General features: G+C 34.2%; 4 protein-coding genes, 1 long non-coding RNA gene, 1 other non-coding gene and 1 pseudogene across 9 annotated transcripts; 1 reads left to right on the top strand and 6 right to left on the bottom strand.

Moving 5' to 3' along the window:
* Positions 1-2,357: 2,357 nt before the first annotated feature.
* LOC120081935 (glutamate--glyoxylate aminotransferase 2) lies at positions 2,358-8,582 on the bottom strand. The gene is made up of 14 exons (XM_039037120.2): positions 8,259-8,582; positions 6,544-6,757; positions 5,801-5,866; positions 5,580-5,697; positions 5,181-5,262; positions 4,981-5,068; positions 4,692-4,850; positions 4,263-4,436; positions 4,054-4,185; positions 3,893-3,958; positions 3,732-3,796; positions 3,405-3,496; positions 3,142-3,298; positions 2,358-2,627 (listed from the first exon to the last, which is right to left on the bottom strand). Exons 2-14 carry the CDS (start codon positions 6,658-6,660, stop codon positions 2,498-2,500), a joined length of 1,446 nt encoding a protein of 481 aa, XP_038893048.1. The 5' UTR covers positions 6,661-6,757; positions 8,259-8,582; the 3' UTR covers positions 2,358-2,497.
* Positions 8,583-22,373: 13,791 nt separating this feature from the next.
* On the bottom strand, positions 22,374-22,480 carry LOC120082295 (small nucleolar RNA R71). Its single transcript, XR_005483126.2, has one exon. It is a non-coding gene; the product is annotated as a small nucleolar RNA R71 (small nucleolar RNA).
* Positions 22,481-35,350: 12,870 nt separating this feature from the next.
* Positions 35,351-42,398, bottom strand: LOC120081156 (uncharacterized). 2 transcript variants are annotated; one of them, XR_005482697.2, is made up of 4 exons: positions 42,104-42,398; positions 40,360-40,509; positions 35,735-40,272; positions 35,351-35,649 (listed from the first exon to the last, which is right to left on the bottom strand). It is a non-coding gene; the product is annotated as an uncharacterized LOC120081156 (long non-coding RNA). The 2 variants fall into 2 exon arrangements; XR_005482696.2 differs by having other exon boundaries at positions 35,351-35,641.
* Positions 42,399-45,758: 3,360 nt separating this feature from the next.
* LOC120081674 (glutamate--glyoxylate aminotransferase 2-like) lies at positions 45,759-52,248 on the bottom strand. 2 transcript variants are annotated; one of them, XM_039036744.2, is made up of 14 exons: positions 51,924-52,248; positions 50,037-50,239; positions 49,566-49,631; positions 49,081-49,198; positions 48,588-48,669; positions 48,336-48,423; positions 48,050-48,208; positions 47,782-47,955; positions 47,575-47,706; positions 47,416-47,481; positions 47,258-47,322; positions 46,499-46,590; positions 46,230-46,386; positions 45,759-45,997 (listed from the first exon to the last, which is right to left on the bottom strand). In XM_039036744.2, the coding sequence occupies exons 2-14, from the start codon at positions 50,151-50,153 to the stop codon at positions 45,886-45,888; spliced, it is 1,428 nt and encodes a 475-aa protein (XP_038892672.2). In that variant the 5' UTR covers positions 50,154-50,239; positions 51,924-52,248; the 3' UTR covers positions 45,759-45,885. The 2 variants fall into 2 exon arrangements, with proteins under 2 accessions (XP_038892672.2, XP_038892673.2); XM_039036745.2 differs by lacking the exon at positions 51,924-52,248 and adding an exon at positions 50,402-50,470.
* Positions 52,249-57,811: 5,563 nt separating this feature from the next.
* LOC120081794 (ribose-phosphate pyrophosphokinase 4) lies at positions 57,812-64,209 on the top strand. The gene is made up of 7 exons (XM_039036962.2): positions 57,812-58,501; positions 58,959-59,274; positions 59,424-59,519; positions 59,769-59,837; positions 62,537-62,665; positions 62,739-62,838; positions 63,792-64,209. Exons 1-7 carry the CDS (start codon positions 58,095-58,097, stop codon positions 63,923-63,925), a joined length of 1,251 nt encoding a protein of 416 aa, XP_038892890.1. The 5' UTR covers positions 57,812-58,094; the 3' UTR covers positions 63,926-64,209.
* A 1,059-nt stretch (positions 64,210-65,268) lies between these two features.
* LOC120082046 (anthranilate phosphoribosyltransferase) lies at positions 65,269-71,073 on the bottom strand. Of its 2 annotated transcripts, XM_039037262.2 has the most exons (11): positions 70,650-70,847; positions 70,358-70,541; positions 69,239-69,718; positions 68,984-69,141; positions 68,635-68,718; positions 68,465-68,517; positions 68,173-68,254; positions 67,544-67,651; positions 66,823-66,946; positions 66,602-66,687; positions 65,269-65,767 (listed from the first exon to the last, which is right to left on the bottom strand). In XM_039037262.2, the coding sequence occupies exons 1-11, from the start codon at positions 70,734-70,736 to the stop codon at positions 65,546-65,548; spliced, it is 1,668 nt and encodes a 555-aa protein (XP_038893190.1). In that variant the 5' UTR covers positions 70,737-70,847; the 3' UTR covers positions 65,269-65,545. The 2 variants fall into 2 exon arrangements, with proteins under 2 accessions (XP_038893190.1, XP_038893189.1); XM_039037261.2 differs by having other exon boundaries at positions 70,358-71,073.
* Positions 71,074-89,107: 18,034 nt separating this feature from the next.
* On the bottom strand, positions 89,108-106,294 carry LOC120081121 (peroxidase 5 pseudogene; annotated as a pseudogene).
* Positions 106,295-126,964: the final 20,670 nt, after the last annotated feature.

The following is a 126,964-nucleotide window of genomic DNA, read 5'->3' as shown; positions in this document are numbered from 1 at the left end:
AAGTGAAGTAAAATATCATATATTATACATCACAAATGTTCATACAAACTGTTTACAAACTAGAGGACACGAGACTTTAGGGCATTAACTCCAACATGAGTAACAACGTTTTGAGGCAAGTCCTTGATCAAGAGACAACCTATAAGATTTGGACTAAGCTAGAAGATCTATTTGCAACCAAAGATCTTTCAAATAAGATGTACCTTATGGAGAGGTTCTTTACATTTATAATAGACTCATCAAGATCTTTCTGACAACCTTGATGAATTTAAGACAATTGTAGCTGAATTTAATAATCTTGGGGAGAAAATAAGAGATGAAAATGAGGCCTATGTGCTTCTGAACTCCCTACCAAACTCCTATAGAGAAGTTAAGACTGCTTTGAAATATGGAAGGGATACTATAACCATTGATGCAATCATCACAGCAAAGAGAACTTGAGATGCAACAATGTAGAATGAATAACCTAGTGGTGAAGGGCTGTTTGTGAAAGGGAATTTTAAGCCCAATCTCTCCAAGGAGGAAAACAACAGCAAACTACTGAGAACAAGCCTAAAAAGAAGATTAAGTGAAAATATTGCAAGAAGAAAGGCCACCTAATCAAGAACTATTTTATTCTTAAAAGAAAGAATAATAAAAAAAAAGATAAAAGAAGCTAAAGGCAAATAACCTGAAGCTTTAGTTGTAGAAGGATCCTACATTTACTCTGATGCACTAACTTTAACATAAGACAAGGAAAATCTATTAGCTTTAACACAAGACAAGGAACTCACATTTATTTGATTCGGTTCGATTTGATCCAATAAATCGATTCGATTCGGTTTCACATATTAGAAAATTCGGTTCGGTTCGGTTTGACCATCGAACCGAACTGTTTCCACCTCTACCATGCGATGACTGGTGGCAATATACATAGTTTTCTCGAGAGAACGAACTGAAATCGCGTTTACCTACTAGTGTAAAATTTAGGGTGCAATCGTAATTTTTTTTTTGGAAACAAACAGTGAAATCGTAATTAGTTTAAGGAAATGAGTCGGAATGGTAATTAGATAACATTTGATGATGTTTGTTTGTTTATTAACTTGTGCAGTTGGAATGAGCTGAATGATTACCAGAATACCTTTTATATTTCTAATTAATTTTATAGCACAAGAAGTATGCTTCCCTCTTTATTTGTTTACACTTATTCATTTTTTTAATCTTTTTACTATTTAAAATTTTATTTTAAAAAAAATTAGTACCTATAATAGTGAGATTTTTTTTTAAAGGAAATAGAAATTATTTTTAATTCGTTAATCTAATTCAAATTTTAATTTCATTGTAGAATTTTTTTTCAAAAATAATAATATCCGTAACAGAGATTTGTTACATATATATATATTAAACAAATTTTTAATTATATAAAATCCATATAATTAATAATATAAAATAACAAAAATCTCGCTATGCAGTCTTGAACTAGAGCTAGAATTCCAAAAACATATGGTTTCAAGGGGAAAAAAAGTCTAGTTAGCGGCATGTTTGTTTTTGGTAGCCAAGATAGTCAGAGTATTCCACCATAGAGCTCTTTTTCCTCTAATTTTTATAAGTTTTTTTTTTCTAATTTTATTGTGGAATTCCGAGTGTAATTTGGTGGGAAGGTTTTGGTATCTCTACTACTTTTGGTCAATGGCATATGTGTTGAGCTATGTGTATTTCTTCTTAAAAAGTTAAAAAATTGTAGACACAAAAGGGAGAGTAAGTGGGAAAAGTCAAAACGAGAGCTTGAGTGAGGGAAAAGGGGGAGAAAAAGGGAAAAACAAAAGAAAAAGCCAAAAAGAGTGAAAGCGAGTGAGAAAATAGGGAGAGGGGAAATTATTACGAAATCCAAAATCAGAGGAAAAAACCAAGAGCAAAAGGATGGAAAGCCAAGAACTAGTGGAAAAATAATAACTAGGAAAGCGAAATGATTATAAAGAAAAAGAAAATAACAGAAAATTTTAACTAAACAGCTCTAATTTTTCAGGTGAATTATAACGTTTAAAAATGATTTCGAAAGATTTAATACTACTTTTCAATTTTAAAATCACTTCAAAATTACTTTCAATAATGCAAAATCAATTTTAATAGGACAAAATTTTCCTAAGTAAATTATGACATGTTTGAATTGATTTTAAATGATTAAATATGTGTTTCAAAATAATTCTTAACAAGAAAAAAGTGATGGTAATTATTTCAAAATTACTCTCACAACATGGACCTAGCAGAAGGGATCAAGCAATTAGTAGGTTTCTTCCCCGTGCTTTGGCAAAGGAGTTCACCAAACGCTGCTATTCCTTCCTCATCCCTGATTATCACTTACAAAGTGCAATCCAATATAAGGAGAAAGTAAAAGATGACATCCAATCCAATATAATAAGAAAGTTCTTAAATAAGGTTAGATATGTATGCTTGCCAAAGCTTTACAGTAATAGAACAGTATATCGTGAATTCGAATCGACACATGGAAGCCACCTCATCACATTCTTGAATAACCCCTATGGTCTTCATATTCCTCCATGAATGAATCGTTGAACTTCTTGAAGCTTGCCATGATTTCAGGCATGTCTTCTTCAGCAGGTAAGATGGTTGTCCTCAAATGGAACACCCTGTAAGAAAAAATCAGCCAATGCCAATTGAAAGTTAAAAGTTTTGCAACATCATGTCCAAATCAAAATGCATTAATAGAGATAAGTACATTGTCGAGAAACAAGAGGATCATGTTCAAGTTCTAAAAGTAACCATAGTTGGGAAGACGATGAAGTCGATTAAGAGTGTCTCATGTTCAACTTCGTCGACCATTATTTTAAATTATTAATTCATAATATTTTATAAACGTCCTTTCTATTAATTTGACATTAACAAATATAATTTTACTATAGAACAAACCTTACACGTGCAATAGAATAAAACAAACAAATTTGTATATAAAAATACCTTTGAGAAAGAGTTGCCAAAAACGTAAGTATTTTTATTTTAAACAATTTTTATTAAAAGTGTTCAAATAAAAACGAGTTTTTGAAAAACATTTTTTTTCTAAGTTAATCCAAACAGTACCCAGGAGAAAGAATTGCTTGTAAATTGGAAAATTAGTAGAGATTGTAAAAGCGCTTATAATATTACCCTTCTTTCTGCCCAAAACCTGAACCTGGAACAGTGGAGATTCCAGTGGCTTCCAAGAGCTTGAGACAGTAGAAAACATCGGGCACTTTTCCTAGCTTTTTAGCAGCCTCAATTGCTCTGGGCGGGAGGCGAATTTGTGGGAAAGAATACATGGCACCTGATAACAAAATCCTCTTGTTTTTTTAATCTAATATCATAGACATCAAATTCGATAGAGGAGAAAAAAGAGAAAAGATGAAATGTCATAACAAAAGACAATTAACCTTCTGTGAAATTGCAGATCACATTTCTACAGCTATTGAATCCATCAGTCATTATTCTTGCTCTTCTCCTCAGTGATTCAAGGATCCCCTTGCTACAATCCCACAAATGATAAAATACTGTTTACTTACTCGAAAAGGTAGTGATTCCAAACATCCTAATTTGTTGCCGTATATGACTAGTAATACCATGTTCAGAAAATTCAGAGACGAAGGGATTCGAAACAATTAGCAAGTATTAATGGAACTGTACTACTGTAAAATGTGATCTTGCTCAACGTATATGCCATTAAAGAGGTGGGGGAAAGTATTCTGCTAAGCTAGCCATACCTTTCCCTAATAAACTGATCATATGAAATATCACCAGGCTTAGGTGGGTTGACCATCAACCCCATCTGCAAATAAATAATGCAACTTTCTACATGAGAAATTCAGGCATGACAGATCTTAAAGGTTAAGAACCAAACAAATAGCACATTGAGTTGACTCACAAATATCTGAGCAGGAACGTTTGGGCTGAGTGATATAGAAGCAACCTTGTATATTTCATCAACCGTCTGCAGCATCGGACGATCAAATTTAACATGAGTATTATAAAAATGCTGAAAGGAAACTTATAAAATTGAATAGTAATCTTATGATGTAATCAAACCCTTGGAGGAATGTTGGTCATCTCAAAGTATCCACCTCGCTGTCCACATTCTCCCCAATATCCTTTCGACACGGTATGAAAAGAAATAAGCTGCAGTTCCTTGCTAATGGGTAGGCCCATGTCCAGTAATACCTGAGAGATGCTGCAAAAGATCAGAGTATGGACTTGAAAACCAAAAAGAAAGCCGAGACTCGGATATAACTATTTACCTTTCTAGAACTAATGAAGGGGCGTTCATCCTGGTATACATTTTGCTGATAAACCTCGTCTCCGAGCAAAACCAAGTTTTCTTGGAAACAGAAGTTTAGTATCTCTCTCAGATTTGCTTCACTAAGGCATTGACCAGTGGGGTTTCCAGGATTTATGATCACCATAGCTCTTACCTAACCAGAAACCAACATATAATACATGATTTATCGGTACGACTTTGACCTAAGGACTTGAACACATTCAAAAAAGTGAATTTGGGAAACATGAATACTTGTCATATAAATGTTTAATGAGCTACGGATGGAAGTTAAGATGCATTCGTTTTAAAATTTGAAAACTGATCGCTTGTGTTCTTAATTTCACGTTCCATATGAAAACACTGCATACAAGATTTCACTTTCACCAATAAATAAGAAAAATGCACCAACATTAACTCCTTTGGAGCGAGCCTGAGCAACGGATTGGCGAAGGTCGTTAACATCTAGACCCCAATTTGCAGTCTCTTCTAGGTAGTACGGAACAAGGGAACCCCCAAACAGTGCAATTGCGGCAGAGTAAAGAGGATATTGTGGAACCGGGACCAGAATCTGATAAGACAACAATTTCAAACTTAACATTCAAACAGAGGGAGGAAAGAATGAAGAAAGGTATTCATTCAAGTATAATTTTCTGCAGTAAAAAGCAATCACATGCTCATGGTCAATAAAGAAATAATACCCCATCCCCGGCACCACGGATAATCGTATTTAATATCTGCATTACACCTTTACTAGCACCATCAGTGAGGTATATGAGTTCTGGATCGCTGCCATGTGAGTAGTGAACCATAAGCATTTCAATGTCATCAACTTAACTCATACACATATTTGTGATGCAAATAAGTTAATTGATATTCATGGAGATAACATCATTATCACCTTGGATAGCCATCTCTCCTTCCTATAAAGTCTGCTACTTCCTTCCTAATTGCAGGAATTCCTCGGGAGTCGCTGTAAGCACCTAAAAGTATTTTGGAAGGAGTAAAACTAATCAATAGAATGTATCTCATTGAAGATCTGAACTTCCATGAAACCACTTTCAGAGCTTTCTAAAAGAAATAGACAAATATGGTCCTGAAACCTAATGTTTATATACAAGATAAATGTGGTTATAAGGAATTGAAAGTACCAGAGATGAAAATAGTATAGAAAAGAAAATTTGAAACTAAAGTTGCGTCCTGGCTGTTATGATTTCATGATACCCCTTCTCAACAGTAGGATCCTTCAACAATTAAATCCTGAATCATTCTAACTTGTGAAAGAAAATTAAGAAATTACCTAGGCCTCCTGGAATCAATGAGAGATAATGTTTGGCTCTTGCAATTGCATCAGCAGGAAATATTAATCCCACATTAGGATCTTCTAACAGAAAGGGAGCTTGGCAAAGAGCAACAACCTAGTAGTTTTTATGCAGACAAAGGGACAGGAGTTGACTTCAGTCCCAAAAGAAACAAAGAGATCGGACAGCAACAAAATTGAAAGTGGCTGTAATAACAAACCTGACGTGGAAAAGTCAATGGCTTCTGTCCAAGAGCATGAGGATTCCCAACATTTGTGAAAATAATCTGCAGAAATATTTGAGATACAAGTGTATAAGCTAGAGTATCAAATCGAACAAGCAGAAAAGTTATATTAAACAAAACTGAAACAGGAGACAAACTTCCATGTGCAATGATGACAAGAAGATTAACTTAAATATAAATCAAAGATCAAAATTCCAAACTTCGAGAAGGGATAGAGAAAGAGGAAAAAAACGAAGATTTCACATGAAATTCTGTTTGCTCACTTTAAATTGGATCGTAGCGACGATGAATCAAATTATCACTAGTTCACTAAGGAGGTGTTTGGGCCCCAACTTCAAGCGGGTGGAGTGGGATATTACAATCCACTCTATGTTGGGGAACAATAGTCTGTGTTTGAAGTGCAAACTTATCCCTTGGTCTAAATAGTTTGTGTTTGGAGTGCAAACTATATTAACCTACAAACTATAATAACCAAACACCCTCTAATAGACTAAGGAAGAGTCGTGAAAATGTCAAGTTTATTTCAAGAACTAAGCAATAAATTACAGTAGGTCAAAGTATTTTCTATCAGAAAACAGGTGGACAAAGTATTGATCAAAGGTAAAACATAACAAATTTACCAGACTCCTCAAACTATCAAAGGAAATTTTCTTAAGAGCAGAGAAGGAATTATATGATTGACAGAAAATCAGAAATATAATTAGATGAAAACTTTATACCTTTTTCCCTTCCTTCTGAAGCTCAGAAGCTCGCAGATATAGTTCTCCTCTGACAGCATACTGAGCTTTTTTCACGTTTTCATTAATCGACTCATAGTCTAGTGCCTTGCGTGACATGATGATGTACTCGACTTATTTAAGCTATTACTCCAATAGGACCAATACAGGCAAAAAAAGCTAGAATTTACCAACCAAAGAAAAATCTGCCCTGAACCTGAAATTTACAAGAGAGAGACATGCACGATAAATAAGAAACCATATGTACAGATCTTTCAAAACTCTTAGGAGGGTAAGAAAACATTCACCTGAAATTACAGCTTTTCATGCCTTTATCACACAAAGTATAGAGAATATACAAAAAAAACAAATGCACCCCAACCTATTAACTTAAATTTCAACTTAAAGCATTTGAATTTAGTTATAGCTTAACATAGGATTAGACTAAGGGTGTGTTTGGAATGCATTTTTGTTTGGAATGCATTTTCAAGTATTTAATTTAGAAAATAAGTTATTTTAAAAAAATTGGAGTGTTTATATAACTGAAAATAGTTTTTGAAGTGTATTTTCAACAATTTTTGTCATAAGTGTTTAAATAAAAATGAGTTTTTTGAAAAATACTTTTTTCACAAGTCAATCCAAATGAGCTCTAAGTGCATGTCTGGGAGTGATTTTGAGTGTTAAAATCACTTTTGTCATATTCAAAATCACTTTGAAATATGTCTTTGATCACTCAAAATTAATTTAAAATTTAATTTTATTCTTTTAAATACAATTTTCATATCATCAAAAATGATTTTGAAGGATTAAAATTATATTTAGAAGTGACTTTAAAATAACCAAAAGTGATTAGAAGGATTAAAAGCATGTTTAGAATTGATTTTAATCATTTTATAATCACTCTAAGTATGTCGCAAGAGGTCAACTTCTACAATGGCATTTCTTTCTCAACATAATATATTCATTCAGAGGTTGAGTTTCGTGACTCAAATTAATAACTAATCCAATGCATCGAGGAGATTATTAATAGTTTTATGATTTACGTAAATGAATCCGCAGAAAACAGCAGTAAACTTCCGTTGATGGACCCCATAAATTTCAAGCTGTTGGTCTTTTACCAAGAACGACGATTTAAAAAAAAAATGCACTGTCGAAGGCTCAATAAACATCCATTCTTCCAATATGGGAAGATAAACAAAGAGTACAAATGTGAGTCATTGATGACAACAATAGAAATAGACTCAATCGGCTCATATCAGTCTAATTAATGTAAAGAACAAACCAAAAACCTTATAGCTCCTTTGATTTCTGAAGTCTTGCAGACAAGAGCTGGGCATCGATACAAACGAGGAAGAAATCCACGAACAGACAACACAGAATAGCATGATTTTCATTAATGATCAAAACCCACCAGAGTTAACACAAGTATATTACTCCAGCAAGCCACAGATTAAGAAAAATTAAAATAAAACAAACAAATGGCAGCCCACCAGACTTAACTACAATATCACGGATTCATTCAACGGTTAATCAAAAAATGAAAACAAGATCATATATAGAAGAGAGACACTACCAAATCGCAGTGAAGACCAATGCTGATTTAAAGAACTCGATGACTAATCAGATTAAGCGAAGAACAACTATAGTGAAATTTATTAATGATTAGAAAAAATCGGAGGTGGGTTCAAAACGAAATGGCGAAGGGAAGTCAAACTGACCTGTGTTCGAGCGAATCGCTGCAGAAGAGAGGGAAACTCGTGAGAGTATGCAGCGATTTTCCACTGACACAGAATTGGGACCCGGGTCTGAGTGAAAGTTGGATATTAGGAAGAGGGCATTATGTGGCAATAAAATTGAACGTAACGATGCATCAGAACCACTGAAATTTGGAGAATGGATTTTTTTTTCCATATTGAAAAAATTTAAGAGATAAAGTTCATTCAACAAAAGTGTGGCGTAGCTTCATACAGAAATTATAGTTTTGATAGACTGCAAGAAATTTGGTGGCTCTGTTTCTTCGGCTCAATGGTCAGACTTTGGACAATGAAATCAATAAGAAGTGGTGGGTGTTTTTTCCTTTGACAAAGATTAAATGTGATTAAACCCCACAGAAACCTGACAAAATGAGATGCACCCTTATGGTAAGGTCAAGAGGTACACACACCATATAAATATCCTTATTAAGAGTCCTTAGTTATGTTGTGGACTACATCATTATAGACACATGAGATGTGATGTCCTTTAAAAGGAAAAAGGAAAAAACGGGTTGAAATTTCTTGCAAATATGATATTTTAGAAATGAGAAATCATTCCCTTGTTCGCTCAAAAGGTGTTGATGATTGGTCAATCATAGTTTGGTCTTATCAATGTATGATTGAACTAAAAAAATGTTGATAATTGATGTAAAAATTTGCATGAGGATCGTTCAAGACAAAACCCAAAATTCTCCATAAGTGGTAGAGGAGAAATAAGGATCATGCATCTTAAAAATAAAATGTCAATGTCTCGAGATTTGGGTCAACCAATCGAGCTGATGAATATATATCCGTGGTAAAATAATTTTAATAGATTCGGATTAACACCTTACAACTTCGAGCACTAGAAATGTCGATTACACCAATGCCTTTATACATAACTAGCTAGAACATGTGTCGGAGAACATGTTAATAAATAGCTTCATTCAACCACCCCAAGGGAGAGAGTAAATAATCTCCAATCTCCAATTTCCAAATGAGAGATCTAATCTTACTTCTTTTGTGTTTAGTTGAATTAATCAAATGGGAGAGTAAGTAATCTTCAAAAGAAAGATATAACTTTACTTTTTTGTATTTAGTTGAATTAATCACTCATTGTACTAACTTAAGCATCAAAATGTAATAGGCTCGGCACCATACCGGCATAAGGATCTCTTATGCAGGTCAGCTCAGAATATCCAGACTAAACCGGAGAGAAGTAGGCCGGAGATCAAAGCCACTAGGAACGCATAGTGAAATCCAACACAGAAGAGATTTTAGCACCCAAACATCTAAATATCTGTTTTCTTAACTATTAAATCTACATTATTTATACTCATGGATGGTTAATTTTTTTCATGCTTTCGCAAATGGTAGAGAGTGGACTCTTTTTAGTTCAACGGTGAGGGTGGAGAGATTTGAAATTCCAACCTCTTAGATAGGGACATATTTTCACCAAATTTCACATATTTTTACTTTAATTAAGTGTATTTAATTGAAAAATATTGCCTTACATTGATTAGGTCAATATTGGTTTTTGACCATAATGCTGGATCTAGCATTTTCTACTCATTTATAACTGATGTATAGGGAAAAATATATGGCTAATTATCTAGTCTCAAGAAGATAATTCAATGGATCATTTTCTAAAATGGGAATTATTTGATCAAGTATGGATTTGACCCATAGAGTCAAGTAAAAGGGATAAAAGATCAACAATGGATCAAAAAAATAAGTACAATGAAAGTTGATCCATAAGGTCGCCCACAAAAGTACTAAAAAAAAAAAACATAGAATGGCAAACCTTAGGTCGGCCATATGTCTTGTGAAGGCCGACAATAAGGGTGGCAGCTATGATGGACAAGTTATGCTTAATTGTTTTAAACAGGACTGGTATGCTTGCGCTCGTTGATTCATAATGGTGATGTTAAATCAATAATGTTCAAATTAATTATTCAAGAGATTAATTAAGTAAGTGATGGTTGTGAAACTATTTTTTTATATATTCAAAAGGAGTCAAGACATTTGAGGTATGTTGAAAACATTTCGAGTTCTCCGTTCTATTAGCTCTCTAAATTATCATAGACTTGATCGTCGGAGTGTTGGAAGCTAAGCACTACAGTAGTGTTAGATTTTTCTAGCCTTGCCAAACAATTGTTTGATTCCTCCTATTATTATAAATTCACAATTGATATCAAATTTTGGCATCAATAATTGAGTTTCAAAATTCATGTTTTTATGTCAGCTTTTGGTTGATTCTAAAGTCCGCTAGATGACTAATTTGACTTTAGTTTTATGTTTTTGAATTTAGGTTTGTTTTCTCCTAATTTATAATATACTTTTTAAGGTAGAATTCTATTAGAATGTTGAAGGATATTGAGAGTTAGGGCGACATGTCAATGATCTGAAAAGAAAATTCAGACTTGAGTATCGCCACCTCGATTTCATGTAACTTTATATTTTCTCACTTTTCACTCCATTGATAGTTTTGATTTGAAATATTTATGAAAAATTAAATGGTAATATTACAAATTTTAAGAAAACAAAGTCATTTTTTTTAACAAATAAGATTTTTTCTTTTTTCTTTTTTTATTTTTTTAATGGGCTGGTAAATGTAACGATAGGGGAAAATATCTGGTTCAACTGTTTTCTACAAATACATATTACAAACCAAGGTTAAAACCAAAACGTCACCATTTAGGGGCCGTTTGTTTTTTGGTAGTATTGATGACTAAAATTTTTAGATGCCCATAATTATTAATATACATGTCTGAAATCTTTAGATTATCATGCTTGTTTTGTAGGAATATTTTTGTAGATTTCTAGGAATATTTTGATAATTATGTTTATTTCGTATGATTTCTACTCGAGAATATTTTAAATTTACATTTTGTTCCAAGAATAAATTTACGACTTTTTGTTAATTTATAATTTATTTAATGTAATTTAAACTTATATAACATACTTGTTTTTATTAATTTGATTTTTTTTAAAATCAATATAATTTATATTATTTTTATATGTTTTTTCCAACAAAAATATATCATAATTTAATATCTTTTAATATAATAAATATTAATTTAAATTTAAATTTAAATATCTTGCTTAAAGATTATAAAAACTACGATACTATCTAAAAAAGTGATATATATATAGTGTGTGTATATGTATGTATAATTGATAGTATTTATTTTAATTATATAATGCAAATGAAGAGTTATATACATGCATATGAATATAAGAGAAAAAAAGAGGGCACAAAAGAAATCTGGAAAAATTCACGTTTTACGTGGACATTTAAAACTTTCCAAATATTTTTTTTTAGATACTGAAAAACCTAGCATCTTATAATATCGCACAACAAATATCTTAATCCAGATGTTCATTCTATAAATCTAAGATAACCTCTTAGGAAGCGGGTGCATTTATACATTTTTAGAGGGTCACCCAAGATTCCAAGTGCAGCAAAAAACGCCTGCCGGTCCTAGTCATGAGAGTCGCATCCTTCGCTTTCCGTTTAGAAACCCTAACACACTCGTCAAATCCTCCCGAAGTGAATCGGATGTTCGAAGATAAATAATCGAATTGCGTGCAAGATCAAGAATTTCGATAATTCTCATCACAGTTGACTAATCCTTTCTAGCCAATTCAAGATTGTTTCTATTTTGATCTCGATATTAATTACTGCTGCCCTCAACTGCCGCTCTGAAATTGACTTCAAAACGTGACGCCAAGAAGATTGCAATAGTTGTCAAATTTTGTCATTGTAAGCTCGTCTTCTATTTATTCTTGTTTCTTTTCCTACATCTTCATATATAGCATATGTCAATATAATTGTGAATGTTTCCATAAACGAAGTTGATCTTTAGTTACTCTGTCATGCTAAAGTTATATTGAATATATATCTTAAAACTGCATTGTTAGATAGGGTTGGTCTAGACTTTTTGAAGTGGAATTATTGAGTAAATTTTAGTTTGCAATATCTCTCTCATTGAATTTGTTGATTTCTAGATAGCAATTGCCTTTCGGCCTGACGATGGAGCATGGAAAAGATTTCATAAACAATTGCAGCATTTTCTACGGTACATATATTATATTGACTCTAATATCATCCTTGTCATGAAGAGAGAATCATTCACTGTATGAGGTTCATTAAGTGAACTGTTAGCCTTTAAGTGCACATTAGGCATCGTAGACATAGTCATAAATATAAGGGACGAACTCGAAAGCATGCTTTCATAAGTAGTGACCCAGATGAACTCAATCATAGGCATAAGATGGGAACTGGAGGGCTCACAACATACGATATGCATAGCCCGATAAAAATACTAAGAGTCACTATCAGTCTAACGTAGTCATAAACTTACAATCGTAGTTTTAAATCATGCTTAAAAGGGTTCAAACAAGTCTCAAAATACATCCATCAAACATACACCCATCATCACACAATATCATAGCTTCCATGGCATAAACATAGGCCTCCATAATTTTCTCAAAACAATTCAACAAAGCATGCCATAACTTTTCAATCCAACATACATAATGCAATCACATATTTAACATCAACTTGAGTTCGATAGCGAATTGGCAGTAGGTAGCTTACCTTGATATTAAGTCCAGATAATTAGCAAACCAAATCCCTCCTTCTCTTGAGTGAAACTCTTGAGTTGCCGTAAAAAAACACATATAATATCAATCCATAATTATAATCCAATCTTATGTGTGACATTTATTCCAAGGGTTAAAAACCCAAACTTCAGCAACTCGAAAATTAAAATTTTACCCACAAAGTGTGTCGAAAATGCCCAATTTCACTGTCGAAGCTGTTGGACAGTATTGATAAATGCCTCGAAACTTCGATCCGACTTCAAAATATTAAGGGTATAACTTAAATTAGTCTAGAAATTCAATGGGCATTGAAGAATCAAACAAGGGTAGGACCAAAACGTCCAACATCTACCCAAAACAAGAATCTAGAGGGCGGATAATTGGGTTAAGTCGGCGGCATGCGTGCACTGGCAACAGCGACGCGTTCCATGGATTCAACACTGGCAGTGGTGAGGAGGGTTGGCGCAAGAAGAAAATGGTATGGTTGGATCCGAGCATGTGCAAACAGAGGAGGGGAGAAGTCGACGGCAACGCGTGGAGCTGAAAGTGAAGGCGTCATTTGGACCTGGGCAGCAAGCGCTGGAGGCGACGAACATGCAAAAACATGCAATAGGAAGCAATTAGGATCTAAAGTGCTATAATTACATTAATTAGATTAAGCATGCTAGTTCAAAACTGAAAAAACAGAGTTTGATGAATAAACCTTGATGTAGCTCAAAATTAAAGCAATCCTTTGGATTTTTTTAATCACGAACACTTCGTGGACCACCGCTAGAGTCTTCCCCGCTAATTGGAGTTGGAGTTAACTTGAAGCTATAGTTTTTAGAGACAAAATTCAGCTTCAAAAGCCAATCTTTTCAACCCTTTACTCACCAATTCATTCTTCTATTTAAAGAAGAAATCAGGTAAAATAGAATCATCTCAAATTGACACCAAATTAAACACTAATTGGGGTGGGATTTGAGGTGTTTGCAAGAGAAAAGTGGAAAAAATCCACAACTCTTTAAATATAAAAATTCAATTTTAAATGAAAATTTCTTAGTTTGAAATAAAAATTAATTCACATAATTATTTCTAAATAAAATTAATTTTAAATAAAAATAATTCTAATAATTAATTTAAAATAATTTATTAACCATTTTTAATTAATTATATTAATTTAATAGCAAATATTAAATTAAAAAATAACACCAATCCGGATAATGAATACCTATTCATGTATAAAATATTTAAATCATAAATATTTCCAATTTTCTTTGTAATATAGTATAATTCACAATTAAATTATATATGATTATGTCCATTATATCGTATATAATTAACGCTTACTTCCTAAGCCATTTGAACAATTTAAATTCTTTCATCACACTATTCTAAGGTTTAGTCTGATATGAGCTAGTAGAGGACTTAATGGACCTACAAATCATGAGCTCCAACGATCCGAAATTAATCAGGTAAACTCTTTAACCTAGTTAACGTCGTTAATTACTGAGACACTCCACTATAGTTCAGTAGTTGCACTCTCCTCACTGTAGATATATTTTTGTTCACTTGATATAACCATAATTAGTAAGTCAAATTTTCATAGGTTGTTCGTAATTACAACTGGGTCAAAATTATTGTTTTACCCCTGTAATTACATTTTCTTAAGTCTCACTCATCCTTTAATGAACAATTGGTTTGTGGTCCAACCACCAAACCAAATCTCTCTCGGGTCATTGTGAGGGTGGGACCCGTTATTCAAGACCTAGAGTCAGCACTTAAGAGAACGACCTATCTAGTATCCTTAAAATTAGGTATGAGTGAATTTTATCTTGCAGGACTATGTCTCCAACTATCTACCCGGTCTTACCTCTAAAATGGTAGGCTTATTGAGTCAGCGAACTCGGACCACCCTCACCCATGTAGATTAAAGGATAATCCCGAATAAGTAGGAGTTCATTGTTAGTTCAAGATTAAGACCGAGTTACCTAGATCATCGTATTGAAATAGTCAGTCTTAACTATAAACGTTGTTATAAAGTAGAAGTGACTATTTCGTGGTCCGATCTTATGAAAACTCATTGCATAGGACGCCTCCGTTCGAGTGTCTTTATATAAATGATTCAGGATCACATCATTTGTATCAAATACAAAGTATGTCACATCCATAGGGTCCCCAAGATAAGGTACCCAACCTTATCCCTATACTATAGACTGTTTTGGCTACTATTCAAACTTGAACTATTTTTATGTTTCCATATATAGTTCAAGTATTAATGCTATAGCCAGGGGTTCTTAGTTTATTGTTTTTAGGGTTTTTAAATGTAATTCACATATTTAATAACATTTTTACTGAATAAACCTCAATAACAACTTTATTGTAAAATAGAATTCGTTTATTGTTTACAAACCACAAGTTTTAGGACATAAAACCCAACATGCACGTCCAAGGAGGTCTCCTACCTTTGTGGACCACCTTCCATGTTTTAAGGAGTCTTCTACGCCTCCGTGGTCATAAGTGCACCAAGTGCATATTGTCCACATGTGGCCGCCATGGTGAGCTTCGGTCACCAACCCCTGCGAATGCTGCCTCACATGCTCGTGCTTTCACTTGCTTGCTTGATGCACGCTCGTGCCCACGTCTGACATGTGTGCATGCCCAGTGTTGCATCCTTCGTGTGCGTGTCGTGCCCTATTCGGACGGGATGTTGTGCACGTGTGCACGCCATGCTGAGGGCTTTGTGCGCGCGCCTGATGGCGTCTTCTCATGCATGTGCACGTCGAGGTGCCCGCGCACGCTGCCCATTCATGCAATGTCTGTGCATGGTGCATGGGCCTCCTACCCACACCATGCACCTTCTTCGACTAACCTCCCTGTCAGTTTGTCCACGTACCCAGCCTTGAGTTTTCACCAGTGCGTTACCCATGTGCATGTCTTGGCATTGGTTAGCCCAAGGCCTTGGCTGACCATGCCAATGCTTAAGAGCTAAGGTCCTGACAAACGTTGTCACGATGGGGAAGCGCAGTATTGCATATTTTAAAATTTTTCTTATGTAGCACCAAGTCACACTTGGCCAACCTACTAACTGGATTCAATTTTTGTTCACCAGGTGACTATGGCAAGCCGAACACACCCTAGAATGGGTTGTGTTAGATACTAATGGCTATAAGGAAGGAAGGTAGAGACACAGTTGTGGAAATAACATTTCATTACTCAAGGTTATGAAGACCACAATTATAAAAGGACTCTAACTCGCAAGACCAACTCTAAAAGAGTTTTACAATATAGTGAATTCACTTTCGTTCACAAGATGCTCAAGTGAAAGCCTTGTGATCCTTACAATTTTCGATCCCCTCCTCCTCCATGTCTTAGCCTTTCAAGAATATTTATAGGTGGGAGTGAGCCTAGAAATGTAGAGGAAGTGGGGGAGTGGCCCAAGTGGGACTAACTACCACTACCCATGACTTTAGAGCTACTCTACATGTCTCCGTTCTTTTTTCCTTTTAGGAAGGAGACATGTCCACTTTTCCCATGTCCACTTTTCCCCTTTTCTAACTCCCACTCTCCCACTTACTATTTTTAAGACACCGCCACCTTTGGAAGTAGGAAGCCACCATTCACCAATGTAGTTGCTTGTCCTTGGAAGTCTCCTACCTTTATGGACTACCTTCCACGTTTTGAGGAGCCTCCCACGCGTTCGTAGTCTTGAGCAAACCAAGTGCATATTGTTCACATGTGGCCACCAGGGTGAGCTTTAGTCACCAACTCCCATGCGCGCTACCTCGCATGCCCGTGCTTTCGCTCGCCTTCTTGGTGCATGCCTTGAACACCCGTGCGTCCATTTGTCATATGGGCATGTCCAACGTTGTATCCTTCATGTGCATGTTATGCCCTATCTGGGCGGGACATGGTGCACATGCACGCACCTTGCTGAGGTCCTCGCGCATGTGCACCTAATGGCATCTTTGCGTGCGCGCGCACGCATCTTGGTGTCGCGTGTGCATGCCTGTTGCATTTCATGTGATGTTCGCATATGGGGCGTGAGCCTCTTGCCCACGTTGTGCACCTTCCTCAACTTCTCGTTGTCAACCTATCTGTGTTGTTGCCCCTGGTGCTTGATTAACCTCTATTGGCCAGACTCTTATGCCAGCCTGCCAACACCCTTGGGCATGGTTGTCTCGGTTAACCTCCTGTTAGCTTTGGGTGTGTTCTCCGCCCATGGGACACGATCCACCTACCATGTCATGTGTTTCAGTCTTGGGGGTCTAAAAAACCTCTCCCGCTAGAGCTAGCCAATGTTCTCGTTGGGTCTGTCCTCTTCTGATGGTCTCACGTCTATACACCATAGGGTTGCTGGTGGATTTATGCCCACTCCCCGGACGGCTCTCATTTCAACCTTCTGAGGATGTTGGAGGTTCGGTCTGAGTTGTTCATCCACTCGGATCTACTGGGGCACTCACGCTAAAAAGTGGGAAATACGTGAGCGCTTCTTCAAGCCTTACCTACGACTTGGTTGGCTCGGCAGAAGCGAAGCGAGTTCTTTCTGTGCCCAAATTAACCAGTGATGCTCTGACGAAGCATGGGGTGTCCTCATCGTGGACCATCACCTCATTCAATTGAGGCATAAGGGAGATTCTTGCCTCGATTATGAATTTCATTCCTAATACCACATCAAAATCGTCTAGTGGGATCATAGAGAACTTGCAATGGTTCCTCCATGAACTAAACTCTAATTTGACCGTGAATATACCCTCTGCTGGTTAGGCCTCTACATTGATGGTCTTGAAACGACTATCACTTTGAGTTACCGTTAAACCCAACTTGTCCATTACTCTCGTAAAAATGAAGTTGTTGATGGCCCCAATATCTAACATGGCCATCATCTCCATGTCATTTATACTGACGGCCATGTACATCAAATTGTAATGACATGGCTTCGAGGTAAATGACAAGATGTTCAACAACTAGAGGATGTTTACCCTGTAGGTGTCATCCTCAACTTTCCTCTCCTCAAGCATCACATTCAACTTCTCCCATCGTGGGTAGTCTTTTGCCTTATGCGGGCCTTTACATAAGAAGCAAATGTAGGTAGGAGTCAGGGTGGTAGTTTTTTCCTTCCCATTGTCGTTGTTGTCTCCATCATTCTTGGATCCTCCCTTCATCTGGTTGGATTTCTTCTATTCTTTCTTCTTCTTCTCAGGAGAATTAGAAGAATGGTTTGACTTGAAATCCATCAAGGCATCAGCAGCGGCAATGGAAAAAGGTAGATCTTTCACACTCTGTCTTTGAAGCTCCATTTGAGCCCATGGTTGATGCCCCAAGAAAAAGTTGAATAGCTTGTCCTCCTCAGAGATGTGCTGGATGTCAAGGATTAGGGAGCTGAACTCCTTGACGTGGGTCCGGAGGGAGCTTATATGCTTTAGTTTCTTGAGGGCCTCCCTAGTAACCCAACCAGTGTTGCTGGGGAGGAATTGGTTCCTAAGTTCCTTCTTTAGTGATTCTCAGGTTTCAATCTTTGCTCTCCCTGTATTCTCATCATCAACTTTTCGAGTACGCCACCACAGTTTGGCGTCTGAGGCGAGTACATGCTGGCAATGCCAACTTGAAAATGTGAAGGGTTGCGAAAGAAGGGGAATAACTTAATTCCTAATCCCATATTTTAGGACACTTGAGACCCAAATCGAGCAAGGAACAACTCTAAGACATTTAGAATGAGAAGGATTGTGAAATTCGAGCTTGGAGTGAGATTACTCAAGTGAAGAAATGAAAAATCAACAACTAAAAACATGAAAAACAGCATCAAAATTATGAAAATGGCAACAAAATTAATTCATAATTGGACTAGTTTCATCATTTTCCCAAGTTTTAAACAAATTACAGCCTACCCAAGCTCGATTTCTCTAATATAAAAGTGTAGAGTCAAAGTTTAACTCACCAAACGTAGTTTCCAATAGATGAAAAAGGAATGAATGAACAATGGACGAACACCTGGCTTCAATTTGGGGGTTTCTCGTCTGCGTGATAAGGTTAGAAGAAGGAAGAAAGCAGATATGAAATTGGGGGTTTTAAAATGGAATTCCCAATGGGCTATCATAACCGTCAGGAGTTCCTACACAACTCTCAACGAATTATTTAATTTGTAGGGAGCTCGACCCGTCCAGATTGGCCTTCCGTTCTATCTCCTGACGGGCATGGTGAGGCATTGGGAGTTTGGTCGAACTCCCAACACCTGCTTTTGGTGTGTCGAGAGTTCTTACCAACTGTTGACAAGTCACATATTGCGTCAGAAGTTATTGAGCACTCTCGACGGCATCCTTGCATAGTCGGGAGAGATTCTCTCTCCCGACGATGTATTTTTTGACAGTTGTTTTAGGCGTCAAAAGAGTCTCTTTTTCTTGTAATGTCAATTCGAAGTAGACCAATCTTTATTGATATTAAAGTTTTTCTATAGTTGCTAAAGTTCCTAAGACAGATAGTGATACTAGTCTATCACCATGTATGACAACTATGTACTAACAAGTATATTATTAAATAAGCAATGATACACAACAACACAATAAAAGCCCATTATTAAATAACTCAAATAAGTCAAATAAAAACCTTGAGTACATTATTAAATAAGCTTGGAGCGGTGTCTGTCATCAATTTCACATATTGTTTTCCTAGTTGTACATCACTCATTCATTGTAACAACTATGCCACCCTCCCTCTTCTAAGTTCAATCCTTAAATGATAGAACTTTATCATTCATTCAAGTCACTCATCCTTTAAAACCCATTTACTGAAATCTATCATTGTTTATCTCAGATAGACAATGATAGAACTCTATCACTTTCTATCTGAAAAAGACAATGATAGAACTTTATTAGTGTCAATCTGAGATAGACAATGATAGTGCTCTATATCTATCTCAATTCGGAATTAACAATCAATAACCAATAACCAATGACATTAACGCTATCCACCAATAACATTAACCAGTGACTTATGACATTATTGGTTTTACCTTCCTCTTTTCAAATTTTATTTTTTTTCCCTCTTGCTTTGCTTGTTAATGATTCAACTTTTATTATTTTCTTTCCTTTTCAGTTGCTTCCTTTTGTTGTTGATGATTCAGCTTTGACCACGTTTTGTTTTTTACTTACCATCTATTTAGACAAAAAAAAAATGTTTAATAAGATTTAATAAGTATGATTAAATGGAAAAGTTGATAAAATGAAAAGAAAAGAGAAGGATTATAACCTTGAAGTTGTAATGTTGAAGAATCGATTTTTAGAACAGTTGTACCAGTTGTAGCAGAATGTAGTAGTAGCGACAGTCGTATTAGGAAGAAGAAGATGAAAAAGAACCACAACAACGGGAGAAGAAGATGAAGAAGAAGAAGGACGAGAAGTAGTATGATAACTTGTAGAAATACAAGTTATTAAAGCTCAAATTATTAAAACAATGAGAAAAGGCGATAGTAAATAGGCAATATTACAATTGAATGCACCAAACTAAAAGCAAAATCGCAATCGCTAACTATCATCGCATAAAAGCAGTTAAACTGAGTTAATCTTGTATTTCTGTGCAGGAACAAGGCGATAGCGATCTCCTGAGTTGGCGATCCAATGGAACAAAGCAATAGCGCAATCTTCTGAGTTGGCGATCCAATGGTACTTCAAAGACGATCCCGTGATGACCTTACATAAAGGCGGTGGCCTAATGTAATAAAATGTGATGGGACGTGAAGCCGATAGCGGCCAAATCAAAAATTCAGTTGGTTGCCGTTGAAGACCATATCGTTGCAAATCCATTGAACCTCTAGTGACCTTCAGACGGCGCGACAGGGTATGGAAATTAATTCCACTCATCCATACAATCATTAGTGAGATGAACTGTTTTGTCTGGAAGTCTATAAATACCATTCAATGCTACCAAACCGAAGGACGATTCCCGAAGGGAGGAATTCTTAAGGGGAATTAATTTTCGGAGAGGTAGAGAGATTGCCAAAATAACACGGAAGAGAGACAGCAACCCACACCTAACCCTTGTGAGAGCAAGAGTTACAAATTAGAAAAGAATTGAAGTGCTAAAAACCGTGTAAATGCCAGAGGAAGCAAGACACTACTTACCTGGCTTAACACTTACATCATCTATTTTTTTGTACTTGAGCATTTTATTTGCAAGAATGGAAATTACATTTCAATCTATGTTCATTCTTTTCACGCCATACATGAGTAGCTAAATTTGTGAATGGGTTGAGAAGTACTTAGCTAGCATGACTTAAGTTATGCACTTCATGCGATCATCTTGTTTTATGTATGCTTCAATCATCTCTTTGAGTACTTGAGAGAGTAGTCTAAAGACGTAGAATCTAGGCTTGAAAGAGTCAAATTAAATCTCATAAGCAAGAGTAGAGGAGACTTGGAAATAAGTTCTATCTGCTACATTCCCTACACATCGCATGCATTCTGACATAGAAAATGTGGCCATATGCATTGTGAAATGTAGTGCTTAACATTTATGTATAGCATGATCGCATGACTTGTAAAATATCTTGAGAAATGTTAGCAAAACCTCTTCTCAACCCTCTATCGCATATTTGTTACAACACCTCTCTTCTATCGCTTTGCATTTAATTCCATCGCCTTAAGAAATCAAAAGTCAATCACCAACTTCTTAAACTTAAAAATAACAATAAGATCAGAGATAGAATCTGTCGCATATCTGAGTAATCCCTGCGTTCGACCTTGGACTTACCAGGACCCTAAGAAGGCTTATACTTGGGCTTTGTTAGGAACACTTGCATGATCACCGTGTCCACACACCCTTTTATCACATGATAAATCAACGCATCAAGTTTTTGGCACCGTTGTCGGGGATTACGGTATAGATTGTGCTAACATAAAACCTCTTTGATCTTTGTAGCTTTTGACCTTTGGAGTATTGCCATTCCACCTGTGAAGGAAGAAGCAAGCGTCCTATGAGCGAAAGAAATACTCCTAAGTACGACCCAAAGATTGAAAGAACTTTTCGCAAAAGGCAGAAAAACAGACGCAAACGACAAGGAAAAGTTCGTAGAATGGCTGAACAACCTGAAGAACAAGTAGCAAATGAAAACAACATGATGGAAAATCCCATCCTACTGAAAATTATCGCAATAGACCCATCCGGGACTATGCATCACTAAATTTATATGATTTCTCCCCAGGAATCATGAGACCAGCATTGGATGGATCAAGGTTCGAGATGAAACCAGTAATGTTACAAATGATTCAAACAGTGGGACAATTCAGAGGATGGCGTGGTGAAGATCCACATGCCCATCTACGAAGCTTCATTGAAATCTGAAACACTTTTGTGTTCCCTAATATTTCCCCAGAAGAGGTTCGACTCACGTTATTTCCATTTTCACTATGCGATAAAGCAAGAAAATTGGCATATTCTCTCAAACCAAGAGAGATAACGTCATGGGAACAAGTTGTGGAGAAATTTATGAAAAAGTATTTCCCTCCTACAGAAAATGCCAAAATGAGGAGATTGATCACCAATTTTGAACAAGAAGAAGATGAATCGCTCAGTGACGCATGGGCGAGATTCAAGAGGCTGGTACATGATTGCCCACACAATGGATTTTACCTGATTGCCTCCAAATGGAGATTTTCTATCATGGACTTAACTCTGCATCGTAAATAGCTGTCAATGCAGCAGTAGCAGGATGTCTTCTGGACAAAACATATGATGAAGCAAAGAATATTCCTGATCGCATCTCAAAAAATCATGAACACTGGCAAGAAAACGATCAAAGAACGAAGCCCAAAGAAGGTAATTCAAGTAATGGTGTCATCTCATCATTATAAAATCAGATGAATGCGATGATCAACTTTCTGCAAGGCATCGCAATAAACAATTTAGGAGCTCGAAATGGGTAAGTCAATAAGATAGCGCAAACAAGCACCAGCTGTGTCTTATATGAAGAATCGCATTCTTTTGAGGAATGCCCACAAAATCCTCAATCAGTTTACTTTGTCAAAAACAATCCTTATTCAAACACTTTCGTCACCCTAATTTTCTTAGAAGAACAACCAACAGCAAAGCAGTCAGCTTGTAGCTCAGAAAAAGGGGCCGCTAGGGTTCTTCCATAAATCTAATGGACAACAGCAAGCTAGCAGCTCTCAACCACCATCCTCATCATCCCTGGAGAACTTGTTGAAGGAATACATCGAAAAGAATGAAACAATCATTCAAAACCAAGCTACGTCCATCTACAATTTGGATATTCAAATAGGACAAATTATAGAAGAGCTAAAGAACAGACCTCAAGGGACATTGGCTAGCTCAACCGAGCTTCCATGCAATCTAGGGAATGCCGGGAAAGAACATTATCAAGCAGTCGCCTTAAGGAGTGGAAAGGCAGCGATAAAAGCTAGAGAGGAGCCTTGCAAGACTAAATCAAAGGAACAATCTACGATTGAATCAAAGCAGCCTTTATCGCAGACTGAATCCAAGAAGTCCAAGACAACCAGGGAACTAGAAGATGCGATCACCTCTAAGCCTCCAAACCATGAAACACTGGAAGTACAGCTACCTCCATTTCCTCAAAGATTAAAAAAGAAACATAATGATGAGGGCCAGTATCAGCCCTTCTTGGAAATATTGAAACAATTGCACATTAATATTTCATTCATAAAAGCGATAGAACAGATGCCTGTGTATGCGAAATTTTTTAAGAACATCGTCTCAAAGAAGAGAAGCATGGGAAGATTTGCCATGGTGGCATTGACACAAGAATACAACACTATAATTCCACCAAAGATATGTGACCCGGGCAGTTTCACAATACCCTGATCAATAGAAAGAATCTATATTGGCCAAGCATTATATGATCTCGGGGCAAGCATAAACTTAATGCCTTTTTCAATTTTCAAAAAATTGGATGTGGGACAACTAACACCCACAACGGTGACTCTTTAACTCACCGATAGATCCTTGGTGCACCCTGAAGGGAAATTAAAGGATGTCTTGGTAACAATAGATAGATTCATCCTACCTGCAGACTTCATTATCTTAGATTATGAGGCAGATAAAGATGTTCCAATGATATTAGGACGACCATTCTTGTCTACTGGTCGTGTTCAAATAGATATGCATCAGGGAGAAATCACAATGAGCGTCAATGGGAAGAAGCTCAAGTTCAATATTATCAAGGTAATGAAGTCCCAGGTGAGGCTTATTTGATTTCGATGATGAACAAACATGCATTGGAAATTGGAAATCCGAGGAAGAGAATGAAGAAAGAGAGGATGCTACAGCATCCATTAAGACTTGTCATGCGATAATGGAGATGTCGAAGAATGATGAAATGTTGAATTTGGATGAAGAAAGAAAAGCACAGAAGCCCTCTTTAGAACAACCACCTACACTAAAACTAAAAACTCTACCAACCCACTTGAAGTACGTATTTCTCAGCCAGAATGAAACCTTACCAATCATCATATCCTTTGTGTTACTTGAAGAAAAAGAAACCGCGTTGATCAGTGTTTTAAAAAAATATATTAAAGCGATCGGATGGACGCTCGCAGACATTAGAGGTATTAGCCCAACTTATTGCATGCATCGAATCCGGCTTGAAGAAAATCAGAAGAGCTCAATAGAACCTCAATGCAGACTGAACCCTACGATGAAAGAGGTTGTCAAAAAAGAAATCATCAAATGGTTAGATGCCGACATTATCTACCCCATCGCAGACAGCACTTGGGTCAGCCCTGTGCAATGCATTCCCAAAAAGGGTGGGATGACAATGGTTCCTAACGCAAACAACGAATTGATCCCCATGAGGACTTTCACAGGTTGCAGATTTGTATGGATTACAGGAAACTCATCACGTCGACAAAGAAAGATCATTTTCCCTACCTTTCATTGATCAAATGCTCGACAAATTAGCAGGGAATGATTATTTTTGCTTTCTTGATGGGTACGCAGGCTATAACCAAATTATGATCGCACCAGAGGATCAAGAAACACCACGTTCACATGTCCATATGGAACATTCGCCTTTCGTCGCATGCCTTTTGGATTATGCAATACACCCAGTATGTTTCAAAGGTGTATGATGGTGATCTTCTCCGAGTACCTTGAAGACTCGGTTGAAATCTTTATGGATGACTTTTCAGTCTATGGACAAACATATGAAATTTGTTTGCAAAATCTGGAGAAATACTGAAAAGATGTGAAGAAACTAATCTGGTATTGAACTGGAAAAAGTGTCATTTTATGGTCGAGGAAGAAATTGTGCTAGGGCACAAGGTTTCAAGGAATGGGTTAGAGGTGGACAAATCAAAGATTGAAGCTATAGAAAAACTTTCACCTCCAACGAATGTGAAAGCTTTGAGGAGTTTCCTAGGGCATGCAGGGTTTTACAGAAGGTTTGTCAAGGACTTTTCCAAAATCGCTCGACCTTTGAATACGTTGTTGGAAGTTGATAGACCCTTTGATTTTGATTCACACTACCTCACTGCATTCAAGACCTTAAAAGACGCTTTAACTACAACACCAATTCTGATCGCATCCGATTGAGCGAAGCCATTTGAACTGATGTGCGACGCCAGTAGGTATGCGATGGGGGCAGTCTTGGCACAAAAAGTAAACATAATTTTACACCCCATCGCATATGCTAGCAGGACACTAAACTCCACGCAGGCAAATTACACCACTACCGAGAAGGAACTTTTAGCGGTGATTTTTTCATTGAAAAATTCAGGCCTTATTTATTGGGGTCAAAAGTGATAGTCCACACAGATCAATCTGCGATAAGATATTTGATAATAGAAAAAGATGTGAAGCCTAAACTAATCCAATGGGTTCTCTTACTCCAAGAATTTGATATGGAAATAATCAACTGAAAAGGAACAGAGAACAAGATCGATGACCGTTTATTGCGATTAGAAAATCTAGGAGTGGACGCATCCAATCAGTGGAGAACACTTCATTTCCCGATGAGCAGCTGCTTAAGATTGAAGAATTCCTCCCCTGGTATGCAGATATTATCAACTTCTTGGTCTACAAACAATTCCCTGAAAACTACACATCCCATCAAAAGAAAAGACTCATACATGAATGCAAATTTTACTACTAGGATGATCCAAATCTCTACAAAAGGGGACCAGACCAGATATTGAGACTTTTTGTTCAAGAAATTGTTTCACATATTGTTTCAATGTCATGAATCACCTCATGAAGGGCATTTTCACGGACAGCGCACGGCAGTGAAAGTTTTGCAATGTGGGTATTACTAGCACTCTGTTTAAAGACGCACGAGAATACTCCATGAAATGCGACAAGTGCCAACGCACTGGAAACATTTCAGAAAAAAAAATACGATGTCAATGAACATCATTCTAAAGTTGGAGCTATTCGACGTCTGGAGAATAGATTTCATGAGACCATTTCCATCGTCAAATGGTCATAAATACATTCTATTGGTTGTCGACTATGTTTCCAAATGGATTGAAGCTGTTGCAAACTATGCAGCAACAATCTCTAAGTTCTTATAGAAAAACATTTTTACGTGTTTTGGCACTCCATGTGCCATAATAAGCGACGAAGGGACCCACTTTGTGAATCGCATTGTTAGTAAACTATTGATCAAATATAATATCAACCATAAGATCGCCACCACGTATCACCCCCAAACAAATGGACAAATAGAGGTTTCTAATAGAGAAACCAAGTCAATCTTAGAGAAGGTGGTGAACCCATCGTGGAAGGATTGGGTCATGAAACTAGATGTTGCCTTATGGGCATATCGAACTGCTTATAAGACATCCATAGGCATGTCACCATATACATTGGTGTTTGGAAAGGCTTGTCATCTACCATTGGAATTGGAACATAAGACGATGTGGGCAGTTAAGAAACTCAATTTTAATCTTAAGGTTGCAGGAGAAGAAAGAAAACTTCAACTATTAGAGCTAGACGTGTGGAGATTACAAGGTATGAGAATTCCAAAATTTACAAAGAATGCACCAAGCGATGGTATGATAAACGTCTTTGTGAGAAAAACCTCAAGGCAGGTCAAAGGGTATTGTTGTTCAACTCTAGGTTGCTTCTCTTTCCTGGAAAACTGAAGTCGTGTTGGTTCGGGCCTTTCATAATCAAGGAAGTATTCCCGCATGGAGTGATGGAATTGATCAACAAAGATGAGACCAATGCCTTTAAAGTGAATAGATAAAGAGTAAAACTGTATCATGGAGGGAATTTCCACCATGAGAAAACCTCCATTGACTTGAGTAAGCCAGAATAAAGAAGAAACACTCAGTCTCTGCGATGATAAGAGGCATATATTCATCAGGGACTAAGTATAACCTTTTGTGTATCCTTTTGGTTTCTTTCAGAATCTATTTTATTTTCTGCATATTTACTACTTTATGACTATCAACTCTTTTTCAACTTCGTACTTCATTTTATCATTTTGATTATGTCATTTTGATCACAATAGGCGGATGCGATGGGCTTAAAACACGCGATCAGTTGAACATTTGGAAAAGCCCAATTCTTCACGATTACAATATTAGCCCATCATAGGTAAGGACATCGTACGTCTCCTTTGGAGACTGAACAGTCGTCAAAACTGTCACCTCATTTAATGTGGCGTCAGATGATGATTAGGGTTTGCACAAACCCTCATCCCTTCTTCTTCTTCTTCCTCGTCCTCCCCCCCCCCCCCCCCGATTATTCAAACATTTCACCTTCACTATTCTCAAAACTTTCGAAGCCCTCTAACCTCCGACGAATTAGCATACCCTTTTCCAACCATCATTCCCTTCAGATTCCGACAATCTCCTTTCCAAATGGCAAGCAGCAAGGGTACCCCTACCTCAACCCATTCATCCAACCCATATTCCACATTTGAAGTTATCTCACCGATGACTTCGTTGCAGCACATTGCCTTCCCAACCGCCCCACCACCCACATACGCGCCACCAGCTACAGTGGCTTCCACCCATCCATTCACTCATACCCTAATCGTCTCAGCCCCTACCCTTTTGCAATCTGCCTTATCACTCGGCCAAAACCCTCAAGACCTCTCCGCTGCAAGCGAGGTCAGATGAAGAAATGAACGTGAGGTTTATGGCGATATCCTTCAAACCCTCAAACCACTCGAGCAACTTGATGAGGAAGTCGTCAACCAACCACATTCAAGCGATCGCAAAACTACGAAAAGCAGTCGTCTTGGTGCTGTAACCTCATTTTCCAAGGCATTGGCCAAGGAGTTTCAGAAAAAAACAAAGAAAGTACGTGAAGGTCTGGAAAACCTTCGGAAGGATGCGTCAGCACTCATCGCCGCAACTGAGTTTCATCATGAACTACGCGATGAGGAGTTAGAATGTTTACCGCCCCAACCTGAAAAATCCTTGGATAGTATAGAGCAGGCTGCGATAGAATTTAAGCGAGAAATGCAAGAAGAAAGTGATAGGGAAAGGCGAGCTGGCCAAAAGAAAGGAAAGCGCACTAAGCGTCAGCCTCAAAGAACGCAAGCAAAATAGGCTAAAGGAAAAGGCGTTGGAAATAGCTCGACAGGAAAAGAAACAAGCGGTGCGAAGAGAGGACAAGGGTAAGGCACCCCTAGTGGAGGAAATGGTACCAAAGAAGAGACCTTCGATCCTGGTAGAGATGGGTTTTCTGCCATCCCCATCGCCTCTCCCTAACTTCATCACATAGACGATCAAGGCATTAGGATGGCACGATTTTTAATGATTTTTACACGGGAGCGAAGACAGTCAAGTCGACCGCAGTCGCTGCATTTTATGAAGGGAAGCCCCACTCGGGGCGGTATAAGGTTGACATTGAAGATGGCTCAATCAAGTTTGGCGTCTTAAAGATCAACAGAATTTTCAACTTAAAAGACACTAGTGACGCCGAAGGAAACCAAATAATTGAAAACCCCACCGCTGAGGAGTAGAAAAAGGCCTTGAAGGCGGTAGCATTACTCAGATAGAAATGGAATATTTCTGTCAAAGGAGTTAAGATGTTATCGCCTCACGACTTGACGCCTGAAGCCAACGTGCGGTTTTACTTCATCAAGCGGAAATTGATGCCAACAACTCACGACCACACTATTTCAAGGGAAAGAGTCATGGCGATCTATTGCCTTATGCGTCGCATCCTAATCAACGTTGGAAAGTTGATCGTCGACCAAATTTGGACACTGTTCTCCAGAACAAAGGGGAAGTTGTTCTTCTCATCGCTCATTACAGAGCTATGTGTGGCGCAAGGTTGGTTTGAAGAAGAAGAGGACATGGTAGTCAAGGCCATGCTCATAGACAAGTCTCTGCGTAGACTGATGAGATTGCCACCGCAGGGAGAAGGCCCATCCATGACTCCTCACAAGCGGCAGCCTCCCAAATTCGCAGCTACTGAAGACCCTCAACAAAAGAAGCAGAGGGTTGATAAAAGCCTGACCCTCTCCCCTAAAGTTCAAAAATCCCCTCCTCTACCCACCATCGCAGAAACGCAAGTTGGCATCGATCTCAACACTCCACCCCTCCAGAAAATACGCTAGTTGATCCTCTCGCCATCCTTCATTTGGCCACTCAACACCCAACTCCCCAACTATCGCCTCAGCACCAAATGAGCCCACTGCATCTTATTGATGACCCAAGTCAGCTATCGCCTCATTTTTAAAAAGGCAATAGCTCAAGCATTGGTGAGACTAGTATGCGACAGCCTGATGATGAACAACCACAAGCTTACCTTAAAGTGACTGCAAACATTGACTCTGAAGATGAATGGTATAAGTTTTTTCATAATGACCTTCGCGAACCAATTTTAGGAGGTCTCGATGAGCTCTCGCAAGAATAGAAGTCGCTTCAAGATCAAGTAACTAGGTTACAAGAAGAAAATAAGGAGCTCAAGAAAATTATACGCAATCAGCAGAGGCAAACACGTGGATTTATCAGGCAGATGGCTTAAAGACAGCACGACCAGTTTCGATACATGGTTAATTACTTTGAAAGTGTCGTGTCACATCTTCTGGTGGTACCACCGCTTCCCCCCCATCTGGGCGCGCTCTTAGACCTACCTGGAGATTCTCACGAAGGATGCAATCAGTATGATGCGGGTGAAAATTAAATTTGGGGGTTGGGTCACTCCTTGCCTTACTATCTTATTTCAATGTTTGTACTTTTCAGTTTCAATTTAATATTACCGAATTCTACTATCGCATTCTCTCTCGTTTTACTCAATTCTAAATTTTTTTTATTACTTTAACATTTGGTTGCCGTATTTTTCCTTTGCCCATTACGACTTCAATGATGATATGTCTCTTCTCTTATCGTAAGAACTAGTGCCAGATTAATTTCAGGACATTCGATTCACAAAACATTTCTAAAATTTAGTTGGTCTACCAGTTTTACTTCAAAACTATTTTCACAAAATTTAATGAGTCCGTCGCATGAATTATTTCATTTTTAGCAATGAGGACAATGTTGCGTTTTAAATTTGGGGGTGATGTTTTCAGCCTTGATAGAGTTTCAATTTACATTTCAATAAAAAAAAAAAAGTATTAACATTGAGATCGGATCTTGCTCGTAGTTGGATGTTCGTATGACACCCGTAGGGGTAAGCCAAAATGAAGGTGGGAATCGTGATCAACCCAGAAACTAACTGATCGCAACTTCTCTGCCAAACAAAAAGATGGGCATGAGTTTTGACTAAAAATAGCACCTCATTCGTAGTTGGATGTCCGCATGACACCCATGGGGGCAAGCCAAAACGAAGGTTGGGCACTCGAATCAGTGCAAGATCACAAAAGTAAGATCTAAATCATGCAAAGGCCAAAACCACTTAAACATCCTGGCTTGACAAGATTTAAATAAATCATGCTATGTCCTGGGAAATGAGTAAAGATTTTTTTGAAGATTAAGCTCACAGTCCCTAAAGGTTATAAATATTTTAGGAAGAGATTATGATAGAAATTAATAATGACAACGGTTCAACGGTTTGAATGAGGCATTATGAGAAGTCTAAGTAGGATAAAGGCGATTGAAATTTTGAGAAATCTTTAGTTTATGCTTGAGGACAAGCATGGTTTGAAATTTAGGGGTGTGATAACTTGTATAAATACAAGTTATTAAAGCTCAAATTATTAAAACAATGAGAAAAGGCGATAGTAAATAAGCAATATTACGATTGAACGCACTAAACTAAAAGCAAAATCACAATCGTTAACTCTCATCGCATAAAAGTAGTTAAACTGAGTTAATCTTGTATTTTTGTGCAAGAACAAGGCGATAGCGCGATCTCCTGAGTTGGCGATCCAATGGCACTTCAAAGACGATTGTGTGATGACCTTACATAAAGGCAGTGGTCTAATGTAACAAAACGTAATAGGACGTGAAGCCGATAGCGGTCAAATAAAAAATTTAGTTGGCGGCCGTTGAAGACCATACTGTTGCAAATCCATTGAACATCTGGTGACCATCAAACGGAAGAAAGACACCAACCCACACCTAACCCTTGTGAGAGTAAGAGTTACAAATTAGAAAAGAATTGGAGTGCTAAAAATCGTGTAAACACTAGAGGAAGCAAGATACTACTTATCTGGCTTGACACTTACATCAACTATTGTTTTGTACTTGAGCATTTTATTTGCAAGAATGGAAATTACATTTCAATTTATGTTCATTCTTTTCACGCCATACATGAGTAGCTAAATTTGTGAATGGGCTGAGAAGTATTTAGCTAGCATGACTTAAGTTATGCACTTCATGCAATCATCTTGTCTTATATATGCTTCAATCATCACTTTGAGTACTTAAGAGAGTAGTCTAAAGATGTAGAATTTAGGCTTGAAAGAGTCGAATTAAATCTCATAAGCAAGAGTAGAGGAGACTTAAAAGTAAGTTCTATCTGCTGTATTCCCTACACATCGCATGCATCCTAGACATAGAAAATGTGGCCATATGCATTGAGAAATGTAGTGCTTAACATTTGTGTATAGCATGATCGCATGACTTGTAAAATATCTTGAGAAATGTTAGCAAAACCTCTTCTCAACCCTCTATCACATATTTGTTACAGTACCTCTCTTCTATCACTTTGCATTTAATTCCATCGCCTTAAGAAATCAAAAGTCAATCACCGACTTCTTAAACTTAAAAATAGCAATAAGATGAGATAGAGTCTGTCGCATATCTGAGTAATCCCTTTGTTCGACCTTGAACTTACCAGGACCCTAAGAAGGCTTATACTTGGACTTCGTTAGGAAAACTTGCATGATCACCACATACACACACCTTTTCATCGCATGATAAATCAACACATCATAGTAGCAGCAGCGGAAGAAGCCATTGATGATGATGAAGTAGAAAAAGTCGTTAAGTCATAGCAGCAGTGGGAGAACTGTGTTTCTATTGTGCACTATTCATCAACAATCCGATGGAAACATGGGAAGATGATTAGTCGGGTTGGATAATCCAATTTTAAAAAATCTGGAGCTTTTCAACTAATCAGGTGCTTTTGTGTGGGTTGGGGCATTTTTGGTATTTTACTAACGTATGGGTTGAGCTTTTGGGCAATTTACCTTCATTATTTAATTATTTTGGGCTAATTTTAAGTTGGGTAGATTTTTGCTATTGTTGTAAATATTTTGGCATTTTTTTTAACATTTAAAAAGAGCTCTATTCATAAATACTCTCTTTTTTTTTCCCCTATTTTCTTCTTAAGTCACCAAAAATAAATCCAATTAAACTTAAATAAAACGAAATTCCCAAATCTCCTCCAATATCAATTATATTCGCACCAACTAAAGTTAAATCTTTTTTTTTTCTTTTGAAGAACCAATCAACACTTAATTTAAATTGAATTATCATAACTTCAATTTCGATTTTAGCCTCAAAACTCAAATGTAACCCAAATAATTTAAGATAATTAAATTAGAAAATTACCTCAAAGCTCGAGTGCATTATAGATTTTCTTGGACATTCTTGAATGTCCATTAACTTTTGGCCTCAATTGGTTGGTTCCCTAGTGTATCAGTGTTAGATTTAAGTTTTTAAAGAGTTTTTAAATCGGAAACAAGTTGTCTAGCAGTGCAAATGATCACTTTTAGTAATTTTGGCATTTTTTTTGTGAGTATTGAGAATTTGACCCTTTTTTGGAATAGTTTTAATGTTGAAAATTGGTTTTAAGATCTCAATTATGAATTACATGTAGATTGGTATCTACGTGGTAAATTTGGAAACAATTTTGGGGCTAGCCACTAATCGGGTAAGATTTGGAGATGGTTAGGATAAGCTTTGTGTTTGATTTAAACCCAAAATATCTAAGTTAATTTCAATTTATATGTAGGGAGAGAATTCAAGAATTTTACTCAGGGTAAAGGAGATTGTTTTGCTTGACGTAAGTTTTCCTGGTGTCGAGCATTTTAGTTTCTTTGTTTTAGTTACAAACAAGTAAATTCAGAAGCATGTATTAGACCTCAGGAATATGATATATGTTGAATGATTCAGTTATGCGCATGTAGGAACCATGAGAATGTTCTATTCATTATGATATGGGACTCTAGATAAATTTTATATGGTTCATGTTTAGTGGTGAAAATTGCCCTTCTAACACTAACCAATTTTCGTGATTCTTTGGATTCACTACTATGTTATCGAGAGCCGACGGGTTCCCTACCACGTTACTATGGTCCTTTGAATTCATTATCATGTTCAGCTTGGGGAACTGACAGGTTCCCTACCATGTTTGTATGCTTTCAAGCCACCAGATACATGTTAGAATGAATTTATTTGTTCGCTAGATAACTGCCCATGTTTTCATGTTTTCAAGTGTTCATGATCTTATGATTCTTTGATGAATTTCAATATGCTTGTCTCACCAGTATGCATGCATTTGCAGATATGTATACATAGCCTGACCTCGATAGGGGGTTACTAACTGAGTATTTTATATTTATTCTTTATTATGTTATGTTTTTCAGGTAAGAGTAAGAACATAATGGCAAATGACAGAAGGAATCCATGACTATACCATTGAGACTAAACAGATGACTCCACTCATGTTGTGATGATTTTATGTTTTAAATCTCAGTTTTGTCGTTGAATTTAGAAACTTTTAGTTTTTGTACTGTTAGATATTTTAGATAAAAATTTTCCAGTGTTATTTTGTAGGCCACCTGTGCATGTGCATGGGTTACAGGACTAGCTTATGGGACACCCGTTAGCCAACCTTTCCTCACTGCAACATAGTTCATTCATATGGTTAGTGTGGAATTAACCACTCTCCTCAACTCTCCCAAACCTCTAATGGGTCTTGACTCTCAACAAACTCGCGTGAGGCTCACATGAATATCATTTGATAAGTAAGCAAGCATACACACACACCACAAAGCCACATCAAGCCAAGCTTTATGGGAAGCTCTTCCCCAACCTATATACAAATCACATATACAAGAATGATGTTACAATGTATGTAACTCTAACATGCCAACACCCTAAGGTATTGACCCTTAGTAACAGGCCTACGACGGCTTCACACTATGTTTGGCTAAGCCCACTCATGGCTTTACTCCAACAGCTCGTTGAAGTCGTTCATCAAGACATCCCTTGTTGAACCCACTTTTTCCCTAGGAACTTGATTATACAACATGTAGACTAAGCCATTTTTGGAGAGAACCCTCTCCCCTCATGGAATCCCTCTATTCCATGTGTTTCTAGGATTGCATGTGATCAAATATGTGATGTGGATAAGACTCAACCCTCTCTCCCTCTCTCCATGTGTTGTAGAGAAAACTCTATCCTCTCTAAGTAGAGAAGACCCCCCTTGTCTTCCTCCACTTAATCAATAACATAAGGCATACTCAACTAGCACAAGACATACACTCTTAACCATGAGGTTAGAGTTTCAAATTTCCATCTCTAAATTATTATATAAAAAAAAAGATATATTTTAGTTCATAAATAATATTGTTTTAACACAAATTAGATATATGATTGAAAACTCTTTAATAAAAATTTATGACAATGATAAGAAAATTTTAAATTGTTATAAAAAAAAATGAGATTAAACAAAGAAATAAAGAAAGAGGCCAAAATAGTTATTTCTTATACATAGAACAAAATAAATATTTGTTTAAATTAGAAGTTTAGTCTCAAAACTTTGAGTGTTCATTCGTTCTCTTAAATTATCAAAAGTGTCTAATTGATCCTTATGCTTTCAATTTTATGTCTAATAGGACTTTAACAAATTCAAAATTTTTATCACTTAATTGATCTATTGGATATAAATATGAATATTGAATGTATTCAGGAATCCGAGACATACTCTTTTTGGAGATTCCACACTCATTTAGGGAGGAGTTGTCTAATGAAATTCTAAACTATCAATTTTATTATGTCTAATAAATATGTATTTTAAAAAAGATATATATCGGAAGCTTAGAGAATAAATTTGTAATTTTGAAGTATAGTACTAAATGACATAAACTTCAAAGTTGAAGAAAGTTAATCTCAATGGTTAGTTTTTTCTTCTAAACAGTCTCTACAATTCATTTGTAACAGTCATACAAACCTATAAATATGTTGTACATTTAAACAACTAAGAGAGTTTTTTCATTTTTACATGTACAAAATATGTAAAGAAAAATAACTCAGCTCTTGTATGCCTTCAATAAAAGAAACTTCTCCCTTCCCGTGGATGTAGGTTTCATTTGCCGAACCACGTACATCACTGTGTAGAGCTCTTCTTCCTCTTTCACTTTTTCTATTTGCATGCTTGATAATCTTCTTCATTACCTGCAAATCTTGCCAAGAACAAGCAAGGGTTAGAAAGAGTTGTGAGGGAATCAGATTCGGGAGTTTGAAAGAGAGAGAAAGACTTTTGCTTACCTGAAGACATTTCCATCAGCTTACATCATTTTCCCTTTTGATCAGTGTAAGTGGTTTTTCACCATGTGTCGACTGTCTGGCTAAGAGGCGTGGCTCATTCAAAGCTTTTCATTCCACCTACCACACATCTTGGATCACTTCTTCATAGCACCTTGGGCCTGAAAAATAAGTGTAAGCCCAACAAAATTGGTATCAAAGCAAAGACACTTAAAGAGAATCAAGATTCACGGTCAAATGGAAGTAGCAAGATTCGAAGTGGAGAAATTTGATGGAAATGGTGGTTTTGGCCTTTGGAAGGCCAAAATCATAGCCATTCTTGGTCAGCAGAAGGCTCACAAGGCTCTTTTTAATCCATCCTCTCTACCAAACAATGTCACAGCTCAAAAGAAATAAAACTGGAAGCTGGCAGCCTATGGTACGTTAGTTCTAAATCTAAGTGATAATGTTTTAAGGCAAGTCCTTGATCAAGAGAAAGCCTATAGGATTTAGACAAAATTGGAAGACTTGTATACTACTAAAGATTTTCCTAATAAAATGTACCTTAGAGAGAGGTTCTTCACTATTAAAATGGATTCATTAAAATCCCTTTCAGATAATTTTGATGAATTCAAAAGAATTGTTGCTGAATTTAAGAATCTAGGGGAGGAAATTGGAGATGAAAATGAGGCATATGTGTTTCTAAACTCCTTATCAGAATCCTATAGGGAAATTAAAAATGTATTGAAGTATGGAAGGGACAATATAACTACTGATGCAATCATCTCTTCCCTAAGAACAAAAGAATTTGAGCTACAAACAATTAAAAAGGAACAACCAAGTGGTGAAGGATTGATTGTGAAGGGAAATTTCAAATCAAATCAGCAGAATGATAGAAAACAACAGCATTCAGATGAAAATAAACCAAAATAGAAAGTTAAATGCGAATATTTAAAAAAGAAAGGCTATTTGATTAAAGACTTTTCATTCTCAATAGGAAAAATCAAGAGAAAGAAAAAGAAACCAAAGGTAAGCAACCTGAAACTTTTGTTGTAGAAGATTCCTTTATCTACTCTGATGCACTAGCCTCAACACTTGACAAGGCCAATAATATAAATCCCCTAGGGAAACATGATTGGGTCTTGGATTCTAGATGCACCTATCACATGACACCAATGAGACCTTGGTTTAACACCTACAAAGAAGTTAATGGAGAAATGGTTTACATGGGAAATAACCAAGTTTGCAAAATTGAAGGAATTGGCTATGTCTCAATGAAACTCAAGGATAGGACAATGAAACTTCTCAGAAATGTTAGGCATGTACCATTCCTTAAAAAGGATTTAATCTCCTTAGGAATGCTTGATGTTTAGGGTGTGAGTACAAGGGTAAGGGTGGAACTCTTGAAGTTCTAAAAGATTCCAAGGTGGTTCTTGTTGGGGAGAAGGTTAATGACTTATTTGTGGTCAGAGGAATAGAAATGATGACAAGGGCATATGTTGCCACTACTAATGATCTAACAGAAGCTGATATATGGCACAAGAGGTTGTCTCATATTAGTGCTAAATGGCTGGAAGTGCTATATAAACAGGGCATCCTATCCAAAGAAATTTTAAACAAACTGACCTTTTGTGAACATTTGTTTTGGGAAAAGCAACCAGACATAGTTTTACCAAGGCATAACATTCAACAAAAGCTATTCATGACTACATTCACTCAGACCTATGGGGACCAGCTCCAACACCTAGCCTAAGTGGCTCAAGGTATTTACTTTCTTTTATTGATGACTTCTCAAGGAAAATTTGGTTTTCTTTCTTAAATTAAAAGACCAAGTATTTGAAAAGTTTAAGGAATGGAAACTCGTGATTGAGAAGAAAACATCTAAGGAAATTGAGTACCTAAGGATAAATAATGGGCTGGAATTTTGTAGTGAAGAATTTAACAAATTTTGTAAAGAAACAGGCATTACCAGGCACAGAGCAGTCAGATATACACCCCAACAGAATGGGGTGGCAGAGAGACTTAATAGAACTATTATGGAAAAGGTCAAATGCTTACTCTTAGATGCCATCCTTAGTGAAAAGTATTGGGCTGAAGTTGCAAGCTACACTGTGTACACCTTAAATAGGTGCCCACATATATCCTTAAACTTCTTAACCCCTAAAGAAAAATGATCCAAAAATCCTCCTAAGCTAAACAACCTAAGGATATTTGGATGTGTTGGATACATACATCAAAATTAGGGAAAACTTAGGCTGTAAAATGTATGTTTGTAGGGTTCACAAATGGTGTAAAAGGCTTCAAGATGTGGAATTATGTTGAGAAAAGATCTGTGGTCTGCAGGGATGTCACTTTTAGAGAAAATGAAATATTTATGCAAAAAAAGAAGACTACAATTGAGATACCTAAGAATCCTACCACTAGAATTAAGGTGGAGGCACCTAAAGATAGGTCTATTAGTCAAAATCCTCCAAATGATTCAAAAGAGGAAGAGAAAACCACAGGTGAGTTGCAACAACACACTGAAGCTCAACTTGATTTGAGTCAATACTCATTAACAAAGGACAGACAAAGAAGGGTGATTGTTCCTCCAGCTAGGTATACTGAAACAAGTTATATGAACCTAGTTTTAAATGTTACAATAGCTCCAAATAACCAAGAACCAGCTACTTTTGAAGAGGTAGTAAGTTGCCTCGATGTAAGGAACTGGATTGAAACTATGTGTGAACAACACTTGAACCCTTGCTCCTCTTCCTAAAGGATGCAAACCAATAGCATCTGAATTGATCTATAAACTAAAGGAGGGTACTTCTAAAGAATAAAAACCTAAATATAAGGCAAGACTAGTGGCTAAGAGATTCACTCAGAGAGAAGGCATAGATTATTATGAGATCTTTTCACCAGTAGTAAAACAGATTTCTATCAGACTCTTATTGTCTCTAGTTGCTCAGTATAACCTTGAATTAAATCAGCTAGATGTAAAGACATCTTTCATACATGGTCATCTAGATGAGATTATTTACATGGTGCAACCTAAGGGTTTTAAAGAAAAGGGAAAAGAGGATCTCTACTGTCTTCTAAATAAGTCCATCTATGGACTTAAACAGTCTCCTAGATGCTAGTACAGGAGATTTAATGACTATATTGAGAGTATTAGATTTCAAAAGAGCTCCTATGACATATGTACCTATGTAAACTAAACCACTTATAAGAATAAAGTATACTTACTTCTCTATGTGGATGATATATTGCTAGCTGGGAGTTCTAAAGAAGATCTAAGGCATGTCAAAGATCTCATAAAAGGAGAGTTTGACATGAAGGATATAGGTCAGTCTAAGAAGATCCTTGGGATTGAGATTAACAGAGATAGGGGTTCCTCTACACTGAGCATTAGTCAAACCAACTACTGTGAGGAGATCATTAGAAGATTCAATATGACCAATGCTAAACCAGTAACTACACCTATTACTCATCATTTTAAACTATCCTCAACTAATTCACATAAGGAAACTAACTTGGAACACTTAAATCAAATGCAAATGGTTCCCTATAGTCAGGCAGTAGGTAGTTTGATGTATCTTATGATCTCTACTAAGCCAGATCTTTCCTACTGTGCAAGCCTAGTTAGTAGATACATGTCTAACCCTGGAAGAAGACACTCGGAAGCTACTAAATAGATACTTAGGTATCAAATCTGGTCTAAACAATCCAAGCTAATCTATCAAAGTATACAGAAGACAAAACTTGAGCTATATGGGTTTGTTGATTCAAATTTCGTAGGGGATCAAGACAGAAGAAGATCTCTTACAGGTTATCTCTTCTTATATGGACCAAATCTACTAAGCTGGAAGGAAAATCTACAGTTTATCACAACTTTATCAACTACTGAGGTAGAATATATGGCACTATCAGGAAGCATTGTGGTTAAAGTGCTTGATGGAAGACTTTGGCATCAAACAAACAATAGTTAAAATCTACTGTGATAACTAAAGTGCTATCCATCTTTCCAAAAATCCACAATACCACTCAAAAACAAAATACATAGATATCAAGTTTCATTTCATAAGAGACATAATAGAACAAGGAGAAATTGAGGTTCTGAAAGTCCATACCTCGGGAATGCGATTGACATGCTTACCAAACCTGACACAAAGCTCAAGTTAGCCCAATGTTTCAAACAGGTCAGCTTCCAGTTACTTGAAAAAGGTTAAACATCATCAGATTTGGAAGGAAGAAGACTAAAAGGTGGAGATTTGAAGAAAGTTAATCTCAACGGCTAGTTTTTTTCTTCTAAACAGACTTTACAACTCATTTGTAGCAGTCATACAAACCTGTAAATATGTGTGTACATTCAAACAACTAAGAGTTTTTTCATTTTTACATGTACAAAATCTGTAAAGAAAAAGAACTTGGCTCTTATATGCCTTCAATAATAGAAACTTCTTCCTTCCTGTAGATGTAGGCTTCATTGGCCAAACCACGTACATCACTTTGTAGAGCTCGTCTTCCTCTTTCACTTTCTCCATTTGCATGCTTGAAAATCTTCCTCATTACCTGCAAATCTTGTCAAGAACAAGCAAGGGTTAGAGAGAGTTGTGTGAGGGAATCAGATTCGGGAGTTTGAGAGAGAGAGAAAGACTTTTGCTTACCTGAAGACGTTTCCATCTGCTCACATCATTTTCCCTTTTGATCAATGTAAGTGGTTTTCACCACGTTTTAACTGTCTGGCTGAGAGGCATGGCTCACTCAGAGCTTTTCATTCCACCTACCACACATCTTGTATCTCTTCTTCAGAGCACCTTGGACATGAAAAATAAGTGTAAGCCCAACAAAAGTTTATGGACTAAATTAGTAATTTAACTTAGATATTTTTTTTTTTAAAAAAAGTATAAGGACTAAATGATATAAAATTTTGAAGTAGATGCAACAAGTAAAATAAAATTTGATCACGAAAAAATGAAAAACGAAAACATTTCTCGAGTTTTCTAAAAACTGGAATTGAGACATCTTTTCATTAATAATGAATTATCTCACATAATCGTGAAATCTTTTTATTAATAATAAATTATCTCACACAACCATTAACCATTTCACGATTTACATAAGCTTCACTTGAAACCATCAAAATATTTTCAATTTGGAGCTTCTAAATTTTAGATTTTAAAGAGAAGTGCGACTTTTAGGGAAAGAAAATAACCAGTATTTCTATATAGCATAAGAAAATAACCAGTATTTCTATATAGCACAAGAAAATAACCAGTATTTCTATATAGCATTGGGAATCGAATGCTTTTAGTTCTAGTAAATTGCATTGACAAATCAACAAAACCACTTTACCAGAAAATGAGGCGCATGGTTCCATAAAGAAAATAAGTTTTACTACGAAAGAAGTGAGAAAAGTCAAAACCACAACTTCCCTCAGTCAGATTTGTCAATTTTAAAGCTTTTCTTTTCTTTTTATTTTCATAAATTTTCAAATTTATATTTCTCTTTTATATATATATATGTATATTAAAAATTATTTTCAAATATAGAAAATAAATCAAAATATTTACAAATAATAGTAAAATATCACATTTTATTTACGAATAGACATAGATAATAGTCTATCATGATCTTTCGCAGATAAACAATAAAAGTTTATTATATTTATAAATATTTTCAATGATTTTATCATTTAAAATAATTTTTTTATTTTTTTAACTCATTTTGGTTACCCAATTTCTAAGTTTGTTTCAGTATACGATTTTTTTCCCTAAAATTGCATGTTGGTTCTATTTTTGTTTTTAAACTTCAAAAAAAATCCATTTGAGTTCTAATATTTTTTTTTTCAACATACATATTTCTGTTATTGTTACTACTATATTTATTCATTTAATATTCACTTGTCCAAGGCTCATCTTTGACCTATGTAGTTTAAAATTACGAACTTGTACACACCCTTATAACAACCTCATTAATTTGTTAAATACAAAATGAAAGTTTATAGACAAACTAGCATTTTAATAATTAAAGCAAATTTAGAAGTTCAAAAACAAAAACGAATATTTTCAAATATTAAAGACTGTAAAATAACAAACTTGAAGAAGTTCATAGCAAAAAATAGAAGGTCAACCTATATAAAAATAAATAAATAAAATAAAATAAGGAAAATTAGACGTAAATTTTGGTTCCATCTCTAAAATTTTCCGAGTCCAATTAAATGGCAGAAACCTTCAGCTTTGACTAGCTACGTTTTACAATCTCTATACAATGCATCAACTAAAGAAAAAGAAAGAAAAAAACAGCAAAAAGAGCTAAAAATTGGAGAGATAATAGCTAAAGTTAGGAAGGCAAAAGGGTGATCGGAGCTATTAATCAATTAGCCCTCTCGACATGTCGACTAAAAACAACCTCTAAATCCGGAGGCTTGAAGAATTGCCTCACATCGCCGTGGTTGAATTTCAGTGAAGATTTAGGTTTCTTCGGGGCGGGGGGGCATTTCGAATCGGACCGAATCCGACAGTCGTCTCCGGTCGGCGTTGGCGGTTGGTCTTCGGCGTCGGAGTGATTAATGGGATTTGTAGTGTTAATGAGCATTAGAGGAGGTCGGAATTGAATTCCAGTGATGACCCATTTTTTGGAGTCGAATTCGAAGGCCATATCATCTTGGAAGTTCTCTGAAAATCCCATTAATTTTAAGGGTGGTGGGAAAAGGAGAGGAAGATGAAGGGAAGTAATATAGAGGGAGGGGAATAAGGGAATAAAGAGAGGTAAAAAGAAAAGGAATAAAATGAAATGAAAGAGGAGGTGGAAAGTGATGATCAAAGTTGCTGGTGCCGAGGATTTGCAAAGGAAGAATATGGAAAGCGACTTTGGCCTAATTTAATTTGCTTTGCGTTTCTTGCAGCTAAAGAGGAGTTTTTTTTTTTCTTTTTTTTCTTTCCTTTTTTTTTAATATATCTTTTTGCTCCCTAGATTTGAGTCTAATTTCTATTCGGTTGCTAAGTTTCAAAATGTTATACATTTAGACATCGTTTGATAATTATTTTGTTTTTTATTTTTATTTTTGAAAAATAAGTAGACACTATTTTCATCTCCAAACTTCTTCGCTTGTTATTTCTTTTTACCCATGGTTTAAAAAATCAAACTAAACTTTGAAGACTAAAAAAAGAAACTTTTATTATTATTTTTTTAATTTAGCTAAGAATTTAACCATTGTATTTAAGAAAGATGTTAATCATTATGAGAAATGTGAATGAAATAAATTTAATTTTCAAAAACGAAATGGTTACCGAGCCCTTAGTCTTTTATTTTTTTAGTTTGGTTTCAATTTAGTCTTTAGGTTTCAAAATGTTACAATTTTGCCATTGACATTTGAGTTTTGTTTTAATTTGATCCCTAACTTTCAAGATTTACATTTTTAACCCCAATTTTTTGCTAAATACTCATTTTTGTCTTTAACATTAGTGTACGTTAAGAAATTTAAGAGAAAAATACATTTTTTGGTCCCTAGGTTTTGGGTATAGTTTCTATTTAGTTATGTTTCAAAATGCTATACATTTAGTTTAGGTTTTGAGTTTTGTTTCAATTTAGTCTCTAAGTTTCAAAATGTTACAATTTCACCCTTGACATTTGAGTTTTGCTTCAATTTGATCCCTATGTTTCAAGATTTACACTTTTAAACTCGATTTATTAACTAAATGCTCATTTTCCGTCTTTAATATTAATCTATGTCAATAAATTAAAAATCATTAAAAGAATTGTAATCAATTAAGTTTCATTATTTTTTTATCACCTTTAATATTAAATTTAAAATTTCACTTTATAATTATTTTTAATTAATTGATTGAAATTGACATTGATTGAAAATGGAGGTATTTTTAAAAATAAAAAATATTAAAAATATTTACACTTTATAGTAAAAAGTTCCAAAAGTACAAAACATTTTTGAACTTTTGCTATAAAGTAAAAATATTTTTGGGATTTTTCTATTGATAAGAATTTCCCTTGAAAATGAGTATTTAATGAAAAATTGATATTAAAAAAGTAAAATCTTGAAACCTAAGGACTAAAGTAAAACAAAACTCAAATTTCAAAGGTAAAATTATAACATTTTGAAATTTAGGGACTAAGTTGAAACAAATCTCAAAACTTAAGGACCAATGCGTGACATTTGAAAAACTTAAAGGACCAAATAGAAACTACACTCAAAATCTAGATATTAGTATTTTATCTAAATTTAAATTAATTAAAATGATTATAATTAATTAAGTTTCATTATTTTTCATCACTTTTTTCAATTCATAATTATTTTCAATTAATTAAAAGACATTGTCGTCAATAATTAAAAATAAGCATTTAACAAAAAAAAATTAAAATTAAAAATATAAAATCTTGAAATGTATAGACTAAATTGAAACAAAATTTAAATCTCAAAAATAAAAGTGTAACATTTTGAAATTTAGATATTAAATTGAAATTAAACTCAAAATAGTTTTTTTTTTTTTTTTTTTGCCCTTTTTGCCCTTTTTGCTCTTCGTAGAAAGTCAAGAAACCGAGTTAATTTTGGGGGCAAAGGGCTAAGAATAGTGACAACGCGAAATTGAGATGCATGCTTTATTAGATTCCCTGCCCGGAGAGGGAGAGAGATTGAGAGAGGGAAACTCAATGAAAATCAAATGAAGAGAAGCTGACCCGGGCACACGAAGTTGACTTATTACTTTGGCGCTTCAATTAAGAACAGTCGCCTGACGCTGACCTGTTTTGTAACCATAACAATACATTGATGATATTTTTTAAACGAAATTTCCAATTTACAATCCAAGCTTTGATCTTCTATTCATTTAAATTATTATTTACACCCTCGGACGACTATTCTTAATTTAGACGTATAAGATATTAAAAAATTTCAATTAAACTTCTAAATTATTATGAGTGAATCAACTTTAGGATTATGTTTGAAAATCGTTAATGCACTCAATTCTTATATATGTGTAGACTTCTTCAAATTTTAAATTAACAAAATGGTGACCAGAATTCATATATGGATGGTTTTTCAAAAGAAATTTTAATTGAGAATCTAAATTGGAGTTTAGATTTTTTTTTTTTCTATTGACGTGGTGGTGACATCGAATGAAATAACAGTGACTAAGACGTTTGCCTGAATTAAGCTTGAAAGTATAATATTCAGACACGTCGATTTTTGTCTAACATTCTAATAGTTTTCTACTTCAATGATAGTTTTGAACATTTATAAGAAGGGTAATAGTGCAGCTTTTGCAAAAATATCAATTCTATGGCATTCTTTACCATCTAACTTTTTTGTTTAGCCATGGAAGTTAACTTAATTGGTCCGTTTTAATTTCATCAATTAAATTCCAAAGAATAGATGTTTGCGCTTAATACATCATCCATACTAACTTAGAACGTAGCCCATGAACCAAAAGTACACAAATTTTGATTAACAAAACACCAAAAATCATGAAAATACTTACACAACTAATTAGTTAGAAAAATAGAAATTCAAGCTTAGCAGTGAAATGTCCGAACTCAACAAATTAAATCTAACAAAAAAAATTGTAAGAACAAGATTTAAATGAAGTTTTAATTAATTAGAGTTATTAATTGAATCATCTATTCTGAACGGGGAAAGCAAGTTATTTACCAAACAATAAAACTAAATAATTTATAAAGATAATTATATAAAATATTTTTTTAAAAAAATAATTTAAACAAAAAAAAAAAAAAAAAAAAAAAAAAAAAAACGAGGGGGCGGCGGGGAAGAAAGAAAATTACAAATATTCAAACTAAAGAGCTCCAATTTTCAAGGTGATTTATTCTTATTCTAAAAAATAAGCCGAAGGAATCTTGCAATTTGTAAGTTTCTTCCCAGTGCTAGACAAAGGAGTTTACCAAAAGCTGCTTTTCCCCTCTTATCCAGTATTCCATATTCCTCACTTTTCAAATTTCAACAAAGTCCTTCAGCTAATTTCCTCATCATCACTTACAAAGTGCAATCCAATATCAAAATTCAAAAGGAAAGAGTAAAAGATGACATCCAATCCAATAGAATAATTAAGTTTTCATAATAAGGTTAGAATATGTATGCTTGCAAAAGCTTTACAGTAACTGAAGAGTATATAGCGAATCTGAATCGATCCATGATAGCTGCCCCGATCACGTTCTCGAATAAATCATTGCCTTTCATATTGCTCCATGAATGCATCATTGAACTTCTTGAAACTTGCCATGATTTCAGGCATGTCTTCCTCAGCTGGTAAGATGGTTGTCCTCAAATGGAACACCCTATAAGGGAAAAAAATCAGCCAATGCCAATTGGCTGTTGAGCTATGCAAGATCATGTCCATACCAAAATGCATTGATGGAAATTAGTACATGGCTGAGATACGAGAGGATCGTGTTATGGTTCTTAATGTAGCAAGATAGTTGGGAAGACCATGAAGTCGATTATTTTACATAACAAATGCTTGTCAATGGAGAAATTTAGTAGAGATTCTAAAAGTACTGATAATATTACCCTTCTTTCTGCCCAAATCCTGAACCTGGAACAGTGGAGATTCCAGTGGCTTCTAAGAGCTTGAGGCAGTATAAAACATCAGGCACTTTTCCTAACTGTTTGGCAGCCTCAATTGCTCTTGGCGGGAGGCGTATTTGTGGAAACGAATACATGGCACCTGTTAACAATTCACTAGTTTTTTTAATCTAATATCTCATAGCAATCAAATTTTGGAAGTGTACAGAAAAGAACAAGAGAGAGATGAAATGTTCTAACAAAAAACAATTTACCTTCTGTGAAATTGCAGACGACGTTTTTACAGCTGTTAAATCCATCAGTCATTATTCTTGCCCTTCTCCTCAGTGATTCAAGGATCCCCTTGCTACAATCCCAAAAAAGATAAGATACTGTTTATTTACTTGAAAAGTTAACAATTCCCTAATTTCAAATTTGTTGATGTATACAACATAGTAAAACTGACTTGGGAATAACTAAGTTCACAATTTTTTTTAGTTGTTTGTAAAATTTGTGCTTGTTTCTTCCCAAACTTTCTCACTATGGTTTTCATATTTCTTAAAGAAATGTTTGAATTCTTAGTTAAATTCGAAACAATGAAAACAAGTTTTTTAAAACTACCTTTTTTAGTTTCAAAACTTGACTTGGGTTTTAGATAACATTGGTAGACAGTGAATAACCAAATAAACAAACTTAAAGATTGTTTGGGGTGCTAAGTTGGTCATTATAGTCTGTGGTTAAGGTGTAAACTATTTTAGTCTGGGTTACAAATGAGGAGAGAGGCTAGTTACAAAAACACAGTAGATTATAAAGGTTTTCAAATAGTATTACTGTAGCCAACTGTGGGTTATAATTATTGGGAACTTCAACAAAATACCTCCTTATAGGTGAGAGTAATGTTTATAAACTTAATTTTTAAAAATCAAATATGAAATGGTTATCAAATGGGATCCAAATAATGAAAGAGATTCCTAAAGATACCAGACAGCCATTAAAGAGGAGGTATAAAAAAAATTATACGATGCTAGCCATACCTTTCGCTAATGTATTGATCATATGAAATATCACCAGGCTTGGGAGGATTGACCATCAAACCCATCTGCAAAAATAAAGCAACTTTCTGCATGAGAAAATTCAGGTGTTCCAGATCCCAAGGTTAATAACAAACATACAACACATTGAGTTGACTCACAAATATCTGAGCAGGAACATTTGGGCTGAGTGATATAGAAGCAACCTTATATATTTCATCGACTGTCTGCAGCATCAGACGATCGGATTTTACACGTGTTATAAAAATGCTGAAAGAAAACCTATAAAATTGAGCAGTGATCTTATGAAGTAATCAAACCCTTGGAGGAATGTTGGTCATCTCAAAGTATCCACCACGCTGTCCACATTCTCCCCAATATCCTTTCGACACGGTGTGAAAAGAAATAAGCTGCAGTTCATTGCTAATAGGTGGGCCCATATCTAGTAATACCTGAGAGATACAACGGATCATATCAACGAGTTGAAAACCAAACTGAAAAGTGAGACTCAAACATGACCATTTTACCTTTCTAGAACTAATGAAGGGGCGTTCGTCTTGGTATACATTTTGCTGATACACCTCATCTCCAAGTAAGACCAAATTTTCTTGGAAACAGAAGTTCAGAATCTCTCTCAGATTTGCTTCACTAAGACATTGGCCAGTCGGGTTGCCAGGATTTATAATCACCATTGCTCTTACCTAACCAGAAACCAACAAATAAGACACGAGTTATCGGTACGACATCGGCCTACAGAATTTTGCTTTCACAAACAAATATGGTAAATGCACTAACATTAATTCCTTTGGAGCGAGCCTGAGCAACTGACTGGCGAAGATCATTAATGTCAAGACCCCAATTTGCAGTCTCTTCTAGGTAGTATGGAACAAGAGAGCCCCCAAACAGCGCAATAGTAGCCGAGTAAAGAGGGTATTGCGGAACCGGGACCAAAATCTGATAAAGCATTAATTTAAACTTAACAAAGCAAACGGAGTGTGAAGAGAATGGAGACAACCTATTCAAGTAACATATTTTGCAAGTGAAAGCAATCAAATTCTCATGATCAATCAAGACATAGTACCCCATCCCCTTCACCACGGATAATAGTGTTCAATATCTGCATTACACCTTTACTGGCGCCATCCGTGAGGTATATGAGTTCTGGATCACTGTCATGAGAGCAATGAACAATAAGCACTTTCTAACTGCTTGAAAAAGTTTCCTAACTGTTTAATAAAATGAATGGTTTTAAGTGCTTGGAAAGTTTCCAAACAGGTCCCAACTCACGGAGTCACGCACATAATAAGATTTGAGTAGATATCATCATTATTACCTCGGATAGCCATCTCGCCTTCCTATAAAGTCTGCTACTTCCTTCCTAATTGCGGGAAGTCCTCGGGAATCGCTGTAAGCACCTAGAAGTATTTTGGAAGAGTTAAATGCCAATCAATTGTATGTAGTTTCTAGAAGATCTTAACTTCTGTGAAACCGATTTCAGAACTTTCTCAACCAGTTGTACTTCCAAGTTTCGTGGAGTAAATAAAAGGAAATTGAGAAATTCATGTAGTCAAGTTTAGAAAATTTTAACAAAATAAATAATATAGACTAAGAAAAGGATAAATGTCATCCTGAAACCCATTGCTTATATGCAAAACTTTTGTGGTTATAAGGAATTTGAATGTGCCAAAGGTGAAAATACTACAGAAAAAAGAAATTGAAACTAAAGCTGTCCTTGCTTTCGTTATTTCATGACACCTCTTGCCAGCAAGTTCGTTCACAATTAATCCAGAATCATTCTAACTTGTGAAATCAAAGTAAGAAGTCACCTAGGCCTCCTGGAATCAACGAGAGGTAATGTTTGGCTCTTGCAATAGCATCAGCAGGAAATATTAATCCTACATTAGGATCTTCCAACAGAAAGGGAGCTTGGCAAAGAGCAACCACCTGTAGAAGTAAGAGTTAGGTAGTATTTATGGTGATCATAGGGCGAGTGATGACTTCGGTCCCAAAGAAAAACCATAGAAGGTCAAACTATGAGTTTATTTCCTAAACTTTCAGGTTTGTATCTATTTAGTCTCTTAAAAAGGGTCCACTAAGTTTTGCAACTTTCAAATTTGTGTCTATTTAGTCCCTAAACATTCAGAGACCTATCGGATACAAAATTAAGAGTTCAAAAGATTATTATACATCTACTAGACACTTCAAAGTCATGCATCCATTAAATATAAATTTGAAAGTTGATGAACTAAACTTGTAAATCAAACGAAGAAAAATCAAACTGCAACAAATGAAAGTGGCTGTAGTAACAGACCTGACGTGGAAAAGTCAATGGCTTCTGTCCAAGAGCATGAGGATTCCCAACATTTGTGAAAATAATCTGCAGAAATATTTGAAACTATGAGCTACAAGTGTTCAGCTAGAAAAGTTAGTCTGAACGAGACTGAAACAGGAAATAACAGGGATGTCGGGTCTGCAACCAAAGTATCACATTCGCTAGATAACAGAATATGCGGAAAATCATAAGTATATAACAAGACAATATCTCAATTGCTATGAGGTCTTTTAGGTGGAGCTAAAAACAAAGCCACCAGGGATTATGCTCAAAGTGGAGCATATTCCAATAACTTAGCTTAGTAATAAATCACAGTAGGATAAAGTTTTGATCAAAGGTAACACAACCAATTAACCAAACTCCTTAAATAACCAAACGAAATATTCTTGACAGCAGAGAAGGAACTATATGAATGACAGAAACACGATTAGATGAAAACTTTATACATACCTTTTTCCCTTCTTTCTGAAGCTCAGAAGCTCGCAGATATAGTTCTCCTCTAACAGCGTACTGAGCCTTTTTCACATTTTCATTAATAGACTCATAATCTAGTGCCTTCTGCGACATGATGATTTATTTAACCTCTTGTAGCTATTGCTCCAATACAGGCAAAAAAGCTGGAATTTACCAACAAAACAAAATCTGCCCTGAACCTGAATTTCACAAGAGAGAGACAAACGATAAATTAGAAACCAAATGATAAAAATTCTAAATGCGCCAAAGGGTAAGAAAAATATTGATCTGAAATTACAGGTTATCAAGTTTTTTTTTATCACGGATAGAGTACATGAAAAGTATTGAGAATATATACGCACAAAAATTTAGGCACGTTTAATAATCATTTTTTTCAGTTTTCTGTTTTTTTAAAGTTAATCTTACTAACACTACTTTTGTTAAATATATATAGCAACACTAACTAGTCTAGAAGATTCTTGAAATATTGAATATATGACATAAAAATGTAAAATTAGATTATTTTCTAGAGGCATGCTGGAATATGTAAAATAAACATCTCAAAAGAAAAGATCTAGAAATATCTTAGATTTTTTCTTAGATTCAAGAAGAATTCCTTTGGATAAGGATAATTTAAATATCTAGAATGTTTGTAGGATCCAAGAATAGCCTAGAAAAATCATTTTACTTGGGCTCCAAGGATCTCATGCCTATAAATAGGAGGTGTGACCCCATATGTGAGTCAAGAAAAGTTAGAGAGCTAGTGTAGAAAAGTGAGTGAGTGTCTTGAGAGTGAAAGAGTAATTTCTAAGAATTCATCCTTGTGTATTTCAAAATAAAAGTTTCTTTCTTCAAAAGAGATTCTTTCTCCTCCTTTTGTGCCGATTTCTTCAACAACTTTCACGTATAGTTTTCTTACTTTATCGCCTATTTTTTAAAAAACTAAAACCCCGTTTAATAACCATTAAATTTTTTATTTTTTGGTTTTTGAAAATTAAGCTTATTTTCTCTTAATTTATTAAAAATGATTTTCATCTTTCTTTAAGTAAAAGAGTTGAATTCTTAGTCAAATTCTAAAAACAAAAGCAAGCTTTTAAAAACTACTTTTCTTTTACTTTTCAAAACTTAGCTAGTTTTTTAAAACATTGCTAGAAAGTAGATAAGAAAGCAAGGAATTTAGATGTTGAAGGGGTGATTATAGACATAATTTTCAAAAACTAAAAACCAACAACCAAATAATTACCACACGGAACATAAATAATTGTACTGGTTTTTAAATTTGGCTTATAATTCAAAAGTGTTTTCAAGTAAGTCGAAAAGCTTAGAAAAAATTTGTAAGAAAAAAACATAATTTTCATAAACAAAACACCAATACCTTATCAAACATGACCCCAAAAAAAACCAACCTATCTATTTAAGGTTTAGCATAAGCATTTGAATTTAGTGATCATTCAACATGGTATCAGAGTAAGAGATCAACTTCTATAATGACCCTCAACTAGTCCAACATACATGAAAAGTTTTATGTTATTCATGAAAATGAATCCGAAGAAAACAGCAATAAACTTCCCATTAACGACCCATAACTTTTCAATCAACTAGCATCCCTTCTTCCAATATGCCAAGATGAACAAAGAGAACAATCGCCTCGGAGCAATCTAATCCATGCAAAAGAACAAACCAAAAAACCTAGAGCTCTTTTGATTTATGAAGTTTTGCAAATGAAGAACTGGGCATTGACACAAACGAGGAAGAAATCTACGAACAGACAAAACAAAATAGCATGATTTTGAATTTACTTCCAGCCCAATATACATTTAACAAATTAACACTAAACACAAAAAATTATCGGTTAATCACAAACATCCAAAGAAGATAATTTACCTTATGGAAGCGAAACACTCCCAAATCGCACTTGAGAGTAAACAGAGCAAATGCCGATGGTTAATCAGATTAGGCCAAGAACTTCGGGTTTTTGTGTGGAGCAGCGATATTAGAATTGGCAGCAGGGGCTCAATTTTAGAAGGATATTGAGGAAGTGGGGGTTTTGTGGCAATAAAATTGAACGCAACGATGAAGCAGAGCCACTGAAATTTGAATTGTGGATTTTTCTCCATATCGAAAATTCGAAGAGATAACGTTGAAGTAACTAAAGTGTGGCGCAGCTTCATGCAGAAAGTTCAGTTTCGATAGACTCCAGAATTTTGCCGGTTCTGTTCCTTTGGCTCAATGTGTCATATTTGGAGTTTGGACAATGAAATCAGCAAGTAGTGGCGGGTGTTTTTTGAAAAAAAGAGAAAATGATATCTCAATGCAACGTAGCATAATTCGATGTGTTTGGAATGGATTTAATTTAAAAAATAACTGATTTTGAAAAAAAATATATATATATATATATTTTACCACCAATCAAAATTACTTTTGAAGTATATCTTCGATAAATTTTGTTAAAAATATTTAAATAAAAATGAGATTTTTGAAAAAAAGAAATTTCTCAAGTCGATCCAAACCGATACTAACATGAATGTGTGTTGTTAATCTTGAGTTTTGAGTTTCAACCCCTCCTCAAAATTGTTGGAGTTAGCATACACTTAGCAAAAGTAAATAAAATCATTAAGCACTCTAATTCATCAATTTTAGCAACTAAGAAAATATGTTCATAAGAAAAAAATAGAGTTTGAAAATATACCTTTGAAGATCTTCTTTAATTCACGAATTCAACTTCAATCTTGACTTCAAAGGCTTGTAGACCATTGAATCTTTCCTACTATTCTCTTGGACCTTAGATTGGGTGGTGGAATACAAAATGACTTAGAACTCAAGGGAATCTTTATGGAGTTTTTTTGTTTTTGTCTACAAGGGTTGAAGAATTCTTCAAAAAAAAAACTCAACCCAAAAAACCCTTTGCATGTCCTCCTCTTCAGCAAATGAATTGAATTTTATTCAGTTCCATTATGCAATCTTAAATTGACATGAAGATGAAACCAAATACTTTGATTTTGTGTGGAAATTGGCTGTCTCATGTGGGATAAACCCATTAAGTCCATTTTTTCCAAATTATTTAATCGAGGGTATAAGATCCGTTCCCTATTTGTTAATTAATTAGAAGTATATTGTATAATGATGTGTTTACAAGGGTCCTCTCGGCTAAAGTGTATGAGGGTCGGGTTATATAATCTAGGGCAAGTGAGAGAAAAACTCATAGGTATATGATACCTAGTAAAGACAAACTATGGGTATGTGATGCCCTAGTTTATTTTATTTCTCTCTAAAAACTAAACATCATGTGCACAAATGTGTGTTACTATTGAAGTATTAGTCCAATTGGGTGTTTGTTGGGTTTTATGTCTTAAAACTCATGGTTTGTAAACAATAAACTTATTCTGTTGATCAATAGAGATGTTATTGAAGTTTGATTCAATGAAGTTGTTGTTGAATGCATGAATTGCTCATTTCATTTTAGAAATAACTTAAATCCAATAAACTAAGATCCATGGCTATTACATGAGTACTTGAACTTTATGTAGAGACATAAGAGGGGGTAAAATTCGAGTAAATAGCCCAAATGGTCTATAGTATACGAATAAGGTTTGGTACCTTATTCTAGGGATACTAACGGATGCAACCCACTTTGTAGATGTTACAATTATTGTAAAATGCTACAAATGAAGTGGTCCTAATTTGTTCATGTGGAGACATGCAAGTGGAAGCGTCCTATGTAAAGAGTTTATATAAGATTGGACTAAGAAATGATGTCACTTTTACTTTATAATATTGTTTACTGTTTGAGACTGACTATTTCAAAGTGATGATCTAGGTAACTTGACCTTAATCATTAGCTAACTACGAACACTTGTTTATTTAGGACTATCCTTAGATTTTCATAGGTGAGTGTTGGATCGGGTAGATAGCTGGGGATATAAGGTCTAAGATGAAATTCACTCCTACCTAATTTTAGGGATAATAGATAGGTTATTCCTTTAAATGATGACTCTGAGTCTTGAACAAGGGCTCCACCCTCTCATTGGCCCGAGAGAGATTTGGTTTAGTGATTAGATCACAAATCAATTTTTCATTAGAAGATCAGTGAGACTTAAGCATTCGAAGATCAGTGAGATTTAAGGAACAAAATGTAATCTCGGGGGTAAAACAACTTATGACCCAGTCGTTATTATGAACAACTTGTGAAAGGCTGACTTACTGTTTATAGTTATATCGAGTGGACACAATTATATCTACAGTAAGGAGAGTATAACTACTGAGCTTTAGTAGAGTGACCCCGTAGTTAACGAATGTTGATTAATTAGGTTAAAAAATTTATCCGGTTAATATCAAATTGTTGGAACCCATGATCTGTAGGTCTATTAGGTCCCCTACTAGCTCATAGACGGATTAAACCTTAAAATAGCGTGATGAGAGAATTTGAAACGTTCAAATTCAAATTAAGGGAATTAGTAAATTATATATGATACAATTACACGTTTAATTATCGAATTAAACGAAATTGGAGAATAAGATAAATTTAAAATTGATTTAAATATTAATTACATGAACAGAGATTCATAGTTATAGAATTAGTATTTAATTAATTTAATATTTGATATTAAATTAATCTAATTAATTAATCAGTTTAATTAATTATCTAATTTTTTAAAAAATTAATTGTTGGAATTAAATTGATTTTACAATTTTTTCCAATTTTTAAAATTTGATTTCAAAATAATTTTTTAGTTTAAAATCAATTAATTGAAAATTAAATTTCAATTTTAAGAATTTGATTTTAAATTAAAGAAGTTGGAAAAATTCGACTTAATGGGTTTATCCCACATGAGACACCTAATTTCCACTCAAAATCAAAGTGTTTGATGTCATCCTCACCGTTGAAGTAAACATGCAGTACACGGAAGCAAACAAAATAATTAAGCACTCTAATTACAGTTAATTTGAGTCAAAAGCATGTTGAAAAACAAGTTTTTCACATACAAGGATTTCAGTTTATTACCTTTGAAGAATTCCACTTTCCATAAATTTGACCTTCAAAACTTTAGACCACCAAAAGAATCTTCTCTACTATTCTCAGCCTTGAATAGAGTGGTGGAACTCATAATTGAGAAGGGATGTGGGTGGATATGGAGAGGGTTTGAGAGTTAGAAGAAATTCTGCTGAAATTTCCAAAATTCCAAAGTTTTCTCTCTTTCAATTTCAGAAATTGAAGTTTTATTCAACAAATACATGCAAGCACTCATTGATTCAACCTCTTGACACTTCAAGAAGCATTAACCAAAGTGGGCTAAGTGTTGAATTAGAGATAAATCCACTCAATTTGTAATATTTAGGATTTTTCCACTAACCAATATTTTTCAATTAGATTTAATTCTAAATTAAATCAAATGAAAATTCAATTTCTGAAAATTCAATTTAAAAATTGAAAACTGATTTAATTTTAAATAAATAAATAAATAATAATTTAATATCAAATATTAAATTAATAAAATACCTAAATCTTATTCATGTAATCAATATTTAAATATATTACTTTCCAAATACGTTTCATTTCAATAAATTTGAACCTTAATTATATCGAATATATTTGAATATTTCAAATTTACTCAATATTTTAATCAAAGGTTTAATCTTTTTACGAGCCAGTAGATGGAACTTATGAACCCACCGATCATGAACTCCAATGACTTGAGATTAATTGGTTAAACTTTTTAAATCGAATTATCTTTATTCGTTAACTACCGAGACACACCACTATAGTTCAGTAGTTACACTCTTTCACTTTAAATATATTTTTGTCCACTTGATCTAACCACAATTAGTAAGTCGACCATCCACTGGTTGCTCGTAATAACGACTAGGTCTAATGCTGTTTTACCCCCAAAATTACATCTTGCTCCTTTAGTCTCATTAATTCTAAAACGAACAATAGGTTTGTGATCCAATCACTAAATCGAGTCCTTCTCGAGCCAATGAGATGGTGAAGCCCCTTATTCAAGACCTGAAATATGTAATATTGCATAATGGAATTAAATAAAAACTTGATTTATTTGCTGAAGAGGAGGACATGCAAAGGGTTTTTGGGGTTGAGTTTTGTTGAAAAAGAGTTCTTCAACCCTTGTACACAAAAACTAGAAAATTCCGTAAAGATTCCCTTGAGTTCAATTCATTTTGGGTTTCACCACCCAATCTAAGGTGTGGTGATTTACAAGCTTTTGGAGTCAAGATTGAAACTGAATTTGTGGATTGAAGAAGGTCTTCAAAGGTAAATTTCAAATCCTATTTTTTCTTTATGAATATGCTTTCTTAGTTACTAAAATGGATCAATTAAAGTGCTTAATGATCCTGTTTGTTTTTATTAAGTGCATGCTAACGCCAACCATTGGTATAAAAAAAAAAAGAAAAAATTGAAAGAAACTTTGATATAATGAAAGGCTCCTTTTATCGTGATAAATTATTTGGTGAGCAATATATATAATATACCTTTCGAATTTATATTTAAGGTTATTAGGAGCATATATATATATATATATATATATATATATATTTTATATCTTTTTACGATTATTATGAAACAGTCACTTTTCAGCTACAAACTACATACTTATTTTTCTTATTGAATGTGAATGCTGTAATATGGATATTTTTTTAATAGCCCACTTTGATACAAATTCAGATTATTTCTAGAATATTTCTCATACAAAGCTAAATCCATATTCCTTATAGCATCCTGGAATAATTTATTGTGTTTGGTCGTTTTTTCAGTTAATTATCTACCAATAATAATAATAATAATAATAATAAATAAATAAATAAATAAATAATGTAGCCAAACCAAACATAATTCAATTGGCATGTTAGAACCACGAGATTTATAGTTCGAATTTTCCTACCTTCAATTGTACCAAAATCGATAGAGTGCGATGTAATTTTTTAAAAATAAAAATATTAAAGGAGAGAGGAACAAGGGTAGAGGGAACAAAGAAATAAAAGAGAAAATTGGAAAGAGGAAGAGCTCATTTTTTAAAACTAGTTTTTCTGTTTAAAATATCATATCATGATTAAATATTAAAGAAAATTACTTTTCTTAGATCTATTATTAAAAATTCAAGGCTGAAAATTACATTTTGAAAAGTAAAAATTAAATAAATAAATCCAGATACTCACAATTCAGACACTAAAAATGAACTTTATATCTCTTTAATTTAAGATTTGAAGTTCAATGGTCCAAAATAGACTTACATTTTTGGTAATTTTGATTATACTATAAACTTGAAATTTTCAAAATTTTAAAATTTTCTTAGGAGGTTTTTTTAATTAAAAACAAATAACATAAATTTAGATGACAATTCATATGTACAGTTAAGAAACATTATGCCAAGGCTTTCTACTTATTTCAATTATATAAAACACTAAGTTTGTTCTCATTATTTATTTCAACTTGAAAATATATTATCGACATAATTCATAAAATCATATTTTATATATCAATCGCTACATCAATTGATTTTCAACATTACACCTTAAAATTATATACATTAAATGATATGTTAATGTCATAATTATGTTAACGATTATTCCACCTTTAAATAGATGTGAAAATGTGAAAGGCTTTTTTTTTCTTGCCATGAAAAAAAATATTTGAAAGTTAAAAGGATTAAAAAATGGAATAATTCAAAATTTAAGAATATAATTTACATTTATTCCAAGGTTTGGTGGTGTTGGCCGTTGTGTATAAATTAACAAATCCACCAATCTTTTCCATTTTCGTGGTGACAAAAACAAATTTCTAATTTTTGAATGGGGTGGGAAATGAGTTAGATGTCACAGAAGGGCAAAAATACAGGCGGCCATACGAAGGTGGGAAACGTCATCGTTAGTGATTTTTTTTACATTTTTACCCACCAGAAAAACGCGCGATTTTAGAGGCTCAGGGGTATTTTTGTCTACATAAGCTTCCTAGTACCGGCAACCGGAACAAACTTTATATTGTTATAAGGCATCCCAAGTGCAGCAAAAAACGGCGCCGGTCACGAGAGTCACATCCGCCATATGGCGGCAAATCGTCCCCTTCGCTTTCCGTTCAAAAACCCTAATACATGCGTCAAATCCTCCCGAAATTCATTGTCGGTGCCATTTTCTAGAACATATACCATCGGACGTTCGAAGATCAAGAACCGCATTGCGTGCGAGATCAAGAATTTCGAGAATTCTTATCAGTGGACTATCGAAAGCGTTCCTGGTACTGATCCTTTTTGCTCAATTCAAAACTCTGCTTCTACTTCGAATTCCATACCAATGGCTGCTGCTTCGACCGCCGCGGCGGCGGCGGCTTTGGAATTGACTTCTAAAACTGAAGCCAAGAGGATCTGCCTATTTTTTTGCGCGGAGACGAAAATTCTCGCGGAGAAAATCGCTGCCGAGTCTGATGGAATTGAGCTACGTAGTATCTCATGGAGGTTAGTTAGATTATTTTAGCCATTTTGGAAGAAATATATAGGAGACGCTTCATTCGATAGTGTTTTATTCGTTGCAGTATTTTTAATTTCGACTACGACTTAGCGATGTGACGTTCCAGAATGATCAAATGTGATTTTAGTTGTTGATTTCCATTTCAGACCTAGAATTTCCCCGCAGATGCAACAGTCAAGATTGTATTGCTGCACAGTGCAGCGCAGTGAAGTTAATTATGCTACTGATAAGCTCTCACGTGTTTTTGAACTTTTAGCAATTTCACTTCAAAACAACTTTGCAAATTCTGCTGATGGAAAATTATTTGCGTGCCTCTCGTCATTGAATAAAGCATGATAAACACAAGCTGCTTAAGTTTCTAATTTCCACTTGTATTCGTTCTAGTTAAAATTTCTACAAAATCAGAAGGCCTTTTCAGTAATGCTTGCAACGTTCTTATGTTAGGAAGTTCGAAGATGGATTTCCGAACATATTTATACCTAATGCTCAAGGAATTCGTGGACGGCATGTGGCTTTTCTGGCATCCTTCAGTTCACCAGCTGTAATCTTCGAGCAACTCTCCGTTATTTATGCACTGCCGAAATTGTTCATCTCCTCATTTACGCTTGTTCTTCCCTTCTTTCCAACTGGAACTTTTGAGCGTATGGAGGATGAAGGAGATGTTGCAACAGCTTTCACTCTCGCTCGCATCCTATCGAATATACCAATTTCAAGAGGAGGACCGACGAGCCTTGTGACTTTTGACATTCATGCCTTGCAGGTTCAGTAGCTACCATCTATAAATATAAAATGAGCAGATCCTTCCTTTTTAAAAGATAACTTGCCTATAAGAAACCTTCGTCACCTTTTTGAGTGTTTCCTCCTCTTAAGTGGCCGTCTTATTAAGTACTTTTTGCTCTCTTTCATCAGGAGAGGTTTTACTTTGGGGACAATATTTTACCTTGCTTTGAAAGTGGAATTCCTTTGCTAAAATATAGGCTGCAGCAGTTGCCAGATTCTGACAATGTGAGCTCTTATCTTCTATTTACTATTGTTTCTTCGTTCTTCCTACATGTTCATTTATAACTTATGTTGATATAATTGTGGACGTTTTCATATAAGAAGTTTATTCTAAATCGTCCATAATTTTTGAAAATTTGTCTCAAAACTGCATTGTGAGATAAGATTAATCTGGATTTTTGAAGTAGATTTGTTGAATAGATGTTACGTTGTAGTATCTCTTTCATTTAAGTTACAGAATTTTCTGCTTTGCAGATAGCAATTGCTTTTCCTGATGATGGAGCATGGAAAAGATTTCATAAACAGCTGCAGCATTTTCCTACGGTAAATAGATTATGTATATGTACATATTATTATGAGTTTCACAGGGATAAAAAAAATGGAGTGGTAAATAGGTTATATTATGATTGACTGTGTGAGGCCCATAATGGATATCAGTAAACAAGGAGATCAAGTGTAACAGGCTCTACACTGCTCTGAGAGTTGAATAAGTTGGTTTTAGTCTATAAGACTTATTTTCGCGGGTAAAACTTTTATTTTCAACTGGTTAGCAATCAATCTAGTTAATATCCGATTCTCCACATAAGCAAGTTATGGAGTCAAGAATGTAAGAGAGGAAACACGAGAAATACCATGTAGAAATCTTTTCTCAGGGTGAATAAAATGAAACCTTGTCTAGAAAACAGAACTGCCATTAAGTAATCACGTAATGGATTTAATGTATATAGAAGCAGCCCCTATATGCTTATGGTTTTTCACGACTGCTACAGTAAAATTACAAAATACTAAGTTCCACAAGATTCTGATATAGATTTTGCTAGCAGCAGAGTTGAAACTAACGAACTGGAGATAAGATTCTGAGTGAGAGTAGATATTTGAAGGAAAATGAGTGGGTAGATATTTCTTTTAAAAAAATTTTAAAAAAAAGAAAGAAGAAGAAGCTTGTGATAGCTTAAAATGAGTGAGAGAAGATATTTGCACGAAAATCCAAGTTGTTTTATTTCTAGTAATTTGTTTGCAAGTATGAGTTTTAGATTCAGAAGCATGAATACTAAGCAAAGTTGTTGATAAGTATCAAATAATGGGTTTTGTATGATTCCTTTGATCTATAGATACATTGTATGAAGTATAAACATTGCTAGAGTTATATTTGCAAGATCTAGAGCTGAAGTTTGGAGGACTATGTGAAATCTCCTTTTTATTTGAATAAGGACCTTTTTTAATATGTCAACCTGACTTTAGTTTAGTTGTCTATTTAACATTTGTTTTTATAAAAAGAGAGTTTTCATTCATTTGATAAAAAATACAATAGGGGAAGCAAAATATATCCTTATTATCTTTTGACCTCTCTAAAGACTATATCCTTATCTTACATGCTCTCAAAAAACTACTCCATAGTTACTAGTTACTCTTGGTGAGTTAACAAAAGGGTTTGGCTAAAGAGTACTATTTTTTTTGGCATGAACTTTGTCAACGCCCATAATTTCTCCCTTCCCATCCTTTTCCCACAAAATTTCCATTACTTGCTCCAGCTACGGCTCCCACACGATTGCACCAATTTCATTCACCCATACAATTTTTTTTGCATGCTTTCTCCATCTATGTCCACACATAATCTGTAGGATACTGGCTTGGGCAGTTTAGATATCCAAGCTCACTATGAACTCCCTGAACAGACATTCAAGCAGTAAGAACTGAATTTGCATGAAACAAGACTGGGACCTATTAGGATTTGACATCATTTTTCTGATTTTTTTAATAACCTCCCATGGATGAACTCCAACGAGTAATGTCCATGAGGACTTTGTTTTCTTTGGCATCTCGTCTTTCCATATAATCTTCAGGTCTCTGATTTGTCCACACACTTTTGAAGTATTTCACAGAGCAGTCCTCTGATTGCTCCGACTTCTACACGCATTTATCTGGGCAATTTCTTACAAGTTTACCATAATGCTCAATAGCCGCTGACTCTCTTCAAATTTCATGCAATTGGCTTCACAATAGACAATAGGACTTAATTTACAACTCAAATATAAGTCTTAAAATTGCATCTTGTATTGAAACTATGCCCGGTTCTTAAATTTTGGACTTATGTGGGATAGAGGATGGATGGAGATCAAAACTTATGATCTTTTGGTGAGTATATATGTCTTATATATGTCTTAATTAGTTGAGTTAGATTTAAGAGGACTAAGATGAGGATATATTGTGACGGCAGGTTGTTTGAAGACTAAAAAAAGGAAAAAGATGGAGAAAAGAAATGTAAATATATAATTGCAATCCGATTATTTGAGGGATTTTATTGAGAAAGCTTGCGGCAAGAATTCTAAACTGCCTTCCCAAGTAAAATCTTTTTATAGTAAGATATTTTTCAACTTATTTTCTTTGGGAACCATCTTGAATTGACCCAGTGGTAGTGGGAACACAAAAAAAAGGTCAAAGAGCTAAGGGGTCATGAGTTCAATCTATGGTGGTCATCTACCTAGGATTTAATATCTTACGGGTTTTCTTGACATCCAAATGTTGTAGGTTTAGATAGGTTGTCCGATGAGATTAGTCGAGGTACGCATAAGCTGATTCGAACACTCGTGGATATATATATATATATATATATATATATTCCTTTTGGGTTTAATATGAAGTTTTTTTTCCCTTTTAATAGACACAATTAAAAGACACAATTGCTTTCATTGGAAAAAAAGGGAACAATACTGAAACATATAAAAACCAAACCACAACCAAACAGGTATAAATTCCTGTTAAATAATAATAAAAGTGAAACCCAACGATATTATGGGATTTTTCCAAACATGTAGGTTTTATTGATCATTTATTGCATATTAAATTTTTATCCATTAGACCGGCAGGTGTGACCAATGTACCATATGATAGATGTGTATTTCTATTCACGGGGTCCGTATAAAGTCATTAATTTTTCTGGTAGATAATGGGATAACTATCCTGCTATGCTTTACCTTGTTTTAAGTTGTGTTGATTATACAATTGTCTTGTTGATATTTAAGATCGTATGTGCCAAAGTTCGGGAAGGAGACCAAAGAATTGTGCGACTAAAGGAGGGAGAACCGAAAGGACGGCATGTTGTGATTGTTGATGATTTGGTTCAGTCAGGTGGAACTCTGAGAGAGTGCCAGGTAACTAAGTTTCTTCCGTTAGAATCTTTAATTGAGGATATTATGGAAAGTGCACTTACACTCCTCATTATAGAAAGTGCTGGCTGCACACGGAGCAGCAAAAATCAGTGCCTATGTGACACATGGGATTTTTCCAAATAGATCGTGGCAACGCTTTGAACATGATAATGGAGGTATTGCATTGCTCTATTATTTGTTTTCCCAATTCCAAACATGTTATACACTGTTATTCGTGTCTTTAAAAAAAAAAAAAAAATAAATAACTTTGGTCCTATCCTTTGGATTTTGGTTTATTTCCATCCGTATATTTTGGAAGTATTCATTTTGATCAATGTACTTTTAGCTTTGATTTATTTTTGTCCTTTTACTTTGAAAGAGTAACCATCTTGATTCCTCCATTTTCATTTTCATTTTCATTTCACTTCATCTTTTAGAGATTAAAATGGTCACTTTTTGAAAGATCAAGGACAAAGGAACAGAAGTTGAAAGTATAAGGACTAAAATGAATCAAAACCAAAAGTATATGGACAAAAGTAATATTTAATCTTTATTTTCTTGATAATTTGTGGATCAGCGGATTAAACCTCTTATCTCAAGATCGATAGTACATATTTGATGTTAATTGATGTTCATTTTGGTAGCACAAGGAAGATTATTGACCAAATAATAATAATAATAATTATTATTATTATTTTTATTATTGTGCTTATCCATCCTTCCCACATATCCTTGTTGACGAGTCCTTACTCAAACATCATCTCTAGTGTACTGAGGGTATCTGTAACTTTGGTACTTGTGAGTTTTGCTTCCCGTATTGCAATTATCTGTGGTACTAATGGGTATGCAACCAATAGAATCGATTAGTCATGGTACAGAAAATGAAATAGTTAAAGGTTCATTGGTTTATTTTGGTCAATAAATTTTCAAAATATCCATTTTGTTCTTTGTACTTTTAAAAGTGGGCAAATGAAAGTGTAGGGATGAAAATGATCTTGAAAGTATAAAGATTAAAATGAACCAAAGTCGAAAGTAAAGTGACAGGAGTATTATAACCCATAATGAATTAATTAAATGGCTGCGTATATGTTAAGTTGTTATCATCCCTTAAGCTGGTGATCATTTACAGGGCATCCCGAGAACGGGCTTACCTATTTCTGGATTACTGATTCGTGCCCATTGACTGTTAAAGAAGTAGCAAATAAAGCTCCTTTTGAAGTTCTCAGTCTTGCCGGTTCTATAGCTGCTGCGCTTCGTATATAGTATGTATGTTTGAAGCCATTTTGGATAGCGAGATCAACATGTGAGCTTCTGCTTCAGTCTTGCCTTTCATTTCCTTTCAAGTTTTTTATGTTTTATGTAATGACGTATATTATCATGTTTGCTTTTTACTAGCATATAATTTTTGTTTGGATTTTGACTTTTGAGTTGCTATGCACAAATGATGATCTACCTACAAAAGTGGGTTACTGTTGTCTTTTTATAGACACGGAGCAGTGCGACGGTTTCTTCCTCATAAATGAAAGTTGAAGCATCTGCATATCAAAGCGTCAGTGTATATATATACTATATCGAAGATTGATTAACGACCCGTCTCTGAATCTTTTTTTTTTGTTTCAAGTTCTTAAGAACTATTAATTTTTTCCAGTTTTCCAGATTTGATTTGAATTTTGAAAATACTTAGCAAGAACTTCTGAAGTGGAACTAATGGTTATAAGCCTATTTTGCAAAAACAAAAAATGGACAACTAAGATCTCATTTGTTAAAACCTCATTTGATTATTATTTCATTTTTTTGTTTTTAAAAATTATGTTTGTATTTTTACCATTCTCTTATTGTCGGTTTTATTTTACGTAGGTAAATATTTGAAGGATTGTTTTCAAATATAGTAAAATAACCAAATTATTTATAAATATAATAAAATATTACTGTCATGTCAATTAGTGATAGATTGTGATTACTATCAGTGTCTTGATTATATTAAGATCTATCATGTCTATCAGTGAGTTTTATTATATTTGTAAATATTTTTAACATTTTTTACATTTAAAATAATTACTATATTTTAATTCTTAGTAATTTTTTTAAGAATAAATATTTTTGAAACTCCGCTTGATTTTTGAATTAAAAAAAATCTTAAAATGATGTTAACAAGATGAAGCAACGAAGGTCCTGTATGTGTAAAAGATAATTAAAAAAAGGATTTACATCCATATAGTGATTGAATTATGAGCCAAATTTTAGAAACAAGATTAAAGATTACTTTTTTTTTTTTCAGTTAAAAAAAAATTTCTTGGTTTTTTTAAATCATTGATAAAATGTAGCTAATAAAGGAAGAAATTTGGAAATTAAAGTAATAGTACTTATAGACTTAATTTTCAAAAAATAAAAAATCAAAAACCAAATGGGTTGAAAATATTTTTGAAACTCATAACTAAATAGGTTTACAACCCGATCCAAATTGCCAATACAAGAAAAATAGTTGTGCAGACCCTTTTTCTTTCTTTTTTTTTTCTTTTTTTTTTTTTTGGTCTAATACAGCTATGGAGAATTAAGCACCATTATCCAATTTGTTATTTTTGTTTCTAAAAAAAATGCTGGGGAAATGAAGTATAAAATCACTCTATTGATTGTTTGCTAAAGTACAACATTATATTTATGAAAGAGAGTACGTGAGGGTATGGTATAGAATTTTTGTTAACAAACGCCTATAAATCTGACCTATAAAATGAGCAAAAAAGCCGGTGGTCTAATTGTCCCTCTCAGCATTCTGGAAACCACTGGCCTATTCTCCCATTGCAAAGGATAAAAATTGAAACAAAATGAAGGAATCTGTTTTCAAGTTAAAAAGAAGAATAAAGTACTGTAGAGAAATGAGAATGTCTACTTAAACTTGTTAGAAATCTTGATATAGTTTAAGAGACGTTTAAGAGCATTGCCACTGTCGATGGCTTCTCTGGCCCTATCCAATGCTACGGATACATCTTCCGCGCCATCGCATCCTAACAAGTGATCCACCATTCCAGCATTCAATACAATTCTATCGTATGCTGCTCCTTTTTCACCATTAAGACCTGCTAACCCTAACTCTATGTTCTTTGATACCTGAACGCAACACAAATTCCAAAATCAATGAAAGAGAAAAGTGCTCATTAATCAAATTACATAGAGTTGGTGCCAGGAAATCAGGTAAATTTTTAAATGCAAATAAATTATAAATAACGAAAGCCACTGGATAATTAGGGTTATATAAGATTTGAATAATGAGAAAGAACCACAATCACTTTCGAACCTGGGGAAATACTATTTGCATAGAAAAGGGTAAGAACTAGCACGAAGAAAGTTGTAAAAAGAACATGCCGAATATATCCTTTTCGATTTTCTTTCGCTTTATGAACAAAATTCAGAAAAAGGCTACAAACGTGACATCTCTTAGTCAGCATTCTTCAGCTTTCTATCTTACTATAATGTATAAGCTGAATTACGAATTTAATTCTCAAGATCTATTTGGCCTTCGAACTTCCAAAATTACAAAACTAGTCCTAGATTCTTTTTATTTTTAATATTCATGTATCTACTCTAAACAAAATTGAAAATCTAAAGTACAATTATCGATAAAATTCAAATTTATATCCGTTAGATCATTAATTTTTACGAATTTGTCAAAGACTTATTAGACACAAAATTGAAAGTTATTCATAGACATGTTAAATAGAAAATTAAAAATGTAAGAACTTTTGAAAGTTCAAAAACTAGACCTAACCTTTAAAGTCATGACTAAACTTGTAATTCAACCTAATTTATAACTATTTTTCCTCCCCAGTTCCTCGGTAAAGATTGAATTATACCACAAATTTTGTCTGCATTGAAGCAAGGTCTGTCCCAAAGTATTGGAAAAGGGAGATGGAAATAATAAAAATAGAAGAGATAAGAAAGTACCGATCTGTCGGTTCTTGGAGTATCAGTGGGTTGAAATCCATAGTCTGCGGCATTGACCTCCAGACTGAAACTATGACGTGATACGCCTGCAATACAATTATTTCATTCTTTACGTGCATTCATTTCATGCCAAAATGGTTTAAATTGATCTTCATCTGGATATTCAGAATTAGTAAGCCAAAAAACAAAACAAAACAAAACAAAAGAGTTGATGTTAAAACCATCGATTTCAAATGCTGATTGCGTGCTCAGTGATCGAAAACCAGAACAGTAGTTCACGGGAAGTCCTTTTGAAGCATCGGCTGACCGCAACCTTGTCGTCATTGACAGGGCTCCTTCCTCACCCTATGACAAGAGTAGCACAAGTTGAGTTCTAGAAACCTCTCAATTGTAAAAAAAAAGGTAAGTTCCAGAAATCACTCAAATAAGTCAACTCCATTTGGAAATTATTAGGTCATGATCTAAGAAGCACCTACAAGGACACGGAAACGTCCATTTTGAAAGAGTAGGACATGAACGCATTGAGACAAATTTTTTTAAAAATAAAATACATGTGTATATATTGTATTAATACTTCTCTTTGGATATAACATGTAAATTCAACATAAAAACAAAATATATTTCACTAAAAACATAAATCGTAAAATCAACCAATCATATTTTAAATCTTAAAAGATATAGAAAGATTTAGTTGGCTATAACTAGAGGAAGGAGATGTCATCCCAAAACTTTAGGATTGATCAATAGAGGATTCAGTCTATAAGAAAAACTCAGTTTTCCCCCTTAATTTTAGGTTGAATATTTTTTATTTAGTTTAGACACATTTTTTAGCGTGTTGAACATGTGTTCAAAGCATGTCTAATTATATCAATGCCGTTTTACTTCATGCATACTGATGAGCTTAAACATTTCAAAAAATAATTTAATAGATTAAATTCCAACCTTCACCACTAAGCCGGAATGAACACCCCTTCTCCTCATTAGCATTAGAAGTGGTTCCTCATAACCATGATGATAGAATCCAGTCACAATGGCTTCCTTCCCTCTAGCCTGCATTAAGCATTATCCTCTATACGTTACTTATCCAGATAATACTAGTAACAAATTTCTACGCTATTTATTGGGAAGAAGATGCACTGCATGGACCCGTTGTGTAATACTATTTATTAAAGGATATGAGGAATATAATTTAAAATCTCCATTTAAATGCCTTGTAAGAAGTAATATATACAACTAGGATCCAAGCTTAGCCCTTTAACTATGAAACTGCATATATTATTGGAGACTTGTTGCAAATAAAAAGAAAATTTAAGAGCAAAGTCAATCAACTGTTGTAAACGATTCTATAATCATAAAAAAATATTCACTATTTAAGATCCTGACGCTGACAAATCATGTAGATCCTATTTGATAAGTATATGGTTTTTGGTTTTTAGCATAGATAGAATAAATGTACGTAAACATAATTTTCAAAAACAGAAAACCAAAAATAAAATAGTTATCAAATGGAGCCAAAGTGTGGTTGGGCAAAAACTTGGAGATCAATATCATGTCAAAAATGGATTTTTTACCTTCACAAATTGCTGAACCTTTTCAGTTGTTGCCAATGGTGGCCGTTTCTTTATGTGCTCCCTCAGCCCAACCAATGAATATCTACAGAAATTACAAAAAGAATACTCGTTCATAAAATAAGCAACAGGTTAATAATACCAAAACTGGGTTGAATCAATTAGGACGACAATTAGGAAGAACTACCAGTATATTATTATTACAATTACTGATAAGTCCAGACATTATAAAGGCAGGTTCTAACAACAATATATACAAAAATGACATAATTAACAAACTGACTAGAATTCATACAAAGATGGGCGAGCTTCACGCTGACTTACATAGGCAAAACCAACCTCCTCGTCCTGGAATATATAGCAACAGTAAAAAGATCAAAACAGAACATGACATTATGTGATAAATGAGAACTACACAGGATCAAAGTTAATGTATATATTAGAATCAAACAGAAAATAGTGAACCTCAAGAAGCCTTTTAGCATGCGAAGGGATTAACTTTGTGTTTGCACCCATAAATTTCAGCATCTGCTCTTCAGTAATACCACCCTATAGAAGATGACCAATGGTAGAATTGAACGAACAAATTAAAAAAAAAGGTACATTCCGTTCATAGAGCACCAGATCATGTCTAAACATTAGATAAATAAATAAAACATTCTATCAAGTAACAATTAAGATTTTGGAATGAAGGGATGGAATGAGTAGGATAAGAGGATGCTTTTGTCAGTTTAAATTGAAGCTTATCTGCAGGGAATACTCAATAAACTGTCTGCTAAAATCAAAGAAAAAGAAAAAGAAAGCCTGATTTGACCTTTGGAGGCATCCAATCCACACCGTGTAGCAAGCAAGATTCCCCATAGCAGGATCTAACCGCAGCAACAAACAATGTGCTCCTGAAATAACGTGTATTTCCATCATAAGGTTCCCCATAATGAGTCAATGATCTAACATCAGCAACTGGCGTAGGACCTATTTTCAATATTCATTATTCAATACTTAATCACGGGAGTCATGGTCTGATTTTGATGTACCACAGAAATATACTAATCAGTGTAAAGAAACTCACTTGATTCATCATCAAATGCAAGGCAATGTGCTTTAAGCTCTCGATCAGTTTCCCTGTTCATACGTTGACCAATTAAAAAGGCTGAAAGTAGCGAATGACTAACTCCCGACGACTTATGGTTTTCTGTTTTAAGTGGAAGCACATCTCTCATCACCCCTTGGACCTCCTCATACCCAAGATGCCCTCCTGCTAAGATTTCTCTAAGGGCACCAACCAACCTCATTTCACAGGAACCCTTCCCAACAAATTGAGGCCCAATTGAACTCCCTCCCATAATAGAACCCTCAGGATCAGCAATGAAGATTACATCAGGAGGTAGAACTCGAACTAGGAATGGCCAAAATGTTGCCATTGCCTTCTTTTCCCCTTCACTCCACTGAGTTGCCTCAGGAAAGACATTAGCACGTATAGTCATTGCAGAAAAGAATGCCCCAAGCTGTGATCGTGACACTTCCATTTCATTTTTAAGCTCTCCTTTAGCTGAAACATTGACAGTGAAAAGATGAAAAACTCAAGTTCAGGCCAAATAGAAGTATTACATAAATGTGACATCCAGCAGCGCCCAGTTAAACAGATTTCACAGAACTGGTTTGACTAAAATTGCAAGTTCTTTTTAAGTATCTTACCGATTTATTGTTTATTTAAAACATGACAACATTTAGCTAACAACAACACTGGACCGATGATATATAAGTATTTTTCTTGTCAAAAACAGAATCATTGAACTTAAGGAAGATCAAGTTCTCAGGAATTTTCGTCTCGTACGGGAGAAAATGTCTTGCTGAATTGGTTCGTGAAATTTTATATCGGTTTTCTTAAACTACCATACCGATTTCTTATTACTATCTAAACTGCGACAATTATGACAAAATTTAGCTATGAATGAGATTGGAGTGAGGACGCCTAACTTTCTTTTTTCTCGTCAAACACAGAAACATTGAACTGAAGAGACATCAAGTTCAGCAGAGTTTTAGCCTCGTATGAGAGAACACTTATTCAAGAGTTCTACATCTCGTTTTCTTGTGAAATATCAACAATCGAATTCCCCTCCAGCACCAAATTCTCCCGGTAATATACGAAAACGACGAATAAAAAAGTAACTAGTAGTGAATATAGTACCTGATCTTAAAATTGTATCCAAGACCTTAAACGCTTGTTCTTCACCAAGCGGCCTGGTCTGAGTAGGTCCAGTACAAACCCTAGCCTGAGCTTCCAGCACCGTCTGGTTTGGCTTCGGTAAATTCAAACTACGATACGAAGTGGAAATTGCCGGACTCTGAATATCTGATTCCGAAAGTCCTAACTGATCCATCGTAGCCCAATCTAGTTCAGATTTCGCGGTCAAACATATCCGCTTCGCTCTAATCCAACGTCCTCGATATTTAACAGGAAAAATCAAAGGAGTTCGAACCTGAAAACGGAGAAGATCTCTGTGTTTCTGGCAGCGAATATGATGCGCAGGAAAAAAAGAAGAATCAGGATGGAAAAGAGCTTTCATGTCGATCTCTGTGTTCTTCCCACTCGCTTGCAAAACTTCGTCTGGAAATGGCGGAAAAAAAAATTGGAAACACCGGTTACCGGAAATTTATATTATCAAGTCTTTTTTTGGAAGGATTGACATGTTGTCAATTTATATTGAAATAATGAACTGTACACGAGGCGAGCTCAAGTGGAACATTTCGTTAACATTGCAACGGTTGATTTTCATTGGACGCTTTTTCTTTTTCTTATTTTTTTAGTTTAATTGACACCGTTTTAGATAAGACTTCATGTCAATATTTTTTTTTTTTACAAATATAGGTAACGGCGACTTTAAGATTGATAGTATATTCTTTATTTTATTTAAGGATTTTGGCGATTTGAATATATGCTTAGCAACTATGCTTACGTTTGCCTCTAGGGATAGCGGAGGTGCACTCCCCATCTTCATCTTCGTGGTTTTTTTTCGTTTCCGTTCCTGTCTCATTTTCCATTCGGGATTGAAGGATTGCGTTCCATGGAAAATTTTTCTCCTTTTTATTTATTATTTTATTTAAAATCAATTAATTTTTTTTTAAAAAATTAAGCTAGTGTATGTTATATTATAAAATAGAAAATAGAAGATTTTAACTTTTTTAAAAAAAAAAACAGACTGAACCCTGAGCCCTAATTTCTCTACTTGAGTATGTTCCCTACTGAGACCAGTGTGGTGAGTAGGTTGATGTGAAAATTAAGGTGTAATTGTAGAGAAAAAGGGTGAAAAGTTAGAAGAAAAGTTTGAATTTGAAAACTTGACTCTTGGGTAAACCTTGAAAAATTGGCTAAGTATAACCCATGCGTTGGAGGCTAGAAAATTGGCTAAGTATTGTGTCATGCATTGGCCTTGCTCATTTGGGAGGTTATTTGGGCGTTGAAGAAAGCCAAAGTGTGGCCAAGAGAAAAGCTATGCGTAGGAAGGTATGTAGCAGCCAAAGTCTTGAGAGGTTAGTAAAGCATGTGGCAGCCTCAAGCGTGCGCGGGCATGGGCGCTGAGCGATCGTGTAGCATTGAGCGGCGCTACACGATGAGGTAGGCGATCGTGTAGCAAATGCGTGGAGCTAAGCGATGCAGTAGGCGATCATGTAGCAAATGCGCGGGGCTCAGCGATGCGGTAAGCGATCGTGCGGCAAAGTGTGGTGCTAGATGATGCGAAGGGCCGCGCTAAACGATAGCGCTATGCGTTGGACGATAACGTTAAATGATGGGGCGTTGGCATTGCACGATCGGCATCAGCGCTAAGCGATCACGCTGGGCGATGGCGCTACGCAATGGATGTGAGTGCTAGACGATAGCTGTGCTGCGTTAAACGATGAGCGTCAGTACTACATGATGGACATCAGTGTGCTATGCGTTGGGTGAGATCGTCGGATGACAAGCATCAGCGTGAGGTCACTAAACGGTGAGCTAAACGATGGGGTGATGAGCTAAAAGATTGGACTTGTATTGATCGGCATTAATCACCGATTAAAATACTAGATGTCCTTAGCACCGGATTTGACTCTATGAAAGTTGAAGGTGTCGGCCTAATATTTAATGAGAGGCGGTGGAAAGCAATATAAAAAGGGGAGGTCGAACTTCAAACAAGGCCGACACCTTTTTATATCATTTGATAAGTAAGCAAACATTTTTGGTGTCGTTGGCAAGCTCTAAGGGTTTACTTTCAGAGGTGAAACTGTCGGAAGATGTCCTCATTGGATTAAGGCCGGAGAAGGAGAAAAAGGACCAGAGGTTCTGTTCTTGGGTGAATCCGGGCCATTGTTAAAGAATTAAGTCTCTAGGACAGATCACGAGGAGTCTGAAGCTGAAATTTTGAAGTAAGATTTCTGAGACGATTCTTAACAAGTTTGTAGAAGGAAATATCTTGAGATGAGCTCTGGAATTCAAGTTATTAATTTTGTAAGATGAATCTGGAATTTCATGAACAAGCAAGCAACTGCTTGAGTTGAGTAAGCTGGCAGCTCGAGGAGAAACGCTTGGATAGACCAAGGGCTGAGCTTTTCCGTGCATTGGACCTGCTGTGTAGGCCGAGGAGAGCTTGCAATGGAATCTTGGATGTATAAGCAGCCTTGAGGACGACCATATGCAGCTGTAAGAACACTTAGAGAGAAAAGTGTTGGTTGCATAAGTGGTGTTGCGTTTGTGAAGAGCGGTTGGAAGCTTTGCATGAGCCAAATCTAAAAGAAATTTCTATGTGTCTAAACCTACAGCAAGGTGCATTGTTGTGAAAGTCTTCAAGAGGAAGGCTAAACACAAAGCTTACTTAAGGGTTAGTCTCAAAGGGAGACTTATGCTAGTAGTTAATATATGCTTTTGTGTCCACAGGATTGACACTAGTAATAGAAGCATATCGACCCTTGAAGAATAGTTCTAAAAGTTGTGAGTGACTAAATATTTACAATGTTTTAAAGAAACCATGTTTTAAAGAAAGATTATTCTCATGCTTGCTAGTTTTACAAAGTAACTTCCAAGTAAACCATGAGTTATGTTTAAACGCATGCCATGTATGAAAGTTTATTGAAAAATTATTTATGTGTGTTTAATTACACAAAGCATGCGTTAGTATCTTTAAAGACATATTTTCTATGAATTATGCTTTACATGCTTTAAAGAGAAAATCATTAAATGACTAGTTTTACTTGAAACTCGATACCGAGGGACATTTGAGAAGGTATCCGAGCAACTTGTTACTGAGGGACAAGTTTTGAGAAGGTATCTGAGCAAAAGTATCTAAGGTACGACGATACTTAGTTATGGCCACATGCACATAGGTAGTTAAAGTCAGAGATTGAGCAAAAGAGTACTCTCTTGACTAGCAGTTGACATTGGGATTAAACCGCAGCAGGGTTATTCTCAACTAAGGAACAGCTTAATGTTTTATGAATGAAAATAGCTTTATATGCTTTATACTTGGAAAATGTTTATACTACAGTACAAGGTTACTGTAAAAATTTATATTTCAGTTTAATCTCTTTATCGAGACTTTTGCATGAGAATCAGTTTTCTTTCTTAAATCACTCATTGGGCTAGCAAGCTCACCCCATTTTCAAATGTTTTCCTTTCCCTTCAGGTAGTGGTCAAATCCTCAGGAGGTAGCTTTGCAACTAAAGAACAAAGTTATTTTAACCCATTTGTTAGGTGGTTACTGTAAATATTGTACATATGTTACATTCGTTCATATAGGGACTAAGGTTTTGGGCATTGGGATTTATGAAACTAGGAATGTAATCTCTCTAAATATTTGTATGTTTAAACTTAATATTTTAGCCTAAGAGGCATCCGTTGTGTATGAGTTTGTATGTTGGTATCAGAGTTATTTCCGCAAGAGTTATTAGACAATAAGTGTCAGCAAAAGGGTTGATAATGTTGTAGTCATGTCCTTTCCTAGGCTGAGAGAGTAGTCTGGGACGGGGTGTGACAATTTATATTATGAAGCTACTGTTTTTTATAAATAAACACACACATATATATATCACTTACACTTATGATAAAATATAAAATGAAAATTGAGTTCATGGCCCAACAATTTAAAGATTGCAAGAATGACAAATTAACAAGTTCAACCCAATTGAAACTGTCGAAATGACCAAAATGTCCTCGCAGTTAAAAATGTGAAACTGCATTTGATTATCATCTTATTATTATCTGATTGTCATATGATTACCATTTAATTGTTAATGATATCAATTACTATTTGATTGTTGTCTAATTACTGTCTGATTGTTATCTTATATTAATTGCTAATAATATCGATTTGTTATCTCATTGATATTTAATATTGATTGCTATCTAATTGCAAATGACACCGATTGCTATTTAATGATCTTATGTTTTTTTTGTTAATTACATGACAATCAGATAGCAACCAGATATCAATTAGATGACAATCACAGGTTAATCAAATAGAGACCACAAAGTACTTAATATATAATGAAAATCACATGGCAATCAAATATCGATCATATGGCAATCACTTGACAATCAAATAGAAATCAGGTAGAAATCAGATATCAATCATATAGCCATATTTGATTATCCATGCTTAAACAATCCACTCGCGGTTCTAATTACCAATTTAATTCCTACATCTTGTATAACATATTGGATATATTATTGGCAACACTTATTGAGTGGCACTTGACAATCCATCACATTGATATTAGATATGTTACTTATACATTCATGTCTTACTTCAAGTATTTACTAATTGATGTCTAATCATATCTTTATTGATATATTATTGATATGTTCATGTCTTACTTCACGTAATTTCTCACTGATTGTTATGTGATACATTGATGCTATATTATTGATATTCTTAAAAGTTGTTTTGATATAAGATATACTTGAAAATTGATTGATATGCTATACATTGCTGATGTACTATTGATATTCTTGAATTTTTTTATGAATATTTTACAAATTCATGCAACAACCTAATATGAGTTTGTTATTAATAGTATGTTGGAGTTAATTTTCATTAAATTGTTTTTGAAATGTGAATTTTAGTTAATAAATATGAAATGAAAGGAAAAAAAAAAAAAGTAACAAATCATACTTCAAATAATTTTACGTTAGTCTGACATGAAAAAAATGAATAACGGTGAATTTGGAAGCAGTAGAATTTAAGAAGAATTTTGCCAAAGTCCAAGCGAGCCATCGTCAGGCACATAGCCGAAGTAAGAAAAAAAACAGAGGAAAGTTGGTTCCTTCATCAGAAATGAGGCCTACACCGATGGAGTTCTTTGTGGAGATGGAAGAACAGGGATCGACGGTCGTCATGGACGTGGACGGTGTGACCCACTTGATATATTGAGCAAGGGTGTGATCTCCACTGAGAACAAGCTCGCCGACGCTAATTTCTTTAGCTATTTTAGAATTGCCACCCATTACAAATACCTATATATATATATATATATTAAAACAAATGACAAGTTATTTGGAGTGTTCTTAAGCTATTTTAGAATTACTCCGATTGAGGACTTGTTTTGTATTTTTTTTAGATCCATCTTTGATCAAACTGGGATATCTGCGGGGATCTGGTGCTATGAGAATTTTTGTCCACTCTATTTGCTTCATTAAACGATTGGGTTGGTTTAAGTATGAATTTTTTTTTAAGAATAGTTTATGCTTATATACTTTTGGATTGTATCACTTAAGAATATCAAATTAGTTATATCGATTAAAATCAAATTTTTATAAATAAATTAATTTAGACCTTTATATTTAAAAATAGATAAATAAAAGCCTCCTAACTTTCCTATATAATTATGTTTTAAAATTGGGGATACATAACTTTGGCGCATATTTACAACTTCTTTAAGTAAAAAAAATGACATAATATTGGAAAGGAATGTTAAAATGATGATTTAGCCTTTAAAAAGTTGGGTTTAGATTAGGGAGAAGAATAATTGTATTGAAGTGGTTTTGTGTTGGTTGAAACTAGCTCTAAATTATTAGCCTTAACATAAGTTTAGGGTTTAAATGGATATACTTTTTAGTTTGGAGTTAATGCTTCCACCAATTTAACTAGGGGCATGATTAGGAGAGATTCTGTAATTGTTAATATCACTTTTGTTATTTTCAAAATTACTTATAATATGCTTTTAATTATTCAAAATTAATCGTAATGATATGAAAAATGTGTTAAAAGTATAAAGTTAAATATGAAATTGATTTTCAATGATATAAAAGGTCTTTGGAAGTGATTTTAAACATTACAAGATCGATTTAACCATTTCAAAATCATTCTCAAACATGCACTAGGTTCCCATAAGTACATCATCCATAGTATAGTCAACATATCCATGATGTACGATCCTACGAGTAAAGGGATTTTAAATAGATATCGAATATCTTAAATTATCGATTGACCCAAAAGCTTAAACTAGTTGGTAAAGATAAATTTAATTATAATGTCTAACACCCTTGACCCAAAAGGGTAAGCTAACAGGTAAAGACAAATTTAATTAAATATGAAGAAGACTTAAATAAGTGGAAATCAATATCAAATGGGGAGGAAATAACATTGCAAGGGTTCGAACATAGGCCTTTCTAGACCACTTAATCTGATACCATCTTAAATCACCGATTGATCCAAAAATTTAAGCTAGTGGGTAGAGACAAATTTAATTATAATATCTAACACTTGGAGTGTTGACATAATTAAATTTACTTTTATCCATAAATTTAAGCATTTGGGTCAATCGATATTTAAGAATATTGATTGAGTTTAAAAGGTTATGCAATGAGAGGGGGTACATTCATATGTTTGAAAATCATTAATGATAAAGAGGACTAACTATTTTTTCCCCTTTCAATGTCTAATTAGTTATAATTTTTTTTAGTTCAATATGTTATTAGTGGCGAAGATTTTTTCTAAAGAGTACAAATTCATATAAATTTAATTTTAAACGGCATTGAAATAGCATTCAAGGGATTTATTGTTGCCAAAGACGAGTATTACTAACTGATATACGAATAGTGACATATCCAAAATTTTATATTAGGGAGTACAACTTTATAATGTTAAAATTATAGCCCATTAACTTCTAAATTTTGCAAATTAATTTGAACTTTCAAGTAAATTAACCTATCTTTTTGAAAATTTTGTAAATTTGGTTGAATTTTTAATCAAATTTAAAAAAACAAAAGCAAATTTTTAAAAGAATTTTTTTTAATTCTCAAAATTTGACTTAATTTTTTGAATTATTGTTAATTTTAAGAGAGAAAAAAATACAAATAGTTGCCCAACGATACTAAAACTTTAAACATATTTACATGTGGTAAAAATAAAAATAGAATCATGTTTTTCTACCCATTACTACTGTATTAAAATTATATATATCTATAATTTTTTATTTAGTTGACTTTGAACTCAAATCCCCTACATCTAAATACATCTACCAACTACTGAGCCAAGTTATTATTTTATATATTGGGGGCACGCAATAAATATATTGAATAATAGTTTTATATTTAATAAAAAAGCGATATATATGAATATATAACAACACCCTTATATATCATTGTAGTATAAAAACTTCAAACTTTTGGCTTCTTTTTTAAAGGCAAGAACCTTAGTCGATTAAACTTATATTATAGATAACATCTATTTATAATATTTTTTTTGTTTTTTGTTTTTGTTTTGTTTTTTTTTTTTTTTTTTTTTGTGTGTAAACCTAAGGTGATGTGACTTAATTGAAGAATAAAGTTTAGTACGGAAAATTGATGTATATTTATTGGTTTAACAACATTAAATTTAGATTTTAGACACACATATTAGTGCAATTAATTCTCTTACTAACTAATTGAGTCTTACATCTCTAATAAACTAAAGAAATAAACTAAAAGTTAGTTTTTGGCACATAAGTATTTTTCATTTGGGATAACAACCCATAATACCTTAATAAAGACCCTATATTTCAATTATGTCAACTTTTTCTATTATTTACCAAAATGTCTAAGGAAATTGGTTAATTACACAAAAATTAAGAGAAATTGCATTTATGATATATTTTTCCATATTTAGGAATCATCTTCAAAGTTGGAGAGAGAATATACATTTACTATATTCTATTAATTATTTGAGATTTCTTCTTATTTTCAATTAAAGAGAGAAAATGCATTTAATATGATTTTTATTTTTCATTTAACACATTTAGACGTCAAGCAGAGATTGTTTTAACATATATGAAATATACTACAGATATAAATCAGAAATTGAATCAATGTTCAACATAAATCCTAAGTATATATGATAAATTTCTTTTATATCATAGTATGTATAATCCCAACAAATCAAAATTTAATAACAGCTCCGTAATAGAAGTGTAATTCAAAATTAAATTGATAATTTTAATATACCACAATATATAAATCACGCCAACATAATTGTATATATAAAAAATTTCATTTCTATCACAATATATATAATAAATTCTATTTAATTAGTCAGAAATCCCAATGACTTCCATTTAAGCTTTAAATGTATTTATTATATATTATTAATTAGTTAAGATATTTTCATTTGAAATTAATGTGATTTTCTTTTGGAAAATTCTTATAAATAGAAAAATCCAAAAAATATTTACACTTTGCAGCAAAAAATTCTAATTTTAAATATTTTTTTATATTTAAAAAGACTCCTTTTCTGTCCCAAATTTGACTTCAAACATATATCTATATCTATATATATATTGAAGGCACCACTTTTGGTCCGACATTTATTATTATTACTATTATTATTTTTTTCCCCTCTTTTTCATGTTTATTTTATTTATTTTTAAGCTAATTTTATTTTTTTTAACTTAATTTAAATTATTTTTAAGTGACTTGTGTATTCGTTTTTATTCAAATTTATTTCTTTTTATTATTATTATTATTATTATTATTATTAACTACTTTTATTTTCTAACTTATTTTTATTATTATTCTTGTGTTTCTTACTATTATTAATTATTATTATTTTCTTCTCCCTTTTAACCATTCTTCAACAACTCCATCTTCTTCCTCCCAACCTTCTTCTTTCCCATTTTCTCTCCTTTTGGATCTACAAAAAAAAATCTCAACACCCCACCTTGCTTCTCCTATAAATTGATCACAGTGTTGGAGGGGAAGAAAAAGTTATATATAGAAAGAAGAAGGGGAAGAAAAAATAAAATAGGAGGAAGGAAAGGATTGAAGACAAAAGGAAGAAGGAAAGAAACATATTGAGACTAAGTGTGAGAGTAAAGTGAAAAGAATAGAAGAGGAGAGAAAAGGAAAAGAAGTGTTCCAGCGAGCACCAATTCGACGAACAGTAACTCTTACCACAGGCGAACCTCCATTCCGGTGGATTATTGTAACTTTCGATGAAGACCTACAACGACTGTCATCACCTACAAAATAAAGATAGAAAAGTGGAAGAAGAGAAGAAGAAACTGGTGAGGAAGAAGGAAGAGGAGAGAAGAAGATATTTAATAAAGGTGTGGACCTCACTTCTTTCAGTATTATTTTTTTTTAAATGTGGTGAACCCCACTTGACTTTATGTAAATATGTTTTTCCTCTTTTCCTATCTTCTCGAATTTCACCTTTTCTTATTTATATTTTTATTAATTTTATTATTTATTTTGCTCATTCTTCCCCTAATCTCACCAAATTTTTTATTTTCTTTATTTATTTATATTTATATTAATTTTATTATTTATTTTGCTCATTCTTTCTCCCTAATCTCACCTTTTTTTTAATGTTTCTCAAATATCTTTTTTTTTTTAATTTTTTAAGGGATATCTCCAAAATTTTTTACTTTTATTTTTTTTTCCTTTCTAACTTTAGTTTTACTAACCATTAGGTTCTTAATATCTTAATTTATTGGATTCTTGTTTTGGATCTTTTACGACTCTCCATTGCATGATTTTAAGTTTTGATGATTTTTTTTAAAAATTTAAATAGATTGTAGTTTAAAATTTCTTTAAAACATTTAAACAAAACTTTTACTTTAAAGTTGAATATAGATTATAATTTAACATTGTTAAATATGATTCTATTCAATTTTTAGTTTTAAAGATTCTGAATAATATTCTAAATTGCTTGAATTTAAAACTTTAAATATGAACTTTAGATAGGTTGTAATTCACATTTTTGCAAAATGAAAATTAATTTTACTTGAACTTATAATTTTATAAGTATATCTCATTGGGATTTAATCTAAGAATTGTCTTGAAATTTCAAACTTCATTATGTTTTGGATTACTAGATAAGTTTTAAATTAGCATTAGTTTTAAATTTCAAAATTTCAAAGAAATTTCAAATGTTTCTTTTGAATGACTTGCATCACTCATAATTATTAATTCACATTTTTCTAAAGTATGAATTAGTTTACATGAGATATTTTCACAATTCTGTTATAGAGTTGATGTTGTTAAATGTCTAAATTCGAAAGGTCAATATTTCATAAAAGAATCCAAATATCAGTTAACATACATTGTTAGTCACAGAATTCAACTATACTTTATTCTTAAAAATTATAGTGAAACCTGGTGAGACATTTTTTTTTACCAAATACGTTTTAAATATGATCGACTAAGGTAATAATTATGTCTAGGCCGAGGTACTTAAGTTGAGGAATACTTCTACCTGGGAATTATTTAACTAGTTGATTCTCATAAGTTTTTGTTTTATTAATTTCCATTACAATTTTGGATAATAGAATAAAACATTTTTTTAAAACGGGTGTTGTAGTGTGCTAATACATTTCCTACACTCAATAACCCAAAACATATCTTTGGAAAAGTAGACCATTTTTATTTTTATTTTTTTTAATGGGTGACCAATCACACCTTAAAACGATTGGTGATGACTCCAAGCATTTCACCTCAAAAGAGGACCCTAGGAAAGGACGTTGGCCCGTGTTGCGATGACGTTGTATATATACACTGAAATATGTATTTGTATATACCTTTGTTTATTTAAAAATATAAAATGTATGATATATACTATGATATAAATTGAATTTATGATATATCGTGATATATTGTGTTATATTGAAGTTGTTATATTAATTTTGAACTACACTTCAATTAGGAAGTTGTTGTTAAATTTTGATTTATTGAGATTATTTATACTGTTACGATATATATTGGGATTGCAAACATCTAAAACAATTTTCTAAGATATGTTTAAAGTAACCATGAATTTGTTAGAAAAATCAGTTGTGTGATACGTCAAATACATTAAATGAAAATAGAATAATATTAAATGCATTTTCTCTCTCAAATTGAATATTGGGAGAAATCTCAAATAATTAATAGAATATAATAAATACATTTCTCTCTCTCTAGCATTAAAAATGTTTTGTAAATATGGAAAAGTATATAATAAATGCACTTTTTGTAAACCCCTGAACTTGTTTTACTAGTTAATTAAGATTAAGTCCTCTTAATTATGAGTTAAAGATGTGTATTAATATCAATGGAAAGAGTAAGTTAAGTGGGTATAATGAATAATGCGTATGAAATGTAAGAGAAGGAAAATTTTCTAAGCGTTTTGACTATATGCATTCAAATTGTAAACATGGTTGATGCATAGAGAGTTGGAGAAGTCTATTAATAATAAACCGGAAAAAGGGCAAGGAAATATGTTAAATGTGGAACATTGAGTTCTCGAATGAAGTAGAAACAAGTTAACACTAAGAGAAGGTAGAGAGGGTTCTATGCGTTGGAACTATGAGGCGCCACGTAGCTAGTCCGGTTGAACTATGTGACTAGAGGTCCAAGAAAGGGGGTGTTATGGCTAAGTACAACAAAGTGGTATGAAAGATTTATGCAACCAACTTTGTATATCAATGTTGAGGCCAAACTGACAAGTGATGCGACAAAAGAGTATGCGTTGAAAGGAGAAGGCTTGGGTGGCTGCAAGGCCATGCGATAAAGTTTAAGCTAATGAATTTAGCTTAATTAACGAGTAAGTAAGCTAGGTGGCAGCCTTGTAAACGTCAATGAAAGGATAAGCATGTCAGGTGACAATTAATTAAGCAAACTCTTCATGCCCACTCAAGTTTAAATAGGCTTAGCAACGAAGGAGACTGTTTTGCCAAACATTTTCTAAGGCCTAAGTGAGAAATGTTACTGCCATCTGAAGATTTTGAAAGTTGAAGAATTTTCAGCCAGCTAAAGGAAAATTTGAGGAATTTCTAATCGATTCCGGAAGAAATAATGCTCAAATTCTAAGGTAAGTAAAAGTTAAGATATTTTTGAGCAATTTCCTAAAAAGGAGTTTAGTTTTTATGAATGTTGGAATTAAGTTAAGAAATCTGGAAGATTGAATCTGAAAATGATGTTGTGGAAGAATAAGCAGACAACTGCATACAAAGAACAAGCAAGCAGCTGAACTAGTGATGTTATGCATTGACGCATACAACATAGTCAATCCACAACGAAGGCCCTTTGAGTATTTCGCATAGACTGAAAAGGCGTTTCAGCGCTTACCCCAGCACCTCAAGGAAGGATTTTTAATTATCAGCCAAATTCTAAGGTAAGATGGCTAAGGATAGTCGATGCGATGAAGATAGTTCGATACGTCGAGCTTAGTTCTTGTGATTTAGTTACTTTCTTTGCATTTATAAATGCATATGATAATTGATTTGCTATATTTTGCAAATGAATTATCTGCTAAATTTCAAGTTCACTATGATTTGTACGGGGATCTAAATGAGACAAAAACGATGCATTTCATATAATTTATTTTTCCAACTTCTTAATTCCTCCCCCTAATGTTAGAAAATTTGTCTCATTAAAATGACAATAAGCAAATTGTGCAGTAAATACATCACCCGCCAGGGGTTCAAAATATTTAATAATTGATGGGGAATCATATCCAACATATATTCCTAACCTCATTTGAGGACCCATCTTAGTACGTTGCGGTGGAGCAATATGAACATATACTGCACATCCAAAAATTATCAAATGGAAAATATCTTATTCATGGCCATAAACTAATTGTAATGGCGAGTACTTATGATAAGCTACTTATGCGTAAAAATGATGCTGCATGCAAAATAACACGTCCCCATACAGAAGTAAGAAACTTAGCTCTCATAAACAATGGTCTAGCACTTAACTGTAAGCGTTTTATAAATGATTATGCTAAATCATTTTGTGTATGAACGTAAAATCATGAAATTTTCACTAAACTTTTCTCCAAAAGTTTTAGATTTCTCATCAATCTTCATCATCCTACAAAATGCATAAATGACCACTATTTATAGGAGAATTGACAAGTAGGACGTGGCCATTAGGACACTAACACGTATAAATTTGTGAAACGTGGGGTAACATATTTAAGGACACATGGTCCTTTTTGAGATGAACATCTCTTCTATAATATTTATAATAATTTTCAACTATTACAAGAAAATATATACTTTTAACTAAAATAAAAAATTAATTAAAAAATTATTTTAAATAACAAAACTGCTGAAATATTTATAAATAATAACAAAATGTTACAATCTATCGTTGATCATGATAGACTACTAGTTGTGTCTATCATCATACGGATAGTAGTCTATAGAGATCTATCGCGGTCTACAAATTAATAATTAATTCTATTATATTGGATATAATATTTCCATTTTAATAATTTATTTAGTGTTAACAAATAATTTCTAATGATAATAAAATTACATCGACTAGTTTCAAAGCCAACCATCAAATATAAAATATCATTAAAGTTATTGTTATTATATTAATATTTTATGTAAATAATTGATTTGATATTTGTAAATAATGAATGACTAAAATAAAATTTCATCACGTCTCAAAAAAAACATCAACTAAAAGAATTAAAATGGATTTTTTTATTAGAAGTGTATATAATAATTTTATTTATTTTAGAAATTTAAATTAAATATTTAACCCATTAAATAAAAATTAAAAATGATAAAAAAATTACATATAATAAAAATAGATTAGTATAAGTTTATATGGGAAGAAAAATGATTAGTAGTGAAAATAAGCAAGAGAGTAAATCTATTTCAAAGGAGAGACTAGACTGTAAATAAGAGAGAGAGGAGAAAATATATAAATGGTTTTCAAAAGAGTAGAAAAATAAATTTAGTATTTTCTAGTTATTACCAGATTGCAAAGGTTCTAAAAAATAATTATGTGGGGTGGGAAAAATGAATTTTTTTTTGAAATAATATTTTTTAATAAATAATGACAAAAATAGGGTTGGAGGGAAACAATTTCTAAGAATGTGTTTTGAGAAAATATTGACAAAACTAGTGTAGTGTAATTGTGTACCTGATACACAATTACCATGTGGCATACTCGTGTACCCGGTACTCGAGTACCATTTAATCCAGTCAGTTGACCGGTCAAGTGAACTCGTGTACCTGGTACACGATTCGCTTATATTTTTTTTTCTTTTTTTCTTTTTTTAAAGTTAATTGTTAACTTAATTATATAACTTAAGTCTTTCATCATTGCTTATAATTGTTTTTTTAATTGTTGAACTTAATTATTAAACTCAATTCTTTCATTATTAAACTTAATTTTATATTTAATCTACAATGAAAACATCTTGCACTCATATTAAAAAAAAAATACCATGATATTAAAGAATATTTACAATTAGTTCTTTAATTTACAATTTGAAAATGATACAATGTGGGATTTAAAAACGACCCCTGGCCCTTACTCCTCATGGGGTTGTCTTCGTGTCCCTCTAAATTAGGTTCACCTCGTTGTCGCTGTCGTCTACAACGAATACGTCTTCGATCGGTGTCAGCAACATTGAGTCGTCTTATTTGTTGAATAATATCTTTTGACCAATGTTTGCAGACACATTGAACCCAATTCTGGTAAATTGTTCTGAATATTGTTGAACATCGCCAATAAAATTATTCTGTACAATAAAAAAAATAAATATTAAACAATATTCATATCATATATATGGAAAATGTGATTTTAAATCTCTTACCATGCAGTAATAGAAAGCACCGTCAGGTGAGATAAATCGCCTCGTGATCGAATTATACCAGGGAAAGTAGTCGTCTGATACAGCTGGCCTATTTGTTAATTCTCCCTGTACACAACGATCACGTCGTCCATGCCAGTAGGATAAATATTTCGAATGGATTCGACGCCAGTCTTGGTCGTGCTTACCTCTTAAATTGATCTGGTGTAGTGCTGGGAGTGTATAGGACAACGAAGGTATCGTTTGTCGCATACCGAACTGTCTCAGCACACTATCTGGCCACTCTACTATATGGAAGCATATAAGAGGGCTAACAGTCAACCAGATGTCTTCACCATTACAACAATAATCAGGTAAGGATAACCAAATCTGTGTGTATGGTGTCCAAATAACCTGACAAAAAAAGATAATAATAAGTATACATATAAAATGTTTTAAATATTCATTTATATACATATTTACTATCTGATTATGCGTCAGCATGTCGAATATTTTTCTGTACACGAGCAACATATTTGTTGATTGTTCAGAGGCAGCTAATACACCACTCCATTTAAAATTATAAAAAAATATAATTAATTTATATTCTTACATAAAATGGTAACAAAATAAATATATAAATAAAATAATATCTGACACTAAGTGGACGATGATCCGGAGCCTGTAATTGGACTTGTGGTGCTATAATTGGAAATCGATTATAAGCTTATACTTGTAATAGTATCAGTGGTCCTGCTATTTCTAACGCTTGTGTATTGGAAGCCCGACAAAGTTCTTTGTACAACCATGCAAGACATGCACCACCCCACGAGTACGTACCAGCGTGCTCGAAATCAGAAAATAATGGGAGGAACATGAGATGCACTAGAGTATTTAACTTGTCGGCAAATAAAAATCCTCCAATAAGCTGTAGGATGTATGCTCGTGTGTACCTACGTACGCTGATGTTGTCGGCATTGGGAGGTAATTCGGGAAACTGGGACGCCAACCAAGGGATACTCAATCTTGATCCCTTCAGATCCTCTGGTAGAACGCCTAAGAGCTCTTCTCAAACGTTCTTCCAGTCATACTGTAGTGAGCCTGCCAGTGGTTGCCCGTCCACTCGTAACCCAAATTGTATGGCAACATCCCATGATTTACATTTAACATACCAAAGATCCTGATTTGATTCCATTACAACAATTTCATAGTGTTCTGTCACACAATATTTTTTCACAACAAGCTGTAAATCTTCTTTGGTATTAAACAACATTCCTTTTTGTATTAACCTACAGTTATCTACTCCTACATATCTTTCTTCCAAAGTAGACCCTAGTTCACACATTGAATTTTTCATTTCCCAATCTATTTGGGTGAACATTTCCGACGGTACCAACTCAAGATCATGTTCACCACTACTGTCGTTTCCAAATAATTCATCAACTTCAACGTCAATGTCACTATGTCCATCATTTCCAGGTTCAAAAATTACTAAATTTTCAGGATGCATTGACATAGTTATTATGTTTTTTTCAACGGTTATAGTTGACAAAAAAAAAATATGTTAATATGTCAACCCAACAAACTCCAATATCTCAATTTAACATAGAAGATCTAAATATTATACATTTAAATCAGACCAGCCCAAACAAATAAACAAATATAAGATCTACAAACATATACATATAAGATCAACCCAACAAATACATATAAGATTTCTAAGTTTAAATCAATCCAAACAAATAAAAAAATATAAGATCAGCCCAAAAACATACCTAAAGTAAATCATACATAAACTATATATAAACTAAATCATACATAAACTTTACATAAACTAAATCATACATAAATTAAATCACACATAAACTATACATAAACTAAGTTTAAAATAAACTCAACCCAAAAACATGCAAAAACATACATATAAATACAGATCAACCCAACTAGATAAAGAAATACACCGCAGAAACGAGCAAAAATCGGCAGCCAAAAATGTATGAAAATCGAGCAACACGACCGCTACAATGGAGGATTAGATGAGGATCAAATGGAGGACTGAAAATCGAGCAAAATCAAAATTTTGGAAGATTTCGGTGAAATGGAGGCCTCGGTGAGGAAAATCAACGAGATTTTGGAAAGTAAAAAGCAAAATAGAAGAAGAAATCGAAAGCAAAAATCGATGAGAGGAAGAAATTGTTGGTCTCGGTGAGGAAGAAGAAGTGGCGGTCTCGGTGAGGAAGAAGAAAAGGTCGTTTCGGTGAGGAAGAAGAAGGGGCGGGTGGAGTTTTTAATGCGGGGAAGTCATGTACCCGGTACATGCTTAGGGTAATCGTGTACCCGGTACACGATTTCCTCAGTCAAACCTGCATGACTGCCACGCCAAACTGGGCGTGCCAGGTGGCCAGGTACTTGTGTACCCGATACACGATTTAGGGCTTATCTGTACTCGGTATACGATTAAGGTGTAATCGTGTACCCGGTACACGATTTAAACACCTATCTTTGGGAATACTTTCCCCCAACCCTATTTTTGTCATTATTTTAAAAAAAAATTCGGAAAAAATAGAAATCGTGGATTTTCAAAAGGGGAAAAAATGAGAGGCGAATCATGTGAAAAGTAAAGAAAACAAAAGGTGCAAATGTGTAATATAATAATAATAAGAGAAAATTACATTTTTGTCTCTAAATTTTGGATTTAGTTTTCATTTAGGCTACCTTTAAGGAAGGTGTATCACAATAAATGAAAGGTAATTTAGAAAGTGAAACCTTTTTTTTTAAAAGGTTTGTTAGTGGTTATCAATGTTCTGCATTTGTAATGACAGGTGGATCCCAGTTGAAAATTCATAATCAAGTAATATAATATGAACAAGCGTGAAGTGATCAATTGAATTACATTCGAAAATCATGTCACATCATTATTGTTACCATTATGAATATAGTTATAGTTACTATTATTGATCCTCTTTCAGAGAAAAAGCTACGAATTTTGATATATTTACTATTACTGTTATTGCTATTGTTACGGTTTGGTTCTCAGATGTAAATGTAACCATAACAGTAACAGTAAATTTTCTTAATTAATGGAGTTCCATTACGATTACACCAATTTTTATTACGAATTGGTAAACATGGCTTTAGTCCAATTATTTCAAAGGGTTACCCATTTCGTCTTTAAATTATGAACTTGATTTCAGTTTAGTATTTTAGATTTCAAAATGTTACAGCCATTTAAGTTTGAGTTTTGTTTCAATTTGATCTCTAGATTTTAAGATTTAATATTGGTTTGAAGAACTTTTTTAGTCCCTAACCTTTTATGAAAGTAACACTTTAGTTCTTGAAATTTGGTTTGTAACGATTTAATCCTTATACTTTTAATTATGTAACAATTTAATCCATAAACTTTGATGTGTAACAATTTAGTCATTTTACTTTCAAATTTGTAACAATTTAGTTCCAACATTAAAGAAAACTTCATCAAAATTAGATATCAATTTTAATCCTGTATAATATAGACTTTGTATTTTATAAAAATATTGAGTTTCTAATTAGTTTATCCATTTATTTATTGAAGAAAACCCATTAAATCTTACACTAATTTCAACATTAGAGACTAAATTATTACAAATTTTAAAATATAAGAAAATGTTTAAAAATTAAATAGTTACAAATCAAAGTTCAATAATTAAATTGTTTCTTCTATGAAAGTTTAGAGACTAAAATTTAACTTTAACATTTCAAACTTTTAACCTCAATTTTTTATTAAATATTCACTTTATGTCGTTTAGTCTTAGTATTTATTAATAAAATAATTTTCAAAATATAAGAAGTAATGGAATGAAATGTTAACTTTGAGGAGTATTTTTGTATGATTTTCCAAAAAACAAACAAAATTTAAAAATAAAAAAACCATATTTTTAATTAACAACCCGACAGTTGTTCCTAATTTCCCCTGCATTTCCCGTGATCACATCCACTCTACTAAGCCGAACCATAGCCCTCACAAAACTCTTCTTCCATGTTCTTGGTTCATACGCCATTCTTCTAACAACCTCCGCCGTCATCGGATCCTCCGCCATATCTTGGTCCGATCGGAGCAACGTTCTTCCTTCCAACAGCCTCAAATAGAACGCATTATCCAGCTTGAAAGGCGACGACGGATCGAAATTCACTAGTCTTTCTCTTCTTCCCTGATCTTCCGCTAACTCCGCCGTATCGGAATTCGGCGGCGGACACATCACCGACAAGTAATAACCGTAGGCCTCATCCATGGTAGGATCTGGAGACTCGGTTCCGCTGTAATTGTAAATTCTGTCTTCGAAGAAACTGCATTGTGCTCTTCCGATCGAATGCGCTCCGATTAAAACCACCATTTCGTCCGCCGTCATGCCTTTTTTTGTGAATATTTCGACCATCTCATCGACGGGCATACTTGGAATCGGGAGGTTACCGAATACGTCGGCGGCACGGGATGAGAGACCGTCGCGACGGCCGCCGGGGATTATGTAGTACGGTATACCGGAGAAGACGGTAGCGTCTCTAGTTGCGAAGGCTAATATATCTGCGCAAGAAACAATTCTGGGGCATTCGCTTTCGATTCTGGCCTTGATTTCGTCGATTAGTTTCATACCTCTCAGAGTTTTGCCGTTTGCTGGTGATATTTTTTCTACTGGCTCCCCTGAAATTGTTGAATCCAGTAGAATTGAAGCGTCGCAACCCTGTTTGGTTTTAAACATTTTGAACGTCAATCTCTAGCAATTTTCTCATGTAAAATGGGGTTTATTTTTTTTATATATACTTTTTAAAAGGAGTTAACGAGCATAAATTTAAAAATAAGGGATTTAATGAAAATTTTATTTAACGTTTTCATATATGAGTTTGGTAACTGATTCAGAAAATTATAATTTAAGTAAATTTTTAAATGTGATCGAGAATATGTTTAGTTGCTCACTAGATATTAGGTTGTATACAAACAATTATTAATTCATCTTTTTTAAAATTATTTTTAAATATAAAAAAATGTACAAAAATATTTACAAATAGTAGCAAAATATCATCATCTATATAAATTGCGATATATTGCTATAAGTGCCTATCTGTGTCATGATAGACACTAGAATATGATATTTTGTTATTATTTATAAATATTTTTAGAAATTTTATCATTTAAAATAAGTTTTCTCTTCTTTTAAGTATAAAAAGTTTTTTAAAAAAATACAACTGATGAATTAAAAATAGATATTGACAAGGTTAAACACGTCATATTATTTTTTTTTTTATTCTTTATAGAATTACTTTATTTAGTGAGCATTTATAAACTAATTTCAAACTCATTAAAGTAAAACAGCAACATGTCATATTCAGAATTTCAATAATTAATAAATTTAAATTAATACATCAATGATCATAAGTGTTAGTTCTCAACAACTAAATAAAATCTAAATGATCACATACTATTAATCTATTAGTGTTAGTTCTGTAAAAGAAAGTTTAAATATCAACTAACAAAAATATATTTTACGAAAATTCTAACGTCTTTAAAATTTTAATTTTGTGGCTAATATGCATCGGAGACCTATTAACAAAATTCAATCTTATATCTATTCAATTTGATAATTTAAAAAGGGACTTACATTGACAAAGCAATCATGGAAAAAAAGGCGAATGAGGGCAGCAGCAAGAGTTGGATCTTGATCAAAGGCAGCTCTAGAAACATCATTGGCGAGTTTCTCAGCCTGAGGGCAACTATACCGATAGAATCTGGCGTGCAAGTGGCGACCCTTGTTCTCATCCGCCGAGGAACAAGTTGAGAAGATTAAAGAACAAGCGATGAAGAAGGCGGCGAATGTCGTTACTTGGTCAGCCTCCATTTTGGTCGCAATTTTGATGGTTTTCCAGCAAGGTTCACTGCCTTTGCAACGCTTGGTGATTGCTCCGATGGCCGGAACATGTCCTTATAATTTATAAGAAAACGTAGATTTTGCTGTTATTGTTATTGTTTTTTGTTATTTGTTTTTTGTTTTTTTTTCCTTCCCAAACAATGGAAAGTTTTGAGTTATATTTTGTCTAATAATATTCATGGTTTATTGTTTGTGTTAGGGAGAATGACTCATTTGGACAAAGTAAGTTATATGGGTAAAAACACACGTTCAGAATTTCTTGAACCAATTGTTCTGATATCATTTTAAATTACTAATGAACCAAAAAGCTCAAAAGTTTAAGCTAGTAATTTAGGCAAATTTAATTATATATCACTAACACTTCCCTTCACTTGTAGGCTTGACCCAAGAAGTAAAAATCAACATTAATTGGAGAGGAAATAACAATGCACGAGCTTGAACACAGGACCTCCCTGGACCATATGCTCTGATACCATATTAAATTATCGATTGATCAAAATCTTAAGCTTAACCTAGTGAATGAAGGCAAAATTAATTATATATCACTAACATATCCAATTAGGAGAAATGAATATTAATTGAGGAGGAAATAATTAGGAAAATTGCATTGTATGACAAATACATTTTAAGAAACTAAAGCATGACTTCAATTTTTTTGTAATTGCAGGTGTGACAATCATATAGCAATCACATAGAAATTTGATAGCAATCAAATTTTCAGGCGGAAGCTTTTTGACATGTTTGCAAAAAAGCAAAACCTAAGGACACATGTCCAAGTTTTAATTTTTTTTTTTTTATTAAAATTACAATTGCCCCAAATAATAATGCAGGGGCTTGAACATACTACTTCTCAAGATCACCTGTTTTGATACCATCTTAAATCATCAATTGACTCAAAACCTTTTATTAGTGGGTAAAGACAAATTTAATTGTATATTTTTATTCCTTTTGTGGCTCCTTTATAAAAGGCCATCTCGGCCATTCAGAAATATTGAAAAAATTTGGGCAAATTCTCTCCTATATTCAAGCTTTTATCAGAACCTTGATCGTTTGGAGTTTGGTAATTAAAGGATAAATTCGTTATAATGTCACCGATGATATCTTTCGATCGTGCCATGATCGGTTTCTTCTTTTAGTTTTGCTCTTCGTTTCTTTGCGGGTCATCACGTGGGCTGAATGTGAATAGAAGAACAAACAATCATGGCCCGAATTTTGTCCACTATTTGATAAATCGACTTATTTAGGCTACCCCTTTAGTAATACTTTTGTTTTTTTAAAAAATTAAACCATCTTACTTTTCTTACCATGATTTGCATATTTTTTATTACAATAATTGAATTCTTAGCTAAATTTCAAAAAACAAAAACAAGTTTTTCAAAACTACTTTTTTTAGTTTTCAAAATTTTGCTTGATTTTTTAAACCATACTAGATAACAAAGGAAAAAAATTGGATGTGGAAATAGTATTTATAGATTTAATTTTTAAAAATAAAAAATAAAAAACAAAATGGTTCTTAGAAATAAGGTTTTATAATTATAACACTTAAAATATTTTTTAATATTTTATTTTCGTTTCCTCCCTTTAATCTCCCTTTCTCACTTATTCTTTTTGTCTTCTCTCTCTAAATCCCTTTTCTATATTTCATCTTCAACATAGATAATGCTTTTTTCTATGTATTCTGTTTTCGATGATGGTATCGACATACAATATTTGACGATTGACAGCAACATACGAAGTATTTGCAAACTTTACAGAAATTAAGTGTAGAGGGCAAGAACTAGAAGCGTAAGGGCGAGAAAGTAAACTACAATTAGACAAGAGTAAGAAAGTAAGCCAAAACTAGAACCAGAATAAAAAATAAATATTAAAAAAACTAATTTGAAAAATTGTTTGATGACATCAACAAAATGTTTGAAAGCTTTGTTTTAAAAAAACCAATATGTACTAAAAAAAAAGGTGATCAAATTTATTTTTATTTTCAGAAAATTTAAGGTATCATTCATATATATATATATATATATATATATTATATTAAATTTTCAATTATATGATCATTCAGACTAATCATAATAAATTTCATGCATGAGAAAATACAATCCAATATATTTTAAAAATTTCAAAGAAAAAGGTTAATAGAGGTTAGTATTTATATATATATTTAAAAAGTTAATAATAAGTCAATAAAGATTGTATTACTAAAATGAAATAAAACTCAAAGTATATGTAGACAAAAATTATATTTTAACCTATATAATTCATTATTTATTTATCAACATGAACATTCTAAGATTCATAGTTGTTGATACTGAATTTTGGTAACTATTGTGAACTTATAATATATGGGAGGAATCCAATGATTACCCTGCATAATCGAAAACCTTGCACTGGTGTGGTGTTTGACCACCAACAGTCTAATGATTAAGTTAGTAATCATTTAGATAGAGCTATATAATAGAGAATTAAGAATGCTTTTCAGCCTTCCTTAAATGTCACGAGTCCTCTCGATTATATAGAGATAAGTTTCATAATAATCATTTGCAAATTAATTTCTCAAGTCATTAATTAAATTGTTATTAGCCATTATGAATAATGAATTTTTGTTTAGTACAATTGAGGATAGGGGATTCGAACTACATGCCTTGTAGTTTATAGTACACTCGTATGCCAATTGAGTTGTGCTTGATTTGGCATAATTCATAAGATTTATTTCACTGGTGGACCTAAACACATGTAAAAGTTAACTACTTAGGCATTATTTTGCCTTCACGGTTCATCTCCATACTTAGATATTATTTTTCTCTTATGACCATCCTTATGAGTTGGTCTTCATATGAAGTCGGCACGGCCAACCTCTATGGCTTTCTTCACTTCCATGGTCGAACTCTAGTAGAGTTGATTTTCATGGTCCTTGTTGATTTTATGATGGGTTCAATTGATCTCTTTAGCTCTTGTGTGGTTGAGCCTATGAGTCGATAACCATACTTAGCTAAATAAAAATTTTCTCTTCAAATGATCTATTGGGCATCCCATTGTAGCTAAGTATGTAGCCATATATTTTACCCACAACAATAATATTTAAATTTTAAGAAATTATTAAATTAATCGGACTGGATTTGTTTTCTTGAAAAAAAAAATAAGAGACTATATTTGAGATGAGATAATGCTATAAATCGTATTTTATGGAAAAGAATTTAAAGAGACAAAGATAAGAGAGCTCAAAATGTAGATGAGAATTTATTCTCCACCACAGTCGTAAACGATCATATATAAGGAAAATGTTTTTCTTTTTTCGAATGGGAGTCAAGTTTAGAACAAATTTTCACATTTTTAATAATTAAAAATCAATAAGTTCGATTTTATGTGTTGGTAATATTTGTTTAAGTCTAGCAGATACATATCAGGTTGTTTCTATATTCAGCTTATCTATCTAAGAGTTGTTTTCTGGAAATGCTGATTCTGCAAAATATTTTCCTTATGTGAAAAATTTTGTCTGCAATATTTTTGTGGATCTCTTGCATTCTTTATCTGCGACTATTTTGAAATCTAGTGGTTGACCTTCTACGTGTCTGCTATGCATATTTAAAGACTTTTGATATGTGGTTTTGGGTTGGCCATTTTCACGAGGAATATCGAGTGTCATTGTTGTGAGAAGTATTTTTGTCAAGAGTATTATGTCCATCTTTGAAGAGAACAAAGACTATGTTGTTGTAAGGTTGGAGACATACTCCAAACTTTTTGTATGCTTAATTGATTGACATCTTGAGAAGGGATTCTCAAGCTTAAGAGGAGCCTAAGCTAAACGAGTGGGGTGGTCTTCACTTGAGAGGGAAAGATAAAGATCAAGTGAAAGGAAGTCTCACGGCTTAAGGAAAGCTTAAGTCTTATTGAGAGGGAGTCTCAACCTTATGGGGAACCTAAGGAATTCTTTAATGATATCAATACTTAGGGGGAGCCTAAGTCACTGAGAGAGGGAGTCTTACATCTAGGGAAGCCTAGGTGAAAGGTTGAGTGATTAAGCTCCACGATGGTCACTGTAATCAAACTGTAGTTATAGATAAATACTATGTTGTAATCGCTTATCATTTATATTAATGGAGTTATATTTTCTAGGTATACTGCCCCCTAGATGTAGGTGATATTGCACTGGATAAGGTTACCAATCTCTTGTGTTATTTTTTTAGAAAGTTTTTTTTCCTATCGGGGGTGTGATTCTCCAAAACAAAACAAAAAGAAGAAGAAAATCACACCTTACTCCGAATCACTAGAAAGGATCACCAGTGCAGTTCGGGCCTTATTGGTCTTCTTAATCCTGGCATTTGTCTCTCGGCCAGCAGGTCTTTCATCAGTACGACGACGTTTTTTTTGTGGTTGATGCCCTAAATCTCGTAGGGTCCTATAATTTGTAAACTTTATATGAAAAAACTTTTATGGATTAATAATATATGATATTTTTATTCACTTTGTCTATAAAATATGTGATATTTTAGTTGCATTAACCACAAGCCAATAAACTAACATCGAAGTTTATCGTTGTAACTTAAACATGTATGTAGAGATAAACAGGTAGATCATGTTTAAGTGATAATCTAAATGGTCTGTAGTATATGGATTGTTGGGGTTGATGCCCTAAATCTCCTAGGTTCCTGTAGTTTGTAAACACCTATATGAACAAATGCTTGTGATGTAATAATATGAGACATTTTCTTCATTGTTGTCTATGAAATATGAGATATTTTATTTGCATTAACCACAAAGCTGAGATCCCAGGTTATTGTTGTAACTTAAGCATATATGTGGAGACATACAAGTGGATCATGCCTTAAGTGATAACCTAAATGGTCTGTAGTATATGGATAAAGGAGGGAAACTTTATCCTTGTGACACTATGAATACAACTCACTTTGTAGATGTTACAAGTGTTGTAAAGTGCTACAGATGGTCTGATCTTGATCATTCATGTGGAGACATGCAAGCGGGGGTGTCCTATACAAAAGAGTTTGTATAAGACCGAACCACGAAATATTTAGTCTCGTTATATAACACCGTTCATGACAGAGACTCTTATTTCACTAGGATGACCATATGTAACATGACCTTAATCCTGAGTGAGTTGGGAACTCTTACCTATAAGGGTGGTCCTTTGATTTGCATGGGTGCAGGTGGCCAGATTGCCGAATCAAACCTACCAATTTGGGGTTTCATCTGATTGGGGAGCTGGGAACTCAGCTACACAAGATGAAATTCACTCATTCCTCGAAACAAGGGTAAGTATATAGATTGCTCCACTAACTGCTGATTCTAGGACTTGAACGATGTGATGCCACACACTTTCTCATGGCTCGAAAGGTGTTCACTCATAGTAGAACTATGACGTATTGTTCATTAGAGGAATCAGTGGTACTTAAGGAGTTAGATGTAACTACAGGAAAAAACAGTAAATTGGCCCAGTTGTACTTACGAGCGATCTGTGAAGGGTTATCGTACCACTGATTGGTTGTATCTAATTAACACAGAAATATATTTGTAGTGAGAAGAGTGCAGTTGTCGGTCTTTTGTGGAGTGTTCGGCAATTAACGGATGGTGGATTTCATGATTAAAGAGTTTAGTCAGTTATTCTTGGAGTTTTAAGCTACAGGTCCATAAGGTACCCTTGGTAGCTCAATAGATTCAAGTTGAGAATTAGCTTTTAGGTTAGTTTGAAGTGTTTAAATTAACAAGAGGGAATATAATTAAATTCGTTCAATTACATGTTATATAATTGATTTGATGTATAAGATATATTAATTGGAGGATTTGATATAAATATGATTTATATTAAATAAAGAAAAAAAGAATTATGGTTTAAATATTACATATGATGTATATTAAAATAATAGGTTATAAATATAATATAATAAGTTAGTTATTATATTTATTTATAATTAAATACAATTATGAGATAATTTTTTAGTTAGTTATTTAATTTATCCTTTAACTGTGCAAGTGGGAGGTTATTTTGAGTTTTGAATAAATGAAGGATAAAATGAAAAAAGTTTTCATTTTCAAGAGATCGTTTCATTTAGTAAATTACTAATCGTTTTGCTCACGAGAGATTACACGATAGCCTTCTAACGAGAGACTAAACGATCGTATAAAGCGATTTATTAAACGATCATGTAAACGATCTAGCGAGATTTACTAAACGATCGTGTAAATGATTGAGCGAGAGATTAAACGATCGGTTAGGTGATTCTCACGAGAGCGAGATTTAATAAACGATAAAGTATTCTCAGTCTATGCCATAGACAGAACCATTCTCCCACTTATTTGATTGTGTAGTTCGATCATTTCTTCCTCATTCCCTCTACCAAATTCACACAGAGCCCACACCTTCTGGATTCTCACTTCGAGAATACCAAGGTTTCCTAGTAGTAGTGTCAAAGGGTTCTTGTTTAAGGAGTAGACTGTTCGTGATCTGAACAACAGCGGGAGATTGCTAGACGATTGGGACGACAACGAGAGATTGTTGCCTAGTTGTTCATGAGAGCGAGAGATTTACAGAAGAAGAGTTCTTCAAAGACATATCTCTCATTCCTTTTGTATTTGATTACTTTAGCATGTTGTAATTTTGTATAAGATGCATAACTGTTCTGTATGTTTGTGAATGTCTTTATTCTTTCACAATGAACTTAGAAAGATCTTGCTTCTGCTCATTAGTTCTCTTGAATAAGAGTTCTTTCATGGATAAGACTGAGTACCTTATCCTGCTGACACTATAAGTATGGCCTGCTTTGTAGGTGTTACAATTGTTGTAAAGTGCTACAAATGATCTGATCCTGATCCTTCATGTATTAGACATGCGAGCGGATATATTCTATACAAAAGAGTTTGTATAAGACCAGATCATGAAATGTTTAGTCTCATTATATAACACCGTTCATAATAGAGACTTTCATTTCACTAGGATGACCATAGGTAACATGACTTGAATCCTGAGTGAGTTGTGAACTCTTGCCTATGAGGGCGGTCCTTTGATTTATATGGGTGAGAGTCGCCAGATCGTCGACTCAACAAGCCTACCATTTTGGGGATTCGTATGATTGGGGAGCTAGGAACACAACTACACAAGATGGAATTCACTATTTTCCCGAAGTAGGGGTAAGTAGATAAATTACTTCCTTAAGGGCTAATTCTGGGTCTTGAATAATGTGGCGCCACACCCTCTCCTGGCCCAAGAGGGGTTTGTCATAGTAGGACTATGATTTATTGTTGATTAGAGGGATCAGTGGTACTTTAGAAGTTAGGTGTAACTATAGGGGGAAAACGTTAATTTGGCCCAACTGTACTTACGAGCAATTTGTGAAGGGTCATCGTACTGTTGATTGGTTATATTCAATAGACACAAAAATATATCTGTAGTGTGAAGAGTGCAGTTGTCGGTCTTTAATGGAGTGCCCGACAGTTAACGAATGGTGGATAATGTAATTAAAGAGTTTAATTAATTATTCATATACCGTTGAAGCTTCAAGCTACAGGTCCATAAGGTCTCCTTGGTAGCTCAAAAGAATTTAGTTGAGAATCAGTTTTTGGGTTAATTTGAATTGTTCAAATTAATAAGAGGGAATTTAATTATATATGATTCAATTATATATGATATAATTATTATAATATATTTTATACATTATAGTTTAATTGGAGGAAATAAATATTTGAATGAGATTCAAATATAATTTTTATGAATGTGATTCATAGTTGTTAAATTTAATATAAATGTGATTTATATTAAATACCATAAAATAAAGAAAATGAACTATAGTTTATATTGTATATGATACAATATTTAAACTATAGGTTATTTGTTATATTTGATATAGTATATAGTTTAATATAAATAAGATATGATAAGTTAGTTATCTTATTTATTTATATGATTTTATTATTTTGAATAATAAATTTCTATTTTCTCTCCAACTACCTTAGTGGGTGGTTAATTAGTTTTATGGCAAAAAAGAATAAAAGACAATAAGTTTTCTTCTTCTTTCAATACTACACGGCAATACCTATACGATTGAGAGATTTGCTAGACAATTGAACATCACAGAAACATTCTGTCTTCTTCAATTTTTTTCTTCCTCCAAACTCAAACAAATCCTCCAAACCAAAATAGTCAGAGCTCACTACTCCCTAGTTCTCACCCTGAGAATACCAAAGGCTCACTGTGGTAGTGTCTCCTTTTGGTTCAAGAAGTTCTTGAAGAAAGTCTTCAAGGGTTGATGTGTTTGAGTTCGTGACTGTTCGAGGGAATTACAAGAAGAGATGTTCTTCAAAGGTGATATCTCTTGAACAATTTTTCTTTGTAAAAAGCATGTTAAATTTCTTTATGAATGCATATCTTGTACGTTTACTGTAAATCTAGTTTTTCAGTCAAAATGGAATTTGGATGATCTACTTCCGCTCAAGGATCTCTATAAAACGAGTTCCTTCAGTTTCCTCTATCTCTATTCCTGTTTTCTTCTCTTTGTTCTCCTCAACCTTGCCTACTAGTGGAGAGCCATTGATAGAGCTAAGGGATGCCTCTCGGGGAGAAGACTTGTTCATACTTTGCTGTGAATGCACCTTCTTGTCTTTTGGAGACAAAGTGAATGATAGATGGAGGGGGGGAGGGACTTCATGTCCAAGCTTCCAGTCCTGTCGTGTGCAGTTGTATACTAAGAGTCGTCCATGGAGGACTCCAGTGTGGTTGCAGAAGTTGTGGGCTCTATAGTTTTGAACTTGTCCACCAAGAGTCGATGGGTACTCTGTTAGATTTGGTGTCCTAAATCTCATGTATCTTATAGTTTGTAAATAAAAATCATATATTTAATAAAATAAGAGGTATTTTATTAACATTTAAACTACATTAATTCAATCCAATAAACTAAGATCCAAGGTTATTTTATATAACTTAAAACATGTACGTGGTTGACATACCGATGGATCATGTTTAACTAATAACCTAAATGGTCTGTAGTAGATGGATAAGACTAGGTATCTTATCCTTGTGACACTATGAATATGACCTGCTTTGTAGTTGTTACAATTGTTGTAAAGTGCTATAAGTGATCTGATCTCAATCATTCATGTGGAGACATGTGAGTGATAGTATTCTATACAAAGAGTTTCTATAAGACTGGGCCATGAAATGAATAGTCTCTCTATATAACACCATTACTAGAAGAGACTTACATTTCATTAGGATGACTATAAGTGACTTGACCTTAATCCTGAGTGAGTTGTGAACTTCTATTTATGAGGGCAACCATTTGGTCTGTATGGGTGAGAGTGGCTATGTTAGCCGACTTAACAAGCCTACCATTATGGGGATTTGTCCAAGTAAGGAGCTGGAAACACAACTACACAAGACGAAATTCACTCATTCCCGACCTTAGGGAAAGTAGATAAATTTCTCCCTTAATAACTGATTCCGGGTCTTGAACAATGAGGCTTCGACCTTTCACATGTTGGGATTGGTGTCCTAATTCTCCCGAAGTCTTGTTGTTTGTAATGATACACATTTTTTTATGAATAAAATAATTATTATTTCATTCTGGTATTTACTCATATCCCATAAAAAATGCTTCATGGTTATCTTATGTAAACTTAAGCATGTATATATGATATACAAGTGGATCATGACTCAAGTGATAACCTAAATAGTTCTGTAGTATAAGGATTAAGTTGGGATACCTGATCCTGGTGACACTACGGATATGGCCCGCGTTGTAGAGATTCGCAAGTGTTGTAAACTACTACATATAGTAGATCCTGGCCATTCATGTGGAGACGTGCGAGCGGGGGTATCCTATACAAAGAGTTTATATAAGACCAGACCACAAGATGACTAAACTCTGTATATAACGCCGTTGATTCTGGAGCTTTACATCTCACCTAAACGACCGTAGGTGACACATCTTCAATCCTGAGTGTTTTGGGAACTTCTGCCTTTGAAGGCGGTCCTTTGATTAGTATGGGTGAGAGTGGTCAGATTGCCAACTCAACATGCCTACCTACCTTTTTGGGGACTTGTCTGATTTGGGAATTGAGAACTCAATACACAAGATGAAATTCACTTCTTCCCCGAAGTAGGGATAAGTAAAGAGATTGTTCCCTTAATGGTTGATTCCGGGGCTTGAACATAGTGGCCACAATTTCTCTTTGGAAGAAAAGATTCAGTCATAATAGGACCATGACTTGTTCATTAGAGGGATCAATGATACTTAAGGAGTTATATGTAACTACAAGGGCATAACGGTTATTGGTCGAGTTGTACTTACGAGCGATCTGTAAAGGATTGTCGCACTGTTGATTGGTTAAGATAGACACATAATATATATGTAGTAAGGAGAGTTCAGCTGTCGGTCTTTAGTGGAGTGTCTGGCAATTAACGAATGGTGGATCCCATGACTAAAGAGTTTAGTCAGTTATTCAGGTACCGTTGGAGCTTCGAGCTACAGGTTTATAAGGTCCCCTTGGTAGCTTAATGGATTTAGTTGAGGATCAGTTCTTGGTGTTGATTTGAAATGTTCAAATTGACAAAAGATAAATTCGATTATATATGATATGATCGATATGATGTATGAGATACATCTAGTGGAGGATTAATGTAAATGAGATTTACATTAAGCACCATGGAATAGAAAAAGAGCTATGGTTTGTATGTTTCATGAGATGAAATATTAAAACTATAGGTTATATATATAGTATGATAAGTTAGTTATCATTTATATTTATAATAATATTAATTATTGGATAATTAACTCTTTTTACCTAATAACCAATTGAGTGGGAGGTTATTGGTGGTTTCATGGTAACCGTGAGATAAAAGAAAAAATGTTTTCCTAATTTTAGTAAGTTTATTAAAAAGCATGAGTTTTTGTGAATTTGAGATTTCGTCTCTCGGAAAAATTCTCATGAAAGTTGTCAAGTAAATAGGATTTACTAAGCGACAGCTTGAATAAGGTAAACAATCGTGCAGTGTTTGTAGGCGACAAACACTTATCTAAACGATGAGCTAAATGATCGCATAGCTTTTGCTAAACGATTGCTTAGCTTTTCCTAAACGATTGGGCATCGACCTATACAATAGGTTCTACCATCTCCCACTTGGTCAATCATTTATACGATTGTGTTTCCTCCTTTTTTCTGCCTCAAACCAAATCCACATAGAGTCCACCCTCTGGATTCTCACACCGAGAATACCAAGGTAGCCTTCTTGGTGGTGTCATACTCAATTCGACATTGTCGAGGTTCTTTGGAGGTCGTTCATGTTGTTCGGGGTGTTCGTGACCTAGGCGATCGCTGAGTTTGAGTGTGTGAAGTTCGTGCTGTGAAACGGTCATGTTGGGCGAGTGTTCGTGTGCTTCTGTGTAGCTGTGGGCGAGCATTCATGATCAAGGAGGTTTATGAGAAGTCTACAAAAGTGTGTAGCTTTTGTCCTTGATCTTATGTATTACATGCTATAATTTCTGTATTTAATGCATAACCATATGTTTTTGTTTGAGATTGTAATTGTAAAGTTCATATATGATTGTAATTTGGAATGATCTTTCCGTTGCTCATGGAAATCCTCGTGTTTGATTTCCTTCATCACTGGCCTAGGAGGTGTCAGTTTATAGTTGGACTATAAGTTGTTTGTTCATTAAAGGAATCAGTGGTACTTAAGGAGTTAGATGTAACTACAGGGGTAAAACGATAATTTAACCCAGCTGTAGTTATGAGTGATTTGTGAAGAGTTGACTCGTTGTTGATTGGTTTTATTTGTGGATACAAAATATATCTACAATGCAAAGAGTGCAACTATCAGTCTTTAGTGGAATGACCGGTAGTTAATAAAATTGATTAATTTAATTACAGAGTTTCATTAATTAATCTCATATCATTAGAGCTTCCAATTTGTAGGTCCATCAGGTCTCCTTGTTAGCTCTCTAAGGATAGTAATGAGGAAGAATTTGAATTGTTCAAATCAATTGAGAGAATTGTATATTAATAAGATTAGTATATAATCTCATTCAAATATTAAATTCATGTGAATTAGATTCATGAAGAATCAATTAATTATAATGTTAGGAAGGTGGATACTGTTAGAGTTAGGAAACATGCAACGAAAGAAAAATGAATCATTAAATATTCTAATTCATTAATTTTGGCTTTGAATCTAAGCATGGCCATTACAAGGTGGGTTTCATGACATACCTTTGAAAAATACCTTGAATCACGATTCTCAACTACAAATCTTCTCCAAATCTCGTTGTGAACCACCTCAAGATCTTCTCTACTATCCTCTTGGAGCTTTAGATTGAGTTATGGGACTCAAAATAAGTTTGAATGAAGGAAATTTGAAGAAGAACACACTGTTGCACCCACTTGAAGAACACCTTCTTCAACTTAAATTTTTCAGCAAAAATTCAATTGAGGCATGCCCGATTTCCACTTTAATCTTCTCTATTTATTGCAATACTATCATGCAATGGTGAAGCCTGCATGAGGTGCAACTCATGCTTAGAGAATTGAAGCAAAAATCAAGTGGGTTTAGTGTGAGCTCCTTTGGTTGAAGATGATGGAGTTTTACAATCTTTCATTTTTGTCAATTTGTGTTTTATAAATTGATTTCTAAAATCAATTTTAGCTTTCAAGTTTTTCTAATTTCAAAATGATTTCTAAAATCAATTTGATTTTCAAAACTAAAACTTTATTAATTTTACAAAATTAATTTCATAAATTAATTTTCTAATAGAATTAATAATATATAATTAATTTTAATTAATTTAGTATCAAATATTAAATTAATTTTACACAAATTCCACCTTCATCAATTTAATGTTTAAATCTATTTAAATATTAATTAAATTCTCCAACTCCGTTTAATTTCAAAATTAAACGCATAATTATATCTCATATAATTACTAATTCTCTTAATTCTAATTTGAACGTTATAACTTATCACACTACTCTAAGGCTAATCCATTTACAAGCTAGTAGGGGGACCTATTGGACCTATAGATCATGGGCTCCAACGATCCGAGATTAATTGGCTAAACTCTTTACACCAAATTAATCTCTATTCGTTAACTAATGAGTCACTCTAATAAAACGCATAGTTGCACTCCCCTCACAGTAGATATATTATGTCCACTCGATATAACCATGATTAGTAAGTTAACCCTTCATAGGTTGTTCGTAATAATGGTTGGGTCAAATGTCTGTTTTACCCCCGAGATTACCTCTTGTTCCTTAAGTTCCTCTCAGGCCAATGAGAGGGTAGGGTCTCTTGTTCAAGATCCGGAGTTAGTACTTAAGGGAACAACTGCTCTACTATCCCAGAAAACAAGTAGGAGTGAATTCCTTCTTGCACCCTATGTCCCCAGCTATCTACCCGGTCTTACCTCTGAAATGGAGGTTTATTGAGCCGACGTTGTTGAGCCAACCCTCACATATGCAAATCTAAGGATAACCTCGAATAAACAGGAGTTCATAGTTAGTCAGGATTAAGGTCAAGTTACCTAGGTCATCACTTTGAAATAGTCAGTCTTAAACAGTAAACAACGTTATAAAGTAAGAGTAACTATTTCGTGGTCTGATCTTGTACAAACTCATTGCATAGGACGCCCCCACTCCTCATGTCATAACATGTGCGAATTAGGATCACATCGTCTATAGCACTTTACAACTCTTTGTAACAACTACAGAGTGGGCTGCATCCAATAGTGTTTCCAGAATAAGGCACCCAACCTCATTCATATATTATAGATCATTTTGACTATTTACTTGAACCTGATCCACTTTTATGTCTCCACATAAAGTTCAAGTACTCATGTAATAGTCATGGAACTTTTAGTTTATTGGATTTAATTCTAAAATGAAATAAGTAATACATATTTTCAATACCAACTTATTGAATTTTCAGAAAGAAATTTTATTGTTTACAAACCACGAGTTTTAAGACATAAAACCCAACAAACTCCCACTTGGACTAAAACTCCTGCGGTAACTTATATATCCAAATATATAATATTGAGTTCTTTGTTTTATAGAGAAATACAATAAACTAGGGCATTCCATACCCATAGTTTACTATTCGGTATCCCATACCCAGTTTTTCTCCTAGGTTGTTCACCTGGTGTTCCTAGTCTTACTAGGTGATTTTCAAACACTTTAGCCGAGAGAATCGTTGTAAACATGTTAATGTACAGTAGATTTTTTATTAAACTATATAGGGAATACATCTTATTCTCACAATACTTGTTTCTCAATAATGGCTAGGAAGTCATACACTCCTCCCACTACATCGAGGTACTCTCAACTCTTTGAGTAAGATGCATCTGACTTGTTTAAATAAATTTTGTTTACAGTGTTAATTCAATAACTTTTTATTGAATTATGCAAGTTTTTATGCAAACAAATAATACAAGGTGATCTTGAACAATATTCCAATATTTGGAATGGTGTTAGGAAAAACAATTAAGGCAATTAGAAATTTTTCATTGGATTTCATGTTCTATCAAATAGACCTAGAAATCTTAAACTTTCTATACTTTGATCTAATCAAAACATTTTGGTTTTATTTTACCTAACAAGTTTCGTACACTCTTGAACATTTCAAGTGTTGTAAACTTATCACTTAGGTTAAACAACTACTTACCTTAATTGATTTCGAGCCGTTTTAAATATCTGAATATTTGCAAATGACTTTTAATTAGGTTGATTCTTAATAAAAGTTGATATGTGATAGAACAAACATAATTTTCGCTAATGAACATTTCATTTACAACAAAAATATATACAATTTGTTCTTTTGCATACAAGACAAACTAACTTTTATTACAATAATAAAAGCTAATAAGATTATCTTCCAACAACAACATCTCCCACTGGTCAGTCTGGGACAACTAGCAATCTTCAGGAACTAGTTTGCCTGTTTTTCTTTCTCTACTCTTTTCTCGGCAAGGTATGAGCGCAGTTCCTCTTCCAATGCCCTTCCTCATTGCAGTGGAAACACTTTCCTTTGTTTGCAGTGTTAGCCTTGCCTTTTCTCCCAGCGGTTTTCTTGTTCCCTTTCCCTTTTCTCTTCTTAACAGGAATACTTTTACTCTGTGAAGCGGAAACAACATCAGGCTTTTTGGAGGACGTTCCTCTCTTCTCAACGGTAGTAACATGTACTTTCGGTTTCGAACCTTTAGCTCTCATCATTGTCAGGAACGCCTGTAGCTCATTTAGAAGAGTAGTCAAGCTGTATTCAATTTTATTCATAAGTGCGTGCGTGCAGAACAACAGAAAACTCTTTGGAAGAGATTCTAGAATAAAACCAACTTGACTTCTTTCGTCAATGAAAACTCCATTTACTTCTGCCACATTGAAGTGAACCATCATGTCTAAGACATGTTCACGAATAGAGGCCCCCTTTTTCATGCGGCAAATGTAAACGAACTAAATAGCTTCATGTCTTAAGGAAAAGGACAGTTGTCCGAACATCCCTTGTAAAGATTCCATAATGTCTTTGGCAGTACCTATATCCTCATGTTTCTTCGCCAAAACATCAAATATACTGGCGAGGATATAAGCATGGGCTTTATCATTCACCCTAATCTATCAATCATACGCATCCCAAATAGTTCGATTTGCGTTAGAGCTTGGAATGGGAGGACAATCCTCTGTTAAAACGAACCGTAAATCGTCATTCACCAGTATAGTATTAAGGTTTGATTTCTAAATTGCATAATTATCCCAATCAGTTTATCAAATGTCGAAATTTGTATTAGTGAACTTGTCATTCTGAAAAATTTAAACAAATTTTATAAATTCAATCATGTTTTAGCAAAGTAATAATATACCCAAGATTATTTTTGCAATAATACTACAACAAGACATTCTTTACTAAATACTATCTCACGAATAACTCATATTCCAATAGTCATTTAGCTAACGTTTTTTGTCAGAAATTACTAACTCCATAGTAATTCTGTAAGTGTAACCCGCTATTTTCAGACCTCAGAAGTTTGATCCCAACGATGCTCCTAAAGATAGAAATTCTATCTATTTCTAGATTTTGAGTTGTTTCGAATCCCATATTAAAACCCTCCAAGGGGAGAGTCGTCATTAAATGACTAGCGAGGCCGATTTAAAGATGACAAGCAGGCACAACATAGGAATCTCATGGTTCAAACCAACAGAAGAGACCGTAGGATATGTTAACACATATCCTTCACCCACTTATTATGAACTATTTTCCCATTCGCTTTGGTCTTGACCACGTGACAAAGACTTTTCGAATAGAGTAGTTGAGGTATAATCGACACGAAATGTTGCACAGATTTCACGGTGGGAATTATCTAGGGACTGAGAATTGAAATCAATATATCGTATATTTGATTTTTCATTGAACAACATCCCCTCATTCACCATGATCAATTCACGCAAACATTTTTCGAATAGAGGTCACTCCTAGGGTGACATGAAATGCCGCATGAACCTTCTGGTGTGAACATCTTCAGAACGTGAAAATTTTAAAATCGAAACATCATATTTGACTTTAAAGCGAACAACTTCCCCTATTCACCAAAATCTTAATTCATGCAAAAACTTTCCGAATTGAGTTCACTCCCAGGGTGACACGAAGTGGAACATGAATTTCTATTGTGAACTCTTAGGGACGTGAGAGCTAGAAATAATCAGATCATATATGTTAATTAATCTCCCACTAAAGCGTTGTAACCTATTATATACGTTATTTGATTTTCACTGAAGTGTTCTAATAGCGTATCATATATGTTATTAAACTCTCACTGAAGTGTTCTAACAATTAAACAGGGTATACATTCTTAAGTTTGTTCTGGCTAATTAAACAACCTAAGTCTAGGTTTTTATTCATGTATAACGTTTATATTTGGATTTAACCTACGATGTCTAGGTGATAAACCAGTTTTAAAATCCCACATCGCTCACGTATTGCTCATAAAACTGATTAACAATGCTCAATACTTTGGCCATAATCCTCAGGTAGGAGGTGTTCTGTAGATCGTCAGCGTAAATACCCCCAGCCTTAAACAGTATTATATACCGATTGAGTTTGTAACCTGAGTTTTACAAGTTTAACGACCTATTTTAACTATTAAAATGAGTGGTTAACCTATATGAGCATGCAACTATTCTTTGTTATGGATTTTAAATGTCTAACCCAATTTTATAACAGCTTACAAAATTTTAGACATGCTTAACATCCACAACATACATCAAAGACATTTAATATTTAATATAACATTTATATTAAATAAAAGAAACCCTAAACATGCATATTATATATTATAACATTTTACAACATACTTTTAATGTATGTAATATACTTCCTATGGTGGGTTTTTAAATCTACATGGCATACTGTATGCACATACAAGATTTATTTAATTATAACATATATCACATGTATAAATAATTAAACACATACTCATATGAATTTAGTTTTGGCATTTTCAAGCAAACAAAAGCCTAACTATTACAAAATTCAACAAGAAAAGGCTCTAAAACGCTTATAGACCGCTGGAACTGCCCCATACTGGACTCGAACAGCTCGAACCGGACCTCCAAACCTTCAAAAGTGGCTGAATCGAACTGAATCAGGTAAAACCATACCTTCTTGACTCGAACTGACCGGACTAGTTCAACTGGACTGTCAGTTTGAGTTGAAGCGTGCATGCTGGGTTGGGGTAAGCAACATTGCAACGCTCTCACCCAAGCGTTGTGACCTTGTGGGTGTTCCTCATCATTTGGGCAGTAACATGAGCAGTGTTGCAACGCTCCCTGGATAGAAGCTCCACTAGAATTTGCAGCAACTCGACCTTCTTCGCTTCTTTCTTCAATTACATCTTAATTTCAACTCTAATGACTCCAAATAAATTATATACTCTTGAGCACATAAATAAGCTCATCAATAAGAGTCAATTACAAATTTGACCAAGGAATCAAAGAGAATTTAAATGCCAAAACTCAGAAATCTATATCAGTTCACCATTTTCATATATCTCATGAAAAAACACTCACCAAGCCAAAATTAAACCAAATTGAATGCTTAAATGATGCTATGATACCAATTTGTTAGAGTTAGAAAACATGCAGCAAAAGAAAAACGGATCATTAAGCATTTTAAATCATTAATTTTGGCTTTGAATCTAAGCATGCTCATAAAATACAAAGAGGGTTTCATGACATACCTTTGAAAAACACTTTGAATCACAATTCTGCTGAAAATCTTCTCCAAATATCGTTGTGAACCACCTCAAGATCTTCCCTACTATTCTCTTGGAGCTTTAGATTGAGTTGTGGGACTCGAAATAAGCTTGAATGAAGGAAATTTGGAGAAGAACACATTGTTGTACCCACTTGAAGAATACCTTCTTCAACTCAAATTTGTCAGCAAAAATTCAATTGATGCATGCCCGATTTCCACTTCAATATTTATTGCAGGACTATCATGCAATGGAAAAGCCTACATGAGGTGCAACTCATGCTTAGAGAATTGAAGCAAAAATCAAGTGGGTTTAGTGTGAGCTCCTTTGGTTGAAGTCGGAAGATAATGGAGTTTTCCAATCTTCCATTTTTGACAATTTGTGTTTTATAAATTGATTTCTAAAATCAATTTTAGTTGTCATTTTTTTCTAATTTCAAAATGATTTTTAAATTCAATTTGATTTTCAAAACTAAAAACTTTATTAATTCTGCAAAATTAGTTTCATAACTTAGTTTTCTAATAAAGTTAATAATATATAATTAATTAAACAATTTAGCAACTTTGTGGAGTCAACAATTCCATTGTGGAGTTAGCAATACAACTTTGCTTGATACTTCTCCAAACTAAAACTCTTCCATTCAAAGTGAATATTGACCCTGAAGTTTATTTTCTTGAATCTATATCGGTCTGGAAGTCAGAATTAGTGTATCCAGTAAGAATCAGATCCTTAGCACCATACATGAGCATGTAATTTCTCGTTCCCCGAAAATACTTGAGAATGTTCTTGACGGCAGTCCAATGATCATATCCAAGATTGGACTGAAACCTGCTGACTATTCCAACGGCATTGCATATGTCAAGACGAGTACTCGACATGACATACATTAAACTCTCTACTGCTGATGCATATGGAATTCGTATCATAACCTCAACATCTTGAGGTATCTTAGGACTTTGTTCCTTAGACAGATGGATTCCATGTTTGAAAGGCAACGTTCCTTTCTTAGAATTTTACATTTTATATCTAGACAATATTTTGTCTATATAAGATGCTTGGAATAATGCTAAAGTTCTGTTCTTGCGGTTCCGAACTATTTGGATCCCAAGAACATACCATGCTTCTACCAAATCTTTTATTTGGAATTGCGTAGTCAGCCATCTCTTAACGTTAGCTAGAAATTCTACTTAATTTCCAATGAGTAGAATATCATCTACATACAACACTAGAAAAACGTCAATTTTGGTAACAATTTTCTTGTAAACACAAGGTTCATCAACATTTTGTTCAAAACCAGAAGATTTGATCGCAGTGTCAAATCTCATATTTCAGGATCTTCCAACGTAAGTTTTACTTTTTTATTGAAGTTTATTAAAGTGTTTAATAAACATTAATCAAAGTTGTTTAACCATCCAACGTAAGTGTTATTTTTTGGGCAAATTAAACTTAGTTAAAAATCAGTAGCCGAATTTTCCTAAGTTAAATAACCCTAGGTATAACACTCAATGGGAGGAAAATGGGGTGTATGATACTTCATTTTATATTTTCACATTTCTCCCTAAAAGTTCACATTGTGAGATATATACTCGGCCTCGAGACACCTTTGCTTGTGTCCCCTACGGATGATGTTAGTATAGATCAATAACCAGGTGAATGGAGAGAGTGTTTATTGTATGTGGGAGCGAGACATGTATCAACAAATCCCACGGTCTCTCAAATTAGTTGGTAGTAAAGTTTCATGCTCAACCTCGAGGCATCTTTGCTTGTGTCCCCCTATGGATGACATTTGCATTATTCTTTACCTCAAACTCCATAAATGGATAGGATTACTTTAGTTTTTGCCCCAATCAGTTTTTCGCTACTGTTGGCTTATTGGGGCAGAACTCTAGAATCTAAAATGAGCGATTACACTTATAAGAATTATTAAGCGATTTTAAAAATTTATAGACCAAACAATGGTGAATGATAGTTATATTAACAATGAGTTGTTCTGTCTATTGGTTAAGGTAGTCTCATTTCAGTGAAGGGGCACTTGATCACCCTACGGTGACTTTTGTCTTGAGTCATTGAAACATCATTGGAAAATAGATGTCACTTAGGGTGCATTAGATTATTTTGCTAACTTTAATTGGTTTTTCAGGGTTAATGCATAGATTACTAATATAAATAACTTGTATGGTTTAGCAATTTATTAACTATAACTTCCGCGACACTTAATTTGCTTGTCGCCGACAAACTTATGGGCGAAAACTATACAACCTGGAAAAACACAGTCAACATGATTAATCATCAATGACCTCCGTTTTATCCTTATAGAGGATCGTCCTCTTATTCCTACTCAAAATGTTTGAGAGGCATATGAACGATGGACACAGGCAAACGAAAAGACCCAAGCATATATCTTGGCAAGCCTTTCAGAAGTGTTGGCCAAGAAACATGAGTCCATGATCACTCCCCGTGAGATCATGGAGTCCTTACAGGGTATGTTCGGAGAATTGTCCGCACAACTCAGGCACGACGTTCTAAAACACATCTTTAACATCTGTATGCAAGAGGAGGGCATCTGTTAGAGAACACATTTTCATCATGATGGTCCACTTCAACGAGACGAAGATGAATGAGTTTGTCATTGATGAAGCCAGTCAGGTTAGCTTCATTTTGAAATCTTTACCTGAAAGTTTCCTATAGTTCTGTAGCAATGCTATTATGAACAAAATTGACTACAACCTGACCACCTTGCCCAATGAGCTTCAGACTTTTCAGTCCTTGATGAAAAGCAAGAAACAAAAGGGACAGACAAATGTTGCCTCATCCTCAAAGAAGTTCCACACGTCCTCTAGAACTAAGTCTGTACCTTCTACTTCTGGCACCAAAAAGTAAAAGAAGAAGAAGAAAGGTGGAAAGGGGAAAGCTAACCTACCACTACTGCCTAGAATGGCAAGTAGGCTAAGGTTGCAAAGGGAATCTGTTTCCATTGTAACCACGAGGGGACATTGGAAGAGGAATTGTCTCAAATACTTGCCAAAAAAGAAGAAGGCCAAGCAAGGTAAATATTATTTACTTGTATTGGATACTTGTTTAGTGGAGAATGATGATTCAGCCAAAAAATAGATTCAAGGCCCACTCACCGTTTTTGTTCTTCATTTTAGGGAATTAGTTCCTAGCGGCAACTAGAAACTAGAGAGATGATGATGCGTGTTGGAATTTGGCACGTCTCTCAGCTCTAGCAGTGGGAGGGCTCAGACTTTGTTTATAGAAATCCTATATTTTATTAGATAATGTATATATGATTTCAGGTTTGAAAAGGAACCTATTTCTTTAAAATATCTTCTTGAATAACAGTACTCTCTTAACTTTCAAGTGAATAAAGTGTTTATTTACAAGAATGGAGTATTAATTTGTTGTGCTAATCTTGAAGATAATTTGTATGTGTTAAGACCGTTAGCAACTAAAGCCCTCCTTAACATTGAAATGTTTAAAACTGTGATAACGCAAAATAAAAGACTTAAAATTTCTCCTAAAGAAAATTCCCTTCTTTGGCACCTAAGGTTAGGACACATCAATCTCAATAGGATTGAGAGACTGGTCAAGAATGAACTTCTAAGCGAGTTAAAAGAAAATTCTTTACCAGTGTGTGAATCATGCCTTGAAGGCAAAAATGACTAAAAGATATTTTAATGAAAAATGTCATAGGGCTAAAGAACCATTAGAACTTGTACAATTAGATCTCTGTAGTTTGATAAATGTTAAAGTAAGAGGAGGGTTTGAATATTTCATCACTTTTACTGATGATTATTCTAGATATGGGTATGCTTATTTAATGCAATAGAAGTCTGAAGCCTTTGAAAAGTTCAAAGAGTTTAAGGCTAAGTTGAAAATATTTGGGATGATGTCCTAAATCTCGTAGGGTCCTGTAGTTTGTAAACATCTGTATGAACAAATAGTTTTGTGATTTATAATATAAGATTTTTTATTCACTTCTGTCTATGAAATATGAGATATTTTAGTTGCATTAACCACAAACCAATAAACTAAGATCCCTGGTTATTGTTGTAACTTAAGCATAAATGTGGAGACATACAAGTGGATCGTGCTTTAAGTGATAACCTAAATGGTCTGTAGTAAATGGATAAAGGAGGGAAACCTTATCCTGGTGACGCTCCGAGTATGGCCCGCTTTATAGGTGTTACAAGTATTGTAAAGTGCTACAAATGGTCTGATCCTAACCATTCGTATATTAGACATACGAGTAGGGATGCTCTATACAAAGGAGTTTGTATAAGAACGAAATATGAAATATTTAGTCTCATTATATAATGTCGTTTATAATAGAGACTTTCATTTCATTATGATGACCATAGGTAACATGACCTTAATCTTGAGTGAGTTGTGAAGTCCTACCTATGAGGGCGGTCCTTTGATTTGTATGGGTGCGAGTGGCCAGATCGCCGACTCAAACCTACCACTTTGGGGATTCGTCTGATTGCTGAGTTAGGAACTCAGCTACACAAGACATAATTCACTCCTTCCTTGAAGCAGGGGTAAGTAGATAAATTTCTCCCTTAAGGATAGATTTACGGGGCTTGAACAATGTGGCACCACACATTCTCTTGGCTCGAGAAGAGTTTACTCATAGTGGGACTATGATGTATTGTTCATTAGAGGAATCAGTGGTACTTAAGAAGTTAGATGTAACTACAGGGGCAAAACGGTAAATTGGCCCAACTGCACTTATGAGTGATTTGTGAAAGGCCATCGTACTGTTGATTGGTTATATCCAACGGACACGAAATATATCTGTAGTGTGAAGAGTACAACTGTCGGTCTTAAATGGAGTGCTCGATAGTTAACTGATGGTGGATATCGTGATTAAAGAGTTAGTTAGTTATCCACGTACAATTGGAGCTTCAAGCTATAGTCTATAAGGTCCCCTTAGTAGCTCAATGGATTTATGTTAAGAATCAGTTTTTGAGTTAAATTTGAAGTGTTCAAGTTAACAAGAGGGAATTTGATTATATATGATATAATTAAATTGACTCATTATATGTGATATAATTGATTTGATGTATTAGATACATTAATTGAAGGAATTAGTATAAATATGATTTATATTAAATGCAATAAAGGAGAAAAAGAACTATAGTGTATATGTTGCATATGATGTGATATTAAAACTATAAGTTATAAATATAATATGATAAATTAGTTATTATATTTATTTATAATAAATTAATTATGAGATAATTGATTTTTGGTTTTTTCTCCTAATAAATGATTTAGTGGGAAGTTTTAATCAATTTTTGGTAACTGATGATAAAATAAAAATGGTTTTCATTTTTTCAATTCATGCATGAAAAGCAAGTTAATCAGATAACTTGTCGAGAGAGAAAAGAAAACGATTGAATGAGTATCTTAAACGATAGCTACTCACTCCTAAACGATCGAGTATCCAAGTCTAAACGATAGACTTCTGTCTTCTCCTACTTACTCGATCGTCTACTCGATCGTTTGGTTCCTCCTTCCCTTTACCAAATCCAAATAGAGCCACACCTCCTAGATTTTTACACCGAGAATACCAAGGTAGCCTCATGGTAATGTTAAGTTGCTGTTCGAGGGTCGAGGATCGATTGTTACTCGATTGTGTTTGAGGTTCTACCAGTTCGTTCAGTTTGTTGTTTTGTTTGCGTTGCGTTCGCGCTGGTGAACGCTTTGCTGATTGATCGAGGGAATCCTATAAGAAATAATTCTTCAAAGGTATGTTTACTGGATACTTTGTATTTTATTCTTGAAGCATGCCGTAATTCAGATTTGATGCATAACCATTCTATTATAATGTAGATGTTCATGTTCTTTCACAATGGGATTTGGAACGATCTGCTTCCGCTCATTGGTTCTCTATATTTAGAGTTCCTACAATTGGTATCAAAGGCAGGTTGTTCTGATATTCCAAATTCCATTGATGTATTGAATTACATTTTCAATCTTTGTGGGTTTTATGTCTGCAATGCGTTTAAGCGTTAAATGTAGTTGTGGATGTGAATTGATGGATGTTTCGGGATGATTGCCTCTGTTTTACAAGCTTTATTTACATTTCAAAGTTAATTTGTAAGGGCCCTTGCGTTTTTTAGTATAATTAATTTCCTATCGAGTGTATATTCAAAGTGTTTGGTCTGTAAGAGTCATTCGTGATGAAGCTTCAATGCATAGAGATGCTGTTCACTTCAAGGAAGAAGACCAAGGGTTGGTCACATCTTGTAGTCTAGGCTAAACGATCGTTTAGATTTGGCTATGCGATCGTGTAGAAAAGTTCTACTCGATCATGTAGTATTTGTTAAACGATCGCATGGCTAGTGCTATGCGATCGAGTAAAGAGTTTACTCGATCGTGTTGCATTGGCTATTCGATTGTGTAGACGCTGAGGTAAATGATCGCTGAGTATATGATACTCGACGCATGGTAGACGCGCGCACTAAACGATCGAGTAGGCCAACATGCTCATCGCATAGTCACGGCTATTTGATCATCCATTATGAGATACTCAACGCTTATTCCTCGATCGTTTAGACGATCATGCTTCATCGCATAGCTGTCGTCTACTCGATCGTTTATACATGCATTACACAAAGTGCACTACACGATCACGTGGCCTTCATGCTTCATCGTATAGTCAAAGGCACTTGATCCATGCTACACGATCGTTTATACTCATTCAGTGTTACTCGACGTTTACAAAGAGCTACTGCACGATCAAGGAATGAGGCTTCGCCCGGACGGTACAAGACCCGGTTCGCCTATTTGAACCGGTTGACTTGATGGCTTATGTAATAGATAGTTTTATTTTCGTTGCTTTTAGGCTAATTATTCCGATCCATTAATTTATTTTATGAATGTACATGTGATGTATGTTTAATTATATGTCATAAAATATGCTATATAGTTTTAAAATCCACCATAGGTTATGCATTTATTCATGCATTATCTTTATATTATAAGAGCTATAAAATAATAGTTTGCATGATTAATTTACATTAAAGCATGCTCATGCATCATATAATATAAGAGTTATAATATATGGATGCATTAAGCATATCCATGCATCATCTTTATCTTATAGGTGTTATAGTATAAGGGTGTATGAAAGCATGTATGCTTGGTTCATTACAATTTATAGAAGAGTTATATATAGTAATGAAGGAACATTGCATGAAGCATGACACTTATTTTATTTTATAAAAGTTATAAATACCTAGTTTAGCTTAGCAATGTTGTTGGTTTTAGTTGTTTCAATTTTTATAAGAGTTATAATTAATGAAATTAGAACTAAAATCAATAAGAAAGACATGCATGCACACTTAGGCTTTAATCATGTTTTAAAAAGGTTTTAAAATTTGATTAAGATAGACATAAGATCACAGTTCTAATGAGATTAGAAACCTAAGTTTAATCTTTTAATTCGGTTTAATAGGATTAAATTCACTGATAAAAGATTAAATATGTATCAAATCTATCTATAAGGGACCTTTCGTCTAAGGCGGGTTCTGGCTAGGCTAGGGTATTTAAGCTGACGAAAACGGAACACCTCTACCTGGGAACATACCTGGAAAAGTGAATTAGATAGATTTGTTGTATACATGCAAATTTGATGACAGTCTATTAAAGTGTTTAATGAGACTTGAATCAAACTTGTTTAATTATTAAAAGTAAGAGTTGTTTTTGAGCAAATTAAACACACACTTAGTTAAAATCAGTAGCCGGATTGACTAAGTTAATGAATCCCTAGGTAGAACATTCAAAGGGAGGTAATTGGGGTATATGATACTTCACTTTACCTCTATACGTTTCTCTATAAAACCTAAAAGTGGTGTTAAAAAGGGTGGAAGTAAACTTATTAAGTTTGTTCTTGTTTTTAGCAACTTTTTATTAATGGCAACTGCTACTTTAGCTCTTTTAGCCGGCGACAAACTGACTGGCAGAAGCTACGCTAGTTGGAAGAACACAATAAACATAATATTAATCATAGACGACCTCCGATTCGTTCTTATGAAGGAGTGTCCTCCCATTCTAACTAAGAACGCCGCTCGAAATGTTTGAGAGGCTTATGAGAAATGGACATGGGTGAACAAGAAGGCCCGACGTCTTGGCCAAGAAACATGAGCCCATGGTCTCTGCTCGTGAGATCATGGAGTCCCTGAAAGAAATGTTCGGACAACCATTCGTGCAGCTCAAGCATGAAGCTTTAAAGTACATCTTCAATCCAAAATGAAGGAGGGTACATCTGTTCGAGAACATGTTCTGAACATAATGGTCCATTTTAATGTGGCGGAGATGAACGGGTCTCACATTGATGAGGGAATCCAGGGTAGCATTATTCTGGAGATGTTACCAGAAAGTTTCCTACAGTTCGTAAGCAACGCTGTTCTGAATAGGGTTAATTACACCCTTACAACTCTCCTCAACGAGTTGCAAACATTCCAATCCTTGCTGAAAAGTAAGGAGAGGAAGGTTAGTGAGGCAAATGTTGCTTCATCATCTAAAAAGTTCCTTCGAGGTTCGACCTCAAGAACTAAGTCTACATCTTCTTCTTCCAACATTAGCAAGTGGAAGAAGAATAAGGGTAGTAAGGGGAAGGGGAAAGCACCTGCTAACCCACAACTCTCCGTTCCGCGGGATAGGCAACCAGCGCCAGTTGAAAAGAAAAAATGTTTCCACTGCAACCAGGATGGGCACTGGAAGTGGAAGTGCCCACGCTGGTTGAAGGAGAAGAAGAAAACCAAGGCCAAACAAGGTAAATGTGATTTACTGGTTTTGGAGACTTGTTTAGTGGAGAATGATGATTCTGCCTGGATTATAGACTCTAGGGCCACTAACCATGTTTGTTCTTCTTTTCAGGGGATTAGATCCTGGCGGAAACTTGTGGCTGGTGAGATGACAATTCGAGTTAGCATTGGGCACGCATCTCAACTGTGGCAGTGGGAGGCCTACGATTGACTTTATAGAATAGATTTATCATTTTAAATGATGTGTATGTTGTTCCTAAGTTAAAGAGGAACTTAATTTCTGTAAAGTTTTTGCTTGAATGTAAATACGCTCAAATTTTTCAGTTAATAAAGTGTTTATTTTGAAAGATGATGTTGAGTATGTTCAGCAAAACTGGAAAATAATTTGTAGATGCTAAGGCCATTAGCAACAAATTCCTTCCATAACATAGAGATGTTTAAAACTATCGTAACTCAAAACAAACGACTTAAAGTTTCTCCTAAAGAAAATGCCCAACTTTGGCACTTTCGTTTGGGGCACATTAATCTCAATAGGATTGAGAGTTTGGTGAAGAATGGACTTCTAAACGAGTTAGAAGAAAATTCTTTACCTGTGTGCGAGTCATGCCTTGAAGGCAAGATGACTAAAAGACCTTTTACTGGAAAAGGTTATAGGGCCAAGGAGTCTCTAGAGTTAGTGCATTCAGACCTTTGTGGTCCAATGAATGTGCAAGCCAGGGGAGGTTATGAGTATTTCATCACCTTTAGTGATGATTATTCGAGGTATGGGTATGTTATTTAATGCAACATAAGTCAGAATCCTTTGAAAAGTTCAAAGAGATCTGATTGGGGTGGAGATTTTTTGGATTCTAAGTTCCAGAACTATTTGATAGACCATGGAATCGTTTACCAACTCTCAACACCTAGTACACCTCAGCAGAATGGTGTATCGGAGAGGAGAAACAGAACCCTGTTGAACATGGTTCGGTCGATGATGAGTTACGCTTCCTTACCGAACTCGTTTTGGGATTTTGCAGTAGAGACTGCAGCTTACATCCTTAACTGTGTTCCCTTCAAGAGTGTTGCTAGAACACCTTTGGAGTTGTGGAACGGGCGTAAAGCTCGTTTGCGTCACTTCCACATCTAGGGTTGCCCAGCACATGTGCTTAAGGTTAATCTTAAGAAACTGGAACCACGTTTGAGGCTGTGCCTATTTATAGGCTATCCCAAAGGGACACGAGGGGGTTACTTTTATGATCCTAAGGAAAAAAAGGTGTTTGTGTCGAAAAATGCTACCTTCCTTAAGAAGGATTATATAAGAGAGCACAGTCCAAGAAGTAAAATTATGTTGAGTGAACTTTCCAAAGAAGCTACTGAAATTTCATCGAGAGTTGTTGAAGAGCCTGCTACATCAACATAGTGGGAGGGTTGTGAACCCACCTGTTAGCTATGAGGGTTTAACTAAAATCCTGACTATGGTGGCTGATGGAAAGGTTGAGGATCCATTGTCTTACAAGAGGCAATGGAAGATGGTGACAAAGATGAATGGGTCAAAGCCATGGATCTCGAGATGGAGTCTATGTACTTTAACTCAGTTTGGGATCTTGTAGATCAACCTAATGGGGTTAATGATAACTGGCAGAAATGCCAGCTACCATAAGCCTTTTATTTAGAATTATAAGGGCTAACAGGTAGAAAACGCAGTGATAATACTTAGAATTTGTGAAAAAATTGAGTTTTGCGTCGATAAGCACCTAAAACCTCACTGACCCAATTTTATGCATTATTCCGTGCCATAGTATCTATTTTTGTACCTATCGCAGGAATCAAAAGCATGCATTTGTAATAAGCAATCACAGACAAACGCATGTGCTGAAGCCAGACGACCCCAAAAGACGAACGCAGACGGCAACCCCATGCGTCCAACGCATGGAAGTTGTAGTAATCGCATGCGTCCAACGCATGGAGAATGCGATGAACAAATAGAGATTACGGCCATAGATTGACAGCCATAATAGAAGATCGCAAGATGGGTAGAACGCGTTGATAACTTCAGCTAAATTCAGCTCGGACGCATACCTTGGGAGTATCAACAAGATAAGGCGATGTGATAATTCCCATACCGCAACAAAAGTAGCAGTGAGCCATACCTTCATCATTACAGCTGTCGACCTCCAAATTCTATAAATAGCCCTTGAGACCTTCATTTTGAGACATCCAAGCTTCTGCCTCAAGGCAGAAGTTTGTGATCACAGATGAGAGCCTACAAGAGATTTCCAATGAGAATTCCTCATGTCCACAACCCAGACCGAGTGACGATCGGAGCATTCTCCAGAGATAGAGCTCGAGAGAGACATCTCCACCATTCAACCATGGTGCCACTGGCAGCCTTAACGCAGATTCCTTCATCTCCCTTCTAATCTCTGTATTATATTACATTTTAGCTTGAGATATTAAGATATTTTGTGATCAATGCAAATCCTAATTCCTCCCATACCGTCTTCTTCATCATCTTCATTTCTATCATATTTTATGTTCAGCGTTTATTTATCAAAGTCAATCGCATGCTTAATCGTGTAGCCTAGAGATAAGACGCATGAAGCATCCCACCGAGAGGTGTGCATTGTGCAAGTATAGTGAGTTAATCCTCTTTGCTTGGTGAAAGGCTGTAGCAACACCTGTTTATGGGATGTTGCATTGCTTGTCTATAAGTTAAATAGCCACGTCTAACTGCCTGAGAAGGTAAGAGATGGAATGTACTAAAGCAAAGTTCGCATTGTTCCTAGAGATAGGCACAATCTTATGTTCGACGCAACCATGCACTATAGAGATGTAGTCATGCGGCTGACCATCGAGAGGTGTACGATGCATTAGTGCAATGAGCTGGGATTACTCGGGCGATTTAAGATAATAAACATTACTATGCGTTAATGGTTGTTGTGCCTCTACTTATTCTAATTGCAAGTCTTTTATTGCTCAATCTGTTTAGTTAGGAGTAGGAATAGTCTGTACATCTATCAAACTTCTTTTTATTTTTCTTTTCATCGCTTCAAATGCATTGCTTCACAAATATTATTGAGTGACAAGTCCCTGTGTTCGACCTCGGATCATCCGAGAAACTTGCGTTTGTGTTATACTTGGTGCAAGCATAAGAAAACTTGTGATAGGAACGCGTGGTCATTGCATGCTAAGATTGATGCATCATCATTCCGATGCATGACCTCAGATGCATGGGAGCAAACACATCAGTTATGTCTAATGCATGATTTCATGTTCAAACCCATCTGTCCTTAATAATTAAATAAAATAAAACAAAACCTGTTCCTAAATTATCCCAACAGTTAACCCTATAGGTTGTAAATGGATCTACAAGAGGAAACAGGGTGCTGAAGGAAAGGTGCAAACTTTCAAGGCTAGACTTGTTGCAAAGGGTTATACCCAGGTGGAAGGAGTTGACTATGAGGAGACTTTCTCTCATGTTACCATACTTAAGTCTATCCGCATCCTCCTATCAATTGCCTCATTTTATGACTATGAGATATGGCAAATGGATGTTAAGACTGCCTTTCTGAATGATAATCTTGAGGAGACCATTTATATGGTGCAGCCCGAGAGATTCATAGCCCAAGGTCAAGAGCAAAAGGTTTGCAAGCTGAATTGGTCCATTTATGGACTGAAACAGACATCTCAATCCTGGAACATAAGGTTTGATACTGTGATTAAATCTTATGGCTTTGACCAAAATGTTGATGAGCCTTGTGTCTACAAGAAGATCATCAACAGTTCAGTAATTTTCCTAGTGTTATATGTAGACGATATCTTACTCATTGGGAATGACGTAGGTTTACTGGCGTCAGTTAAGAACTGGCTAACGACCTAATTCCAAATGAAAGATTTGGGAGAGGCTCGATTTGTTCTTGGGATTCAGATCTTTCGGAATCAAAAGAACAAAGTGCTAGCACTGTCTCAGGCATCGTACATTGACAAGATGTTAATCAAGTACTTGATGTAGAACTTCAAAAGGGGCCTTTTACCTTTTCGACATGGAGTTACATTGTCTAAGGAACAGTGTCCTAAGACACCTCAAGAGGTTGAGGAAATGAGATGGATCCCCTATGCTTCTATCGTTGGCAGTTTGACGTACGCGATGTTATGTATTAAACCTAACATCTGCTACGCTATGGGGATAGTTAGGAGATATTAGTCTAATCTAGGACAGGGTCACTGGACAACTGTAAAAAACATCCTCAAGTATCTTCGGAGAACGAGGAACTACATGTTTGTGTATGGTTCTAAGGATTTGATCCTTACAGGGTACACGGACTCTGATTTTTAGACTGATAAGGATTCTCGAAAATCCACTTCAGGATCAGTGTTCACTCTTAACGGAGGAGCTGTAATGTGGCGAAGCACCAAGCAGGGGTGCATCACTGATTCCACCATAGAGGTCGAATATGTAGCGGCTAGTGAAACTGCTAAGGAGGTCGTCTGGCTCAGGAAGTTCCTGACTGATCTGGAAGTTGTTCCAGATATGTCTAGGCCCATCACCCTTTAGGAAGCATGTTACATGCATTGAAAATATGTTATAAAATGTTATAATATATAGTATGTATGTTTAGGGTTTCTTTTATTTAATACAAATGTTTTATTAAATATTGAACGCCTTTGATGTATGTTGTGGATGTTTAGCATGTCTAAAATTTTGTAAACTATTATAAAATTGAGTTAGACATTTAAAAACTATAACAAAGAACAGTTGCATGCTCACGTAGGTTAACCATTCATTTTAATAGTTAAAATAGGTCGTTAAACTTGTAAAACTCGGGTTACAAACTCAACCGGTATATAATCCTGTTAAAGGCTGGAGGTATTTAAGTTGACGGTCTACAGAACACCTCTTACCTGAGGATTATAGCCGAATAATTGAGTGTTGTTAATTAGTTTTATGAGCAATACATGAGCGATGCGAGGTTTTAAAACTAGTTTATCACCTAGACATCATAAGTTAAATCCAATTATAAATGTTATACTTGGATAAACACCTAGACTTAGGTTGTTTAATTAGCCGAAACAGTCCTAAGAAACGAATATCTTGTTTAATTGTTAAAACACTTCAGTGGGAGTCTAATAACATATATGATATACTATTAGAACACTTCAGTGAAAATAAAATAACGTATATGATATGTTAGAACGCTTTAGTGGGAGATCAATAAACATATATGATATGATTATTTTTAACTCTCACGTCCCTAAGAGTTCACGATCAAAATTCATGTGGCACTTCGTGTTGATTATACCTTGACTGCTCCATTCGGAAAGTGTTTACATGAATTAAGATTTTTGTGAATGGGGGAAGTTGTTCAATTTAAAATCAATTGCGATGTTTTGATTTTAAAATTTTCACGTTCTCAAGATATTCACACTGAAAGGTTCATGCGGCACTTCGTGTCGATTTTACCTTGACTACTCCATTCGAAAAGTGTTTTCGTGAATTGATCATTGTGAATGAGGGTAAGTTGTTCACTGGAAAATCAAATATATGATAAATTGATTTCAATTCTCACATCCCTACATAATTCCCACCGTGAGATCCATGCAACTTCGTGTCGATTATACCATGACTGTTCCATTCGAAAAGTGTTTTTCACGTGGTCAAGACCAAAGTGAATGGGAGAAGTAGTTCATAGTAAGTAGGAGAAGAATATGTGTCAACATATCCTACGACCTCTTCTATTGGTTTGAACCGTGAGATTCCTATGTTGTGCCTACTTATCATCTTTAAGTCGGTCTCGCTAGTCGTTTAACGACGGCTATCCCCTCGGAGGGTTTTAACATAGGATTTGAAACAACTCAAACTCCATAAATGGATAGGATTTCTAAAGTCGGTTTCAACTTTGACTTTCCATCTTCAGGAGCATCGTTGAGATCGGACTTTTGAGGTCTAAAAACAAAGGGTTACAATTATAAAATTACTAAAGAGTTAGTAATTTCTGACCAAAAACGGTAGCTAAATGACTATTGAAATATGAGTTATTCTAGAGATAGTATTTAGTCAAGAATGTCTTATTGTAGTATTGTTGCAAAAATAATCTTGGGTATATTATTACTTTTCTAAAACTTGATTGGGTTTAAAAACAATTCACTTATAAAATTTGTTTGTATTTTTCAGAATGACAAGTTCACTAGTATAATTGTTGGCATTTGATAAATTGATTGGGGATAATTATGTAGCCTGGAAATCAAATTTGAATACCATACAGATGATAGACGATTTACGGTTTGTCTTAACAGAGGATTGTTCTCCCATTCCAAGCTCTAACGCAAACCAAACTATTTGTGATGCGTACGATAGATGGATCAAGGCGAATGACAAAGCCCGTGCTTATATTCTCGCCAGCATATCTGATGTTTTGGTGAAGAAACATGAGGTTATAGGTACCGCAAAAGAGATTATGGAATCTCTACAAGGGATGTTCGGGCAACCATCATTTTCCCCCAGGCATATGTTATTAAGTACGTTTATAACTGCCGCATGAAAGAGGGAGCCTCTGTTCGTGAACATGTCCTAGACATGATGGTCCACTTTAATGTGGTAGAAGTAAATGGCGCTGTCGTTGACGAGAGAAGTCAAGTTGGTTTTATTCTAGAATCTCTTCTGAAGAATTTTCTTCAATTCTGCACGAACGCGTTAATGAATAAAATTGAATACAGCTTGACTACTCTTCTGAATGAGCTACAGGCTTACCAAACAATAGTGAGAGCTACAGGTTTGGAACTGGAAGTACACGTTACTGTAGTTGAGAAGAGAGAAATGTCCTCCAAAAAGCCCGATGTTGCATCATTTTCACAAAGTAAGAGTATTCCTGTTAAGAAGAACAATGGGAAAAGAAAGAAGAAAACCACTGGGAGAAAAGGCAAGGCTAACGCTGCAGACAAAGGAATATGTTTCCACTACAATGAAGAAAGGCACTGGAAGAGGAACTGCCCTCGGTACCTTGCTGAGAAGAGAGTAGAGAAAGCAAAATAGGAAAACTAGTTCTTGAAGACCGCTTACTGAGCTTAACCAGTGGGAGATGTTGATGTTTGAAGATAATCTCATCTACTTTATTGTTGGCTTTTTGGCCCTTAATTTCAAATTAATTAATTTTAATTAATTAATTAATCAATATTTTGATGATTATAAACTCAATTTTTAATTACTGAAAATCTTGATGTTTTAATATGTCCATAACGTAGAGCTCGAAACAACGATTCCAACACCTCTTGAATCACTCAAATCGGAGCTAAAACGAACACGATATGACCGAAACAAGTCTATAGAGAAAATACCGTGGTGGATGACGTGGCATAACCAGACCATTTGCATGTAGACATGTGGCAGCATATTGGTTGAATGGTGGATCATTAAGAGATTAACCTATGATGGACTTTTGATTTTTGGATTGATTTAAAATAAAAAAAAATGAAATTTAAAAGAAATTTAAAAGGAAAATAAATTTAATATTATTTTATGTTTGTGTCTAACGGCTAGTTTTTTACACATGGTATGTTTTTTATTTTTGGATTGACTTTAAAGAGAATGAATTTAAAAAGAAAATGAATTTAATATTATTTTATGTTTGTGTCTAACGACTAGTTTTTGACACATGGTATGTTTTTTTATTTTTTGGATTAATTTTAAAAAGAAAAGGAATTTTAAAAGAAAATGAATTTAATATTATATTTTGTTTGTATCTAACGACTAGTTTAGTTTAAAATCTCCACCATTGATTTTTCTTTTCCATAATCCAATGGTCCAAATTAATTGTGGTTTCTAAAAATTTTTCCATCTCTATATAAACCATCTTCCTCTCCAAATTTTAAACCAACAAATTTTACATTTCATAATTCTCAAAAACTCAAAAGTTTCATTGTTGCTCTCTCTAAGTTCCCAATTTTTTTTCATCATATTCTTGAGAGAGTATTATTGTATTGTGAGGACAAAGTTGTTGAGTGCTTAAACTTGTAAATCCACTCTTGTGAGAGTTGTATTGTGTTCTTCAAAAATTCCAACATTTGTAACGGTTTGATCCTAAACCGTGGAAAGGATCGGGTTTGCTCTTGAACCCGTAAAAGGAGCGGTGGTGTAACGGTTGGGCTTTAATCCGTGGAAAGAGTCGGAAAAATTTTATTCAAATTTCCAAGAGGCGCTTGGGGAGTGGAGTAGGTCGAGTTTGACTGAACCACTATAAAAATTACGGTGTCTTCTTCTCTAACTCTTTCTTTTTTATTTTTGTAATTAATTTAATCAATTTATTGTATGTTTTAGTTTGTTCTTATTTATTTGCTAAAATTTGATAGAATTAAATTATCACATTTTTTTCATCTTATTTGTTGCATAAATTGAATTTTGGGATTGGTGTCTTAATTCTCCTAGAGTCTCGTAGTTTATAATATATACACATTGTTATGAATAAAATAAGAGTTATTTCATCAAGCATTTACTCAAATCCAATAAACAAAGCTCCATGGTTATCGTATGTAAACTTAAGCATGTATATGAGATATACAAGTGGATCATGCCTTAAGTGATAACCTAAATAGGTTTGTAGTATAAGGATTAAGGTGGGATACCTAATCCTGGTGACACTACAGATACCGGCCGCTTTGTAGAGGTTTGCAAGTGTTACAAATGGTAGATTCTGACCATTCATGTGGAGACATGCGAGCGGTGGTGTCCTATACAAAGAGTTTGTATAATACTGGACCACGAGATGATTCGTCTTTGTATATAACGTCGTTGATACTGAAGACTTACATCTCACCTAAACGACCATAGGTGACATGACCTCAATCCTGAATGTTTTGGAAATTCCTGCCTTTGAAGGTAATCCTTTGATTAG

The sequence above is a fragment of the Benincasa hispida genome, chromosome 7 (assembly GCF_027475165.1).
Source record: "Benincasa hispida cultivar pf3 chromosome 7, pf3_genome.v1.1, whole genome shotgun sequence".
Classification (NCBI taxonomy): domain Eukaryota; kingdom Viridiplantae; phylum Streptophyta; class Magnoliopsida; order Cucurbitales; family Cucurbitaceae; genus Benincasa; species Benincasa hispida.
The sequence above is the reverse complement of the archived record's forward strand: the minus strand, read 5'-3'. Positions and strand labels throughout refer to the sequence as shown.

Excerpts from the sequence above, each read along its gene's own strand:
- LOC120081935 (XM_039037120.2), bottom strand. The coding sequence starts at position 6,660 with ATGTCACGCAAGGCACTAGACTATGAGTCGATTAATGAAAACGTGAAA. Across the intron at positions 5,069-5,180 it reads AGGAGAGATGGCTATCCAAG|CGATCCAGAACTCATATACC; the intron begins GTGATAATGATG and ends CTCACATGGCAG. Across the intron at positions 4,437-4,691 it reads CTCGCTCCAAAGGAGTTAAT|GTAAGAGCTATGGTGATCAT; the intron begins GTTGGTGCATTT and ends GTTTCTGGTTAG.
- LOC120081674 (XM_039036744.2), bottom strand. The coding sequence starts at position 50,153 with ATGTCGCAGAAGGCACTAGATTATGAGTCTATTAATGAAAATGTGAAA. Across the intron at positions 47,482-47,574 it reads TGACCAACATTCCTCCAAGG|ACAGTCGATGAAATATATAA; the intron begins GTTTGATTACTT and ends CTGATGCTGCAG. Across the intron at positions 47,323-47,415 it reads ATGTTCCTGCTCAGATATTT|ATGGGTTTGATGGTCAATCC; the intron begins GTGAGTCAACTC and ends TTATTTTTGCAG.
- LOC120081794 (XM_039036962.2), top strand. The coding sequence starts at position 58,095 with ATGGCGGCAAATCGTCCCCTTCGCTTTCCGTTCAAAAACCCTAATACA. Across the intron at positions 58,502-58,958 it reads CTACGTAGTATCTCATGGAG|GAAGTTCGAAGATGGATTTC; the intron begins GTTAGTTAGATT and ends TTCTTATGTTAG. Across the intron at positions 59,520-59,768 it reads AGTTGCCAGATTCTGACAAT|ATAGCAATTGCTTTTCCTGA; the intron begins GTGAGCTCTTAT and ends TCTGCTTTGCAG.
- LOC120082046 (XM_039037261.2), bottom strand. The coding sequence starts at position 70,736 with ATGAAAGCTCTTTTCCATCCTGATTCTTCTTTTTTTCCTGCGCATCAT. Across the intron at positions 67,652-68,172 it reads AGGTTCAGCAATTTGTGAAG|GCTAGAGGGAAGGAAGCCAT; the intron begins GTAAAAAATCCA and ends TGCTTAATGCAG. Across the intron at positions 66,947-67,543 it reads ATTCCGGCTTAGTGGTGAAG|GGTGAGGAAGGAGCCCTGTC; the intron begins GTTGGAATTTAA and ends CTCTTGTCATAG.